This window comes from Perca fluviatilis, chromosome 18, assembly GCF_010015445.1.
Source record: "Perca fluviatilis chromosome 18, GENO_Pfluv_1.0, whole genome shotgun sequence".
NCBI lineage: Eukaryota > Metazoa > Chordata > Actinopteri > Perciformes > Percidae > Perca > Perca fluviatilis.
In genome coordinates, this window is record NC_053129.1 from 27634641 (window position 1) to 27778819 (window position 144179).

The 144179-nt window shown below is 38.8% G+C and overlaps 6 protein-coding genes across 11 annotated transcripts; 1 reads left to right on the forward strand and 5 right to left on the reverse strand.

The window, feature by feature from the left end:
• Window positions 1-7026: 7026 nt before the first annotated feature.
• c18h1orf198 (chromosome 18 C1orf198 homolog) lies at window positions 7027-15071 on the reverse strand. Its single transcript, XM_039782418.1, has 6 exons — window positions 14720-15071; window positions 14199-14249; window positions 13333-13458; window positions 10970-11137; window positions 9470-9811; window positions 7027-7604 (listed from the first exon to the last, which is right to left on the reverse strand). Exons 1-6 carry the CDS (start codon window positions 15035-15037, stop codon window positions 7548-7550), a joined length of 1062 nt encoding a protein of 353 aa, XP_039638352.1. The 5' UTR covers window positions 15038-15071; the 3' UTR covers window positions 7027-7547.
• A 1492-nt stretch (window positions 15072-16563) lies between these two features.
• Window positions 16564-21047, reverse strand: LOC120547048 (gap junction Cx32.2 protein-like). 2 transcript variants are annotated; one of them, XM_039782420.1, is made up of 3 exons: window positions 20894-21047; window positions 18469-18607; window positions 16564-17824 (listed from the first exon to the last, which is right to left on the reverse strand). In XM_039782420.1, the coding sequence occupies exons 2-3, from the start codon at window positions 18595-18597 to the stop codon at window positions 17171-17173; spliced, it is 783 nt and encodes a 260-aa protein (XP_039638354.1). In that variant the 5' UTR covers window positions 18598-18607; window positions 20894-21047; the 3' UTR covers window positions 16564-17170. The 2 variants fall into 2 exon arrangements, with proteins under 2 accessions (XP_039638354.1, XP_039638353.1); XM_039782419.1 differs by lacking the exon at window positions 20894-21047 and having other exon boundaries at window positions 18469-18639.
• A 1177-nt stretch (window positions 21048-22224) lies between these two features.
• gja13.2 (gap junction protein alpha 13.2) lies at window positions 22225-24460 on the reverse strand. 2 transcript variants are annotated; one of them, XM_039780912.1, is made up of 2 exons: window positions 24336-24460; window positions 22225-23600 (listed from the first exon to the last, which is right to left on the reverse strand). In XM_039780912.1, the coding sequence occupies exon 2, from the start codon at window positions 23571-23573 to the stop codon at window positions 22746-22748; it is 828 nt and encodes a 275-aa protein (XP_039636846.1). In that variant the 5' UTR covers window positions 23574-23600; window positions 24336-24460; the 3' UTR covers window positions 22225-22745. The 2 variants fall into 2 exon arrangements, with proteins under 2 accessions (XP_039636846.1, XP_039636847.1); XM_039780913.1 differs by having other exon boundaries at window positions 24344-24366.
• A 2032-nt stretch (window positions 24461-26492) lies between these two features.
• On the reverse strand, window positions 26493-30769 carry LOC120546226 (gap junction Cx32.7 protein-like). The gene is made up of 4 exons (XM_039781004.1): window positions 30629-30769; window positions 29564-29716; window positions 29107-29292; window positions 26493-27439 (listed from the first exon to the last, which is right to left on the reverse strand). The coding sequence occupies exons 1-4, from the start codon at window positions 30752-30754 to the stop codon at window positions 26831-26833; spliced, it is 1074 nt and encodes a 357-aa protein (XP_039636938.1). The 5' UTR covers window positions 30755-30769; the 3' UTR covers window positions 26493-26830.
• Window positions 30770-32024: 1255 nt separating this feature from the next.
• hsdl1 (hydroxysteroid dehydrogenase like 1) lies at window positions 32025-38117 on the reverse strand. The gene is made up of 5 exons (XM_039782636.1): window positions 37655-38117; window positions 36280-36722; window positions 35500-35583; window positions 34347-34499; window positions 32025-34218 (listed from the first exon to the last, which is right to left on the reverse strand). Exons 1-5 carry the CDS (start codon window positions 37872-37874, stop codon window positions 34147-34149), a joined length of 972 nt encoding a protein of 323 aa, XP_039638570.1. The 5' UTR covers window positions 37875-38117; the 3' UTR covers window positions 32025-34146.
• A 420-nt stretch (window positions 38118-38537) lies between these two features.
• Window positions 38538-116013, forward strand: tbc1d32 (TBC1 domain family, member 32). 4 transcript variants are annotated; one of them, XM_039782621.1, is made up of 34 exons: window positions 38538-38631; window positions 39494-39662; window positions 39794-39958; window positions 40792-40969; window positions 41312-41383; window positions 43240-43359; window positions 43727-43805; window positions 44249-44352; window positions 44442-44503; window positions 44777-44927; window positions 45071-45130; window positions 46903-47002; window positions 48673-48810; window positions 51280-51369; window positions 53015-53157; window positions 54055-54182; window positions 55429-55630; window positions 57418-57497; window positions 58507-58645; window positions 59812-59899; window positions 60480-60598; window positions 61623-61742; window positions 61999-62087; window positions 70652-70774; window positions 73255-73363; window positions 74821-74914; window positions 74999-75124; window positions 80250-80333; window positions 95163-95232; window positions 98825-98940; window positions 101562-101716; window positions 102981-103121; window positions 108702-108890; window positions 115690-116013. In XM_039782621.1, exons 2-34 carry the CDS (start codon window positions 39508-39510, stop codon window positions 115807-115809), a joined length of 3909 nt encoding a protein of 1302 aa, XP_039638555.1. In that variant the 5' UTR covers window positions 38538-38631; window positions 39494-39507; the 3' UTR covers window positions 115810-116013. The 4 variants fall into 4 exon arrangements, with proteins under 4 accessions (XP_039638555.1, XP_039638557.1, XP_039638558.1 ...); XM_039782623.1 differs by having other exon boundaries at window positions 95166-95232; XM_039782624.1 differs by having other exon boundaries at window positions 55549-55630.
• The last annotated feature ends 28166 nt before the right edge of the window (window positions 116014-144179 follow it).

Below are 144179 nucleotides of genomic sequence, written 5' to 3' on the forward strand. Positions count from 1 at the left end.
GGTCCCCCAGTGGCTAGAAATGGTGATAGGTGTAAACCGAGCCCTGGGTATCCTGCTCTGCCTTTGAGAAAATGAAAGCTCAGATGGGCCGATCTGGAATCTTCTCCTTATGAGGTCATAAGGAGCAAGGTTACCTCTCCTTTCTCTGCTTCGCCCGCCCAGAGAATTTGGCCCACCCTTGAGAGAGAGACATCATGGCTTTCAAACAAGCAAAGTGGCAGTTGGTCAAGGCCACGTACCCTGCCCCCTCCTCAGTAGCATTTAAAGCTACAGACACAGAAATGGCACATCCTAAGGAAAGTGGCTGTAATTCTGCACAAAGGCTGAATTTCGGGAAAGAGACTTCAGATACAGTATTAGGGGACCACTAAGGTCTATATAAAAGAGACTTCAGATACAGTATTAGGGGACCACTAAGGTCTATATAAAAGAGACTTCAGATACAGTATTAGGGGACCACTAAGGTCTATATAAAAGAGACTTCAGATACAGTATTAGGGGACCACTAAGGTCTATATAAAAGCATCCAAAAAGCAGCATGTCATGGGATCTTTAAGAAGTAGGATATTTTTGTCAATCCATTAAGTAACACTTCATCCTTCACTTCACAAGGTTTTCACACATACTCAGGCAACCGGCAGTGTAAGGAAAAAACAATTAGATGGTCAGTGAAACATCTATAAGTTTAATGCTCATAGCTCAACCAACCCAACTCAAGATCTACTTACTATGTTTTTCTGCAGCTTTCACCTGTTGTATCAGTGGTTGTAGTTTGCTCAGTTGTCATGGAGATGGACCTGTTAACGTAAGAGCTCTGTGGCTGTTATGATTTTCTCTCTAGCACTTGAGGACATCTTGTCTGTGTTGAAATAAATATTAGGCATGACAGCTTATTCATGGTGTTTTCACAAAACTCCTGTCAAACTACTATTTAAGGACGAGAAGGAACTTTCATGCCTGATGTTGATTGATTGATTGATATCTTTTATTTTGAACATGTAAATAAAATAAAACATCAGAAGAAAAAATAAATACTAATAAAAAAGACAGTTAAACAACAAAATAAAGTAATTAAAAAATTTACACATGCAAAAATGAGTAGGAAGAAGTAAAACGTATGTACTCCTGTCCCTTTAATGTTCAAATTGCATGTTGTTTACTGTAAGTATTTATTTCTGGCTTAAATGTTGGCTGAAGATAAAAAACACTGCATGCCTCTTACACATGAGCACAGTGTGGCCACAAACTCACTGGCATGCACGCACACACACACACACACACACACACACGCATGCACGCACGCACACACAACACACACACAACACACACACACACACACACACACACACACACACAGCCCTTGTTTTGGGCTGAATATCAGGCCTGCTTTAATATAAATAATAATTATAAATAAATCAGTGGTAAGACCATTATGGAGTAATAATCTATTTAGGGGAAATTATGACATACTGTACAATAAAAAGTAAAGTATGTGCATATGTGTGTGTGTGTGTGTGTGTGTGTGTGTGTGTGTGTGTGTGTGTGTGTGTGTGTGTGTGTGTGTGTGTGTGTGAGGCATGCCAGTTAAAATGCCACAAGAATTTAGCAGAGTCTTCCAGGGAAGCCGAGGCAGGGCTCTGGGATCTGGGGACTGGGAGGAGCTCAGACTGGGACTGGGAGCGTCTGCTTTCAGCAAAGAGGGACTGATGTGTCTGAATCTGCAGGACGGCTGCACATACACAGCTGTTCGAGTACACAACAAAGTCCAAAACCACAAACTTTTTTTACAGACTTCAACTGGAAAAAGGTGTTCATTCTTGTTTTGACCTTGGTGGTTCCTGATGATTTCCCACTGTGAACAATGAAAGTAAAAAAAACTAGGGCTGAAATGATTGGTGCTTAGTCAGTCAACAGAAAATGAATCAGAAACTATTTTGATAATTGATTCATCGTTTAAGTTAAAATACCAACATTTTCAAGTCCAGCGTCTGTAACAATTTCCAGCTTTTCTTTGAATTATGTGTTTTTAGATTTTGGACTGCTCATCGAACAATAAAACCCAATTTGTAAGAATAGTTGATGTTGAAAATAATTCTAAGTTGCAAATCTAAATCACACTTTAAATGCTAGAACATTTGCAATAGTCGAACAAAGAATGTTTATTTAATGTATGAAAATGATAAATGTTAAAGCACCCCCTTAAATTCACACGGTCTCCCCACAAGATTCATGTATTAAATGATATGACCATGTGTGGGTCTGCATTTGAGTAATCATACATAGGACTGAAATGCAGATGTTTCCCATACTTTGATCACTAATGCAACGGGGTATTCCGTCAGTACAGAAGCATGTGGATGACTTAATCAAATTTCCAACTAACTGCAGATCTCTCAGACCTGCACCATGCTTCTAAAATAGGAGAAATCTTAGTCTGGTGCACAGCAAACTCAGTATCTGTCAGATCAGTTCAATGGTTTTATTTTCAGTTTAATAACATGTCTGAGGAGCGGGCTGCCTCATTAGCCTGCTAGACATGAGGTAACACAATAATGCTCCTGTTTCTGTGTCCGCTGTAAGTTCAATACCGTGCAATGATTTTCCTGTGCCCAAACATTTGTTGCAAAAAAATTAGGTGAGAGGGAACACAAAGCAGCCTTTCAGAGTGTGGAGGTGTTGGGTAGTGCTGCAGGGAGGCGGCTGGACTAGACAAAGGTGCCTCAGTTCAGCTAGGGATGATGAACACAAACATACAGTACCTTAAGGAACAACACTGATACAGCATGGATTTAGATTTAATCTGTTTATGGTTATTTTGTTCTGATGTGGAAAATCTGACCAGTTTAAAGTCCCAAAAATGTGAAAAACCAAAATAAGTGAAAAGAATATAGTTTAACATTTTGGGTAATAGCTTAGCTTAGCATAAAGACTGGAAGCAGGGTAGACAGTATATAAGAATGGACCAACAGATCCCGTTGCTCCGGATGGAGACCAGTGAAGGCTAGAAGCACTTTTCAGGTGATCGCTAGCTTTACTGCGCAGCCTCCAACTGAGAGAGACGACATAAATGTGACGTGAGCAACCTGTCTGAAAGTTGTAAGTCTTCTGGTAGCTGTGCCAAGAGAAATCTCAATCATTCCCAATCTTGCAGAGAAGGAGAGCGTAGGTATATGTAAGGAGATAACATGGGCACAGGCTAATTATTGCTAACTAAAATGCTAGTTAACATTATAGTATAGTATATATAGTAATTAAACTTAAACAGCTAATGTAAGTCCAAACTGCCTGCGAGCTTCTCCTGTACTATATGGTAATTCCTCTACTGTGTGACAGCAGTCGCTTGGTTATGACACAATCGTTAGCCTATTTTTACAAAACCGTCTGTTACGGAGCCATAACGTGAGGTACAAGGTAATGGAGCCTTTTATACATTGCTGTGTTTCTTTAGAAATAAACAATGGACAAATAGAGTCTTTAAACACTTCAGATGTAAAGTTATTCGCTGTCAAAGTGACTTCAAAATGAATGTCGGTCAATGGAATGCTAACGAGAGGTGATATTGTTGTAGCATGAAAATGGCGCATTGGAGGTTCGAGTTCTGAAGCGAAGCTTACCCCCTTGGGTAAACAACAACTCCCTAGCCTGGGGAAAACCCTGACGAACTTCCAGCAAATTTGAGATTTGCTCTGCAAGTCCGTCTGGCCAAGAGCCCATTCAAGCCTTTTATATATGTCAATGATTCAAGCCCATTTCCAAGTTTTCCAAATCGAGGCACCAATCAAAACCGTTGAGGCAGGCTTTACATGATGACGATAGCGCAGCGACGGCGAGCAGCTTTTTGTTTACATTCAACATGAAGAAACCAAGGGGGTAGGCTTCGCTTCAGAACTCGAGCCATCATGGCGCCATTTTGTTGCTAACTGGCCATCACCTCCTGTTAGCATTCCGCTTACCGCCATTTTTCTTTTACGTCACTTGACTGAGAATAACTTTACATCCGAAGCGTTTAAAGACTATTTGTCCATTGTTTAGTTCGAAAGAAACACAAAAACGTATAAAAGGCTCCATTACCTTGTACCTCACGTTATGGCTCCGTAGCAGACGTTTTTGTAAAAACAGGCTAACGATTGTGTCATAACCACGTGACTTACTGTCGCACAGTAGAGGAATTACCGTATAGTACAGGAGAAGCTCGCAGGCAGTTTCGACTTACGTTAGCTGTTTAGGTTTAATTACTAATGTTAACTAGCATGTTAGTGATCAATAATTAGCCTGTGCCCATGTTATCTCCTTACATATACCTACACTCTCCGTCTCTGTAAGATTGGGAATGATTGAGATTTCTCTCGGCACAGCTACCAGAAGACTTCACACTTTCAGACACGTTGCTCACGTCACATTTACGCTGTCTCTGTCAGTTGGAGGCTGCACAGTAAAGCTGGCCATCACCGGAAAAGTGCTTCTAATAGCCTTCACTGGTCTCCGTCCAGAGCAACGGGGTCTATTGGTCCATTAATATATATGTCAATGGCAGAAACCCGTTGATGCCACTGTCGCTGCTACGTCACCCGGATCGTTGGTCTGATTGGTTGAAGAACTAGCCATTTGAGCGGCGTCCGTCGGTGACGCCCCTTTGGGAATGGGCTGCGGATGAAGCTTGCGCAGACCCACTCTCAGTTACAACTGAGAAGGGTCTGGTGCCAACCAGGCTAACAACTAGCCTGACACCAACACCCCCTACATGAACCTATAAAGCTAACTAATTGACATGTTACATCTCGTTTTTTTTCTCGTTCGTACAAAAACGACAGTGTTTTATGAGGCTTTTTTTTTTTTTAACCTTTGGACAAAACCAGGCTAGCTGCTTCCCAGTTTCCAGTCTTTGCGCTAAGCTAAATAGCTGCGGCCTCCTGCTACTTATTCATTCGTTTTGAAAATGTTTGAACAAATCCTTTAAATTTCCTCATTTACTTTTCAGTTCTAGAGTCAAGGTTTTGAAAGTCTAAAGTTTCTGTTTTACAGTGCAAAATGTAGTTAAGACAATCATCGACACGAAAACTATGTAACCCATAGTCATCATAATACAAAAGGATATGACATCAGTCATAGCACAGGTGGATTGGAGCACATCAAGTATTCAATAAAAAACAACCATCAACTTCATGTCGGTTTAAGTCAGGTAGCCTTGGCTTCACAACGTACATTATGTATGAAACACAGAAATGCTCTTCATTCCTTAAATAGCAGTGGCTGCTTTGTGCCAGAGGGACACAGTGGAATGAGGTCTGGTGATTCTAAAGTGGGCCAACGTGTTGTTCAACTGAACAGCACAAAGTTTCCTCTGAGCACCAGACATCCTTTCCTCCTCCTCTCCGAGATGCCATTTTGGATCTGGTAGAAATTACAGCTGGAGGGACTGATGTCATGGAGGCAAGAGGGAGGTCAACAAGAATGCAAACAATCTTCTACCGATGTTGCATTTGTAACCATAACAAACACTCCTACTAGTAACCTCCTCTTTCCCTCCCAGGAGGAATTCAGCAGAAACTATTAACGTGGCATTTATTCAATTTTGACAATATAATTTGGGGGTGTGATCAAGAAGGGAGGGGGGAAAAGCTGGGAAATGGTACTCAGCATTACAAAGGAATAGGGTTTGTGTCCCATTAAAAAAATCCTTTTGTTTTGCAGAAAACAGAAAAAGACAAGAAACAGGGTTGACTTATTTATTTACTTCCTTCCAATCTGTGACCTCAAAATGCATGAGTGCAATATACATGTATAGCATAAGATACAATCAGCAGATAAATATAAAATTCATTAAAATAGTACTCTAGTCATGTAAACTGGATTTTAGATCTATGACAGAAGTGGTACAAATCACTACATGCCTGCCTGTTTATCTAAAACACGACGTTTGAATGAGTCTTATTTTCATTAGAAATGCACTACTAGCTTTGCTCAGCACTAGTTTGAGGTCAAAGGTGACAGTTGGAAAGGGTGAGGAAGTGTTGGCGAGACACTAAATCCATAAATGAGATCTGTAACAGGCAGCCCGGACATTCATACCATGAGTTTGAGCACTACCATGGCTTTGTCAGTTAAAAAAAAAACACCATCTAATTCAATGAGTGTGTGAAAGTTGGAAAATACATTCTGCTATAATGGTAAAATTCCATATTTCCCATCTGAACATCTTTCAACAGTCAATTGATATTCCAGGAATTCCATGACCAGTAGGAACAATGTCTGTAGTAATTGAGTTATGTGGGCCAGGACTGCAGTACTGAGCACTACTTTAACTCTAAAATTCTTAGGTTTATAAGAATATATCGGTACGTATAAATAAAAGCACATTAAAAGAGCGAAATCTTCATAACAAAAAAAAACATAGAAAATAGGATGAGTGTTCTAGTGTTTTGCACACATGGAAATTTGACATGCTTAAGGTACAAAAATGTCCTTGCTTGCTATATTAGTGTCTAAAAGATACACGTAAAGGCAGCCAAGTCACACCGTTACTGTGCATTCACATTACAAAAAAAACGGGATCAATGGGTTATCAGAGTTACCTGGTAATTCCGGTATATCCCTGGTAACTCTTGGCTAATGTGTAGACCAGTTAACTAGGGCTGGGCGATACGGAGAGGATCAAATATCCCGATATTTTTGACCAAATACCTCGATATCGATACCGCATGATTTTGTAGTGTTGACAATTGGTGCTTTCACTAAATATTTACACGATTGTGTATGAAAAGTTTTGATAAATAATCATCAGTAATGTGGATATAATGACTAAGTGGGTAAAGGCAAATAATACAATGGTTATAACAGTCTGGTAAGTTCAGAAAAGTACATCACTTTACTGTAACGCAGCCTTTAAAACCAGGAAAAGACAACACTTATGCCATATTATGATATCCAAAATCTAAGACTATATCTAGTCTCAGATCACGATATCGATATAATATCGATAGGTTGCCCAGCTCTACAGTTAACAAACTTGTCATTTGACAAAATGCATCCACTGCTGAACTTTTTATTGGTGTTGGCTAATAAACCATTTGATTTCCAAACTACTTTATCCCCCGGCCTTGCTTTATTTTAAGAGACTTCAGGGTAAAAAGAGGACAACTATCCTTGGGGCGCAGTTGCAGCTGTAGCTAGCTCCTAAATTTCTTTATGACATATATTATATTTTTAACGCAGTTCCAAACTCTTATGTAATCTTCCAACCAAGATATTGCAGTGTGAATGCACAGACAGGGGGCACAATCCCTGCTCAGTCAGCATTTAGTGGGTAGGGGGTGTTTGGCAAGACATCCAAGAGATTCAAACCTAAATCAAGAGAGGGAGAGGGAGTGAGATAATGTCTTAACAAGCCACTGAAGAGAATTACAACAATATAATGGTGGTCATTTCTAAAGCCTGGTGTTTGTTACACCCAGACGTGGATGTCTGTGGTCATGGCAGCGTGGTCCTTCTTTAGAGTGATGATCAGAATGATTCATTCGTAGATAGCGGTGACTGGCCTCGACTGTGGTTTACCAGTTGTCTAGGAAGTCGAATCCAGTCTTCAGGATGTTGTTGCTTGTGTTGAACTGAGGGGACGGGAGGTCGGGAGAGACAGAGAGAGACACAGGTCAGCACATTTGACTGGCTATTAGAAACAACTGGCAGTCATAGTTTTATTTCTTACTTTTATATGATATGAAGGAATTATATTGTTTTTACTTATTTATTGGATTGGTTTTATTGGACTATTGGATTCATTGTATCAATGTTGGCTGAAATTCTATTATTTTGCCACAATTTTTATTTCTGCATTTGCAGTCCTCCTACCTATGGCTAATTTAAAAAGGGAATCTTTTCTTTTATTTGCATTTCACAACATTTCTCCAATTTCTTTCCCCCTTATGTATTCAAGCTTTTGCTTGTCTTTGTTAGGAGGCCTAACCCGCTCCGTTTGGTTTGTTTAGGCTGGTGGGAAAGCTGTGGATCAAGCTCTGGCGCAGACTAAAGAAAAAATTTTGAAAATTTTGGTTCGGTTCAGCTCCAGTTGGACTGTGATGTGGTTCGTTTGTGGTATAAAAGCAAAATCAGACCGACCACAGGACTGTGTGATAGTTGGATGCGTGACTTAAGTAAGAATTTAAAAGCTTTACAGTTATTAAATCCACCGAATGACCGTGAAGAAATGTTTCTGAAAAGATTACTGGAATTGTTGGGTCTTTGTATATTATAGAGTGTGGTCTAGACCTACTCTATCTGTAAAGTGTCCTGAGATAACTCTTATGATTTGATACTATAAATAAAATTGAATTGAATGTAGCACTGTTAACGCCCTGCAGTGCCCTGCTATGCCACGAACTACTACAAATACTATTTCTGGTCATTGTTCCATGGTCTTTACTATGACTATCATTGCCATTGTTCATCACAGCCCCAACCGGCACCGTCAGACACCGCTACCAAGAGCCTAGGTCGGTCCCAGGTTTCTTCCTAAAAGGAGTTTTTTTCTCACCACTGTCGCACTGAATGCTTGCTCTTGGGGGAATTACTGGAATTGTTGGGTCTTTGTAAATTATAGAGTGTGGTCTAGACCTAGTCTATCTGTAAAGTGTCCTGAGATAACTCTTGTTATGATTTGATACTATAAATAAAACTGAAGATACAGGAGGACAATCACCAAAACTGCCCAACATACGAGTTACCGGTCAGGCCATATAACCTGATATTTACAGCTCTCGGTTTGTTTGTATTAAGTCAGCATGAACAAAAAAAAAAGAAAACGACCAAAACTAAGAGGCTGTATATATTTTTTTCCTTTATCTAGACCAAGTGAACCGAACTACAGGTGTGAATACAGCCTTTAGAAACATGGACTGAGTCAAAAACCTTTGCTATTGTGGGTCTATATACACTGTATATTGGGCTAAACAAATGCTGCACTTTTAAGCATGTTACATTCCAGGCCACATCCTGATATCGAAGCGGGTATTTTCTTTTCTCTACAGACATGTGGAATGCGATTTTAAAATATGTGAATCTGTGATTCATAAATAGTCTACATATACGTCTCCAAATTTGTGTAATTTTCAGGAATTCTTAAACAACACATAAATAAATAACTCTTAGTGTAGTTTTACACAAGTGGGCCCTTGTCTCGTTTCAGACACATTTTTATTTGCCCTCCAGTTTTCTCGTTAACTATGTGACTGTTTACATTTTGCACATTGGATCTAAATGGCATTCTTCAGGCTGTGCTGTGGCTGGCGTCATGGAGGCTAAGCTTCTCGCTTTTCATCAGACTGTAACCGTTTAAACGCGGGTGAATGGCAATGTGGAATGTGATTTTGGCTTTGAATCCATCACTGCTCCATTTCACAATATCCAAAGCAAATGTTGTAATTTGAAACTGTGCTCAGGTCACTCTAAAAAAAACGATATCCGTTTCAGAACTCACCTGGGCAAAGGCGGGGCTGGCAGTAGAACCTTCTTCCTCTTTCTCCACACTGGCGGGGTGGTTGGAGGGCTTGGACATCATGCTGGTGGAGAACACCTCATCCACGGTGTTGCTGACCGATGGCAGGGTGCTCTGAGATCGCTCCCATCCTGCAACGGACGACGACACGCTGACAGGCGGTGATGGGCTTGACGAAATGGAGATGGATGGTGTTGCGCTTACAGAGACAGGGATAGGGGGGTGGGGAGCAGGAGGTTTGGGTGCTCGCTGTTTGGTGGACCTGGAAGCAGCTGGAGGGTGGGGGTCTGCTGCCTCAGGCTCCTTGGTGGTGACAGAGGTCTCCTGTAGGAAAATGATAACCGTTACAGTTAATGTCAGATGTTTAAGGTTTATTTTACATTAAACACGTTTAAGATAACTTAAGCTAAAATGGTACTAAAAGAACAAATGCTTTGAAATTGTTCAGAAACGGACACTGAAACAGTGGTTATATATTTGTTGACATTTCCTTCAAGCTTCTTGTATGATCATGGCAAGCTACATGTACAGTATGCAGGTCAGGGGAGTCTTTTACTAAGGGCCAACCTGGAAAATGAAAATCACATCAAGGGCCAGACATGTAGAGTTTATTGACATGCTTTTATTAAGAAAAGTCAAATATCTTTGACTGTATTACTGAATGTCTCTTTTTTTTGCCGTTTGACACATTTTTCGTAATTTTTCTTGCTTTCTCCAACACTTTTGTCGCATTTTTGTTGACATTAAAGCCCTACAGAAGTCAGCAAAAAGGGTCCTTGGCAAATCAAGCAAAACAAAAGATTACATTTTTAAAAGCAGGCTACCATACAGCCGACTCACAGCAACCTATTTCATAGCCTAAATATAAAAAAACTCTGCTTCTGGGGGAAATTTTTAGTGTCAAAGTCGGCAAATCTGCTAAATTCTGCTTTGAGTTTGAAAAACAGTTTCCTGTCTTTTCGGGTTTGGCGCACAACTAGGTTAAATTTATTGTGAACCCAAGTTGGTATGTGGGCCGGATAAAAACTTGCGAGGGGCCGGGTTCGGCCTGCGGGCCTTGAGTTTGACGTGTGATGTAGGTGGTTGATGAGGCTGGACAATGCAAAAATCACAACAACAAATGTTTAAGAAAGTAGAAAAGAAAGAAGAGCAAAGTACAAAATTCAGAAACAATCAAGACACCGTTTCTTTTTTTTGACTGAAAATTGGCTGCATTCACCATCTGCTTCTCTGTGGAGGCTCCACAGATGCCAGCTATCTCAGCTTCAGGCTACATTCTATTTCAGGATACACAGCTCTCGACAAAACAAGTGACAAGTGCTGACGTGGGAACTTGCTCTCAATATGTTGTTTGTTAGAAACTATGCAGACCAGCAATGCAATGCTTGTGACAAAATATATGAAGAAAACCTTTTGGCAGCCTTTACTTGAATTGAAAACGCCCCCAGGAAGCGAGAAACACTGGTAGATTTCAGTGCTTACCTGTCGGAGGTAGGAGGGGAGGGATTTCTCTCCTTTCTCGAGGGATTTGATCTGGCTGGGGGTTAGGGACTGGAAGTTGGCTTGCTCTCCCTCCAGCCTAGACCTCTCGGCGCTGATCTTCCAGAAAGACGACTCTTCCTCTAGTCTCCGTCCCTCGCTTACAGACACCTTCACAATTGCACAACAACACGTTTAATAAGGCCCAGGATTAGGGGCTGTATTCATAAAACGTACAATTGCATGGTCTCTCCTTTTAAATTTGAAGTTAATTTATTTAAATTTAAATTCCTACTGGAGATTTATACTATTCTAACAAGCCAACAATGCACAATTTATAGATCTAGCGGACTGCTTTTATGGGACAAATACTGTATTAAACCTGCCATGTTGATCTAAATTAGGGATGTACCGAATATTCGCCCACCGAAAATTTTCGGCCGAATAATTTTATCACCGAAACAATACGGCAGAAAAGTTGTGATGACGCAAACAGAAACCGCGACCTGCATGTGTGTCAGTACCCGATCCGTTCCACCTGCAAAGCGTCTCCTAAGCAACGAGGTTGAGACGGACCACGGAGTGAAAACAATGAAAAGTGCTCTTAGAGTCTGTCAGCACACGTTTCAGTGAGATCTATTCGGATCCTCTGCACTTCATCGCGACTGTACTTGATCCGCGTTATAAAGACCATTACTTGGATGCGGAAATAAAGCAGGGCGCACGAGAAATGATCCAGGCCGCGATGGATGCGGAGAACCCGCGTGGAGACGGAGACGGAGCGCGCACGGAGCAGCGCCCAGCGCAGGAGATCAGAGCGCAGAAAAAAAGACTCGTCTCTCTGCACCAGATGAGGGGCATGCACCCTCGTTGTCTGATATGTTCAGTGAAATCCTGCAAGAAAGTGCCTCAAATAATAACAACAACAACAACAAGTAAGCTATTCTGTTCTTAGGCTACTATATACTGTATGTGACTATCAGATTGTAGCCATATTTCTGCAAGATATTTTTTTAATTAAACTTTAATATTAATTTATACAATTCCAATGCCTTGATTTTAGTAAAGTTAGTACACAGTCATAGCCATAAATGCAATGGTACTAATAATTGGCATAATTTCTTTCGGTATTTCGGTCTTTGTTTCCTCTTTTTCGGTTTTGGCCAAGAATTTTCATTTCGGTGCATCCCTAATCTAAATATTCATGTTTTAAGTGAACTATTGGTAACATCTTAACAGCTAAACTGGTGCTTTCAATCTTAGTGTAAAGATGCATGCTGAGATTTTCTTGATCACACCAACCATACCCCCTCACTGTGATGTTACATCCAAACCCAAAGGGTTAAAGTGATGGTTCAGAGTAGTTTCACCCTAGGGTCCTTTGCACCATGACCTCGAGCCAAACAGCCCCCCAGAAGCTTTTTTTACCTGGGTCGAACATTGGATGAGTTAGCGTAGCGTAGTGTTATCAGCTGAATAGCTTAGCGCGAGGCTAATGGATCGAAGTGTCTCTTAACATTACCCAACTAATAATGCCCGAAATGATACAAAACGTCTACAGTAGTACAAATAGGTAATGCTCTCATAAAACGATGGATTGTAAAGTTTGTAAGTACACCAGAAGTTTATGTAAATAACACTTGCCTGCTGGCTTCTGCTCTCTGCTGTTGTTGTTGCTGCTGAAAGGCGAGTGCTTAGGGCCGTCTACAAATTACAACACCGAAAAATATTTATTAATTTAACTTATTTTTTAAAGTAAGTGCTGTAGTATAACTAGGAGGAGACAAGTTATAATTGAGGTAAGTTTGGAGACATTACCTTATTTAATCATTAAATTATAAATATTTTTGTTGCATCTCTTTTCGGTGTAGTAATTTGTAGACGGCCCTAAGCACTCTTACTGCCCGGTAGTAACAGCAGCAGCAGAGACGAGAAGCCAGCAGGCAAGTGTTATTTACCTACACTTCTGGTGTACTTACAAACTTTACAATCCATCGTTTTATGAGTACATAACCTATTTGTACTACTGTAGACGTTTGGTATCATTTCGGGCATTATTAGTGGGGTAATGTTAAGAGACACTTCGGATCCATTAGCCCCTGTGCTAAGCTATTTAGCTGATAACGCTACGCTAACTCTCCCAATGTTCGACCCAGGTGAAAAAAGCTTCTGGGGGGGTGTTTGGCTTGAGGTCATGGTGCAAAGGACCATACATATACACACACACACACGCACACACGAGTACTGTATATAATACCAAGTCAAGACTTTTTAAACTACATTTACAGTAACATATGATGAATAAGGGATTCCTTTCCAACCAAAATATACAAATTTAAACAACCACAGTGCACTCCTTATCATACCTTAGCTCCTGGTGTACTCTTGGCAAGCTGGCTGGAATGAGGTACCTTTACAGCCTTTAAGTCTGCCTGCGAGGCTGAGATTCCCTGGTCAACAGGGCCTGATGTCAAGCTGAAGTCCAACTGGCTCTGAAAGATGGGAGCAACGTTCACAACAATATCTCCAAGACTTGACTGGGCTCAACTCTACATGCAAAATTCGGACAGAAAAGGACAAAGTATTCAGATAATGTAATTGCAGATATTAAAGAAAGGATAGAAATTAACCTTTCACCTAACTTCTGAAATGACTGTTTTAAATGGGCAGATTTGATCATTTTCAGTTTTATGTAATTGTAAACTGAATATTTGGTTTTTGTTAGATTGTTTTGAATACTTCACAATGGGCTTGTGATTCTTACCATTTTCTGACATTTTAGCTTACACAATTATTAATGAAAAAGTAGTCAACACGAGTCAATATAGACAAAAATAGTTGTAGTGCTACATTATAGTGCCAAATTTCCAGGGCTGTGCTCGATTAAAGAAATTCTTAGTCGACTAACAATCATTCAATTGTATTGAGTAATCGATTAGTTGATTTAATCGACAGATCTGTAAATCTGAGTTTCTCCGCAAAGAGTCATGCAAAAGCACCACTTTAATTCTTGTGTTTACCAGAGATGTGCTCGTACGTCTCTTGGAAATAAGTCATTCGGCATGAAAAAAAGCATAAAACATGACTAATCGACTAAAGAAATCTAAGTTGACTAAGACCAAAACGACCGATTAGTCGACTAATCGACTAAGAGGGAGCAGCCCTACAAATTTCTTCCCTGTTTTTAGTGTAGGACTCAAACTTAATATTGAATAACACTGAATATATTTACCTTTGTTTCCCACGAGAAAGGGGCAGAATGCTCATCTTGCCAGGTAATATCCTAAACAGAAACACAACAGTATACAATTTCAAGTAACACACTAAGGGCGTTCCTTGAATAATAAAGTAATGTACCTTTTATAGTAGCTGTATTTAGGAGCAGAGAATACCATACATTATTTAGCTACATCGACTTAAAAAAAAGCAACCAAAATTATTTTATATTTATTCATATATTCAACACATGATTATGGCATTGCTTATTGTAATTCTATCGAACAGAAAGTATTGTTTCACTATTAGGTCTAATTTGATCTATTAATCTATTTATTGTGGTTGCGACTAGCTAGCTACATTTCATTCATAGCTACAGTAGGTTGCGTATCAGGCTGCCACTATGACGTTTACCTAGCTACATATTTCAACGGCTAGCTACGTGGCGGGTTAGCAACCATGACAACACAAGGCTATCCTGACCTCTAAACACACTCACAAAGCGATTTAATATCAATTAAAATGTGGTTTAAGTACCTCTTCCCCGAAATGAACTATCTTCTGACCCGTCTGAATGAGCAGTTTAGGGTAACAGACCACTTCTTCACGGTCAACTCTGTGCATGGCGTATCGAGCTCGGATATGGGGATCCATCATCCCGTTGTCGATAGCGCTGTCTTGCTCTTGCGGCGTCATTTTCTCCCAGGACGAGCCGTGGTTGGCTTTGATTTTCTCCCTCTCCTGCATTATTTTCTTTGCCATGGAGTTGATAGAGGAGAAATATTCGAACTTCTTTTCCTCCATCCTGTGGGCGTCGAGCCCATGGTCGAGCCCCGCCATGGTTGCGGCGGCCATCTTTAGCTGCTTCCAGCTGTTGTTATTGTGACGGAAACTGGTGTTCATCGCTGTGTGGGCGGTGGGCGGGACGCAAAATTACGAATCCCACTATGGCCACGCCAAGATCCGCCCTACGAAGCAGCTTGATTGGTTGGGGTTAGGCATTTCACCTCGATTGGTTAAGGTTAGGGTTAGGGGATTGGTCAGGGGATAGGACCTGTACATGTAAGCATGGACGCCTGGCCAATAGTAGCGTGTGAACGCTATTGAAGGGCGGGTCTTGGCGTGGCCATAGTGGGATTCGTAATATCGCGGGCGGGACGTCTGTCGAGATGACGTGGATGGACACAAGAAATTCCGTTGGGTTAGCGCCCTCTATATGAAGGGCGCTACGTTGGGTGTGTTAATGGCGCCATCTGGTGGTCTTGTCAGATTATGGCAACTGCACCACAGGTTAGTGCTGGTCAAAAATAATATCATATAATATTTAACTGTTTGTCTACTGACGCCACCGTTACTCCGTGTTATGAATCTTGGAGTAACGGTCGGAGTGACACAGTAGATAGTGGAATAGACGCCCAGAGGTGTGCAGTAGGCCTACTTAAACCTGCAATAACATATTGTTTGCCACCGGGGGGCAGCGGAAACAAGTTGGGAAGGCAACATCGACATATCATCATTGACATAGCAAACCGTTGCTTATTTAGCAGTTATTAAACATTTGTATTAATTTGGAGTCCTGGCCACCTGGCGAATGTAAGTCCATTCACTCAGTGTTAGCTAGCTCTGTTTATCTGGCTCTTTAACTGCTATGTGCTCCACTATGTTCACCACCAGGCACCAGCTAGTTGCTAGCTAACTGTGTAGCTATGTCAACTGTTTGGTGCCGAGCAGGTGAGTCAGTGGGTTAGGCGAAACACTGTCATTTGATACATTGTAGGAGGAATGTTGAAAATGCAAACTTGCCAAAGAGAAGGTAAACCTTTCTGAAGAGAAAAGTCAACCAGAACTCTTCAGCAAGGTAACAGTCAGACACACTGACACATTTCTTTATAGAGTTAGTGTGGCTAAGAAGGCTAACAAAGTTAGCAAACAGTTGCTTATCCAGCAGACATGGTGGAAGGAATCTATCATTCAAATGCCTGCAGTGGGAGACTCCAGTGCTTTGAATGAATTTCCAGAAAATGTAGTAATCAGCAGAGCTGCAGACCTGCGAGATATTTGTAGGTTGCATGCATTAACTGCATAAGTTCCAGTTCACTGGATCAGCAAAGATATACAGACGATCCACAAAATACTTTCTGGTGATATTGATCTATATTATACATCTGACTATTTAGTCTTTACTCCTTTGATGTGATTATTTGAACACTAAACAAATACAGTTTTTTTGAAAGTTATTTTCAATATTTTTCTGTATCTAAGTCAGTGATTTATAGTACGTTAAATGTAATTTCAGTGATACCCAGAAACAGAAATCCTGAATGTAGCATGAGTATAAAAACGGTGATCATCAAACAAAAACTGAGATGCCATTTGAAATGTAAACTTCAAGCATGTTTTAATTAAACATTAGTGGACCTTTTTTTAACGATCAATTATAAACACAATCATATTAAAATACGAAACATGAAAAAAGCGAATTATTTGTTTTTAAAATATTTACAGTTCTTAAAAGTCACATCTGCAATTTTTTTACTAATATAGAAGAAACTGAAAATCAAAGTAGCACTAACAGCCCTCATACACTTCTTTAGAGCAAACCAAGCTTGGAGCACTACTTAATGGCTTTCAGCCAGTGGAAATTGGTTAAATATATGTAGTCGTAAGTACAAAACACAAAGCAAAAAAACTAATAAATCCACAAAGCTCACGTTTTGTACAATTTGTAAAATGTTGCTTCAGTGATACAGTAGCTATTGTATTGTTCTTGTGCATGTTAAAATATTTGAATCTGTGATTCATAAACAGTCTACATACACGTCTCCAAATTTGTGTAATTTTCAGGAATTCTTAAGCAACACATAAATAAATAACTCTTAGTGTAGTTTTACACAAGTGGGCCCTGGTCTCATTTCACTCACATTTTTATTTGCCCTCGTTAACTATGTGACTGTTTACATTTTGCACAATGGATCTAAATGGCATTCTTCAGGCTGTGCTGTGGCTGGAGTCATGGAGGCTAAGCTTCTCGCTTTTCATCAGACTGTCACCGTTTAAACGCGGGTGAACGGCAATAGCAGTAGCCGCCGTTGTTTTAGACTTTCGTCTGCATGAGCGAGTACACGCCAGGTAGAATATCTCTACTACGTTGAGAAGAACAGAGATACAGGACACTACAAGCATGAAGAGGATGAAGATGGTCTTCTCTGTGGGTCGAGACATGTAGCACTCTACAGTGAAGGGACATGGGACTCGGGTGCAGACGATTCTTGGGACCATGACAAACCCATACAGATAATACTGCCCAACGATGAACGCTACCTCCAGAAGGATTCTGAAAAATATGGAGGTCATGTAGTTTCCCAGCAGGTCGCCTTTAATCTTGACATGGCCTTTGTCGTCAGAGTACTTGGGAAGTTTTTCAGTCCTAGAGTGGGTCTTCATATATTCTCTTATCTTATCTTCTCTGTGGATAACGTGGAGGACGTGACCAAGGTAGATCAGTGTTGGTGTCGAGACGAAGATAATCTGGAGGACCCAGAACCGAATGTGTGAGATTGGGAAGGCTTGGTCATAGCAGACGTTCTTGCAACCAGGCTGTTTGGTGTTGCAAATCATATTCGACTGTTCATCACCCCAAACCTGTAATGTTCAGACGAGAAATCAATATAATTATATATATATATATATATATATATATATATATATATATATGTATATGTACAAAAAAAGAACTGAGTGCCAAGTTATCTTTATTAACATAGAGGCATTTTTTTTAGCTTATGGCACAAATCTTCCATCCACTACTGTTGTTATTTTGGAGGCGCATTGGAGAATTGTGTTAATAATGCCTAAATAACAAACAAGCAATCTACAAAATGGCATTTTGAAGATAAATTGTTGTGTTCTGGCTGTACAAAATTTTAAGTTAAGGTTCAAGTTTTTGAAAAAGATAAATAGCAAAAGTAAATAAAGAAAAAATAAGATATTTGTTCCTAACAAGCAAGCAGGCTAAGCAAAGAGAGGATTTATATTCTGTCACCCAATGCATGCTGGGATAGTTTCTAAAAATGTTTTCAATACAACAAAACGGTCTTATTATAGTTATAAACCTGATAATTTATTATCAAGCTAAATTTGTTGCTCAGGAGCTGTAGACCTCCACTTTGGCCACCAGAGGGTGTTATTTCACCTTAAAGCTTTTAACGTCTCATAAAGGTAATTCAAAGATTCATCAGCTAGGTATGAGGCCACACAAAATAAATCATGAACAAACAGTACGAGACCTTCTCTGCTCCAGCTCCAAGGATCATGATCCTGAAGATGAAGAGCACACTGAGCCAGACCTTCCCAATGACAGTGGAGTGGGACTGGACCTTGTCCAGTAGAGAGGACAGAAAACTCCACTCTCCCATGGTCTCTGATCTGATGAGGAAAAGCATACAAAAAAAAAAAGTAATTTACTCAAAACGTTTTTTTTTATATAAATTGAAAATCCCTCATCCCAATTTGTCATCGCTAAAGTGAATTATGATATTCCAGGCATCTACAGACTGAAGACTCCAGTCAGATGGTGACAGAGGAGAAACGTTCAGTAAAAATTTATTTAGTTGTTCTTAGGGCTGGGCAACGATTACAAGTTTTACTCGCGATTAATTGCATGATATGTATAGCGCAATTTTATTTGAAATGTTCTGCCATATGAATGAGGTAATTATGGTTACCCAGTGATGTCCACTAGTCCCCAGTGAGAGCAACAGTGGGTGCACGTTGTAAAGGTGCTTTTGCAGTCCTCTCCTTTTCATAACAACTCGTGTATTCTTCTTCTGATGGTGCGTCTTGAGGGAATCTCATACCTGCCGTCATTTGTTGCGATTCTCAGAATGTTTCTCAGACTGACGTCCTCCACAACACTAATGGGCCTGCAGTCTGTAGCTATCCAATTCGCTTTGGTATTTCTTAGCTTCTCTTGCCTTTGTTTATCTATACTTCTCTCACACGCTGCATCTAACGTAGTCTTCCGACGTGCCACTGTTTGTTTCGTTGAATGATTTGCTGTTATCAACGGTGTGTATTGCATTTAGGTGATATTTCAGACTGGAAGTACTCCGGTGATAAGAAAATTCAACTTTGCAGTGGTTACAAATAACTTTGGTCCTGTCGACTGCGCCGTCTGGAAGAACTTTAAAATGAAAATGGCCATGTAAAAGTTCTGTACCCTTCTCCATGTTTGTTGGTTTGTTTATCCGCCAATTCTTTTCTTTTCCAGTTCCTGTAAGCGCGGCAGCAGTCAGCACAGACTTTTTCAAAATAAAATCCTGTAAGCAACAGACTTTTACAATAATAAAAGAAATAATATAAACTGCGTTAATGCACGATAAACAAATTGTCGGCGTTAATTAATAAAATTGATTAACTTGCCCAGCCCTAGTTGTTATATAATACTGAATAGCATGAGCGCTTACTAATTACATGCAAACCCCACAACTTTAAACAGTCTTATATAGCAACTACTCAATAAACCAGAGTTTCAGTAGATGGTAAATGGTCAGCATTTATATAGCGCTTTTTTACCTTACAAAGCGCTCTATAATTTGCCTCTTATTCACCCATTCACACACACATTCATACACCACTGGTGGCGGAGCTGCTATGCAAGGCATTGGCCTGCCATCAGGAGCAACTTGGGGTTCAGTGTCTTGCTCAAGGATACTTCGACATGCGGATATGCGGAGGTAGGGATCGAATCATCAACCTTTTGGTTAAAGGATGACTCGTTCTACCACCTGAGCCACAGACAGTAACTGACAAACTCAGTTACCCACAATTATTTGCACAATAGTTTCCAAAGGTTTTAGCAGACCATTGGTTGTTTTATAATAAATTACTAAATTGCTATACATTTTTTGAGAACGGAAGCATAATTTGTGAAAATGTAATTCATTTGTAATCCTATTGTTATTTATTTAAGTCATTTCTGGAGTATATTTAACTATTGATATTGTATTCTCCAGCACAAAAGTATAGAATAAAGCATTCAGTTTTTTTGCACATAGCACTGTGCTGTGATGTCTGATTACTGATTAACATAAAGGGTAAAACCTCATCCACAACGGCAGTACGTCTTTTTTGCCTAGGAGACACAATCACATGTTGTAAAAACCATACATGTAGTATGTTGAGAACGTAAACATGGAGCTATAAAATCCATTACATAATGAAGACTTATCTCAAGCTATCTCACTAAATGCGACCAGATGTAATGATAGTAGAGGAGTTTTTTTCCACAGATGTTTGTGCCTTTGAACTCCTGCATCTATAGATATAATTTTTAGATTAGCACTTTAGTGTGTTTAGTGTATCCTAAGTACACATCTTTGGCTTCACCTAGTCAAAGTTAAAATCAAATTTGTCATATCTAAGCATTGCTAAAAGTTCTGAACTCCAAGAATACATAGATTATACAGATAATACTCAACACTTCTATTAGCTTACAACACTATGCCAAAGTGATAAATAAAACTTTTAATAAACTAAAGTAAGAACACACTCATAATAATAAATGCCTATATCCATCATGATTTACCTTTTGTGGGGGAGGTTGTGTGTATATTATTACAAAAGTAATACCATAACATTTAATTACATTTTGTATATCGGTCAGCAAAATTGATCAACAATTTAAAAAATAAAAAGTAATTGTACACCTACCTTTTGAATTTAAAAGGCTTCTGTGCAGACAAACAGACCGCTCACCAGCTGGAGATGAATGATAGAGATCCCAGCGAACCAAACCAAACCAGCTCACGGTACCTTGAACTTTAGATTAGGTGAAACTGCGCAACAGACTGAGCTGTCACGTTGACACAATATCTGGAAATGATAAATCTCAAGGGTACAATTTTGGGCTGAACATGAAGATAGTACAGGTTAATGATTGACAGTCCAACCAAATTCGTGTGCTCATTATTTTTTTTTAGTGCTGTTTTATGCCATTGTTCACTAATATCATGGTGTGATTTTTGTATTAAAGCTAGTTCATAGTTAAATTATATACACCGACACAGTAAATGGTAAAAAAAAATCCCCAAACTACTCCCCTTTTACATTTTGTGTTTGATGAAATTTCAGGGACTAAAGGCTATGGGTACAATAACTAAACACCTGTACATATTACTTATGCAATCCAGTAACCGTGCAGTGAATACTACGTGAGGATTGTCACATTGAGACTGTGTCAACAGAAGGTTTTTGTTGTTTTTCAGGCTGTGTAATTTACACAAAGTCTGGACAAACAGAGCAAATCTAATACTACAAACTGCACAAAGATGCTTTTGTTGTAGGGATTTTTATTGAATTGCAAAATGTTGAGCACATCCTTGTGATCCCTGCAGGTTTTATTGATGTATTTTGTCCCTTTATTATATGACACATATTGTCCATCTGATGTAAATGTCTTTAGCCTTATATGAAGTCATTCATATTATTCTTCAGTCAGTGGTGGTGGCTCATATCTGTCACCCTATCAACCACTCCATGTTCTTCAGAAATAGAATATTTGAAATATTATAACAATTGCAATGATTAATCAATTACTGACTCACAGACAATGAATTGGGGCAATTTTGCTAGTCGAAGTAATTTTTAAGCAAAAATAGAACACAAAATCCCTGGTTTTAGCTTTTCAAATGTGAATATTTTCTGGTTTTCTTACCCTTATGTGATATTAAACTGAATAGCTTTGGGTGTTGGACTGTTGGTCAAGCAACATTTGAAATATTAAAAAAATGTCACCATGGGCTCTGGCATGCTATGATGGAGATTTTTCACAATTTGCTGACATTTTATGGGCCAACCATTTAATCAATAAATTGAGGACATATTCTGTACATTCATCAGTAATGAAAACAATCATAGTCGCAGCCCTGCGTTACCAAATAAGTGTAAATCATACTCTTACGGTGTTTGACTTTGAATTGTATGAAGTGTGTGTAAAGTATACTGTATACCTGTCAGCTTAAAATAATTAATATAGTCATGAAACATTGTTTATATACGACTTTAATCATTTATTAAAACAATAAAGCGCATAAAAATGCCTCTACCAAAGTAGAAACAAACATTTCACCACAATCATCAACATTCAGTGAGCAAATGATTTCAAGTCCTGGATAATGAACATGGCAGTATTACAGGACACATTCAAAAACTGGTCATAGACAAAACTCTGCTCACTTAATAGATTGAGATAGAGTACTGAAGAAGATAAATACATTATCAATATTGCACGCTTTCCATTAGATTTTCAGTTAAAAAATACAAAATATATGTAAAATTCCAACAACGTGGCCCTAAAAACATGCCAATCTATACAGACTTTTCTCAGCAAGAATATGACTTAACTACACAGTGATGAAGCTTCTCCTTGATGTTCTGTCATGATTTTTACACCACATTGTAAGAACTCTTTACTTCAGTCTCTTGATGTATCTGAACAAGGAACCACAGGGAAGAATTCTGAAACGAGCATTTAATACATTATTATGATCAGAGCAGTGGTTTTTTAATGACCACTCAGTGGTCGTTTCTCCTCTTTGGCCCCATCCAGGCTTCCACCGAGACTCTGGCTGTTCTCTAGCTCTATGTTGATCTTGTTCTGCAACTTGGCATCTAACAGACTGACAGTGTTTTGGGCAGTAGTCTTGTAAGTGTGAGGCCTGGACCCACATCTCACCCTGGTACAAATCAGGTAGAACACCTCGATGAAGTTAAGAAACAGAGAGACGCAGGCCACCACCAGCATAAAGATGATAAAGATGGTCTTCTCTGTGGGTCGGGACATGTAGCACTCCACAGTGAAGGGACAGGGCGCCTCAGAGCAGGGGAACATGGGGACCATGATGAAGCCGTACAGGTAGTACTGGCCGATTATGAAGGCAGCCTCAATGATGATCTTGACTATGAGCTGGGTCAGATAACTCCCCAGCAGGTTCCCCTTGATCTTCACTTTTCCATTTTCGTCCGTGTATTTGGGCATTTTGCGGGCCCCACCGGGGCTCGACAGCTGCACCCTCATCTTGTTCTCCTTGTGGAGGACGTGCACGGCATGGCCCAGGTAGACCAGCGTTGGCGTGGAGACGAAGATGATCTGGAGGACCCAGAAGCGAATGTGCGAGATGGGGAAGGTCCAATCGTAGCAGACGTTCTCACAACCAGGTTGCTGAGTGTTACAAATGAAACCCGACTGCTCGTCGCCCCAGACGCTCTCAGCACCTGCACCCAAAACCATGATCCGGAACAGAAAGAGGACGCTCATCCATATCTTCCCAATAACTGTGGAGTGGGACTGGACCTTGTCCAGCAAGCCTGACAGAAATCCAAAATCTCCCATCTTTATAGGTGGTGTTCAGTTACTGATCTGTGACAAACGGATAAAAGGAAATACTTATCAGCTGACAAATTAAACAAACTTTAAATTGAATTTGTTATTTGTATTAACTGAAACATTAACCACAACTTAGTATTCAATCAATATGCTGCTGGAAGAAAGGTGCTCATTGTTCTTTTTAATTTATATTTAAAAAAAAGTTCTGTTCTTGAACCTGGCTACTTGAGAAGTAAGACAATATCAGAGCCCCATAAACCCTGAGCTACTTGGTCAATATTTTCCTAAAATAATCATTACTGAGAATTTGGAACGGAAGAACGGAAGACTAATCAGTCATAGTAGGCTGGTAAAGACATCAAACTAATATAGAAGAGAAAAACTGATATGTGCTTTTCCTGTGTAAATGTAACTTTAAAAAGCGTACATCAACACTGTTATAATGACATTTGTACAAAAAACATAAAAAAAGTGTCTTGTGGCAAAGCTTGATGGTAAAACATGAAAAGCAATCTGATGCTATTATTAGTTATCATATTAATTCTGCTAGAGAGAATACGATGTCATTAACATTTAAAAGTAAAAATAAAAAAACACCTTTTTCTTAAAAAAAAAAAAAATATATATATATATATATATATAAAGTAAAAAATACTACTACATTTCCATTTTGTATAGTGTTCTTTACAATTATTAGCTCACAAAATATGTATTTTGTGTTAAATGATTAGTTAACTGTAGCAGAGAACAATAATCGTTGCATCTTACCTGCTGACCTGGGCAGAAAGGACTGCCTGTGGCGGGGACCGTTCACTCGCTCGCTCTGAAGTTGGACCTTGGAGTTTTGTGCTGGGGAAGCATCTGGGCACATTGCACAACACACATCTGGCTTTAACTGTCACGTTGTACCCGTCAGCAAACGAGAACGGAAAAAGTTGATGAAAGACAAGACAAGTGTAATAATTGACAGCTTAGTTAAATGGCCTTGGATGTTTGAAAATAAACAAAAGCCGAACAAAAAGAGTGTAATAACAACTAAAACAAGGGTAAATAAAACTGCTGCACATATTTAAATATTCTGCATGTATTTGACTTAACTGGGGTTTTGAATGATAACTGCATAGTTGTAAATAGTTAAGGTATATCTTCTGGAGCCAATTAATATAGTCACACTGAAGGACTTCATTGACTTTGTCATAAATAAATAGTTGGTAAAAACAGAATGTACCTTCACCCTCTACCTACTTCATTTTGAACCAAGGTCAACAAAATGTGAGCGTTGGATCCAAAAATCCCAAATTACCCATTTTGACAGTCTGTGAAAAATAAAAAACTCAAAATAAAGGACCAGTTTTATTTTAAATGCCATATGTCATTGTTCTGACTAAAAGTAGGAGTAATACCTATAAAATGCATAAAGGAATAGTTCAACATATAGTGAAATACTCCACTTCTTTTTTTTGCTGATAGATGTTAAGTTAGATACCACTCCCATGTCTACACAGTACGTTAAATATGATCATCAGAAAGATCCATCTAACACAGACTGTAGGAAGCCACATCTGGCCGAGAAATAGTGCAGGACACACATACAGTACGCCACACTAAAAGCACATCTGGACTATGGAACACTTTTGTTTTTGTACTGCGGTTAACCAACTGAAATATAACCAGTAACTTATTGAGCTTTAGATGTGCTGGTTGGCTAATTTTGTTACCTTTGGACAGAGCCATGCTTAGAGCTGTAACAATTCCTTATTTTGTTTCCGAAATAATTGCGATAAACAATATAATTGTCTCTTTCAGTCAAATTCAAAAATAAATATGTATTTATTACTTTTTTAAACAAATTAAAGTTGTGAATGAATCCTAGGGTACATCTTTTGGTTATATATCCCTGTTATGTGACCCAGATAATGTAATAACACAAATACTGTACACAGCCTATGAAGTAAACAACGGCTCTTTATTATCATAAAATATTTTTTCTAACTGTTCCCCCGGCCATTTTTTTTGCTATGAACGTGTATAGGGTCAAGTGCCAACAACTAACAATTTAAATAATAATAAAAATATATAGTCCGACCAATAATCACTTAATGTAATAATTAAAATTTGGCATATCTAAACAAAATCAACAATTACCAGTCATAGGCCTTAAGACACACGTGTCAATATATACATTTAGGTTCACAATACATTTTGGCCACACTTTTTACGTTTTTTTTGACATTTTTGACGCTTTTTCCAAACGTTTTTGGCATCTTCTTCATCATTTTTGTCGACCAAACTGCGAGAAGTGAGAAGACTATATGAAACATGCAATAATACAGTCAAAGATATTTGACTTTTCCCATGACATAAAAGCAATAAACTATATGGCCCTTGATGTGATTCTCATTTTCCAGTGTGGCCCTTAGGGAAGTTGAGTTTGACACCCCTGCCTTAAGACCTTAGCAAATGTTAGCAATTAAATGTGGTTTAACAAAGAAACTGTGATTATGTAAAATAATTGACAATTAGACAATTATGTAATAAACAGTCCAAGCTAAGTGGATTTCCCAAAATGGCTTAGTTTAAAACTATTTCTTTGAAAACACTCTGAATAATAGCAATACCAGACATCTATTTGCTTTACTTGTTACCTTTTTGATGAAAAAATGCTTTGTGGATTACATTTTTGGTTAAAAGGAACAAAATATTTAATTGAATACGTTCTGCTGTTTCACATATTCTCAGTGGCCTGACAATGATTACATAGAGCAAAACTGCATTAAAAGATCATTCTTTCAGCACACAATTAACTAAATGCTATGTATGGATTTTGGTATTTGTAGCTCTTTATATACAGTATGATAGATTAATAAAATGCAGAGGTTTGGATGGATGAGGCTGTTCTCAATAGAAAAACCCTTCAGACACAGATTAGTATATATATGAGAGGTTTATTGAATCACAATTGTTACGTTGTCTCAAAGAAAGTACCCTTAGCAAAATCGATCAAAAAATTATCTACAATGTGACAAATGACGGCTCTGTCAAATGCAAGAAAATATGGTTTGTTATTTTTGTATTATGTCACAAAAGTTATTTTAAGCAACATTTCGTATGTGACTGAGTGCTGTTTACAGAAGCTGGCTACTCCCCATCCCTTCATCTTTATTTACTCCACCCACCCTTTCCCTTCTCCCCAAAAAAAAGCACACAAACCCTGAAACTCAGGAGAATTGGACACGTAAAAACCACGTCACTGCCTCCATGCGTCAGATGTGGACCTCCTCCCCCATGTTGTTGCCCTCAGACGATACATTCTTAGCAGCCTCGCTGACCCCGCCTATGGCCCCATTCGCCACTAACTTTCGTCCATGGAGCTCTAGCTCCAGGTTGACACAATTTTGGATCATCTCATCGCTGCTTTTGAAAGCTTTCCTTTCCGAAAGTGGGGGTGTCACAGGGGTCACGGTGTAGTCCTGCCTCCTCGTCATGCACTCCTTCACAGCTTTGACACACAGGTAGAACAGCTCAACCAGGCTGAGGGCGAGGGAGAGAATCGCCGCCACCAGCATGAACCAGATGATGACGGACTTCTCTGTAGGCCTGGACAGGAAGCAGTCCACCTTGTGAGGGCAAGGCAAGCGCTCGCAGACGTAGCTGGTCTGGAGGGTGAAGCCGTAAAGAAAGTACTGACCCACGATGAACAAAACCTCCAGGGCGATCTTGGCCACAAGATGGAGGGCATAACTGCGAAGGAGACGGCCACGGATATGGATCTTGCCAGTGCTCTTGGTGTACTTGGGAACTTTGTAGGCCCTCCTTAGGAAGAGATTGGTCTGGTCACTAAAATCAGCATGCTTCTTTATCCTCTCCTTCATCTTGGATTGGAAGAACAGGGAAACAGGGTTAGAAATGTTAGAGTAATCTCAAAAAGGCATACAGATTTAGAGGCAGTGCAAGTATGTATGGAAAATAATTAGGTGAAGGAAGCAAGATGGAAGTAACCATGTGTTCAGCAGTGTGAAGTTCAGGGATTTATGAGATAGAGATAGACTCACTTAGTTCCAAACAGTTAGGTCAAAATATTCCTAAACACTTAGTGCGTGTCGTGCTATCTTTCTCCTTGAAACTTGGAAGCGCTGGAAGTTGTGTTTTTAGCCAGATTTTGGCAAACATTTGGGCATAATATAAAATAAAAGCATATGGGGATCAGCAGATAAGTTGATTTATGTTGGAAACGTAGTTTTATGGAAGTTTTTATGGAAGCGGTGATTTATTTCTACCATGAAAACTTCTGATCATTGGGATTGTTTGAAACCAACTGGCGTCGAGCAGCCACATCCACTGTCTGTATGTTTTTTGATAACCAAACTACCTTTAAAGCCCACAAGAAGTAAGTTTTAGGTGCTGAAAAGAAAGATAAGTATTGATTTAAAGCTACATTAATCATTCATTTGCCACGAGGGGGACAAAAAAACTGGAAACTGCTGCCTGGTGTAGACACATATAGCCGACGGGCGACCGTTGACAGAAAACCCCGTCGATATGATCAGTCGCGTCCCCGAGGTCCAAAAAACTGCCACAGAAACAGACCAAAAAGACAGCAGGCGGCGCTAATCTGTATTGTTGCCCAAGAAATGAAAACCGGCAGCTGATTGGACGAACGCGTCACATGGGTTTGTTTTCTCCGGAAATTCAAAGCCAGACTGTCATGGCGGCCGTTCAGAATACGATCTCATATTGTACTAAAACAGTTCACTGAAACGTGTTTCTGAAAACATTTTATGCGAGAAATAGGCCGTGCAGCTGCTGAATCTGTCTTCATTTCAGCTCAACAAAGGTCAGTTTAAAAGATTTTCATCAGATTTTGAGAGACTGTAGTCACCGCATTCCGCTCGTCATTTCCGGGTGAGTCCCGACTTCCCTGCCGCCGACCGAACATGTCAGGTCGGCCAAAATGAATGCCGACAGCCCCCTAGACGGACACACCGAACAGATTTGAGTCCCTGACCTCGCCAGACTGTCCCACGGCCGATAATTGGCCTGATGTGTCCCGGCTTTAAGGCCGATCAGACAAACAGCGTTTTCTGGAGCGGTGCTTATTTCTGCTTTAGGTGCCTCGCATTAATCGAAGGAGCGGACTGAACGCCTCGAGTTGACAAAACTTCAACTCAGAGCGAATAAGCGCCCAACGTCATTTAACTTCACAGCAAAAAAGTAACGGTTGGCTAAGGACAGGTGATTTGGTGGTTGCCTAGCAAGAATAACAAAAAGGGGCATCTGGCATCGCTCTGTCTGATTGGGGCCCAAGGGCGGGTTGATGAGAAAGGCTCGCTTAGACTCAACCATTCAGTAAAAATGTGAGTTAAAATAAGCTAAATTCGTTCGCAGAGTTTGTGATACTTCTTTGTATGGTTGGCACTACGAGTGACACTACACTTTTACATTACTGGCCCATGCTTCTGCCACTACAGGTGTGGCATACCTGTCAAATCAAGCATTAACCCGAAACACTATCGTACTACACCCACTGCAGCGAACACACCTTCTTCTCAATGTGGATCACGTGAAGGACGTGACCAAGGTATAGCAGCTTCGGAGTCGCCACAGCAATAATCTGAAGGACCCAAAAGCGAATATGAGAGATGGGGAAGGCGAGGTCGTAGCAGACGTTCTCACAGCCGGGCTGCTGAGTGTTGCAGACAAAGTTGGACTGCTCATCGCCCCACACCTAGACAAGATTAGAGGAAAAAGATGATAGAAGAGATGATAACATAATACTACAAAACTTCAGAATGTTTAAAGTGTAGTAGGGACAATGTTTACTGCCCTTTACCTCAAAATATTCATAAAAATGAAGTGCTTATTGGCATTTCTGTCTTTTTATGCACTTCTTTCTCACCACACAATCAGAGTTTTAAGACATTCCCAATCCCTACATTGTTGGCTATTCCTGGGCTCCCTGTGAAGTGTGTTTTGAAATGGTAAACATATGACCAGACCTTCTCAGCGCCGGCGCGCAGGACCAGGATGCGGAAAACAAAGAGCACTGTGAGCCAGACCTTGCCGATCACCGTGGAGTTGCTCTGCACTTTATGCAGCAGGCGGCCCAGCATATCCCATTCACCCATTGCAGTCGCCAGTTGTCCTGCTTTCTGTGTGTGGAGATGAATGTGAAAATTATCCATTATGATTCACAGACAGATAATCTGTAAAATGAACTTAAATCATGAATAAAATAAAATAAATTTGCAGTTATACAAAAGGTGAAACGGAAATCATTGTAGGTGTAAAAGTCAGAACAGGCAGACTCTCTCACAAGGCCGAACTTTATCATTTCTCACAGGCTTGTGAGTTTACTGATAGAAGCCACAGCTGCTGATTCCGAGTCTCCAAAACATACTTATCTGCTAGAAACCAAGACCTTAACCTTGGTTAATACCAACCATCGCAAATCTTATCAACCTGCCTGCATAAGTAAGGCTGCTAGTCTGTAGTCTAATCATACATTTTTTTTCTATTTATAGAGTTTCTTTTACCTAGTGAATCATGTATTCTAAATATATTGATATTTGATGGTTTAAGGCTTTTTCTCCTTAAGTTGTATTTTTTTTTTTGTTAATGTCTGTTGATGTAATCAAAATAATATTTTGAAAAGCATTCTCATAAGAAATTACACGGTTTGAGTGTTTGCTAGCTGTAAAGAGTTTAATTGTATAGACTTCAGATGGTCACAGTCACATTTTTTTTTAAATTCTTTTCTCAAACGAAAGTTTGAGAATGTAACTTCTTACGGCAGTCATATCCACTACCCAGCTCCACTTTTGGAGCTTCTCGTTATGGTGTGTACGTCTGTCAAATGTACAAATGTCATGCATATTCATCTTTTTTTCAAATTGTACATGGTACAAATATTACATACAGTAGTAACGTAACACCAACATATTCCAAAATAAATCCATAAATCTACATTTTTTTCCAGTCCATGTACAGTACATTATCAGTTACCCTTTTTGACAAGGTAAAATCAGAGAGAACAGATATATTAGTTAAAAAAATGAACTTACCAGTTGTAAAAACTTAGAGAAAAAAGGTAGATGAAGAGAGCTATGTCTCAGGAGGACGACAAAAAGAGAAAGCGAAGAAGCTGTCCTTTCATTGTTCCTTTTGCGTCTTATCTGGAAGGACACCATCCTAACCACAACAACAAACCTCCAGTCCCAACACTGAATCTGAGCGGCTGGTAAAGGCAGAAATTAGGAGGTGACAGGCCACATTTAAAGATTTGCAGTTACATGGACTGCACTCAACTGACTCATGTTTTCACATATTATCTGCAAAAAGTTGACAAATTAAAGGGAAAACCTGTATAAATTAGTGGAGAAAAAAATGCAGCTGCTTCTAGATTCACTAAAAGGATTGATGAGTATGAAAATGATGCGATTCCGATTCCGTTGCCTTTACAATCACCAGATCACAACTGTACTGTAAATGAACACCTTTGGGATATTTTGGGTTAAAGGCAGTACGCTTCACCACCATAGAACCACCAAATGAGGGAATATTATTTGGAAGAATGGCATCTCATCCCCCCAGTAAAGTACTGCAGCTGCTGCTGCAAAAAAAACTCTTCTGAACTAACTCAACATTTCTTTTTATGTGGCGATCCTGTAGCTTAGGCGTCACCATGCCATCCTGCCCTGCAGCTTTTTGCTACTTTTGATTTTACTGGTGTTATTTTGTACTTTCTTTCCTCGATCCTCCCTATTTTTACAGCACGGCTTTACAATTTGTATGAAAATGATGTATATATAAACGTTTGTTATCAAGTGTGTTACCATATTTTCTTAATTTTTATATTAACGTGAGTATTTTCTTTGACCTTGTGAATACCTTCACTACTTTACCTATTCCATGTAGACATTTACTAAATGCCTCTGGAAGAAATCAGTCTTGTGAGATTGTGGTTTTGTGTTTAAATGCTCCTAAATCAGCCCACCATGTGGATTTAGGGCAGACTGCACCCAGGGGTGTCGGACTGGGGGTGGAAATGGGACCAAGTACCCAGGGCCCTCGTGTGAGGAGGGCCCAAAAAGATGCTAGAATGAATAGCTGTGGATGCAGGGAGGGGCCCATAAAGAATGCCTTTCTACAGGGCCCAGAATTTGGTGCTACGCCCCTGGCTGCACACCTCATGTGTTTATCAGGTTTACAGTCGGTGACCTGGCTGATCAGAAGGGGGTCACAGGGTAAACTCTGGCAGGCGGCATGGTGTCTGTTCACGTAAATGATTTACACCATCCTGATGTTTTATGAGAAAAGCAGAGCGTTTCTGGCCTTCAGCGAATAGATCAGTCAAGATTTCACATACATGAAACAACTCCCAGTCAGATAATGGACTGATCTTCAAAGACCGACATTTTGGCACTAACATTCATTAAAATAAAAGAAAGGACAGTAAGGGAAAGGAGAATGAGATTTATTGTTTTTGTTGTACTCTGATGACACATATCATATTTAGGTTAACACTGGTATACACTGTACTGTATGTGTAAGCAACCACTCAACACAATATATCTGAATCTGTTCACATTTCTTAAAATAAATACTTTTTAAAAAGCAATATCTACATATACTAAATGTAGCTTAAATATAGTTTCTCAACAAAAAAAACCCATCACAATCTCACTCTTAATCATATTTCAAATTCACTCCTAGTGATGCCTGAATGTTGTACTCTGAGCAGTGACACTTAAAGCTATCACCACCACACACACACACACACACACACACACACGCTGTAAACACTCTCACATGTATAATACCCTACTGGCCCATCTTGGTTTTATCTGAACTCTGAGTCTTTGATCGGACCAAGAAGCCAAATAAGCATAATAATAAGCCTATAAGGCGTATTCACATTGCAAGAATATAGATTTACACTTGCTTTGGTCACAATTTGTCCTTTTCACCTTTAAAGAGCATGTTTCTTAGATTTGAATTGAGTTATATTGATCATAATTACACTTTAGTGGTTTATGCAGCTTTTGCTTACTAAAACATGAATATATTTAGAGGAATTATTCTATGTTATGATATCAGCCTGTCTGGTTAACACCGAATGATGTTGGGTTTGGTTTGGGGCAAATGCCATTTGTTCTATGATGTGTGCCATATACTGTAGGAATGGTCAGTGCTGGTAAAAAGTGGTACAACCAAAAGGACTGGAAAGTCAAAAGTCAGCAAACACTTTTTCATAAAGCACAGTGAACATCAAAGCATACATAAACCCATTTGGATAGCATTAGATTACACAGGATACAGGTTAAAGCCGATGCAAAGAATTCTTGGAGATCAAAAATGAATTTGATGTTATGATGATTATGAATGTTTCTTTTATGGTTGCAGAGTGCTTTCTTATTGCTTTCTTGTTGGTTTTTTTATACGTAACATTTGAAGTGAGGCTTTTGATCTCACCTGCGCTTCTATACTGAGCTCTGTTTTGCAGAACAAAAAAAAAAAATTTCAGTGTGCAACTTTTTTAAATAAATAGAAAAATAAAGTAGAAACCAATAAGGAAACTCCAAGGCACTCTCTCCTAGAATGACACAAAGCCTTTATCTATGGCCTAGTCATCATAAATCTTCAAGTACTCCGACGCGTTTCGGTAAACAAGCCTTCGCAGGGAGTCAATCAATTTCCAAAACAGGAAGAGACCTTCTTATAAGCTTTCAAACAGACCAATCACAAAACACAACCAATGAAAAGCCTCCATTTTGGTAAAGGAAAAATAATATATTTAAAGTAAAAAAATAAAGTAATTGTGCATTCAGTTTTATATTCAATGAACCATGCCTTTATGATTCATGTTGGTGGCACACTGATTTGAAAAACATTCTTATCCAACAGTTTAAAGTGTTAAAACCATAGGAATAAAATGCATTTATCCATTTTTATTTCAGGCGCCAAACCAAATGATGTTAGATTATTATGCTCCAATGCTAATCAACGAGTTTACAATACTAACTAAAAGTCAAACTCAGATTCCAACCTCACGTCTGGCCACCATTACAACATGTATCATTAGGTTGTCTGCTTTCTTTTTTTATTTTTAAAGATCATTTTTTGGGGCATTTCCACCTCTAATGGACGGGACAGCTAGACACGAAAGGGGAGAGAGAGAGGGGGAAGACGTGCAGGAAAATCGTCACAGGTCGGACTCGAACCCTGGACCCTCTGCGTCAAGGAACAAACCTCCACATGTGCGCCCGCTCTACCAACCGAGCCAACCCGGCACGGTTGTCTGCTTTCTATAGATAATTTAGGACATTACAGATTGGTCAGACCATATAGTAATACAGGAGTAATATATGCATATTCATTCATTATTTCAGGCAAATTCCACTGCAGCTTCCCTTGAAATGAATACCAAATCAATAGAAGAAAATCTCTTAACTACCAACATCAACAGAGCCTGAGAGTTTACCAAATTTAAACCAATGGCACAAGAAACTAAAACTACATGACTCCAGGAACAAGAAGATCCAGTAACTGGGTCTTTAGTGAAGGGTGGAGAGGTGAGCTCTTAGCTTGAACTGATTAGCACACGTGAGCCAAGAACCCAGATCCACTCTGGAATACATCTTATCAGTCCGTACTGTGAAGAAAAACAGCAGAGAGAAACAGATCATCACACAGAAATGTATCTTAGGTTTGATAGTCTGAGAGTTACTTTCTGAGAGTATGCCAATTACAAACTGGAATTATGACTTTTGTTGTGCTGACCTGCAGTGTGTGAGGCCAGTAGCCAGTGGTCCTATTAGAGACGCCCAGGGTGGAGATGGCATGGCGGGCATAAACCTCTGGCTTTGGTATGAACCAGCCCTGTCTGGATAATGGTGTCGATGATGATGATGGTTGTTGCTCACTTGAGGCTATCTGGTTACACAAACACACACATGCTGTATTTAAAGCACTGATATACAGGGGTTTAAAAATAATGACCTTTAATTATAGAGCACATTTCATAATATGTGCTTCACAAAAAACTTGTTCTGATACAATACTTGAGTTTCAATAATGACTAGAGCTGCAAAGATGAATCGATTATTGGGTTTGGGTCATTCTTTATATTAAAAAAAAAAGGAAGTAAAAATAAAGGTTCTTAAAAGGTGCTCTAAGCGATGTCACACGTTTTTTAGGCTACAACATTTTTTGTCACATACAGAAAACATCTCCTCACTATCCGTGAGCTGCCTGTCTCCTGAACACACTGTAAAAAACGCGGCCTCTGTAGACAGCCTAGGCTCCACAAACGGCAACAAAAACAAACTGTGCCAACCTGCACCATACAACATAACAAACGTTATTGGCTGGAACGTCTTCCAGCGTTCCAGCCAATAACCGAACTGAACCGAACGTCAACAAGAAGTGCCATGACCCAACATTGCTTAGAGATGTTGGGTGAATATTTTCTAGTTTCTTCACTCCTCTGTGACAGTAAACTGAATATGTGACTTGTGGACAAAATAAGACATTTAATAACTTCATATTGTCCTTTGGAAAACACTGATCAACATTTTCTGTCTCATTTGCAGCCCTAGTAATGACTCCAAAACAATTTTCAATACCTTACTTACCATGAGGAATATAAACATGTTTTTCTACAAACCCTTATTTTCACTTAACAAAAGAAGGCAAAATTCTCAAATGTTAACAATAAATTATATAACTTTTATATAATTAAAAGGTCTCAAATTGTCAACATTTTGATTAAAACCAGAAACTAACTAATCACAGAATAAGTAAACAAGATCATGAATCTGACATGATCGAAATTTGATGCCAGCTTTCAGTGTTTGACACATTTTGGTGCAGTAAAAATGGATTTAAGTCTAGTACACAGCCCTACTTGTTAATGGTCATGTCAAGCATCTACCTGGAAAGGAATTAGACTTTGGACAAAGATTCCTTTGCCGCCGTACTCAAGGTGAAGAGCTCTTGAGAAATGATCCAGGTAGCCCTGAAATGTCAGGAAAAGAAAGGGAAAGAGGATTATAGTCAGGATGGAAAAATGTGATTGCGATTATGTTTTTACTTAGTGGGCAGAAGAAGAAAGAATGACAGCTAGAGAAGAGATGCAGTCTTGCTTGTGGGTATGTTAGCCCTGACACATTACCCTTAAAGTGCTCATATTATGCTTTTTGGCTTTTTCCCCTTTCCTTTATTCTGTTATGTATCTTTTTTGTGTAAGTTATAGGTTTACAAAGTGAAAAAGCCCAAAGTCCCCCCCAAAGGGCCTTACCATCTCAAACAGAAAACACTGTTCACCAACTGCTCTGTTGTAGTCCAGTCTTTACTTCTGTGACGAACGTGGTCACTTTGTAACACACGTTATAATGCTCGCCTAGCCCTCATACTCTGCTTCTGACTGGCTAGTAGTCCTTACCTAGGTACTGCGCATGTGCGAACCTGAAAATGAGCATAATATGAGCACTTTTATATTTTAGTTGATTTAACTTAGTTTTCTCTGCTTGAAGATGCTAGCGTTATTAGACCTTTTTGGAATATTTTTTATTTATAATTAACTACTAACCCTAACCCTTTTACAAATAGCCTTTTCATACAATGGCAAATCATAAAGTCTGCTGTGGAAAATATATGTAGGAGGGTACAGATGTATATCTTTGAGGCAGATATCATCAGTGTTTTGTCTCACAGTGGAGGCGGTGAGGGTCACTCTTCCAGGTAGGGGTCTGGAGCAAGCCCCCGATGATATATTGACCACAGCTCCCCTGCTGCGCTCCAGCATCCCTGGCAGCACCAACCGGGTCATCAGAGTAGCGACCGCAACGTTCTTATTCACAAAATCCAACAGAGCCTGCTCAGGCATTTCAATCAGGCTCTGCGGGGGAGACAAAGACTCCACACAGTTCACTAGGAAGCCGATATCTTTACCCCTCATGGCTTCTTCGATGGACTTGCTGGCTGCCGGGTCCAAAGAGAAGTCAGCTAGGATGACAACCGTTTCCACTCCGTAGCTATGGGAGAGGGATGCAGCGGTGTCTCTAACGGAGGTGTGGTCCTTTGTGACAAAGATAATGCTGATACCATGTCTGGCCAGCTCCTCTGCATAGGCTTTGGCCACAGGCTCTGCTGCACCTGACAGGAGAGAGGACAATATTATCAGTGGAAGTCATGATAGGAAGAAATGAGGATATACAACAGCGAGCTACCACACAGTAACATCAGTATGGCCTCAAAAACATTAGACAAAGTTTACTTTGTTACTAAAAAATATTAAGCTGATTAGTTGATCGCCAAGAAATTACCAATTTTGATGAGTTCATATATCTATCATTTATCAGGAACAAATGCCAAACATTAGCTGGTTCTAGCTTCTCAAAAGTAAAATAAACGTGCTGCTTTTCTCTGTTTTATATCATTGTAAAAGGAATATCTTTGGGTTTTGGACTGTTGGGTGATTAAAACAATTTACAAATGTCATCCCTGGCATTTTCACTATTTTGCCAAATTTTGCACACCCTGAATACTTGACTAAACAAAACTACAAGAGACGGACAGGTTAATCAATAAATAATGAAAGGTATGATTATTTGGAGGACCTAGTTAGCCATCCTAGCTACGTCATTAGGTCGGTGTGACACCTAAATCTGATTGAAGTTTGTTATATTGAGGGTTGCAACCAGATTAATCTGTCAATTATTGACTTGATTTAGGTCTTGATTATTCATTTTATCTACAAAGTGTTAGAAAGTAAAACATGTCTTGTTTCAGTGTCTCAGAGCCCAGGATGACATGTCAGATTTCTTGTGTTGTGCCACCAACAGTTGAATACCCAATATATTGATTTAAAGTGATGTCAAACAAAGGAAAGCAACAAATTGTGAAATTTGAGAAGATGTAACCAGTTTTTGCTTGATAAATAATGGTGATTTGATGCCCAAATCTCACTGAAAGATGTGAAGTCACTAACATAAAATGCATGGAACTGACTCTCCTCTCTGTCACACACATGTAGCCTACAGCGTGATGCACTCTTCTGCTGTGATCACCTGCTGCATCCTACTTACCATAAACGACAGCCCAGTCACCAAATATTTGGGTCAGCTTCTTACTCGGGATCATTCTTGGCAGGAAATGCACCCTGAGCAACGCGCAGCAGTCTCTCAGCAGTATTATTGCCCTTCTGGCCGTGTAAAGAGCACCGACCAGGGCCAGGGTTTCCAAGTAAGGACTGCATGACCGAGAAACTTCTCTATACAAAAACTGAAAGCTGTCAACTGCCGCCATAGTCGTCACAAATGATGCTGATGCTAGCTTGCTGCTAACTAAAGCTTATTAAGCTTTAAAAGCTTAACGTCGTGATTTCTAAACGTAACGTTAACTGGTAAGTCAGGTGTGTGAATTAAACGTGTAGCTGTTACCACATAGTACATTTATAATAAAGCTAGGCGGTTTGACAGACGTTTCAGCAGGCAGCGATGTCTCCTGTAGATTAACGTTGCGTAGAAGAAGGATCAAAACATTGCGTTTGGTGCTGCATTCAAGGCCACATGAGAAAAGCCGAATAACAGGAGTCACACTCAAGAGTAGTACTTTACACTGTATTCACACTGATAACTTACTGATTGAATTTTGATGCAGCGCTTGATCTTTATTTTTCATCTTGTATGCTTCCCAGGAGTGATGTGTTGTCTTTTCTTTGTTCCACTTAAAAGTCTAGCCTCATTTTGAACCATTTGAAATCGAGAAAGGGGGGGAATGCGTCAGCCCAAAATACAGGGAATTACAGTAGTCATACCGTGACTTAATTAAAGCACATATCGCTCATATCTCATATCTCTACTTTCCTATTTAACCTTTAGCTATGTATTTTACATGTGAAACCCAAATTTCCGACGCTCAAAAAGGCAGTGTGTAGTTTCTTTCATCCCACAATGCACTGCAGTTAACGCTAAGTGGACGTTTCCATAGAGACGCAGCACTCGCTGGCTTGTGTTCCCAATATGCTACTTGGATGAAAAGCTTTTGCAAGTCTGAAAACAAGGTGACCGGTTTAAAATATAATGCATACGATGTCTATCTGTTTGGGTGGTTGGTTTGTGCAAGGGGAGGTTTTTGTGTTTTTCTCAGCTGCGGTTTCAGTTAAAATTGGGCAGTTTTGCCTTTAGCTAATGTTAGCTGTGTTAACAGTGCATTTAGCTAGCTAACTGTAGCAGCGTCAAGCTCTTACGTAAAAAGTCAGTTTGGTAATACAGCATAGATCAAATAATTGTTGTTGTTAGATTTGTATTTGAATTATTGAGTGTAGACCGTTCCTCGTGAAATATGATGCGTTGGTTTCCACTTTTGAGCCACTGTGGTAGCCAATCATCACACCTGTTGGTGATTAACTGGCAAAACTCACGTTCCAAACTGATATGCTATACAATGCATAGCTAGAACATTAGGACATATTAAAGTGTTTAAAATCTAAAGGTCCTGATCGTGTTGCTGAAGTTTCAATTGTTAAAGGGTAAAATATGATAGAGCTCAACCAATATTTTCATGAATATATCATGATGTATCATAAATGTGTATGTGTGTTTATATTTACCATATTTCATTTAGAAGATCAGATATGAAGACCCTAAGGTTGAGCTTGTTTGTTTTATATGTGGGGTAGCTAAGTGTGTGTTTTTGTTTTTTCTTCCTGTCTTGTTTTCTTTGTCATTGAGATTGTGGGCCTATGTTTTGTTGAAGTGGTAAGTGGGTCAGAGTTAGTTATGGCTGTAAGGAAAACAAACTCAAATAAACATGCTTTTGTCAAAGCCTGGGTAGCGCTACACTGGGAACTGGCCCCTTACCGCCAAAAAAGTTGCACATTTTAAGCCTAGACAACCTATCACTCTATTCCGTCCCATCTTAAGGTCCAGCGGTAGAGATGTCTCAGTTGTCAGCTGAAGATGAAGCGGAGTTGCAGTCCCTGCTGAAGCAGCTTCTTAAAAGCATCAACGACAAGATCTCTGATGCTCCATCGACCGAATGTGCTGAAGAGATCCTCCTTCACCTGGAGGAGACTGACAAGAACTTCCACAAGTAAGGCCACCAGACTCAGATAGTATAGATTCAACTTTAAAGGTCTGGTTTAAAAGTATTTTTTTATGTGTTTTGATTTGATGTACAGTATATATACAGTCGGTCTGACTCTGTCATTGCTCTCCTTTCAGTTATGAGTTTGTCAAGTATCTCCGTCAGTACGTGGAGAGTTCGCTGGGTACTGTGGTGGAAGAAGAGACCAAGAACTTGACCAGAAGAGATGGACAACACGCAATAGGCTCAGGTCACGACACCTTGATCCACGCTGTCATCCAGAGGACCAGAGACTCAGCTGAGTAAGTGTAGCTCCTCTGAGCTTGTTTTCCTAGTAAAGACCATTTCTGATTGAATATGATTATGCTCCATTATTATCCTTGTAACCTATATGCAACCCTCTAGAGCAGTGGTTTTCAACGTTTTTTAGGCCAAGGACCCCTAACCTGAAAGAGAGATGGAGCAGGGACCCCCTACTGCATATATTGTATAAAATGAAGTTGCATATTAAACTGGGCTTACAAAAACGTGTAGGGCGGCCTAAAGCCTTTATATATAACTTTTTTTTGCATAGAATACTAAGCTGTTAACATAGCCTGATAATTGTTGGCATTATTTTATAAATCAAGTTTTAATGTTACACATACATGTGGCACAGTGAATCCTTAGGATTCACTGTATCAGTGGATGGCCTTAGTGACTACCTTACCTATAGGCCCGTAAGCAGTGGAGATTTATATTTGCTAATAATATGTAGGATTCATGTTAAGATGTTTTAATAAAAAAAATTTTAAAAAAACTTTTGGAGGCCCCCCTGCATTGACTCTGAGGACCAGGGATCCCGGACCCCCTGTTGAAGATCCCTGCTCAATAGAGAGAGAGAGAGAATCCCAATTTCTTACTAAAATAAAATGCAACTGAGCCGTTGTTGAAGTATCTGATGTTTTCCTTTGTCACTGACACCAGTATTTTATTTTCTGGAAAAAATAAGAATGTTGTTGCTTTTTCCATATTACTAAACTGAAATCCCCTAAAGTCCCCTAAAAACAGAGCAGATTTTATGGCATGTGTTTAGCTAAACAATTCTTTCACAAAGTGATACTAATAATGCAGTGATGCACTTTCTCTCTTACAGGTACCAGCAGATGATGCAGACCTTGAAAAACACCATGACCATAGTGGTGGAGTCTTTAATCAACAAATTTGAGGAGGACCAGATGAGGAAGGAGGAGATGCATCGAGAGAAGCAGCACAATCAGTCCAACAGCCAGTACATTGACAACTGTTCTGACAGTGACTCCTCCTTCAATCAGGTTAGAGATACAGTAAATGCACTCTGGTGGCAATACATTGTTAAATCGTATTAATTTATTACCTTTACCTATAGTTTTTAGATTTGTTTTTTGATGACTCTCATAAAGTGCCAAGATTGCAAAGATCTTAGCTCCAGTCTCTGGATGGCACTGGTCACAATTGATTGGGAAGTTTGTTCCTTTCCAAGGAAGACTGACCGTAGTGCAAAGCCTACGGTAGATCCACCCAATGTACCCTAAACACTTGTGTGATTGTCAACCTTGTCTGATTGTCTGATCAATGAGAGCTCTTTTTATTTTGGTTTATGATGGATAATAATGATCTGTCTTTTTCCTTTCTAGAGTTATGCATTCATCAGACAAGAGCAGCTGCAAGCTTTGGCTGAAAAACTTGACTCCAGCAGACCCAAAGAGGTAGAACTTGCGTTATGATCGTGTATGTTACTGTTGCATAGTTTTTGTCAGTACGCTGCAGTAGTGATTGCTAGGAACAGTTAATTTAACATTTTCATATTATTTAAATATCAATGAAATATGGGCGGCGCTCAGTTGGTTGAGCGGACGCCCATATATAGATATATAGATATTTACTCCTCGACGCAGTGGGCCGGTGTTCGACTCCGACTTGCGGCCCTTTGCTGCATGTCGTTCTCCCTCTCTCTCCCCTTTCATGTCCTCATCTGTCCTGTCAAAAATAAAGGCCGAAAATGCCCCAAAAATAATCTTAAAAAAAATATCAATGAAATATGTTGATTTGAGTTATTTCTGTAAGTCAACTTACAATAACCTGTGCAGCTGTATCGATGTAATCCATGGTTTTTGCCATTTTCATGAATGAAAAGTTCATGAAAAGTTTTGATTGATTGATTGGTTCACTCAATGGTGAAAATCACCCTTAATGGAAACAACACCCAACCTAGATGAAAAAAATTCAGATTCAGAGGTCTGAAATCAGTGACAGACTGGGAACAAAAAACGGCCCTGGCATTTCCACCCACCAGCGGCCCACCTGTGGGGGGGGAGGGGCGGGAGGGGTCGCAGATAGAACTTTTGACGCACGGAAAGAACACGCACTTTTGATAGCCCCAGTGATGGTAAACGTAAACTCTCATGCTATAAAAAACCTATGTATGTATGTATGTATGTATGTATGTATGTAAGCAATCAATCAATCAATCAATCAATCAATCAATCAATCAATCAATCAATCATCAGAGCCAGCCGCTCCATAATAATATAATATTCTGAAGTAGCCAAACTTCCTGTACCTACACTCCCTCCTGCAGCGTTGGTCGCCATCTCTGTTGCTTCTGGTAATCCACATTCAGACCCACAGCAGGCTTGTTGTTCTGTGTTGGTTAGTTCCATAGATTTGTTATCTCTTCATCCTCCTCTTGCTCGTTTTGTTCTTCCTCATATTACTCACTGTCCTGTCTTTCTCCCTGGTGTGCTAGCTCAGATATAGTGCTAATGCTAGCTGAAGCTGCACATTGATGTTAAAAACAAATCAGTCAATTACAAGTCAGTTTGCAGCATTTTTAACGTCAGCCAACAGTGCTCTCTTATAGTTCTCTCTCTTTTTCTCTGCCCTCCCCTTGCGTCGCTTGATACCTCGATTAATTTTTTTGTCTGTATATAAAGACGCTTCTCGATTCTGTCTTGAAATTCCCAGAAGGCATTGCTTGATTTTAACTTTTGCAAACAAATATTCAAATAAAAGAAATGCAGGTAGATTTGTTTTATTTCAAACCATGCATGTTTACGATTATGAACATCTGATCATAATAAGTAATTTTGCTACAAAACAATACAGACTAATAATGTATAAGTTTGTGACTGTAGAGGCTAACCATGACTGTGATATCGAGAGACTCATATGTGGTATAAATACTGATCAGATTACATCATTACTAGCTGTGAAGGATTTGGACAAGTTTGGTTATCATTTGGCCATCAAGCTTTATTATTGATGCTTGAAAGGGGGCCGAGAGAAATTATATGGGCCGCTGTTTACAATTACGTGGCCGCATGGCTTTGATAAAGTGGCTCTCTGGCTGGCCGGCTGGCCCAAACGGCCCATGAGGGCCCGCGGCCCCTCTGGCATTTGCCCAAATGCCAGATTACCAGTCTGTCACTGTCTGAAATCCATAGAGATGTAGACGTATGCATCTGGTGCAAAGAACACAAGCCACAAAGTTGGAAATCACTGCCATAAATATGAATATGATTAACAGTGTAGTCCAGGTGAAGTGATGTAACTTTGTGTGTAGGTGCGTTGGCAGGCTCTTCAGGCCCTCTGCTGTGCCCCTCCGTCTGACGTGCTGAGCTGTGAGAGCTGGAGCAGCCTGCGCAGGAACCTCTGTGCAGCTCTGACCGACCCCGGCCTCAGCGTGAGTCCTCCTGAGCAGCCTCATCTCCAAATTCACATTTCATCCATTAACAAATGAATCAATAATCATGTAATTTTTTAATGAACAATTTCAGGCTTTATTATTAATGATAACAAACACCGAAAAGTTAATGTTCATCAGCCCACGTGCAATCCTGCCACACCGGTTTTAATTAGAGAAAACAAGATAACACTGTTGTCCCTAATGATTGACAGCTAATTGAGTGCAAATATGCAGGCCATTCTTAGTAGAGGCTTCAAATATTTTTTATGATAATCTTGTCTCTCAGGTATCATTGATTTTTATATATATAAATAATGATTGTGTGCGCTGATAACTTATGCTTCTCCCCCCGTATCTCCATCAGGATAATGTACTGCAGTTCTTTGCTAAAATCTTCTCCTCCTCTCCACTAAATGTGACACGAGAGATCTACACCAGCTTGGGTAGGCCCTTCTGAATGGACTGAGTGATAGTGCAGCACCTTCATGTTTGAACTGAACATAGACAAATTATTTATCAATAACAATTACATTTTAAAGGGTCAGCCCCATACTGCTAGTATTATCTAGCCATACAGACTATATCCTGTAGTTTTGGTTTTATATAGAAGGATTTTGAGATATCCACCTGCTACAGAATTAACTGATAGTAGAAATTATTGGAAATCTTTCACACTAAATAAATAATTCACAAGCTTTGATTTTGACAGTTTTCAATTGGGCTATCTAGTTTTTCAAATAATCTTTTGATAATTTTTTTAATTGCAAATGTATCCTGTAAATGTGTATTGCATTGTGTATATGCAGCATTATGTATATGAATGGCGATATTATCTTGGTTATAATGCATGGTTTGTAATTATTATATTTTTCTTTTTGATGTGCAGCTAAAAGTGTGGAGTCAAGTTTTCTGTCTCACAAGCTAAGCTTTCCGACTGCCTCAGCTGCCATTGACATTAACAGACCTGAGATCAGTCGTCTTCTCAAACAGGTACAGCACATTTAATCTTGTACTATTTTAAGTGTATTACCAAACCATGCAAACACATAATATCCTTCTCTCTCTGTCTCCTGCTTCAGATTCGGTTGATGAATGACTTTCAAAAGGAGGTGACAACCTTTTGGATCCGCCATCCTGAGAAGTGAGTTTTTGCACCAATATGTAGTCAGGGTTGGCAGGTCTGTCTTTACTTGTTTGTCCCCACATACAAATCATCTCAAGTTGAATTATGATACAAATGTGATGCAAAATAAATAATAATACCATGTAAGAGATCCAACATGGAATTTGGTGCAAATATCTAGCTGCCCACGCTCTGTTTTATCCCTGTACGAATGTACTTTCCTTCATTACGTCTAGAACGATTGTATACATTCAGTACATTTGTTTTAGTCTTCTTTCTACATTGCTTTAGATATATGGAGGACATTATAGAGAGCACCTTCTCCCTGCTGTCCTTCCATCATGAACATGGCTCAGCCTCACCAGGGACAGAGAAGGCCCTGGAACCCATTCACCTACTGGCCTTGCTGGATATTAAAGCTACGTGGTTTAAAAAGTGGATGGTATGTATTGCAGGACAGGTGCTTTTAATTTGGGCAGATTTTTGTATACACTATTGTGTTCATGTGTTGCTCATAGTGTCTTTCTCTCTTGTACTCTGTCTCATATATTCTCTTCTATCCTGGTCTGGCTCCTTCTCCCTCAGCATGGATACTACAGTAGGACTGTGGTTCTCAGACTCCTGGAGAGAAAATACAAGTCTCTGGTGAGTGATTTAATCCTTGATCAATATCGCTCACTGACTCCTGTGTACTTCTGAAACATCTGATATCGTGGAGAAACAAGCATGAAAAGTCTTTTCAGAAGACAAACAACATAATTTAGGCACCAAAACCATTGCACTGTGGGGTGCATTCAAGAAAGACAAAATGAACTAGCAAAAGGTAGAGATCTGGAACAAATTCAGATATGCTTGCAGGCCAATCGAACTGCAAAAGTACAAATTCAGTTACTCTTTGAGGCAGATGATGTCCTAACCTGACTCCGCCAGATGGATTGCTTTGCATTTGCTCGGCATATCCATCTGGGAACTTTCCGTTGGAGAACTTTTGGGAAGGGGCGAAAATACTGGTTAGCTGATTGGATAAACCATCTGTCTATCACCTATGTTGGTGATAGACGGGCCAAATCAACCAATCAGATCAACGAAGCGTATGAAAATACAACCATAAGCCCCTGCTGCTGCAGGCAAAGCATAGCTCGTTAGCTCAGCAAGCAAGCGACATGTCGGTAAAGGATATTTGCCGTTTGTGTAACAAGAATTTAGGAATAAAAGGCACCATTTCAGGTTGCCGGTCCATATTCCAAAAGAAGGATCCAAGAGAAAAAAGCATTAGCGAGTGGCTAACAGAATTAGGGCTACCGCTGTCTGAAAATACTGGTTAGCTGATTGGATAAACCATCTGTCTATCACCACCTAAACCCGCCTCAAAACCAATGCTGAATGGAACATGAAGTGGAAAACTGGGCTTCGCTCAAGATCAGAGACTTAACGGTCTCGCACAGCGAGGCTAATGATGTCCTATTTCCAGCTGGAAATGTTTTTCCTCACTGCATTTTACATACTGCTGAATTTGCTCTCATAGTTCTTACCCTTACTGTACCAGATATACTGTAGGTTTTCAGAATAACAACAGGTGGTGAGAAGGGTAAGGATTTTTTAAAAGTGACTGATGCCTGCTAGAGTTGTAACAATTAGTTGATCGACAAAAAAAATAAAAAATCTCCAACTATTTTGATAATTGATTAATCATTAAAGTAATTCTTCAGTTTTATGCTTGTCAAATATGGATATTTTCTGCTTTTCTCTGTTTTATATAATATTAAACTGAATATCTTTGGGTTTTGGACTGACAAAACAAGAAATTTACTGACATTTTACTGACCTAACGATTAATCGATAATGAAAATAATCGTTAGTTGCAGCCCTAATACTGAACCTACAGTGACGTTATTATTCATGCCCATGCATTGTGGGATCTGTGTAATTCACACAGCCAAACGGTGAAGGTCAATATAGGAGCCTTTGAGGCAAAGGGGCACAAGAGTTGAGTGTCACTTCGACATTTAAGAATTGATTGTTTAATCGTGAACCTCCCTCTCAACTCTCACTCTGACTTTAGAGAGGATTACTGTGGAATCACCCATGGAACTTTCTCTAAAGTAAGTGTCAATAACTCTTCCAAAGCACTGTAATCCTAAACTACTCTTGCATTGCAGTGCTTTAAAATTCCCTACAGTGTGTGGATTTAGATTAAAACGAATAGTTCATCTCTTCAAACTCTTGATTGAGAGGTCCAGAAAGAGAAGGTTGCATTGACATTCTGAACGTAATATCTTATTAAGCCTGTTGTTTTTTTGGCCTGTTCCTAGCAGCATCCACATTTGTCACAGGAGACGAGTAGTTGTCATGTCATTCAGACAAATCAGGTATTTGTTTTTATATTTTCATTTTTATTATTTTTTTTTTTCTTTCAGATTGTAGCAGCCCTTCAGCAGTGTATCCATTACAGTGAATCCTGTGAACGCTTCACAAATGAGACAACTGATCCCCAGTCAGCGGAGCAGCCGAGCACTGGTACTTCAAATGGTTAATGTACTTTCTCAGGCATATCTGAATACCAATTTCCACTCTCACTCTCTCTGTGGTAAACAGCAGCACATTTGCAGTAATGTTGATTTATTGTGTCCGCTGAAACAAACCTAAAGAAATAATACACTCAGGCTGAACTACTGTGAAAGCCTAATGAGAATGTAATGCTTCATTTGAAGCCTGAGGGTGTTAAATGTATTTGTACCTAGACTTTGCAGTCATCATTTATTCAGTTTCCTTAATGTGCACATGCTGTTCCTGCTGTCATTAAAACGGAGGAATGCCGAGAAAAACAATCCAAAGAAGAAATGTGACTGAAAAAAGAGAAACAAAAGCTGACAGAAAAAGTTGATAGTAATGGAGAGAAGGGAATGATTAAAGGTAGAAAAATTAATAAAGACATGACTAAATAAATGATTAAGCGGAAGTTAAAGCAGACAAGACAGAGGCAGGTGTACAAATATGATAAAAAGGTACGTCTGAAAGCCACTATTACAAAACATAAGACTAATATAATGTTGGGTTCAATTTGGCATGACATGTACCAGGCTTACTTAGGCACATAGTACAGTTATGTTATCTATGGGTTCCATAAGATACTTTGTCATTGTAGGCATACAAAGTAATTACGTTAGAGCAATATAGATAAGATAAGAATATAAAAACAAGATGATAATAGATAGGAAATAATAGAAAGGTATTCCACAACAAGTTAAATGTATATAGTAAAGTGTTGGGGTGCATTAGCAGCGGCTGGGGTGTGGGCTCTGCTGCTCATCTCATTTTCAGGCTGTAGGTACAGTTGCGGACATTGGTTAGATTGTTAAAATCACTAATACCTTGCAACAAAAAATACAAGCAATTGTTAGTTTACAGTATTTGCAAAATTAACATTAAGAGTTATATAGATGGATGGTAAAATTGCATCTTTTTAATTAAGAAAATTCAATAAATGAGAGTGAATACAGCAGGATTTGGGGTGTAAGGGAATGTTGGTGTGTTATCTCCTGTAAGCCAGCTGGCTGCTCGAGACTGAACATTTTGACCTTGTCTTTGATGAGTGGAGATGCGCCGACCCCCGTCACTGATACACTCCTCATAAAAGAAGAGTTTTTCTTAAATGTGATTCTTTTGGATTTTCTGCACCCCGAGGTTGCCACAGACATTTTTCATTTCTTTATCTCATTCTATAACAGAAGCTTTAGATATGAAATGTCACTAAACTGTCTGTTCGCTGCAGCATTGGAATAAATAGTAGTTGGCATACTAGAATATTGCAGAGTTCATTTTTTTTCTTTTCTTTCATATTCGACTCATGAAATCATGAAATATCTCCAACACAAACGGCGTCTTTACAAATCAGTTCTTTACCTTTTTATATTGTGGATGTTATTTTTGGCCATGCAATCCGATTCTACCACTTCAACCCTTCTCATTTTCAATCTATCTAACAAGTTGTCTACAGTTGGTATGCCATTGGATAGAAAAATAACGTTCTTTTACCTTCTTTACACTGTTTTTTTTTTTTCTCAGCTTTACTTCTTCCAGCGTCTTTGATTAATGTCAACAATATTTTGACCACATGGAAACTGGAAATATGAATACAGTAAAAGTCCAGACAAGTTTTAAATGCTTGTTTTCTGTTAATGTTTCAGGTTCCTCCCCAAGGGGTGTTTACACAGGAAAAGAGCTTGAATATGCCTTCTTTGTCCACTCGCTGTGTGTCCTGGGGAAACTCCTCATCTACATTAATGGCAGAAAGCTCTTTCCCATCAGAGTGAGGAAGCGCAAAGGTACAATACTACACTGTCCTGTCAACAGTTTTAAACCTCTGTCAAAAAGCATGTGGGGTATAACATTTTAATTTCTTACAAAGTGTTTTACTATTAGTTGGTACAACCAGGACCTGAAATTAACACCCGACCACGCACCAAATGCAGGTGAATTTTGCCATTGGCGGTTAAAACTGTCAATCTACCTGCCACCTTGGCAGCCAATGAGAATTGAATGATTCAGAGTAGTTTTTTTTTTATTTTTTTTTTTTTTGCCATTGTTGTTCTTTCACATTTCAACCAAGTCTGCCATTGGTGGCCACAAAAGTTCACTTCAGTCCCTGGGTACAACTCTCAAAACTGTCCGTTAAATATGAAGCTACATTCAGCAGTGGGATTGCTTAGCGTAGCACACAGAATAGAAATGGGGAAACAGCCTGCCTCTGACCAAACATAAAAACATCTACTATCTAACTATTTGCAACTCTAAAACTCATTTATTAACGCGCTATTTCTCATTTCTTTAATCTGGCCAAGAAATAGTCCATAATAGTATGTAACCCATGTAAAATTGTCAAAATGTCTTGTACACGTTTTTGTAGATATAGATATAACATACTAGGTTTTGGTGGCTATTTCTCCTTGTTTTCAGTCTTTGTGCTAAACTAAGCTAACTGGCTGTATATGTAGCTTCATATTTACCGTAGAGACACTAGCGTGGGACTGATCTCCTCCTCTAACTTTGCGGCAGAAAGCGATTAAGCATAATTCTCAATATGTCAAACTATTCCTTTTCATGTCTAAACCCCTGTAAATGGCATGTAAACTTTATATTGTCAATTGTTGGCAGCTGCAGGACTCAAAGGACTTTATTCATGGTTCAAATGAGTAACGTGGAGGTAAAAGGGCAAATAAAAGTTTAGTTTGTTGCCCTGTGCAGGTATCTGTCCTTTTTTAGTAATACTTCAACAAAATTATCTGTCCAATCTTTACAGCAGATAATCTCATGTAGGAATGTGTCTGATCAGTTTACTCATGGTGCCACCCCCTCCCGTCCTCCTGTGTAGTATCTTTGTTCCCTCCACCTGTTTTTTTTAATCAATAATAAACTTATGTAATGGCGTAAATTATACTTAAGTGAACCATTAAAGCAGAGTCATCGTCTGCTGTCACCGCTCGTAACCCTAACCAGTAATGACTCCTATTCTAAGGTAGTCTGGAGGCAATCAAATCATTGACGTTAGGGTGGTTTTATATTGATCATAAGGCCCACTCTTTGGGTCGAGGCCTCAGTATGAGTCTCTCCACACCTTAAATTGGTCACCTAGATCAGTTTGTCACCCATATGTGTCATAATGTGTCAGTTCCTAAGACAAGTTTCTATTGCAATTTAGATTTTTTGATTGAAATGTTGTCCACCCAACTTTTTGTTTTATCTCCAAGGCCTTATTTCCTAACTTTGCCACGGTGAAAATTGATGACACTTTATTACTTTACTGTTCCTGAAAGAGTTGGTACTCTCTCTCATAGGCGCACACAAAACCAGCTAAAAGGAATTGAAATGGGATGTATTTTGTCATATTTTTACATTTTGATCACAATACAGAGTGTGCCAAAGGTTGCTGTTACTTCACACACTTCTTAATGTCTCCAGCAGTTAAGACATTACAGTTTGTTTTCAGTAATGTCACAGCCAGAATCTGAATTCCACTATCCTACCAGACCAACATTGGTTAGTGGACAGTAGTTTTTGGGGCTACAAATAACAAATACTGAAAAATATTTTCAAAGCCTGAAGAAATGTCTTCAAATTTATTTTGTCCAGCAACCAACAGTCCAAAACCACAAATTATTCAATTTAGATAAAGATAATTTTTTTTTTTTTTTTTGAAAAGCAGAACATCTTCACATTTGAGAACCTGGAACCAGCATATGTTTGACATTTTTGCTTGACAAATTAAACAATGTATCGATTTATTAAAGTGGTTGTAAATTAATTTTACGTTAATTGACAAATTGGTTAATTGACTACTTGTTTCAGCTGTATTATGAAGTATGTGTTATGGTATATAAAGTCCCTTTAGACATGCTTGTAATAACATGTAATATAGTGTCTTACACTGTATAGATAGATAGATAGATAGATAGATAGATAGATAGATAGATAGATAGATAGATAGATAGATAATAGATAGTACTTCATTAATTCCAGCATTAACTCTTTCAATTTGATTTGTTCGGTTAAAGTACAAGCATGTGATTTTTGAAGAATTAATGTTGATAGCAGGCAATTTTAAAACGCTAGATACTAAAACTCAACTTGGACATAACATTTTAAGCCAACTGTGCACAAAGATGATCCTTGTTTTTAAGGTCACAAAAACTGGACTCTGTCCATTTCCTTCTCAGCAGTACAGACTATTTTTTACTGTCCATGTCTAGACACCAAGTAACCAGACTGATTTACTTATTTATCATGTCCTGTTTCAGATCCAGTCAACCTGACAGACCTAGTTGTCATCCTGATTAACATTATCTACCAACACCCCAAACCTCTGCACAGTGACGCCTCACACACAGGTGAGGCCCCCCACACTCATACACGGAAATAACCTACGGCAAAGAGTTTTGGCTTCCTCCCTGTTTTCTGTACAGCCTGTGAGTCTGAGACTGGGGAGTGAAGGAACACAGTGAACCTCCCTATGAGGCGTAAGCATTCCTCAGACCATATCTTTCATCTTTCAACCTTGTACCGAGTCACGCCATACTGTGGTTGCCTCCTGGAAGACCTTGCTTTACTGCCCCATTCATTCTTATGAATTACACTGCAGAAACTTTGCTGCCAGTAATCAATAGTGTCCCCTACCTTGACTTTGTCAGAGGAAGATCATATCCTTTGGCTGCTGCAGAGAGTCATGCTGAGCAGTTCATAGATTTATATTAATATTTGACCTGCAGTCAGATGAGAGTATTTTCTGAATAGTATCTTTAGATGCTACAGAATGTGTGTGTGTGTGTGTGTGTGTGTGTGTGTGTGTGTGTGTGTGTGTGTGTGTGTGTGTGTGTGTGTGTGTGTGTGTGTGTGTGTGTTTTGTGTGTGTGTGTGTGTGTGTGTGTGTGTGTGTGTGAGCAATATTTAAGTAAAAATACACGGTCACAAAAAGAATGACACTTAGTTAATGTTCGAACACCGATGAGAAGCAGAGCGCGCAGAGCAAAAGTCTGCTGCGTGCAATCTTGACTTCTTTTACATTCCTCTTGTCACAGTGTTTTTTCTGCCACAATCGCAACCATTGCCACGATTGAACCCGTCGTATAACGCCATGGCTTGCTGGTCTGGTGTGCGGGACTTGGGGACTGCCATGGAAACTGGATTATGCTCTGGCCGTGGGCTTGCCACTGGTTCATGGCTGTCCTCCTCCGTCGGGTGGTGGCGGCACAGTAGTCTACTAAAAGCAATCAGGGTTTCAATAATATGTATATCCATGTTAACAAGGACATTTTTAGAGCCGTTTTCTCAGCATTAAGCTGCTATAAGAGACACAGTTACGCAGGTGTTATAAGTGGGCGTACCTACTCACCGCAGGAGGTGTCGGTATTCAGTAAGAAGTAAGTAGCACTGGTACAGAGCTATTACCAGCAAAACTTAATTAAAGTTGTGGTATCGCATTTCATAAACTGATCTTATGTTTTGTTTGTAAAAGTACAATAGTTCCCTAGTGGAGCAGAGGTATAAACTAGCATACAGTGGACATGCTTGTGTATAGTACAAAGATTTCAAAATTATTCTTAACTATTTGAATAAATGTACATAGGTATTTTCTACCATGTGAAATATTGTCAATAATTTTATCCGTGTAAGATTGGTTTAAAGATCACCTTTACGGTCCTCATAGATGCCTGTATGAACCTGTGTCTTGGGTGATCAGATTGATACTGTACATAAAAGCAAAAAATGCATCAGTCCAGGTTTAAACACACTCACGATGACAATGTTTGAATGTTTTATGTGTCTAGTATATAAATGGAAAAATCACAGATCCAGGCAGGAAAACCCCACGAGTGTCCAGCAGTGTTGGTAGGAGCATCGTTAGAAATTTGATTCCCAGGTTATCGACAAATGGGGCACAAGCAAGACAATGATCTTAGTGTCAGTTTTAAAAGATATAAATATTGCAAGATGTATTGACATGCATGTAATTCAGTTAAATATTTGTGTATTCAGACTCCCTGTCGCCCAGCTGTCTGGCGATGGAGGTGCTGTGGATGCTGTGTGAGAGGACGGAGTGCGCTGCAGAGTGTCTCTACCAGACCCCTGTAATAGAGACACTGCTGGCTCCTGTTATAGCTCTGCTCAATGGACAGCAGGTGAAACGCTCACACTAAACACACATATACACTCACATTTGTTTTAATAAATATATAAGTACAATAGACCACATATTGGTGGCAGCTACATACCACAAACATGATTCATAGTTTAATAAATACAAAATTGATACACATAGAAAGTTTGAAATTGAGCTTTTAGCGCTCATCAATAGGCAGTTAAAATACTCCCCATTTTAAAAATAACAAAGATCAATAATATATTGTAATGACAGAGCCTTGACAAGCCTGTCTTATTGCCATTGACTCTTTTATATCACAAATATGTTGGTTTGTAGCTTCCTAGTGATCTAAATTATATTTCAAGGACTACTACAAACTGCTAAGTTTTGAATCTGGGCAAGATGTTGAATACTTTTTTTTTTTTTTCTCTGGTGTTGAAATGGTCAGATTTAAAGATGTCTCACTGTGACACAAAATATTAGACTATGGCAGCTTTAAAAGTCATTAAAAATGCTTCGGCCTTAGCCCTTACCCTACCATCCATCAACTTGCTTTATTCTCTGACCAGTAGCTCTAATTTTATCCCTCAGCATTAAATGCACAACATTTTCCTTTACCATATTTCCCCAAACCATGTTTTTAACCTTGATTCCAACACCATATCTGGAGCCTAAAATGTTTGTTACAATCATGTTAGGACGCAAAAGAGCAGCTGTTAACTTGTCACAGCAGGATCGTTTTTGTCAGTTTGGTCAGCCTTTGAAATTGTAGAAGCATCACCTATGAAAATAAATATAATAGCTTTTTCTTAGTTCCATCATTGCCCAAGTTTAATGATATTTCTAATTTGAATATCTGTTCATCCTGTTCATCTGGGATTCTACTTGTTTCTGAAGCAGCTGGGTAATTCTGTTTATTCTCCACGGTTTGCAGGCCAAATTAAAATCTCCTTCAGCAACGCTGACTCTCATCGCTGATGTTCTGGCTCGCATCGCAAACACCGACAGAGGATTAGCTCTTTTCTTATACGAGAAGAATCTAGTTGTAGCCCACAGCGAGAGGTGAGACGGTGTGATTGAATTCTGATTAAATACAGTGTCTTTTTGTATCTTTGATGGTAATGAATAAATTAAATATTTTTCTGACTTAGCAAGAAGGCTTCAATATAGAGTAAGTTTGCATAACAAATCCTCCTGGTTCTGCATGGAGAGCAGATTAGACCCAAGGATGTTAGTCACTGCAAATATATCTTTGATCTACTCAAGTCTCATTAATAAAAGATTGTTTTTCTGAGTAAAAAAGTATTAAGAATATTCAGGGTCATTCAGTGGCCTCAAGTTTCTTATTGTGTTCTGTTGTAATTGTCTGACCTTGACCAGTCTGTCCAAGCTTGTTGTTGTGAATTAGCAAAAATTCATTCACCAAAGCTGATACCACGGAGTATAAACTGTTTTGACTAATGTGCTCTAATCCACATGAATCCTGTATGTACCTCCTCTGAGAAATATGTTGTAAAAATGAGCATTTGTTTATTCATTTCACACATAAATACAAATCGCACGAAAGAAGTATAAAATACAGGTGAGGGCAGTAGCGGCATGGCAATCGGGAGAGTCGTGACTTTTCCCAGTTGGCTGGTAGTGTTTCGAGGCCGTGAGGGCCGGTCTGATAATGGTTATACATTGCAAGTTCTTAGCAACGCCATCCGGCGGCCTGGTGTGCGGCCGCTGCCCGCTGGTCAAACTGTGCAGCCTCTGTCAACCTGTACGGCGGGCCGCAGCAGCCTCTTATTTCAATACAAACGCAGGCTAATCAGAAAGCACTAACGAAATGCAGGTCACAACCATGTCTAGGATTTTCAGATATATATTGGGATCAGTGAGCGGCCACTCACCAAATGGCATAGCCCTGGTCGGCCTATGACGTAAAGCCATCGAACATCTCTTTTTTTTCCTTTTCACGTTTGGAAGTCTATCGGTAACGTTAACAGACAGTTAACCTCCCCCCCCCGACCACGGGATGTTTTATACAAAGAAAGTTGAAGATTCTTAGCCTGTCTAGTTGGGTAACTATGGAGTTTAATCACCATGCCTCCACTAGTCCAGACAGGAAAAGCTAAACAATACAAATGGGTCACTTACAGTTATAAAGAAATATAGTTGACATTTAAAAAAATAAAAATAAAGGAAGGGGGAAAAAAACTCCCCGGACATTTTTCTAAGCACCACATCTCATATTGTACACATTAAAAAAAAATCTTGTTTCTTGTGTCTCTTGTCAACACATTTCTCTTTGTCTCATTTGCAGAACCTTTGCCGCTCATGTCATTGTCCAGTTTACCCTCAGGCTTCTGGATAAGGAGCTGTCATCACTAAGTGAATCCGACATGTCCCATACATCATGTGGAGCCTTTATCTTTGTCTGTAGGCAGATGTACAACACCTGTGAGGGTTTGCAGGTTCTCCGACCCTACGGCCTGCACAAGGCTGTAGCTGCTGCGTGGAAAAAGGTACCTGCACCTAATTTGTCAATAAAACACTGATCAACCTTTAAGTTTCACATAGTAAGGACACTTTATTTATAAAGCGCATTTAAAAACTAGGGTAACAAGGTGCAGTCAGACAATAGCCTGATAAAGTTTCAGATTAAAAAAGGACAACTGGTTAATATTTGGGAAACTAGTGTTTGTTTTGTAACATTTACCTGAGGATCTTACATCTCACATTTACTGTGTTAACCTATGTGGTGTAACAAAAACAAAACACATGATAAACATCTAATTATTAAACACATTAGAAATACAATTAAGCATCATAATATTGGTGTTGCCGTATGGAATTGGATGTTTATTACAGGCTGATTGTGTATAGTAAATGCAAGAAAGGAGATCATCTCTCCCCCCCCATAAAACATTGTAAAAGATGGAAGATGAAGCTTGTATCTGAATGTTTTTCTCTAGAATACCTAATGGAGGGGTGTCCATGTCTAATGATCAGTTTCATTGGCTAGAATACTCCTGTCATGTTTCATTTGCTTGATGAATGCCGTGCTCTCTCTTTATTCATTCACTGCAGCAGAAAAAGTTCCACCACTGCTTGCAAATGGAGGGAATTAACTAACCATTGTAATCTGCTCCATTTTAGAATTCTGCTTTTGTCAAAACAATGTTATAAAATAAGAATATAGTACTGAAAAACAAAACAAAAACAGACAGTGGAATGTGCAACCAAAACCAAAAATAACTCCTGCTACAATACAGCTACAGAGGAAAACCGAAAAGACAAGTAGTGAAACTGCTTCTGCTACAGGTAGGAGACATCATTAATGTCTAGTAGATATCTGTACAGCATACTGGCCCACCTCAAGCCTTTGTTTTCTGAAACATTCCCGTCAAAAATTAACTCCTATGACCCATTGTGGCATCGGTATACAACACTTTCTCCTGGCTCAACCCAGGATGTGTTAATTATTAATCATTAGCCTGCACGTACTGCAATCTAATGCACCGACAGCACGTACTACATGATGTCTCAAATCCCAGTCCAACTATGTTTTTGTAGCATTACATAGTGTACCAACAACATTGACCTCAGTTTACCCGTTATAAAAAGATACCGACATGCCCCCCAGAGTTTCTGGGAGGCGTCTTAAGGAGGCATGTGATTTTAATTGCTTCATAGGAAGAAAACAGTTAAAGGTTTGATTGATTAGAATGATTTCCATTGTTCTCAGATGGCGCTATAAGGTTTAAACTTTCTTAGTGTTATTGCACAGAGTAAAGGAAATGAATTCAATTCACTAGTGCCCTCATTTAGTTTTTCAGTAAGATGCACCAAGCTCTAACATAATATGCATGTCTAACCCAAACAATGAGTTCTAAGAGATTGCATATTTCCAGATTAATATTTAAAGCAGCTGTATTCCATTGAGATTTAGAATAATTTTTCATGGTAACATGAACACAAATTATGTTTTTTATGATTAAATGATACATTTTAGATATTAAGAATTGCAATATCAAGACAATTCATAAAAGGCTGGTTGTAGACCAACAGTACAGCAATTTACAGAGTACAGTGAGAGTCACAGAAAGGAAATCACAAATGTTAAATAATTTATGAAACACAACTGGGTTCCAAAATATCCTACAATGTACACTCTAAAATGGCCCCATATTAATCTGTAGGTTAAAGTTACCTTCAGATGTGCCCACAAACTCATACACATGTGTGTATTTAAAAAAAAAAAAAAAAAGAACGAATAACATTTTATTCTTTATAACTTCTTTATTTCTAGACCAGTTCCTTGTCGGAAAGAGTTCCAACACCTGTACCTGGAGCCGCTGCTGGCACATCCACCCAGGATGTACAGAACATGTGAGGCCAGTTTATTCAAATCCCTGGAATTAAAGTAGTGAATAGTCATAATGCAGCATTAAGTATTACAGAGACTGAACTCGGACATTTAAAGACACAGAATGATGCTTTTCCACCCCATCGTCAAGCTACTTAGAGACAGAATTATCAAAACAAAATTTGAATAAACTGTTTAGGGATATGTAAATTAAACCCACCTACAGTAAGCTTGTTCGCTTCTCGGATATGAAGCTTATAAACATACTTAATACCTTTTTAAATATATTACATGCAAGAGAAGATTTAAGTGATCATGCAACAACACCTAAATAAATACCAATACCAACATACTGTATGTGCAATAGTAACACATTGGGAAAGCTATTGTAAACAAACCACCCACATAAAAATAATGTCTACCATTAACAGCCTTTTGTATCCATTAAACCATTTACAGTATATGCATCAGTATAGGTGTTGATCTGAATTAGGGCTCAGAAGCAGTGTGGTTGCTGATTGGGAAGTGACTATAAAAGTTAGTTTGTCCTTAGTGGACACCACCATTTATCTACCTCTAACGGTAACACATGGAAAGGCCTCCTATAGCTAAGCAGTGTAGCACATGGGATGCAATGCAAAATATTCAAGGATACATAATTATCTCCTTTTGTGTTCATCATTGTCAGAAGATTTAAAGGATTTATGCTGATGCAAGTTATTGTCCCTTGACGCACAGAGCTCGTTTAGACCACGCAAAACTGAGTTAACCTCACAAATAACACAGATGTAAAAAGCTCTTGAAGAAATTCCAGACTGAACTATTGTTAAAGAAAAATCCGCAATAAAGAAAATAACAATTAGGGGTAATCTGACCACAAATACTTCTATACTACTTTAACTTTTCTTGGCTAAGAAGCTTGTTTACCACCTGTACATTAGGCACTTTTCTCTATTGTTCACCTGTGTAAGGAATTGCTTGACTTACTTATCCCTTCAACTTACTCTGTCTCTCTCTTCGACTTTGGAACAGGCATATCTGGGAGGAGACGTTGTTGGACAGCCTGCTGAACTTTGCTGCAACTCCTAAAGGCCTGCTGCTGCTCCAGCAGACAGGAGCCATCAATGAGTGTCTCTCCTACATGTTCTCTCGCTTTACTAAAAAACTACAGGTAATTACAAACACTGTACTTCAAAATGCTACACAATTATAACAGTTTTTTTCTTTTTTCTATTTTTCCTTTTCCATAAAAAAATAAAAATAAAATAAAATGCTTGTTTGCAACTACTCAAAATGTTGCCTTTTACTTCACAGTTAGTATACCGAGTTTGATGAGAGGAGGAGTTTTCTTCCAACCTTTATTCATAGACTGTAGGTTTGTGGAGTCAAATGCTCTCGGCAACGCCCTGCTCCACACATACACAGTCAAATGTGGAAATTTCCCAATCCAACTGCAGTTGCTTCAGTGTAGTGCAGGGGTTAAATGACTTGCTGAGGGGCACCTCAACTGTGGTACTGAGGGAGCTGTACTACTCATTTCCTTTTCCACCTAGTTTCTAATCCTGCAATCCAACAAGTGCTTGACTTTGCAACCGCTGAATGAAGATACTAATAAGGAACTCCAGATGTTGCCAGAATTGTTAGTTAGTTGTAAAAGCACTTGTAGTAGATTTGAAGTTATGTAAGCTAGTCATATAACTCTCTATTGCCACTTTCATATGACTCAAACTTTACTGCAGCAATGCTGATAAGCGCTGATGCTGACATAGTTCGATGAAACTGTTTCATCACCTTTATGGAAACCCTAGAAGAATTAACTTTGGCAGTGGCTCGGTTTTTAATCCTTCTTTATAGCATCCATTTGCTAAAGTAATATGCTGTTCAAGTGATTCTTTGCCACATTTACTTGATTTACAGTGAGCCAACCCTGAAGTTAGGATGCAGGATTTACACATGTTCCATCAATTAGATTTTTTTTCATTGAATTACAGTGTAAAGTTACCGTTTGGTTTAGAGAAACATATCTTGATGGCAATAGATAAAAACGTTAAATTTCTTTTTATTAACATACATATGAGTTATAGAGTTGTGTGATATCTGAAAAGATAGAGGTACTGCTTTTTCAGGATTATAGAAGTGTCATATCAGAGTTTGTTTACTGAATCACAAATGTACAATTCTCGCTTTTCTTTTTTTGTGCTACATTAATCCTTTACTTGTCTTACCTCTCCAAACCTCTGATTCATTCTGTATGTATACTTTACATGCAAAAACAAAAACGGTAAAGTACTAAAATATTTTAGGGGATTATGGGGTTTCTGTGCGTGTTTTCTGTAGGTGAGCCGCTGTGAGAAGTTTGGATATGGGGTGATGGTGACACAGGTGGCAGCAACTGCTCCAGGGGTGGCAGCTTTGCACAGTTCAGGTACTAAAGCACAAACTTGCACAAACAAACACTTGCCAGCTGTGATGCGTAAGCTGAATACATTCCACATATCAGGAACATATTGCTAGGTGGGAAAAAAGGGAACGGTAGTGGCATAGAACCAATACAGTTTGTAAGTGTAAAGTTAAATTGTACATTTGGAAGCATCTGGGTAGCTGAATGCTGTTGACTATATAATTGCAATTTCATGGTTTGAATCTGGATCAGGACCTTTGTTCCATGTTATCACCCCCCCTCCATCCTGACTGTCTCTACTCTCTCCTGTCCAACAAGGCTTAAATGCCCAAAGAACCTGTCGTAATATTTGTGTTATCCTAATTATTGACATATTTGAATGTTGCTGTATCAAAACATTGAAACCTAAAAATAAATAGAAAGCAGATATCAGTGTTGCATGATGAAATATTAGATATTCAATGCTTGCAATCTCAAATGCACTACTGTCACATATATAATAATTCCAAACTCACAAATGAAATGTTTTGTGTCAGTTTAGAGTTTAGAGGTTAGACTTTCTCCATGCACAAAGTCATATTAAAACCACTGGCTTTTGTTGCAGGTTTTGTCCGGGCACTGGTAGTAGAGCTGTGGTCTGTTCTTGAGTGCGGCAGTGAAGATGTTGGGGTGGTCCGTCCCAAGCCCACACCCATGGACCCCATAGACAGGAGCTGCCACAAGGTATTATGTGTGTGGGAGAGAATGCAGTTTTATGTGAAACTATGTTCTGAAATGGGATCAAACTGTGTGTGTGTGTGTGTGTGTGTGTGTGTGTGTGTGTGTGTGTGTGTGTGTGTGTGTGTGTGTGTGTGTGTGTGTGTGTGTGTGTGTGTGTGTGTGTGTGTGTGTGTGTGTGTGTGTGTGTGTGTGTGTGTGTTGGTTGTGGGGTGTGTGTGGTGTGTGTGTGTGTGTGTGTGTGTGTGTGTAGTTGTCTCTCAGTGAAACTAGCCAAGTGAATACAGACAGACAGCCAGTGAAGTGTGAACTGTGCCCTGCCACTGGTGACGTTAAAGCCTGCCTTATCAGTGGGTTAGCTGCCAGGTTACATACGTACAGTCAGGCATTCAAGTCCATCCAAGCCAGCACATGGGAACTGTTTACAAACAGATAAATAAGAAATTAAAATGTGTGATGATGTGTGTACCTAAATAAACTAAATATGTAGCACAGACTTATTGCAACACATTGTTGGAAGATTAGCTCTGATGTACGGACCGCTGTATGGTGATCAGTAATATTTTCACCTTTTGTGAGTTCAGAATTTTGTTGTTGGTAGTTCTTTTGGATTAATTTGTGTTGGAATACATTAAAAATACAAGCAGACACATAATAAAACATGTTGAAGCTTGTAATGCACCTGAAACCTCAAACAGGAAGGAGCAGATGAAAGCAGGGACTACAGATAAACATTATATATATATATATATATATATATATATATATATAATAACAGCAATTTTAAAACACAAACAATAAATAGGTGGTACAAATTACAATAAAAGTAATAAAAATGGATTAAATCTGGATGAAAATAGGCAATGGCTACATGCCTGATTACAGTTTCAACTTAATTTAAAATCATCTCAGTTGTGAGTTTAGTTCTAATTTCACTCTTTGCCCCTGTCTTTCTTATGTTTTTAAGGCTTTCTCTAACCCCGTGATTGTCTGTCTGTCTGTCTGTCTGTCTCACTTTTTGCCTCTCCAGTCCTTCCTGTCCTTAGTCAACCTGCTCTCCTCCTCTCAATCGGTGTGGGAGCTCATGGGCCGCCAGCCTCTGGCCAACAAGAGTGAATATACCCTGAGAGAGATGCCAACCTCCATTCCTGTGAGTGTTTTTCACACTGTGTAGTCCAAACTTCATGCAATGCCTCTTTCAGCCATTTGAGGGCATGTTTGCACTTTTCATTTTGCCTTCCACCACCACCCATGCATTGGTTTTCCCTTGCGAAGGCCTGCTCCTAAACCCCAAAACACAGAGGCTGATGTACATTTTTCATCTTACACATCGTAAATATCCACCGTTTTCTTTTTGCACCATAACTGCTGTATTTTTCTTCACACCCTCTCACTTTACTCCACAGGATCTGATTGACAGGCTGATTGTTGTGAATTCAGATGCAAAGATCCATTCCCTGTTCCACTATGAGCAGTCCCACACATTTGGCCTGAGGTGAGATTGATATATATTTTTATATTTATATATACCTTTTTATATTATCACTTAACATCAGTGGGGAGGCACATGGTATTGGATTAGCGCACACACACACACACACACACACACACACACACACACACACACACACACACACACACACACACACACACACACACACACACACACTATCTATCTTGTGGCACTATCTTTGTGGGGACCCATCATTGACATAATGCATTCCCTAGCCCCTTACCATAACCTAATTATATCCCTAATCCTAAAACACTTACACAGACACACACACACCACACACTTGTACACGGGTACATATGTGTCTTGGTTGTGTGTGCAATGCTCTGGTGGTTGCTGTGCATTGCTTTGCTTCTTTTTATGTTTTTGGCTTTCTGAATCACAATAGCTTTGACTTGTTTGGAGCCTTGTTGACTCACTCACTCTGTGTGGGCCTGTCAGTCAGGTCACTCCTATTAACGTCCAGAGGCCAAGTGAAAGGAACAAGATGCTCTGTTAATTTGCCTCTCAGACTGATGGATTCACTGACAAACTTATGGTTTGCTAAATGTAGCATTTTACTATTAATAAGTCAAGTCAAACCATGTTAATTTTAAGGTATTGGTTTATTAACCTTAAACCAACAACTTCTGAGTAAATCTGCTGTATTAATGTTTGGCCATGAACACAGCAAATTCTACGTTTGAAGCTTCTACACAGCTTGGTTTGTGTGTGTGTGTGTGTGTGTGTGTGTGTGTGTGTGTGTGTGTGTGTGTGTGTGTGTGTGTGTGTGTGTGTGTGTGTGTGTGTGTGTGTGTGTGTGTGTGTGTGTGTGTGTGTTAATCTACCATCTTAACTAAACAATAAATGGGTAATATGAAGTGACCTGACGGCCAGTCTGGTTATGAAACTTGGTTTCAAATCCTAAACCCGCAGTAACAGATTTTTTTAGTCACTTGGTGGCAGCGGAAACAAGTTGATGTGAAAACAGCATTGATGTACTGTATCACCTTTCAAGTTAATATTTTGAACTTGTCACAAAACCCTTGCTTATTTACACATCCAGCACTTATAGACCAACATTAGCTTTCATTTGGAGTCGTGTTTCTGGCCGCATCAGTCTAACCCCAATTTTCCACTGGGCATCTTTGCTGTGTTCCGGTTTTGTTCCGTCCTCCGCCACGCCCCATACCACACCGGGAGCATCTCATATGCGGAGCGTCTTGCTGCCCGACTCGCAGATTTTAGTACTTTTTTTCAGATAGAAGTACTTTACAGAACAATCATGTGTTTATTAAGCTAGTATCCACCTTCTGCACTCATGCGCTTAAACTCCATGCCTTCTCTATTCTGGAGTTGTCCTTTATACAAAAGCTCAGTGATGTCTTAGTATGTTTTTCCACATCTTAGATGAATCTCTCGTCGTCTGTGGTGTTGTAGAGGAGACGTATATGATATTGGGAAGGGGGGCATGGGACGGGACAGGACTGCATACTCTTGCTGTTTCACGTCCTGCCCAGCTGTCTGAGGGCCCCATGGCTCGCCTGAAAATAGACCTGCCGCGAATCTTTAGCGGAGCGGAGAGCTGCGCATGCTTCTGGGACGCGCCACGGTGGATGGATTATCAAGCATTGACTTGAATGGCTGCAATTGCTCGCGGGGGTCGCAACGCGCCCGGAATGCAGCGCAGACGCACCCAGTGGAAAATGGGGCTAATATTCACTCTCCTTTGAGCTCTGTTTTTGGTCTCTACAACTCGTGGGGGAAATATCTGAGTCTTTAGCTGCTAAATGCTAAACTAAGTTCACCAAATAGTTTTTAACTGTGTTTGTCTGCTCTTTGGTGTTGAGCAGGTAGAGTCAGTGGGGTTTTAGAGCTTTTTCACTGAAATAGCTGCGCTGAAACTCGCTATAAAGCTCTGTAAAGCCGAGGGGAGATTCGGATTATAATTCTCTGCAGCTTCATTACTAAGAGCGACCCCTTTCAATTTGTTATTTTATGTTATTGTAAAATATCAACACCGGTTTTAGGCACATTTAGTATTTCTCAGTATTATTAAATATTGATGACTAAACAAGTAACAATCACAGATAAGGTTGGAAAGAACATCCCTAGGTGATATTTATTAACAGCTACACTCTACAACTCAGCTTATCTGCTTTATTAGGGCTGTGTGGGTGCGGTTTGATCAGATATGACTGAGAGTCTCCTAGGAACGTCTGAAAACCACCCACAACTGTCATTCTGATGAACTGACCTCACATTTTGATTCAAGTATTGCTAAGTATGTGAAATCACTGTTGTCTAACTGAGACCGGCCCACTTCAGACTAATGAAGAAGAAAAAAAAAGCAGTGAGAAAACGGCACAGGCACAAATCTCTTATATGAAATAACAGTGTTCCTGTAGAACCCATCACGCATCCACCCATCGCTGATTGAGATTTGTTTTCAGGGCCTTTAACATCCAAACACAGAGTGGAAATGTACAAATAGTGAATAAATGCTGACTCAGTTTGATGTCTCTGTAACAGGAGGTTAGGGGTGTTTTTATTTAGTCTGACGGCAGCTGGCCAGAGAGACCTCCTTGTTGCAGTCGTTGTAGAGGACGCTTTACCACAGAACAGTAAAACATGCAGCAGTTTTGCACACACTTAAGGAGCTAACACATCACAGGAAGCAGAGCAAGCTGTGGCCATTCATGCATTGGATATTTGAAACATCCTGCCACATTCCTCTATTGCAGGGATCTTCAACAGGGGGTCCGGGACCCCTAGGGGATCCTCGGAGTCAATGCAGGGGGGCCTCCAAATTATTTTTAATTTTTGAAAGTTTTTTTTTTTTTTTTTTTTACTGGCCTGTAGGTAAGGTAGTCACTAAGGCCATCTACAGATACAGTTAATCCTAAGGATTCACTGTGCCACATGTATGTGTAACATTAAAACTTGATTTATAAAATAATGTCAACAATTATTAGGCTATTTTAATAGCTTAGTAGTTTATGCAAAAAAGGTATATATAAAGGCTTCAGTCCACGCTATATGTTATTGTAGGCCCAGATTAATATGCAACTTCATTTTTATACAATACATGTATTAGGGGGCCCTGTTCCATCTCTCTTTCAGTTAAGGGGTCCTTAGCTTAAAAAACATTGAAGACCCCTGATCTATTGGATTATGAAGTAGCTCATAAATGAAGCGTTCTGGTGCGACTTTCATGTTGTATTGGATCTTCGCATACCAAAAATTTGATCTTACTCTGTAGTGTAAAGCTGTATTTAATTACTTTATGGGTTAGACGGTTGTAGTTTGTGTTGGCCCAGTATGTATTTAGTGGAGAACACCGCCCTCTGCAGCATAAAGGTCAGTAAAGCTCTTCAGTAAACAACAGGATTGATTAATATACTAAACTGTTTCACACATGTTGCCCTTAAATATTTTATTTCCAAGGCTTTTATCAAGACTTTTTTCTTACCATGCTCAGATGGTTCATCACAGTGTTGAATTATAAAGCGACTGGTTTTGCTACCTCAATTTATTTTTATTGTCATTGTCTACAAGGTAGCGGAAAGATTCCCTCCTGAAATTCAAGGCAAACTGCTTTGTTAGTACAAAAAGATAAAATGGCTACATGATTAAAAAGCATGACCATTGAGCCCACACTGGTCTACCTCAGGGTCAAACTATCACACATGTTATGCTTTGGTCTTGTTTTTATTAAAGGGGTGATAGAATGCAAAACCGATTTTACCCTGTCATAGTTGAATAACGACAGTTCGGTGGATAAATAGGACATACATAGAAGCTCAAAGTCCCACTGACACCCCTTTACTATGAAAATCTCATATTTTTTGGGCGAATCCCAACAAAGCTGAGTTGCTTACGCAAGCATCTCAAAATCCGGAGCTGCGATAGTAAAGTTTTTTTTTTTTTAGTAGTTTTTGTACTTTAATGAAGCAGTGTGCCTTAAATTTCTAGGGGAAATCTATTCCCTTCCTTGTGGATCCTATTAGCCTATCCCTGAATCAGGAACACCTGCTCTTCATCCATTTTCAGGGCACTCTGCCTAAATAATTAGCACAGGTGTCGATCTATCACGTTAGCCGCATAACAAACTATATACCAGGTCTATGTTTAAAAGATCATTTAGTTGTGAGAATATGCTCATTCTTAGTATTTGCATACTTGTTCCCTGCCAATCAGTTTTGTACTGAGGGTTTTTTCGTGCTTGTTGAAATTACAAGTCTGGCGTTATTTTATATTTCTCATATTGCATATTCAAGTCTCTCAAAATACTTTTCGACTTTCACGTGGCACTGAGCTCCAAGAAATTCAAGACCTTTGCTTTGCTACTGAAGACCTACATCTTTAGGAACGGATTATTCACATGTTTTTAATAGTTTTTGGACAACAATGAAGCTCTATAGCACAGAGGAATATGATATATCAAGCTTCAGATACACACACAATACTTGTCCGTATGATCAGTTCAATGTTTTTTAATTGGATTTGTTGACAATAACAAAATATAGAATATTGCTAACCCTATCCTCAAAGCAGCCATCAGAATGAAATCTCTGGAGCTGGTTTGAACTATTGCAATTTTAATTAAATTGCGTTGGTTCTGCAATTGGCTCTGAGGTGGAAACCAGCCTTGGACTACACTCTAGCAGTATGTCAAAACTTCTTTATAGGCCTTAAATCTTTACTAACATATTGATCGCAGGTTTAGTCACCAGCACCACTCTCTGGCAAACATGCACCAAGCATTCCTGAAGTCCAGCCCTCTTGGAAAAAGAGTTGCCAAAATGTCCACCCCTCTTGATCTTCATAAGCTAATGAGAGCTAAAATCCCTCAGCCCTTTTCCTTGTTGCTAAAAGCCTCTTTGTTGTCATGGCAACTAGCACCCTTTGCCCATGGTTTCCCCTCTCTGAATTGTTTGGATGCCTTTATTCTTCTCTCTCTGCTGTTGATGGCTCTGAACACATCAAGTGTGTGTGCTCGTGTAGAGCGTGTATGACCGGAGTAGGACAAGGAAGGACACACACATAACACATCTTTTTGACATTGACCACCTATGCAGTAACGTGAAGCAAAAACCTGTCACAGACTTTATTGTAGCTGGAGTTTTAGGGCTGGGAATTAATAGATATTTAGTTTTATTATGTGGCGACGGACAAGTTAAATGTGAAAGCACCCTAAAATGGACAACAAAGTGGAAGAGATTACTTGTTTTGTTTAATGCAGACATATTAAAAAACTGACATTACCTGTGTAGTAGTAAAGAGTCATGGTGTTGTTGGGAGGTTTATGCAGTGTTAAGGCCCAAATGGCATCTAAATCTTTGCACATACACAGCCTTTGGGCTTTTCAGTCTGCTACCTGAATATGTGCAGATCATTAAAGCAATTGTTTTCATTAGCAAAGATTGGTGTAGTTACTAGTTTTTGTCTCTTATTTGTATCGTTTAAGCAGAATGTGCAAACTTATTTTGTCATTTCCACAAATCTACAGCTAAGGATTCCTTCATTTCCAGAGATTTTCTTTGCAATACTGCACCTTTTTAATGTTTTTGTGATTGATTTCACCAGGCCCTCCCGACTGCCAATGACAAAAGCCTCCCAAATAGTATGTCCGTTAAGTTGCCCATTTGCATCTTACCTCAGGCATGACCAATCAATCAGCAGCGTGATCTTTGGTCAAACTGGCAGGCAGATTACACTTTGTTTTGATTGGGTTATTTATAAGTCCTCTGATACATGTGTGCACATCATCAAGTGAGTAATCATCTGTCATTAATGGGTGTTTGTTAAAGTGAGTTGTAGTCCTCCTCAGCATGAATGTCAACAACTTCAGATGAGATGGATTGTAGTGTTTCAAAGGTCTTAACCATCCAGCCTCGGTGTTTCCCTTTTGTGTCCTAGTTTAGGAAGTGAATGGATGTCCTATTTCCAATAAGGAAACAAGTCAACTAGTAAAATCAACTTTAATGTGGACTCTTGAAATCATTCCTTCTTTTTTTTTTTTTTTTATTTTCTTTTTTTTAAACTGAAGTTCAGCATTAGAATCCGCTTTAATGGCCAAGTAAGTGTGAACACATACAGGGAATTTGACTCCAGCTTTGTATTGCTCTTAAAGTACACACACACACACACACACACAGATATACATAAAAAAAAAAAATGAAAACAAAGCTGAACAACAAATTGTTGGTACTGCCCTACTTTGTGTTGTTATTAGCCTTTCTGCATTACCCACATTAGGGTAGTTTGGCAACTAAATGGCTTAGTACAATTAAAGCTACCAGATTTGACAGCATTAGCTGCTGTGATTCCTTACAAATGACCTGTGTCTGTTGGAGCAGCCAAAAAGTTAAGTTATATTGTTTGTTTTTAGCCATTTCTGCTAAAAGGTGTTGGGTACAAGTATGTTACTGTAGGCCTTGGAGAGTTCCTGAGACCATCCTGGGAAGCAAAGTTTGGCAGCAGTGTGTTTATAAAACTGACACCTTTTTGATTTACAACTTTCATAAATAAATCAATAAAATAGCTGTAATGATGAGTGTTGACTGGTGTGATGATAAAAATTAAGTCTTTTTTTTAAAACTGATTAATCAATTAAGTCATTTTCTAAGCAAAAAGACCAAATGTTCAGCGCCTGTTCTGATTCTTTATGTCACGGCACAGGTAGTACTGATACAATGTTTTGTTGTTAGGTCTGGGGTATTTAATTACTGCTATGATTTATGGCTGTATCAGCTACTAACAGGCCACCACACACACTGAATCAAGCAACCAAGGCAAGTTGCTTGATCGGCAACATGTGACCATGATGTGAATATTTGATGATGTTTAGTGTTCCAGTAAGTCAGTAAACTGAATATTTTTAAGCTCTGGGAAGTTGTGATGGGCATTTTATTTACTATTATCAGATGTTTATAGATCAAACAATTAATTGAAGAAATAATCAGCAGACGAATTGATAATGAAAATAATCATTAGTTGCACCACTTGAATCAAAATTCCTACAGGCAACATTCCCACTGATGTTTTCAAAAGGTTGCCAATGAATTGCTATTCAGAACAGCTAAACATTTTAAAAGACCTCAGTCAGTCTTCACCCCAATTGATAAGCGAAGCCTATCAAGGAGACAAACTGGAAGCAGGGCTGGTTCTGTATTTCTTAGTTTCAAACCGAGAGAGGTCAGAAGGCCTGACAGAATCTCAGCCTCTTGCTGTGCTGCTGTCAGAATGAGTGAGTCGAGCTGCCAGTCAGACAGGAGTCCAAGCAACTGCCCAGCACATCAGGAAAGGAAGCAGCTGCTTAAAAGGAGAGATGTTTCACAAGGACTTACACACAAAACAGCATGCAGAGCTTAACACTACTACCTCTTATACGTATATCAGTACAAGGACACACACACACGGTTAGGAAGTGAAATTATATTTTGTAAAAGCCAGGATCAGTTTTTTCAAACAGCCTTTTAAATGTGTAAAAATAACCCTGCCATTTCTGTTCACTCCATTGTGCATGTGCTGTTTTGTAAGCCTTATGTTTTCCTTTTTTTTTTTTTTTTTATTGTGTTAACTAATAGCAGTGATAAAGTAGAAGGAAATCAACTTGGACATATTCATAAAACTGTACAAGAATACAATAATATCAACTATCAAACTAATTTAAAGACTTGACCTTAAGCATCAGTATATCTGCAGAAAAGACCAAACAATGGTCTCAGACTGTTATTGATTAAGATCAAACAGAAGCAGTTGAATCATCCTAAACAAAATGTGTTAAATGAGAACAACATAGTCCAGCTGACATCATTGACATAACGAGACCTATTTTTATAGATATATTTAAAAGACAAGTTTTTTCCAAATTAATTGAAGGGGTAGAGCGCAGAGCAGGCAGACGATATGAGAATTAACTAGATTATTTTGGTTAATGCTTCACACCGGTGACACACAAGCTCTGGTGCTGATGAGAGGAGGTGGTGGGGATGTGAAATTTGGGTCTTGAGAAATGGGTTACCATCCTTGTTCCCTTGGGATTTTTATGCTTATTCCACCAAAAAGTGTTACTAATAAAACTGTGAGCAGCAGTAACACTGAAGTTAAAAAGTCACCAATGCATCAAAAGATGTTATGAAGCTTTTCCTCTCTACAGGTATTGGATCATAGAAAACACAGAGCTAAAACACACTGTAGCTTCCCAAAATGCTGCTGGAGCTTAAAGGCCTGCTTGAGCCTGGTGTCATTACCAGCAACTAGAAAATGAACCGTGAAGCTTTTCAGAAGGGCTTCCTACTTAACAAAGCTTACAATTGGCTGCGGCGAGGTGGTGAAAAACTGTGTTGACTGATCCAGCACTTGCAGACATAGTACAATGCCAGGGGAAATGGACAACCAAAGTCCAAATGAGGTCTTTGTCTGCATGGTTTTACCCTGCAGGACAGTATGTACTACATTACAGTCTGAACTGCCCGGTGCTGCTGTTCTGTTACTTTTTCTCAAAATGCCAGCCCCCTCTGTATTTTTGATGTCTTGTTTGTTTGTTTGTGTTGCTGCAGACTGCTCAGTGTGCTCTGCTGTAATCTGGACTCCTTTCTGCTGCTGGAGAGCCAGTACAACATCTGCTCCATGCTGCTACAGAGCCAGAGGGAGAATGTCACTGAGCTGGACACCGATGATGGGTATGAACCAACGACACATAGTTAAAAATGTATGGTTGGAAAGGTTTAATATTGTCAATTACTTAAACAAATCTGTCACGATGATCAAATTATTTTTATCATTAGTTAACGGAGTAGCATTATATCCTTTTTTTTATAATTTGTAAAATACAACAAAATACATTTTTTTTTCTTCTTAAAGTCTGCCATAAATCCCAAATAATACATTCAAACATTATCAGTCTTTTTTTATTTCTCAACCAACTTGTGTGATGGGAACAGCATCACTGAAGTCAGAAAGTTGTCTGATTAGTTGTCAGTTAAAAAATATAGAGTAATGCCAGTATTATTATAAATGCATTTAATGTAATATAATTTAAAAACAGAAAGGCTCTCTTCTCACTTAAGGAAATAGTTTAATGCTTTCTCTCAGAGAGTGAAATGAAAATCTGATTACTGTGCATCAACTATGGAGCCTGAGCCGTTTAGCTTAGCTTAGCATAACGCCTGAAAGCAGGGGGGATGGCTAGCCTGGTTCAAAAGAGTTAAAAAAAAAAAAAAAAAAAACTCTCACTAACATTTCTAAAGCTCACTAATTAACATGTGATGTTTGTTTTGTTTAGTCTGTAAACAAACAAAAATGTAAACAAAAAAGGAGCTCCATGCTAGTGCTATTTTTTGACAAACAGCAGTGTATCCATCCGCCCAGTAATTCTGTGCGGCGTCGTGGGCACATGTTTTGTAATAGGTCTCTGTAAAGGCACAATGATGCACAACCTGGCGTCCTCACTGTTACGACAAGACCTTGTGATGATGTTCAAAGTTACCGTGCCACCAGTGTTTCCGCCAAGTGTTTGTCAAGGAACAGTTACAACTCCCCCTAAAAACCACAGACTGTTGTTTATACATTTAGTGTTTTGTGTATGTATCTTGTTGGTAGGTATTTTTGAACTTTAGAAAGAACCAGTCTATGGTCTTCATGCTGAGCTAGGCTAATCACATTTTGATTTGTTCTTAGCAAGCACACAGACATTAGCTTGATATTGATCTCATTGTACTCTTGGAAAAAAAACATATATGCTTATATCTGGAAAAACTATTGTTTTAATATGCTTCCTGTACTTGGATATTGCCCTTATAGCTTTCCTAGAATGTTCACTTTACTCCAGTCGGAGCTTAGCTGAACTAAGGGAAGTCAGATATTTGGACATTGAAATAGTTTCCATATTGAGCACACTCAACTTGCATCATTCTCTCTCTCATTCAGTAAAGGCTTTTTGCTCCTCTGTGCATTACCCTGATGTGACAGAGCACTTTCAAATGTAATCTTTGCTCAGAATGAGAAATTGTTTGTGCGTTTGCCTTGTCACAAATAAAATGAAATAAATTGGAAAGACAGTGAAAAGGCCATTTCTAAAAAGTGGGTGTTCAAGAGTCCCTCTCTCTTGATAATGGCTGGCAGAGCTGTGGTTATTGGTTATGAATGGAAATGGCCCTGAAATGCCTACTCACATTGTATGTCTGAGTCTTGACTCAATGTTTGGAGAATGATGACTTGTTAATTTCTTCTCCCTTTCATGCCGTCTGTTTCCTCATGCTCCCATTGTCATTGCAGACATCATTATCTCTTTTTTCTTTTCTTTTTACCCTCTTCTTGTCTTCCTCTTTTCACTCCTGTTAATGTTTTTAGTTTTTTTTGGCATCTGATTTGCCCTACTTTTTGTTGTCATTCTTGTTTGTTTTTTTATTTCCTGCTCTGACCTTTTTAATATCAGTGAAACCCAAAGCAGTTTATACATTTTATTTGACCCCAGCAGTTTGAGCTTCGAGTTACAGTATATATCATACACAAATAAATGTATGCAAATTACATTTTGTGGCCATTGGAAAGAGCACTTTAAAAGAAAATACTCTCCTTTATTACCAAATTCAAGTCCAAATTGCTTCAGTTATAAGTACCATCCACCAAGGTTGACACCATTCCACCATAAAGTGCCTTTATAATTTGAATATTCTCTGATCTTATCTAAAATTCTAACATTGAAGCTCTTCTCTCCTTGTTTTCTTACTGTGCTTTGCAGTAATGATAGTCATTCAGAGGCTTCAAACTGTGCACAAAGTCTTTTAGAAGAATTTTCAAAGAAAGTTATCTGAGCTCCAATAAATTGGGGTGAGGTTTTGAAGTGTTAGTGAATTGGATGGCATATTAATTGGCTTGACCTTGTCTTCCCAAACATATTCCAAGAAAATGTGATTTACATGTTTTGTGTTGTACATATGCAAATCTAGTCCTTTCCTTTTAACCTTTTTCTTTAAATGTTTTTCTCATTCGATCATCTTGCAGATATGCTATAGCACACAAGTGTCCGCGCATGAACGTTTATTTAATTAGGGCCTAAGTCCTTTTGTAACTTTTTATTGTTTACTTTGGTTCCTTTTGCACCACCTCTTCCACTTCCATATTTGTTTAATCCTCTATTGTGTCTGTTAAACATTTCCAGGGAGTTCATAATCGACAACCTATCAGTGGAGAGGAATCACGTGCTGGTTCGTGTTAGTGTGGTGGGAGGTCCGTCTGAGAGGATGCTTCCTCCTCGAGCACTGCAAGAGGTCAGCTATATTCTATCTAGCTAAATGCTAACCGTAGCCTTTCTGTGAGGCTGTAGTGGACAGATATTTTGTAGATATGTTAGTGCCCAAAGAATCCTAGCAACTATCCTTTTTGGTGAAATGTTGTTTTCCTAGGTAAGTATTGTTTACAGAAGACCAAGACCTTAACACTTCACGACTGGTGGTTTCTTTGGATAGCACCACAGACCGATACAAGCCTACATCACTGTTTATTGGACATTTGGACAACTGTGATTGCTTTTCATTACATAATTATTTTCTGATCATTGCCACTGATTAAAGTGACTAAATTAATTGTTTAATCTGCCCTTTTAATTATTCTTTAATCCCAATATTATGAAATTCTTCATGAACGCAAACTCAGTCAGAGTTTGTGCTACTGGCAATTAAATTTTTTACAAACAGGGCTTCAGTCATTCTTTGCAGCTTTATTTACTCAACAAGTTTTGGATATATATAAATTATTTAGGTGTTTATGCTGAACACAAAACAGGAAACTAATTTCCGCTGAGGTCAATAAAAGGATATCGAAGAGATTTCGAAAGGGGAGAGTGTAAATTAGTTTAGCGAGTGTTTCCTTTGTGTTTCACAGGTTTCTTTTATTCATCTCTGCTGTCACTTGTACAGGGACCAGACAGCTGTTAAATAAGTACTTATTTTGTGTGAAGTATCATTGTGTTAAAACAATGGTTATTCCTCATGGTGTCTTTCAGAATATATAACGTTAAGGACCTCAAATCACATTGCATGCAAAATTATTTCTTCAGCAGCAGCAGAGTCCCAAAGCTGTATAAGAAAGGCACGTCACCAACATAAATGGCTCTGTGCATCTTTTTCTAACATTGTCAGAGCAGCACGTCACCTGAGAGGCAGACTCAAATACCAGGGATAGCAGGGATTATCATGAGCGGAGGGCACAGACATTGGATAACCAGGCCTGCATTTAGAGCACATCTTTTGGCAAGTCACAAGCTGAACTATGACTCAAAAGTTATGGTTCTTCAGAACTAACATATGATGAGCGTAAGGAATGTGACACTCAATGACAGTGGGTTAAAAAGAAAGAAAGGATGGGAGGAATTTAAAATAAGATATTAAGGAGGAAAAAAACGGATGGAATACAAATAAAAAAAAAATGCATGATTTGTTGATTTGCTAAACAATTAATCAGTAATGAATTAATTAATTTACAAGTAACTGTTTAACTGCACTATGTTGTTCATACTTTGAAATGTTTATAAATTACAAACCAATGCACCCTACGTAATGACACATCAATATCCCAGCAAACTTATAAACAAGTATGCAGTCAGAGCAGTGCAGAAATGAATAAAAGACAATAATGCAAATATGATGCATCTTGTCTGTAATAATTGTATTAGGGTGTAATGAGGTGGCCAAATGGTCAATTGGATCTCTTTATTTGCTCATTCCAGGGAGAAGATCCTTACCCGTGGCCCATGTTTTCAAGCTACCCTCTGCCTCCCTGCTACACTTTGGACCCACCAAAGATCCACCATAACTCACTGGGTAGGAGGAACGTTGATGAAGTTGCCAATATGAACTGGTGGATTGTTGTGATTTTGCATCTATATTTTTCCCCCCATCTTACAGACTCTGAGATCAGTACATTCCTGGCATCTTCTAAAGACTCAAAGAATGAGGAGAGCTGGATGGAGATCTGCCAGAGACAGTACTGCAAAGTCATGACCTCCAAACCCAACATCTTAACTGGAAAGGGTAAGCTAACGGCTACATAGCCAACACAGCAAACATATTGATACTCTCTCTCTCTCTCTCTCTCTCTCTCTCTCTCTCTCTCTCTCTCTCTCTCTCTCTCTCTCTCTCTTTTTTTTTTTTTTTTTTTTTTTTTTTTTTTTTTTTTTTTTTTTTTTTTTTTTTTTTTTCTCTCTCTACTGGTCAAAAGTTTGGGGTCACTTAGAAATTTCAATTCCAGACAGAATACCAGCTGAGATCAGTTGCATTGTTTTTTTTAATCAGGGCCGCAGTTTTCAGATTACATTATGTGCTTACTTAATTGCAAAATGGTTCTTGACTGTTGTAAAAAGAAGTGGCTGATCTTTAATGCAATATCTACAGTAACAGCCGAATGTTTGGACACACTTTCTCATTCAATGCGTTTCCTTTTTATTTTCATGACTATTTACATTGTAGATTCTCACTGAAGGCATCAAAACTATGAATGAACACATATGGAATTATGTACTTAACAAAAAAGTGTGAAATAACTGAAAACATGTCTTATATTTTAGATTCTTTAAAGTAGCCACCCTTTGCTTTTTTATTAATAAGGGACAAAATTCCACTAATTAACCCTGACAAGGCACACCTGTGAAGGTAAAACCATTTCAGGTGACTACCTCATGAAGCTCATTGAGAGAACACCAAGGGTTTGCAGAGTTATCAAAAAAAGCAAAGGGTGGCTACTTTGAGGAATCTAAAATATAAGATATGTTTTCAGTTATTTCACACTTTTTTGTTAAGTACATAATTCCATATCTGTTCATTCATAAGTTTTGATGCCTTCAGTGAGAATGTACAATGTAAATAGTCATGAAAATAAAGAAACACATTGAATGAGAAGGTGTGTCCAAACCTTTGGCCTGTACTGTATATTGCCCATTATCAGCAACCATTCATCCAATGTTCCAAAGGCACATTCTGTTTACTAATCTGATATCATTTTAAAAGGCTAACTGAGAAAACATTGGAGAACCTGTTATTATGTAAGAAAAAAATATAATTTAAAAAATCTTTTTTTTTTTAAAAAAAAAAAAAAATAATATATTTTTTTTTTTTTTTTTTTTTTGATGAATTTAAAATTTTAAAAAAATTTTATTTTTTTTTTTGGTGTGGGTTTTTTTTTTTTTGTGTTTTGTGTGTATGTGTGTGTGTATGTGTGTGTGTATATATTTACTTTTCTTACGTCAGAGTAAATAGCTAAGATTCAAGGAGGACAAAAATAAATTTAAAATAAAAGAGGGCTGACAATCTTGTCATAATGCATGCATGTAATGCAGTGATTGCTTCCTCTCATCAGCACACTTTTGAACTCTGTGAAAGCATCCATTACCTGCTCTATGGCGCTCATTTAAGGCTTTTCACTGGAAGACCATGATCAAGATATATTATCTTTTAATCTTCCCTCTGCTGTCAAAGTGCTATTTAATTTGGCACACCATTAACAACGCAAAAAGCTGGCATTCAACTTTTTAAGAAACATTCAAGTGAAGTGAAGTAAATTGTAGCATTTATAGACTGACTACTAAATTAACCTACTTCGAAGCAATTTAGTGAACATTTGCTAACTCCACATATGAAGATGCTGTGATTATCACTTGTGTCTTTGACAGGGTTCTACGCAGCTGCAAGACAAAAATGATTAATTATACTATCTCTTCATCAAAGCACTCATGATTAGAATTGTTTGCGTGTTCAATACCTCACTATCTCATCAGCGTATTGATTGCTTAATTTGGTCTCCTCAACAGCATGTCAATGAGATGCATTCACTTGTGTTCAGAGTCACTGGGTTGAATTGTGATGAGTGTGTTTTCTAATCTGGCTGCACTGCTGTGTATACGTTTTTTTTTTTTTAACCGAAGCATTCATGGCTTTTTCTGCATGCTAAGCAGTTGCAGGAACATTACTTCACTAACATCCCTTTTCACTTTATACAAGAGTTTATGCAGACTTTTGAATAATGGCGAGGAAAGAGGGGCTCTGTGAGTGCTGCAGAAAACATAAAGCAGAGTCAATGTAAAACTCCTTTTTATTTCAACGATAGTCCCATTCAATCATCACATATCTAATTGCCATTGTATGATAAATGCTTTTTTAAAACACAGTTACTATTTTGGGATACAGCTTACCTTCCCTGGTGCTGCTTGAGAAGAGTCCTTTTCAAGTACAGGACCAGATAAGATGACATAGTACATCAAAATAGATTGAAATAATTCAATGCAGTACTTGTTGTTCATTATCAAAATCTGTGTTGCCCGTTCACAAACATTCATGAATATTTACTTCCACCATCAATTCCAAGTTTTCCTTTTGGCTTGAAATTTTACATTTGCATTTGCATGAACTGGGGTAGATAGATGCTCCATATTCATGCGCCATCTTGAAATACGTTAGCCGGTAAGGGACATACAGGACATACTGCTTCGCCTTTCGCGTTTTCGTTGTCACATGATAAACTCACAGGTGCTGCTAATGCTGCTAATGGGTATCGTTTTCCGGCCCCGGCAAGTTTGAAGAAGGAAACATGGAGGACCACACAACTGAAACCAAATTTCAGAAACGGGACTCTTCTTCTTCGCCCAGAAAAAGAAAAAGGATAATGAAAAGAAGAAGAGACCGGCTTTTTGAAGCGTGAAGGCTACCGTAGCTGTAATACGTAATTTGAACTGCGTGGCGCGTGAGAGTTGATTACGATATATGATCTCAACGCTAGATGGGAGAAATTCCCACACATTGGACCTTTAAGTGGACCAGAAGTGGTGCTGTTACTTTATATGTTAGTAGTTTAGTAATGCAAGAGCAAATTTAGGGAAAAATTAATATATTAATATCAAGTACTAGGTAGACTAAATATAAGAAACCCCTAAATAAAAGACCATAATGTTAAATAGCAACCTTTTTAAAACCGTTTCAACAAAATCTGAACATATTCATTGTAAGGGGTTCATTGTAAGGCTTTTGTAAGATTGTATGAATTTTAGCTCGGTGTACCGAATAAACTGGCAACGGAGTCTATATAAATAATACCATCAGTAGGCTGACAATGATTCTCAGATATTACATTTGTGTGGAAAAAAATATGTATTATCTTCAAGAGCCACTGTGAGAGTTTTTACGTCATCAAATGAATTAATACAAATGTAAGATTGTATACATGACAGTGTTTGGTGTAGGATTCAGTAGTATACTTAAAACATCAGGAGGATTAATTTAGTGATGAATACAGCTATTTTAAAGTGACTCTATGTAACTTTTTAATGTTTCTAAAGCTCTTATTTTTCATACAGTGATCTTAAATGACCTGTACCAGCAAATGAGACTAACGGTGAAAAGAACGCTATTTTTATACAGGCCTCTGCCCGGGTCCGTTTTTTTTCCTGCAAAGTCACATTATGATTTGCGGCAGGTAGACACCGCTACAGAGCACACGTTCTGACGGGTCACAGATTTCTTTGTAACACCGAAAAAGCCTGTGTTATTGTATCTAGCTAGGTAAAAGGTAGCAGGAGATTTCTTTATATAGGCCTTATTGTATTTTAATGTTATTTTAGTTATCTGTTGTAGTTATGGCTGAGACTGGGGCAGGACCATCACAGGGAAAAAAGGAAATTAAACGAAAAACTAAAAGCTGAAAGTGAAAGACGACGGGCGAAAACGCGAGTCAACTTGGTTGGGCTTTTACAGATGGAAATATTTACGGGATTGTAAATGATTCAAAACCCATCCCGAATTGGCAATCAGGTATATTATGTCTATTTCATTCAAAATAACTTTACGGTGCGCAATGTGATTGTACGTCAGTGGCCAACTTTAAAGTACGTCCCCCTTCCATTTAGCGCGGACGTTTTATTGCTTTCAGTCCGTGTTTGTGTTGGCCTACTATATTGTTTTCTTTTTCCTTGTCCCCCTGTACTTGTGTAAAGCGTCCGTGGGATTCATGAAATGCGCTATATAAGTTATTATTATGTTTGTTGCTACAACAAACTCTTAATGCTTTGGCTCGTGACACAGTGACAGTGATAACGTTACCCGGTTTAGCTCACGATACATCCAAAGTAGGCTAAGTTACCGTATGCAACAGTGGAAATGCAGCGATGCATCTGTAACTTATTCTTTTATTGTAAATTAAGGATTTTCATCTAGACTATACGACCTCCCCCGTAAAGCTACCTCAGTAATATACAGTGGGCAATACAGCACCGTAAAGAGCTTTACGACAGCAGGTGTGGTAAAAAAACATTACCACTTTTATCCAAAGCAGCCGCTAGAATCAACACAAACTGAAAGTTACATATAGCCACTTTAAGTAATGCAAATATGAAGTTAAATTAGTGATACTGTGAAATCAAGCTACTAAATTGGTAAGCTACTTTATATGCTATATAGAGTCAGTGGAGTGCAGTCAATGGCAAGGAATTCACACAGATAAGTTTACTTCAAATACTCATTAAAGCAAACGATAAAGGTATAAAATAACATACTGTGTTGTTGTTGTAGAGTTGTATGATCTATATTACCTTTACAAGAGGCCTCATCACTCAGTGTTCCCTCTTTATTTCCACAATTAGATCTTCAGTGACTGTGGGTGGTTTCTTTGCGTGGCAGTGTGATATGACACTAAAAGCAGTGTTCTAAGGGTTTACTCAGGGACAGTCAGGGGCAGTGAAGCTGTAAATAGATACGAGCGGATGCATTTGCAAAGTGTACTGATGGTGTTATTGTATATGTGTTTTTGCAGCTGAACCATGATCTTCTGTGTCAGATACTCATCCTTCCTAGATTTAATGCTGCTTAATTTCTGAACTATCTATGACTAGTGACACTTTTGGCCTTTCTTTTATGCACATAACTAGGATATTGCTACATTAAACATGCATACTGTGTATGGTTCACTAAAAAGTCTTTCCAAACCACTTACACGGTAACTGGGCTGCCTAATAATGCATATAACAGGATGTTTTCCACATTCTATACAGTAAATAGTTGAAGTTAAGGATGTACTGTAGGCTGATGTACAGTATTTGCCTACATTAATTGTATTTTCTCAAGGTTTATTGAAGCTGCACTAGCATACATTTAATGTGTCTTTTTTTGTCCTCAGTGCTGGCTGACCTTCTGGAGAAGGTTGTGGCCCATCTTTCGAACTCTGCCACAGACTGCTTCTTCTCTCCGGCTCAGTACAAAGGTCAGTGGAGAAGAGCAGTACATTCAGTTTTCTTCTTGACAATTTAGTCCAAGAAAAATAAATAAAGGGTATTTTGTGGGTCAGTGAAGTAAGCCAGGATCCTTGTAAATTGGACATAAATCTGTTTTTTCCCCTGTTCTTGTTACTTACTTTCTGGGTAATGAAAATTAAATAAGATATTCTTTGGGTAAAAGGAGCATTTAATAGTTCTATGGTTTTAGCCTATACATACACTGTAATTTACGATGTAGTCTGACATGATCTTTATCTTTTAATTCCACATTACATACACTTTACTGTAGTTCTAATAGATACACACATACGTACAGTATATAGTGTGCCAACGCCTTATTTTGGTGGAATGTATTGCCACTGTCACTCTGGGAATATGTTGTTGCGGCTGCCTGACCCGGTAAACCCAAATGTGCAGTAAGGGTGTACTGGGATTGTCTAGAAGAGGGCCCCAATTGAGTGTCTAAGAATAGAAGGCGTCCGTACAGAATCTAAAGCCCTCTGAGACAAATTTGTGATTTTGGTCAATATGAATGTATTTGACTTAACATGACATGACCTTCAGGACTGTAGCCTGGGGGAAATAGTCCGATTCCTTAGAAAAGGACCAGGCAATTTTCAGCAGGGGGATGAAACTGTTCACTGGAGCGATTTTCTTTCTTTTTTTTTTTTTTTTTTTTTTTTTTTTTTTTTTTTTTTTTGAGCTGCTACAAAGTTGGAATACTGTGGTGAAGTGTTTTTGACCTCTCTGGTGGAGGTCACTAAGGTAGACAAAAAGCTCAACAGTGCCAGGAGCCAGATGCACCACCAAGTTATAAAAGCTAGCCTAATTCTAACATTAGAGTTTCTCAAGTGGAGTTTTAAGCATGACTAAATAGTAACTGGTTGCACCACACAAAGTAGTTCTTAGGGAGAGATTAGTTGTTAATAAATATTTACGTAATAAGGAATGTGTTCGACATATCTGACCTGAAATGTGATAAAGATTTTAAATTGCATTAGACAAAAATAACGCAACATACCTCAAATAACTAAATGTTATGCCAATTATATTTGACTAAGTGAGTAAATAACATCAGTTAGTTTAGCTTAATCGGATAGTTTTCCTAACTGTATAATAGGGCTGCACCATATGACCTAAAATCTAGATTGATTGCACATTTTACCTCGATAACGATAAATGAACGATAATTAATCACGTTGTTCTAAATCGTCTTTTCTGAAGCCAAAATTTTTCCAGACTTCAGACACTTTTTTTGGGCACAAGTTGCTCGGTTGACTCGGACTCGGTGTTTGAGTTATCCTCCATTATGCTTTCCATGCAGATGACTGGTCTGGGCAAAGTCTTGTGACGACACGCGGGAGAATGTTTTTAAGGAGAAATTAGGCCTATCAACAGGAATAAATGATCGAAATTATCGTCATGGGAAAAATACGTCTATTACAGCTTCAGAATTTCGATGTCGATAAATTTTCAATTAATCGCCCAGCCCTACTGTATAAATACTACTTTCTCTGAAAAACACTTATTTCTCTGTACAGACGTAAATAAAAAAATACTTAAATTTACAAAAGCTATATATTTTGTAAATGTAAAAGCTTATGACAGATTTCCTGCTTACATAGTTGATTGCTCTTCATTGGACAGCACTACCGATGTTTCCTAGTAACAGATTTACACATTTTTAAAGTCAATACTAGGTGAGACATTTCTGAAGTTGTAATGATGCGACCTGATTTAGTAAATCACTGTAGTTACTAAGAACTTAGGAAGGACAATGTAGTGATGGATTTATGAATAGCTGGTACAATCCAGGGGTGGATGGGAGTTCTCTGGAGGTGTTGAAGGCTCTGAATATTGTTGTGCTGTCTTGTGTACGTCCGGGACAGTCCCTGTCGGCTGCCAGACGGGGGTAAGGAAAGTGGAAACTATTTTCCTCATTTTCAGAGCAGTGTTTCACCCCAGGTTAAAATGTGTTATGTTTCCCATATCAAACGAGTGTATGATTTCAGTAGGTTGGCTTGTTTGTTAGCCGGCGGGCTAAACAACCTGATCAGAATGATTGCGGCGAGAAATGAAAGCAGCTAATTACTGAATAACCCAAAAGTCTTGCAAACTGAAGTGCTAATTGCATATTTCTCTTATTTTACTTCTTCTTTTTTTTTTTTTTACTACAAACGTACAGTGAAAACAGACTATGGTAACATCATGTTCTTCACCTGAATAACTCTATCTGTAAGTAATAATAACAAGAAAACGTAGTGTTCATGCAGCAACAAATCCCCTCCTAAATACTCCCAAATATAGTGTTTCCTGAATAAATGGTATAAGTCCTTTTGTTTAATCAAGTTTAATATGATACCTGTCATATTAGTTTAAATAATCACAGATTTAAAACATACAGTACTGTATGTTTTCAAATCAATGCATCACTGGAAATAATGAAAATGACGTTTGAATTGAATCAACGGTGCTATGTACCTATGCTTAAATAATGTTTTGTTGTCTGTGCAACCATCTAGCACTGATTAGTAATATTATCAATTATGATGCTGCCGCTGCAGGGGATGAACCCAAGTGCAGAGGTTAGCCAGAGAGTCAAGTGCATTTTAATGCATTTATGTAGAGCAAAAAGGCAAGAGGTTTACAGCGACAAAAACTACAGCGAAGAGCAGAAGTGGTGGGGAAAAAAAGTAGAACACTATGATGGCTGTAGATAAAATAAGCAAATCGGTGTCATCTGTTCAGCTGCTTCTCCCAGACTCAATCACTTAGAAATGAACAGACACACTTGTATACTGTATGCTGTAGTAGGTAGTTAGGATTGTGAATGGTTAATTTAAGCATCACATTGAGTTATGTGTTGCAACCTGCATCTTATGGTAAAAGGTGAAAACGCAGTACTAAGCCTAAAACAACAAGTACTAAAACAACAAATAGCTCTTCATTACTAATAAGATTCAGGATTGTAGTAAAGCTCCTCGCTCTGCATTTTGCAACACATTGTCTAAGGTTTTGAGGCAGCACATGAATCCAGGTTTGTTCTCACCTGTTCTTGTAGGTTATTTAGTAGTTTCGCATTGCCAGACCTTCCTCCACAGCCAACAACTATTAGCATCACTGTAAGTATTGTATCCATATGTCTTTCTTCCAAAACACCTTCCTCAGCAGTAAAGGCCTTCCAGTAATTATTATGCTACTCAAACACATTAAACCCGACTCCCTTTTACAATATAATGGAATTTTATGCAAATGTATTTCCTATGGTAATAGCTTGTTTCCTACACATTGGTAATATAACCCATTTGAACAGTGCGTTTGATTAAAGCGTTAGTTACTGATGTAATTTATGTATTATATTACATTTTCACTCTTTTCAAAATATCAACTATCAGCCATGCCAGAAAGCATTTAGATAGATTCCGTTTCATTACAAAAAGCTTGGTGTTAGATTATATTTTTGAGTTTTTACTCTCGTCCCAGGCAACTTTAAAATATTACATTAAATCAAATCCCTTATTCTATTTAAATATGATGAGTAAAAAGTGCGATATGAGACAAGGCTATATAAAACACATGTAGGATTTAAAATAGAAGATGAAGATAAGGTCAAAAGAATAAAACTGAATAAACAGAAGAAAACAAAATTACACAGAAGTGCAAAAAGTGATTAAATAACTCCAAATTAAATCTTTTTTTTTGTTTAGATTTTTTATTTTTTTTTGCCACATTTTTTTGCCACATTCAACAAACACAATGTACAGCAAACACCAATGCAAAGACAAAACAATTCTTAAACCGTTCTTGAGAACAACCCTTTTGAAAGGATAATTTTATTGAATAAAGTAGACCTATAGGAGAAAGGGAGGCATGAGAGAGTATTTGCAGTGCAAACAAAAGCTAAATAACAAACAATAATAACAAACAACAATGATTTACTAAAAACAAAAATGGTATACAATGAGATGCAGGTTAAGAGAGTTTACGGTGAGTCCAATTACCATTAGGGCTCGTAATTAGGAAGGAAAAGGATGTGTTCATGTTGTGAGTTGTGAGTTTTTTAAATAAATAAAAATAAAAATGTTAATCATAAAAAAGCATGTCAAGGTCTACCTTATTCATAAGTCTTACAGACAGCTTTTCCAGTGCTGCCAAATGACCAAGCTCGCTAAATTTACAGATGGAGCATCAGGGGCCCTCCAGTCACATATTATTAGTTGCTCCAAATTAAATCTAATAAAAAGCAGTGGCAAACAGAATAGTTTTAAACCTCAATTTAAAAAAACTGACCTCAGGTACACCTCAATGTGTCTAGAAGTTTGCTCCAAATATGAGTAAGTATTGCTGCTGTGGTTACCTGTGGTTAATATAATGTACATAATAAACTTTGTATACTAATTTAGAATGGCAGCTAAACTGTAGACTTGAACTATGTTTGTGTCCTTTTTGAAATTTAAATGGATACCTGCCAACTTCCATAAAAAAAGAATGTTTCATGGTCATGGTATATACGTATAAGCTGTAATGCAGGTTTTTGAAATTGGGTGAAGAATTTGATCAGCCTTATAAGACTATATTTAGATATTTAGACAAATGTCCCTGAAGAAAGGCAGATAATGGACGAGAGTGAAATAATTAGTTGTCAATCATTTGTTGCAAGAAGACCGCGAATGAAAGGCAGCATATGTCTGTAGTGTTTCTGAATATAGTCTAAATAATGAATAATGGTTATCAAATAGTGTATGTAGAATGTGTTCAGTGTGCTTGTACTTATGTTTTTTTTATTGACTAAGGAGAAAGACTTGTCAGTCAGTCTTTTTCCATTAAAAAATGAAATATTTCCCCACAGTGTATTGGATGTCTTTTATCAGTACAGAGGCATGTCTCCTTTGAGGCCACACTGATGGAGAATTGTAATTCTGAGTTTGTTTTGATGATTTATTTATCTACGTTCACTCACAAACTTCAAAGTTGTTGATTTTTCCACTTACGACATTCATTTTTTGAATACTCAATTTTTTAGAAATCAGTCACACTCATTTACATAATTGTATTGTCAAACACTTATGGGGCCTGCTCCTCCCACATTTTACACATAAGATTGGTAAGAATTTGTCTGACCAGTCTAATAAAGAGTTGTATCCTTAATTCACAATGCATGTGACCATGTTAGCAGGGTACACAAGATACAGGATGGATGCACAGACTTGAAAAATAAAAAGAATCCGGTATAAAACGTAATCAAAACTTTATTAATCCCACTTATTAAGAACCGGTCAAGCCAACAGAGCACGAAAATGGGACACATTTTTAAACCATAAATATGTGCACTTAGAAAGATTGTAATGCCAGAGTGCTTTTAAAAGGCATGCATAATTTATCTGAAACTAAATTATATTGGTTCTCTGTCTATAAAGATTCTTGAAGAAAAGTTATTTCTTCAACCTGCAATGCAGAAAATATGTAAAGGAGTATGACAAATTTGCAGATACAGGCAGCTAGCTTGGTGGTAGCAACGATTACAAAGCAATCGAAGCTTTTCAGGAATTTCTTGTTAAATTTATCTTTACCACCGTTAGAATCATGCCATATACATTTTTCTTATTACTGCAGAGAAATAAGCAGGTGATTTGGTAGCTATAGCTAATCCAGTGGGGCACTTTGTTTTTGTTTTGTTTTTACTTTTGGTTGAACTCAGAGAAGTGTTTGATTAAAAATTAAGTTAATTTGGATTCAAGGAGTTGGAAAATTCAAAGATGCTCATGTTGCCCTGAAACCTGTTTTTGTTTTGGGGTTTGTGTTTCAAGAATCTTTACAACTGAGGTGGAGAAAGTTAGCATATTGTTTAATCCACTTTCACTGTACTGTAGTATGTGTGCACTAGAGGTTTCAAGTTTCCACATCACACTTAAGTTGTATCTTGGACAATGATTGGCTTCCAAACTAGTTGTGATGTCACAAAATCATGCTCGTGTTAAACTCCGTCTTAAGAGCACAGAGAAACTTTCCCTCTTTAGCAGGTAAATGTGAAAACGGCTTTCTAGCGTCAAACTCTACACATCATTCTGCACAGTAAAGTTAAGCAAAACACGTTTTTGAGTAGAGTCACTGTGATTCACATGTATCATAACAGCTATGCATCACTAGTTTTGGGAAAGACATGGAACAAAATAACTCGAAGTAAATAATCTTCGACAAGAGCAAACACTTGTTATAAAATTGTGTAACGAGTAGTCTCATCTGAGCAGTTGGTTTTGGTCAGACATGTTACAGCTTGGCAGAAAATCCTTCGGTCAGTACAGTTGCATAGAAGCTGAAAACTGTTTTGCACCCTCTTATAGGATACCCGTAGGGTACAGATTTGATCATTGGCAAATTATCAAAAGATGTTTTATCAATATTAATGAAGTTATGAATATGGTTATTAATAACTTTATCAAATCGACAAACAATCAAAACGGGGCACCACCCTGCAAGTCAGGGACCAATAATCAAACTGTGGAACAGTCTCATTTCTGTAGTAATCCTTTAAAAGGAAACAAAGGAAGGTGTGAATTCGAGCGCGGACCTGTTCGACCAGCAATTATCACAATAAGTACACAAATAATCACCAGCAACTGCTAATTAAGTATAATCGAATTTATTAACATCACAATTATCAGTAGCCAATCAATAATCCTTCAATAATAAAACTTATATACTTTTTACAATATCACAACCAAACAAAGCAAAAACAAAGCAGCATGTCATGAACGTTTTTTTTTTTTTTTTTTTTTTTTTTTTTTTTTTTTTTTTTGTGTGTGTGTGTGTGTGTGTGTGTGTGTGTGTGTGTGTGTGTGTGTGTGAAAGTGGTGGGGTGGAGGGGCGAAATGTAGTTCTAACACAAAACAACTCCTCGAAAATGGCTACTCCTGTGTGAGCTGCACAAAACTATTTAGCCTCAAGAGGGCGGTAGTGGTGCTGCGGGTGCACGGAGGGGTTGAAAAGTGTTGAGGGGTTGCTAGGCAACGCACGCGCGCTTAACCCAGCCCTGGTCATGTGTTTTAGCTCTTCAGTAATGTCAATCTCAGTTAAGCCGCGTTACTAGCAGCCGCGTCGCTCGGGAGCTACGTGGCTAGCTTGTGTCCGTGTGTGTCTGTGAAAAAAAAAAACACTGATTAGTTATCGATAATTACCAGCTCAGTGGCTAACAGCTGATTTCCGCGATGATCTCGCAGACAGTAACTAAACTCTGTGAAAGGAGTGATTTAGCAGGTAGTGATTATGGTTCTACCCAGCTACTTAACACCACATAATCAACAGTATCGTGATCAATTATACATTCACAGAAACAGATTAATAATCACGTATAGAGCAGTACATAATTAAAATCACAGATCACATTAATGGCAACAAGTGGTAGCGAACCCTTTGCTCATTAATAAAACACACTATTTATCTCTGCCCAGACGTAAGCCTTCTTACTGTATGTTCAGTCCGTTTGTTCCTGTCCATAGATTTCCACAGAAATGAAACAGAACGGGTCCCTGGCGCTCGTCAGCGGCCACGGAGAAACTTCCCTCCAAAAAGGCAGCAAGGGGGAAAAGTTTGGTCGACTTTGAGAAGAAAAACGTTGTTTCCTTCTCACTGCAGTTATGAAAAACACTGGTGCGTTTTTCATAGGATCCTCCGAAATTAAATCCACTTTCTCCAGAGAATAGAAGTTGAGCACAAGCGCTTGCGCGCTTCCTGTCAGCAACGTGAGTTGCAAGCGAAGACAAAGGATTTTTGGGTGATCAGGCTTATTTATAGGTCAAGACTTCATGCTGGGTTTATGGTCCCGCTGCCCAATAGGAAGACTCAAAACTCTTGAAAGTCTGAAGACTACAATCTTGTAGTTCTTTGACTTCCTGCCAGCTGTCCCCTCTGGCTGGGACTTTCACATAGAGGTGTGAACTCACCAGGCTGAGGCGCTTCCCAATAGGCCTGTCTTTTGTCTCTGAGCTCTTTGTCTCTGAACACATGTGTCTTGTATCCAGAGATCAGTTTAATCTGAGACCTTTGGTTAAAATCAGATTTCACACCTCTGGTGGTCCCAACACTCTGCTCCAGCATCACACCAAGAATCAGTTATGGAATTGCCATATTGGCCTTTGTCTCTGCATCTTTTCATTGCTTTAAAATTAAGGTTCTCTGGTTTTCTTTATATTTTGTGTGTGTGTGTGTGTGTGTGTGTGTGTGTGTGTGTGTGTGTGTGTGTGTGTGTGTGTGTGTGTGTGTGTGTGTGTGTGTGTGTGTGTGTGTGTGTGTGTGTGTGCGTGCGTGCGCGCGCGCGCGCGCATTGATTGACGTTGACTACAGTCTTGGCCACTCTGCCCTACTTGAGTGCTCTCATTGTAAAGAGAGAGCAGACTCATTTGGCAAGTAGTAACCCCCTTTAGTTCACTGTTCTGAGTTGTATCTTCTCACCCTTCATGGCCCTTACTCCTGAAGGCAGCTGTCCAGCAATCTCATTTATTTCAGCTGCCTGTTGAAATTGGTTGGCTGGAAACAAAGTGGGAGCACCTTTTTGTGCGACTGTTACATCTTAATAGCTCAGGCGGAGATCTATCCTTTCTCAAATTAATCCTCATTTAAATAGATTTTCTCATCACATTCTGCTTTTTGTTAATCCACCTTCTCTTCTGTATTTTAGCCAGCCACAGAGCAAGAAATACCTGAAAAACACAAGTTGTTTAATTCAACTTTATTGAAAAGCATACTTGAATACAAGTAATAATAATGTTGTCATTCGAAGATAAAAAAAGAGAAATATGAAGAATTGTGTAATGTTTCACAGTGACAGATGATAGTTTTAAAATTGTTTTAAAAGGCCTGATAATGTGGTGTAAACATACTGTGCATCCATACATACAGGATCTCAGTCATTTAAATACTTTACACTATAAAAAAAACATTACATGCAGAATAGAATACACTTTATTGTCCCGGAGGGGAAATTTGTCTTGGACATAGTGCTATAATCTGTTGCTTAACAACATAAACATGTAACAGAAAAAAAAAACATAAACATGAGATCATGAAGCGTTCTAAGACATAAAAGGACACACATGACTGCACAGACAACACAACATCCTAAGAATTAACTGTAATAATTAAAGTGCGAAGTGAAAAAAGTGCTGGTGTATTTATTGCACCCCTGCTATGCTGTGCTGTGATTTACTATTGGAGTTCAGCAGCTTGATGGACGTTGGGATAAACGATAACTTTAGTCTGTTTTGCATCTCGGCACACAGAATCTTCTTCCTGATGGCAGAAGTTCATATTCAGGGTGTAGAGAGTCTGCAGTGATTCTTTCGGCTTGTTTTCAAACAGCTTGCTCGTACAGTCTCTGCATGGGCTTGTACTATTTCCTCCCTATTATCCTCATAGCTGTCTTGTGTGTGCTGACCAGCCTGCTTTTCAGCTCCACTGTTAAGTTGCCAAACCATGCTGTGATTCCATATCTGATGACGCTCTCCAGAATTGCCAATGAGCATGATCTGGCTGTTGACTCCATACAGTCTCAGTTGCCTTAAAAAGTATAATCTCTGCTGCAGTCTATTGCACAGGTAGTCAATGTGTGTTTTCCAGCAGAGAAGATTGTCTATGTGGACACCTAAATATTTGTAAGACGTTAGCTGGATGATTTCGTGATTTTTGAAGACGACTTGCTCATGGTCAATCACTTGCCTTGGGTCAAAGACAATCTCCTTTGTTTTTGTGACATTTAAGATAAGATGGTTGGTGTCACACCACTTGATAAAGGTGTCTATCTCATCATGGTACACAGAAGGGTTTATGTCCTTCTGGAGAAGGCTCAAAGTTGCTGTATCGTCCTTAAATTTTATAATATAATTATTTGGGTGTATTTTCCTGCAGTCATTAGTGTACAATGTGAAAAGTATGGGTGGTACCACAGAACCCTGTGGGACCCCCGTGTTGCTATGTTTGACCTCTGACAGCGTCCCATTGACTTTCACCCAGAGCCCTACGGCATCGTCCACGACGTCACACGGCACCTTCGATTAATATTTAGATTATTTAATGAAACTTTTATCGATCTTCTTACCGTTTTTCCCAGCTAGAAGCTAACAAGCTAGCCATCACGGGGGTGTCTTTGTTGTCTTCGTAGCCTTTCCAGAAGGTTTTCAATCCAGCCTGGAACTTGTGCCTCTTTTCGGAGTTGTTCAGCAATAAATCCAAACGCTTACATCCAAGATTTATCCACTCGATGGCCGTAATTTATCAATTTTCCGTCATTTCTGCCGCTAGCTCTCTGCTACCGGTCTATAAAGATCTATAAATCTCCCATGATGCTTTGCAAGACTGTTTTGACGTTTTTCAACCAATGGGAAGGCAGGTCCATCACACAAAGAGTATATAGTCGAAAAGAGAGTTCACTCCAGGAAATAGGAGCGAGAACAAAGAGTAAAGTGAAAAAGAGAGATAACTACGGTCTATGACCGTTCTACAGAGAAGAATGGCGTCACTGTTTAGATATTTGGGATACATTTGGCCCTTTTTTAGAAGAAATGTAAATAGTTTGTCATTTATATGAGTTATAATGTTCATTATGTTTATTTTTGCACTGGATGACTCCAAATATATAGGATAACTGTTTTAGACAACACAAATGCTTGCTGTGTGTGTGATATCAATACATTTGAACATTATTATTTTGATTATTGGCAAAAGTGTCTGGACTTTTTTTGAAAAATTTTATGTATTTTGTCAACTATATAAGTTATAATGTTTATTTCTTCACAGTTTGACACCCAAGACATATGGGAACTGATTTAGACAGGAGATTGGCTTAGCTTTTATTGTTCTGTGTGTGATATCAATAAATATCTGTGAGATTCATTTTCCGTTTTATTTATTTATTTGTTTTTAAGGTCATACAACCTTTTTTTACTTTCAATTGACCTCACTACAGCTCAAATATTCTAATAGCCCAGTTTTTCCTGAAAGAAATGATGTACATTGATTGACTATAGACAACAGGATTGATGTTTTACAAGCTTTTTTAGAAAATGAAACCAGACGGAAAAGGAATTGTAAAAATGGCCTTAGGTTCCTGGACGTTAAAAAAGAGTAAAACCATTTAATCAGGGCAGGGTTAACATGCATATCATTTAGTTTCTTTAAAAGCAGATAGGGTTGTACGGTATTAAACGCTGAACTGAAATCGATAAATAATATTCTAGAATAGGCTTTTGTATCCTCAAGGTGTTTAGAAGTAAGATGTGAAATGCAGAGGATGGCATCTTCTGTACTGCGTTCATGTTTATAGGCAGATTGCCACGTGTCTAACACAGGCTCAACCTCTGCCTTAAGCTGGGACACTACAAATGTCTCAAGGCATTTCATTACAATAGAAGTCAAAGCTATGGGACGAAAGTCATTATTTAGTGTGGCAGAGGGCTTTTTAGGGACTGGTGTTGTGATGGATTTCTTCCATGAAGCTGGAACTGTGTGCGTGTCCAGAGACTGTTGGGACACCATGCTGGTATTAGTTCCTCTGCACAGTTTTTAAGCAGAAAAGCTGGTAGTCCATCTGGGCCTGTTGACTTGTTGGTACACACCTTTTTAAAGAGGCGCTGAACGCTGGGTGGATCCACTCCCAGCCAGCGGGTGTAATCATTATCGGGCAAAGATTGACACACACTGTCCAGCTCCTGGGAGAAATGTTCTGACTCGAACCTCAGGAAAAAGTCATTCAGCTCATTTTCCCTTTTGTAGTTCATCCACAGTGATAATTGTCTTTTTTGGAGGGTTCATGTTAGTGACTGATTTCATAGTAGGTCACAGTTTTTTTAGTATTTGATGTTTGTCAGTCCCTCCTGAAAAACGCGATTATGCGATCGAATAATTCAATGCATAATCAGCCAAAGTCCGCATATTCATGCGGGGGCCGCATTTTTTCAAATATGCCGCGCTTTCGCCGCATAAATTGCCGATTTCTGCGCAAAATATGCGGTGCTTGCATGATTTCATAATCCCGGCATTTTCGTTGCAAAAAAAGTCACATATATCTTAGCAGAAAGTTGAAAAAATGTTGCGTTTACTTCACACAAGAGCAGCCATTTTCCCCTGTTGCCATGGGAACGTTATGAAGTGACGTAATTACGCGACTTGAACATCATCGAAAAGCAGGGGTTGGAGGTTGAATTTGACATGTACTTTGAGTCTCTTAAGTTGGTATCCAATAAGAAAGCTATCTTAATATCTGATGTCTACTCAAATTTCTTTAAGTGCTCCTGCTGTCTATATTATTATTATTTTGTATCTTTTATTTCCCTCAGTTTAGACTATTACTTTTATTTTTACTTTAATATTATATTATTTGTATATATTTTTGTATCTTATTTGTTTACTTATTGCAATAACTGAATATCTGTAAACAAGTTTTGGAAATTAAGTTTAAAAAAAACAGGGTGTTGGGGGAATCACTTTTTCTTCTCTTTTTCATCAAACCGCATTTTTTGCAAGTTCCCGCATTTTCATTTCAGAAAATTGCATAAATAACCTGCATATTCCATCGCATTTTTTAAGAAAACGTGCCACATAATCAAGGATTTTTGCCCGCAACAATTACAAAAAAACTGCGCGTTTTTCTGGAAGGACTGGTTTGTGTACTGTTTTCCATGGTTTGCCTATGTTGTTCATTTGTATTTCTGAGAAGCTGTTTGAGCTCTTTTTGAACAACTGTTGCCTTGTCTTTATTTCTGAAGGCTTGCTTTTTCTGATTCATGCAGTTTTTAATCTCTTTTGTAATGTAGGTTTTATTAAAATTAAATAAATTAAAAATGTTCTTATCTACCACATTGTCAAAGCAGAATTCTATATAATCAGTTATTGTTTCAGTAGCATCATCAAGCTCTAATGCATGAAGAGAGAGCAGTTAGCAGTCAACTAGTTGAGTTTAGTTGAACAACAGCCTTCTTAAAAAGCTGTTTCTGTGCCAGAAGCCTGTTGAAATGGTTGTACTTAAACAATGCCGGGGGCCTTGTAAGTTACTAATGTATTTCCATTTCATGCAAACTTATACTTTTACTCCACTACATTTCTGATGGAAATATATATGTATATTGTAACAGCTATACATTTCAAATTCAGATATTATATAAAAATACAGTGGATTGTTAAAGATTAAACCACTGCTTCCAAACCTTGTGACCTCTTTAAAAAAAAATTGTTCCTAGTTGTGGCTAAAATCTAAATTATCCACTATTTTACAAAAAAAACAAAACCCTTAGTAAGTCCATATTTTCAGCTTTTTCACAATCCAAGTTGGATTTCATCCTCTGACATTGGAGGATGATGTAATTTTTCATTCAATGATGCAGTCCTCAATAGCAGTTGACTCAAAATCCACTTACTCTTCTTGTTGTCTTGTCATACAGTCTTCATCAGAAAAAAAAATTGCAATTTTCTGCATTCTCAATTTCACATTTACTTTTAAGGCTGGACACATTTGCCTCCTCATAGATTGTGCTCATCTTAAATTGTTACAACTAATGTCAAAGATACATTCGATCTTTGTAACAAAAGTGAAATGGTTTTGATTATAGTTATTACAAACTATAAAATAGACTCCGGTGGCAGAATACTGAAGAGACAGGAGGAGAGAGGACTCGGGATGGGGGATAAATACAGCACAAGAGCATTCATCTCCATTAGACAGTAATTGCTGCCAGCAAGAGGTTTTTAGAAATGTTAATGTGAGGAGAGAAGGGTGAGAGTTCTTCTGGCCCTGCTTCATGCCCCCATCACAAGCTATTTTCTATCAATTAATACAAGATTTGATGTCCTGTAATTCATCCACATTGCATAGCTCTGATTTCTCAATAGTAACAATGTTGAATTATCACTTCGATATGTAGATTACAGCAACCATATTATCATTTCCTTGTCATATTTATTCACCATTAGTCTGTAAATTGGATTTGAAGTTTTCCCTGACTCTGGTGCTGTCTGGATTATACTTCTTCTATTAATTGTCGAAAGCTTCTCATCATCTTACCACAAACTGTCTGAAGCAGGGGATCCATTAGCACAAATGTAATATTGTTTTTCCCCAAAGCCAGGAAGCAGTGGAAACGTCTTCCAAAACAAAATATCAGTCCTCCCGCAGTTATTGCTTCTTTCATCACTCTCTCCACACAATTACAACTGAAACTCCAAAAACTAATATATTTTTATGATTCTGCACACTTAATGGTGCTAAGTAACAGCCCATGAGAGCAGCTGGTGAGACAGATAACTCAACAATCTGTACAAAGCTGTGACATGTAGATCTAAAGCTGCCCTGCTGCAGTATTTTCAGCTGCTGGTATCTCGCTCCTGAGTCCTGAGATAAAGCGCTTTCTCACAGGGCTAAAGATTTCATACCGTATTTTCTACCAAAACTCCACCGCACATCTAAAATCAGTTATGACTCTGCTGCACTAAACTATTAAACTGCTGCTGTGAAGTTACCCGTTGCTGACTGTTAGTGAAATTACCCAAGTCACCTTGATGCCATGCTGCCTCACAAACATCACAATTAAATGGCAAGCAACCGCTGTAAAACTGCCAACTACGAAATTACCTAGACACATCACATCTGTAGTCCCTTGAAAGTAGCAAGTCATGATACGTTGTCATGTTTTTCCATTCTCCATGGTCGTAACGCAGCCAGTTAGTGATGTCTAGGGAGTGTTTTCCCCTAAAAACTCCAGCCATATCCCCTCTCTGGGTATTGTCTTGCCTGGTAATAACGTTCTCTCCATTTTAATTGTCTTGTTTTAAAGCAGAGGAGAAGAGCGTGAAGAGTGCTGTATTATCATCCGTGGAGCAGCTGGGAATCGACACCTGTCTCAGGTATGTACAGTAAAGGGATTTTCTATAGCTAATAAACCTGTATTTAATTAGACAACCTCCTGACAGCAGTAACCTGGTAAGAAGAGAAACCTGCTGTGTACAAACTCTCAAACTCCCTGAACTGTAAGCGTCATTTAAGCAACTGCAAAATCTCTCTCCCAACATCTGCAGCACCACAAGAGCCAAAAAAAAAAAAAAAGCAAACTATATGACAGTATCACATGAACAGAACAATGGCACCTCCAGCAAAGCCACGACACGCACAAATATAAAAACAAACAACAATTGCACCTCTGCTATCACCCTCCAAGACATACCTCAGTCCTTTCCTCTACTGGGGTTCACTACTTATTTCAATTTAGGTATCCATTTAGGGATCCTGTCCCGCATTTTCCCTCTGTAGAAGCTCACCTATGTCTCCTTTTTTTAATATATTGGTCAAATGGTTTCCAGATTTTCTCATACAACCCCAATTTGCTTTTTAATTTAAACGTTAATCTCTCCACTGTGCCATATTCTTGATCCAAGCACCAATTGTAGGTGCCTCCATTTCCTTCCAGATGAGAGCTATAGTCCTTTTTGCATGTAGTATAGTGAAATCGATACATTTATATTCTTGGGCTTTCAGATTTAGATTTGTTGGATACAGGTGCAGCAATATCATCTTGGGGTCAAGTGGAATGTTCACAGACAAGATGAACATAGTTTTTTTTTTTATCACCTCCCTCCAGAATGTTTGTTTTAATTTTGTCACACTCCCAGACACAACAACAAAGGTCAGGCATATCACTGTTGTATTTATTCAATTTGACAGGACTCTTGTATCTCTGCATCAGCCAATTTTATGGAGTACTTTTAAATTAGTGTTTGCTGTTTGTTTCTGAGATGCGTCACAGGTCTCCTTCCAATAGTTTCCCTAAGCTGTAAGTCATTTTAAAATCTTTCCTGAACTTCAGTAATTCGGACCTCAATTTTTCTCTGTTGATTTGAGTTTCCTGAGGCTACACATGCATTTGTCACAGAGCCACAATGCTCCCACATTAACCTATATTTAAACTACCTCTAAAACTTCCAATATAGTTCAATTCAATCATAAACTTAACGCAAGCAATTTCACTCTGAGCTCACCTGAGAGCCTGCTCCCTAACATGGCATATTAGATTGTTTCCTGCCTTAGTTTTCCATTTCAATACATACTCGCTATAGGCAAAAATCTTTCCCCCACTTAGCACAATCTCTAAAAATTACTTTAATTATATTAATAGGCTAATTTGGTAAATGGCACTTACATAAAAATTATAAATATAAATAAACAATGGTGTGAGGATATCTACACTGCAACACCTATACGCTTACTAAAAAGTATACTCCTACAGTGGCTCTCACGTCCGCACTAAAGAATGGCTTACTCACCATTCTATGGTAAGGGTGAAAAGCCACCAACATTCTCCTCTCCAAATGAAGCACCGACGTGATGTTTGAGAAGGTGGACCAGTGAATCTAGTAGCTCCTACACTTCAACCTGCAGGTAAGTGCAACTGAGGGAGCATTTGCAACTAACTGTTGAATCAGGGGTGTACACACCCAAACATTGTGTTGAGGAAATATCCAGTTAAAAAAAACGTACTGTACTGGTATTGAACAGGACTGGTTCTTGAGGCTACTCGGTGGAAAAGGACCTTTTGTAGGCCTGCAGGAAATTCACATCTGTATCATCGACACCTCTCATTAAGGGTTAAATTTACAGACAAACTTAAATAAGCATGCAGCTTCAAATACAGGGGGACTGAAAGAACATGCTGCCTCCACTCAAAGTACCGTAGGTTAAGTCTCTGTGAGTGAGGGTGTGCGGCGTGTGCTGGTCCGCACATCTGCATCTACCTAACGCTTAAAATGCAATTTTGAGAGATGCTTGGTGTTACTAATATGTTTATAGTCAAGTGTTTTAATATCATAACATTGCCTAGTAATGTTTGTAGGCTATATAGCTACCTGGTCATATTGTGTTGGTTAGTTTAACGTGATGATTACTAATAGTATAACAAGAGTATATGATTATTATACATATACGTACTGTACCAATAATAATTGTGCCCCCATGTATTTCATGTGCCCCTTAAGACTGAGGTCTAGCGACGGGTCTGCATATTACATAGAGCTCAGTCTATAAAAAAATCTTCGCATGTTCTTAATACGTTTTTTATAAGTACTAGTTTACATGTGTGAAATGGTGTGTGCATGTTTTTTGTCACATGGCTTTTGCATCTGGCCCCAGGTGTTGGTTTCCATCCCTCAGAGTCACAGAGAAAAGGGGTTATTTCTGGATCTGCAAATGTGCACCAAAGCTAAAAAGGGAGAAGGCCATTGCTGAAGATATAGAGAAACTATTTATGCAAACAGAAGATTGAAATGAAGTTCAACAACAAAATACAAACTACAAACTAAAAAACAAACTACAAAATTGTGTAAAGACTACAACTCACAAAGATGTCCTTCTGAGGACCTGAAAGCGCACCTGTCAGCCATATATAGGAATTATTGCCTTCCCTTCTGCCATTACAGTAGCATTATACCCCCACCCTGTTGATGGTGTGTAAGAGTTCTCCAGCAGTGTGCATAATACTTAGTCTTTTCTTTATTTTCCCATAAGTAGGTCCTCTGACTTGTGTTACTCACATTGCTCCTTTCTAGCCTAAATGACACGCTGCTGCTATATTATATAGTGGATATTTACCTCTTTGCTCGACACCTGAAGGTGCGAAAATACTGGTTAGCTGATTGGATAAACCATCTGTCTATCACCACCTATGTTGGTGATAGATGGGCCAAATCAACCAATCAGATCAAAATCTTGCCGAAACCAGTCGGGAGAAGAGCAAAAACAACTCCTCCGAGAAAAGCCTCCAGTGCCGTTTTTTGCTCTTCTTTCAATGAAGGAATACTTTCTAATTTGGATAAAACTTGCGCAATAGCTACGCTCATCTCATCCGTGGATGCTGCCATGTTGTTTAGACTAACAGTCACACCTAAACCCGCCTCAAAACCAACGCTGATTGGTCGGTCGTAGGTTCTGTACAAACAGAAAAATGTGTGAGCGTTACCCACAGAGCACTGTGTCTTAAAGGATTAAAAGTTGTTAGACATGAATTTATAATGAATCTTTGACTTAGACATGTGTCAGACTTGCAGAGTTTAATCTCACCATATTGGACTTGTTGAATTCAATTTTGATGAGTACTTCTGTATATTTGCCTGAGGCCTCAGTATGTCTTTGTCTCTTTGTTACTATCATGTGATGTGTCATGAGTACAAAAAGAGGATTATTGGAGTTAATAGAAAAATAATAGCCCTAAGAAATGAAGGTGTATCAAGTATGTTTTCTTTTTCAGATACAGTAAGAAAAACGTGCATGGTTTTGGTTGTAATGAGCAATAACGACGTGATGTAGTTTAACAGCTGAACTTGTAACAGGAATATGCCAGACAACCTTTGGCTGTGATAAAATACCAAATATCCACTACAAACAAACCCATTAAGGATTGACAGGTACATGTAAGATGTACATTATTTCTGTTTTGTCTTTTATCTACAGGTACGGCAGCTACCTCAAGCTTCTGACAGAAGATGCCGTGAACGACCTGACGCTGCTGATGAAGCACATTAAGATTTTCCTGTCTACACAGAGAGTTAAAACGGCTTCAGAACTCAGTATCCTTTACAGACTCCACATCTGCAATCGTAAAGACTGACTTAAAATTACCCCCTTTTACATATTTTTTGGGCTACACAGTTTTTTATATAATAAAATAATTTGAATAACTAAAACTTTTAACTAAATAAGTTTGCAACACAAGGGGAACAAGAAGTGTGTAATGTTAGTCTTTTTGTAAAAACAAATACAAAGAAATACATGCATCTAAAGATGAGACAGCCTAAATAAAATAACAAATTTTACAGTATTCTAAAAAATAAAGAGAGCAGTAGGTTCAAGTAGGAGTGATGCTTTAATACAGCTATTGTAGATGCGTGCAAATACATATTAACACACACCAAAAGCAATGATACACTCACATATGGTGACACATACTTTGGCTTTATTTCCATTTTATATACAATATCTTTACTCTAATTCAACAGGGGTGTGTGCGCGTGCGTGGCGTGTGTGTGTGTGTGTGTGTGTGGGGGGGGGTGCGGCCGCGGCGTTAGGTTAATAACTTCACTAGTTTCACTTTGAGAGGGACGAGGGACTGATAGTGTCCATCTCTGTCTGATCAACACAATACAGATGATCTTACTCCATCTGTGTCTCAGTGAACAGTTCAGCCTCCTTTTGTCCCAAATAGCAACTGATAGGCCTCCTCTCTCCTTTAGAAAGTTTCCTTTTTGTATGTGGACAATTGAACATGAGAACACTGAGTCGAGATAGTCTTCACATATATAAAACAGACTGACATGTTCCTTGTAATACTGAGCTCACCCTGACATTTCAGCTAATATGATAGATAGAAGTGAAGATCTATAATGCTGATTGATTATATGGTAATTTAGCTGTATGCAGATTTACCACAATGGTTCTGAGTAGTGATAAGATTCCGAAGGCTTCACCAGGTACAAACTGTAGTGCATAATATATACACTATATTGATAAGAAAGTCCACATAGTTTTATATTCAAAGGTCTGATTTTAGTGCATTGAAGACATCCTTATGTCTTAAAATTAGCCAGAACCACAGAACTAAATAGTCTCTCAGTTAAAGTAAGGAAATGCAAAATAAAGCACCGATTGTAGAGAGGAGGAGAAGTTGTTGTTCAATATTTTTAGTTTGAGTAATGGTAGATCAAAATGCTTTTTTTCTTTTCCAGGCTCTGCTTTATTTATAATTCATTATCATTCAAAATGATGCCTTGAAAGAGCGTACTACAAATGGTGCTTGTCTGTCAATCAGTTTCAAAGAGCATTAAGTAGTATTTAGCTGGGTGTGTTTGTTACTGAGGGCTGATTAAAGTGGTTAACTCATACATGTTGCAATGTCCTCACATTTTACCATTTATGCTTAAATGTGAGGACATTGTAACCTGATTAATTTCTAAGTAAAGCATAATTTACATGCTATTGCATTTTATCCAGTGAATGTTTTAAGGGCAAATTGCTTATGAAATATTATTGCATGCATTCTACCTTAACAAAAGCTAAATGTTTACATTATTTAAAGGCAGCAAATCAGCAGAAAGACACAAAAAGCAGGACCAGTTGATAGCCTGGGGTTGTTTTATGGAGTTGAGTCAGATTGCGTTCTCACTCCTGACTATTTGCTCTACAGTTCTCCTAGAACAGAACAGGACAGCTATTTGCTTCCAGCAAATGAAATTATAAAATGTCTAAATGAAAATGAGCATAAAGAGTAAATGCTCCAGAGCCCTTGTGAATCACTCGAGAAAGCTCTGTTGTGTTGTCTGATTGTGGTGTGACCCTGGAGTTTCGAATTGTATTAGTTTGTATTCTCGTCATTGCTGGTGTAATGTGGTGTTCACAATGGAGAGCTGCCACCTGGGAGACCTTGTAGTAAATTATTCATATTGGCTGGATATCTCACAGGATCCCCGCTTGACTCCTCGTACACCAAAATCACACTACTTGCTACTAGCCATGCAGATAGACCTGAATCAGTCTGTTTTTCATTTCATTAATTCACAAAGTGATACAGCCGGCAGAGAACTGGATCTTAGCAGTCTTAACTGTAGGAGGCTGTTTTGAGAGTTATGAGATAATGGTCTGGTGTATCAGGGTTAATTGACTGTCACAGCATTATTCGCTCTGTGGTTGACACTTCGCGGTGTCGGTTGACAGTAAAGTGGTATTAGCGTAATGCTTTATTTAACACAACATAAGGACTCTGTTTCTTGGGACGGCTAAACAGGATCTTTACAAATCCTTTAAAATATAAACAGAGTCAATGAATTTCAGCTTTGATAATATTTGTGTAACTAATCCTGGTGTTTGAATTAATTCAACACCCCCTGCTGTTGCCAGAAAATATCAAGTCACTTTGTATGCTGCACTGATGTACAGCTCTGTAGATCATTAATTATACTTTATTCAGATTTATTTCCACATGCAAATTGGTACTTTTTCTTCATTAAAGCTGTTACCATTTAAATTTGTGTTACAGAAGGCTCATTTGAAGGCAAGATAAACACGTGTATCTGTCCCATTTATTATCAATGGACCACTTACATGTTGCAGAACTAATCTTTGGTGTTGTTTAGCATTGCTAGGAGTCTGAGTATCTATTCCATCAATCCTTTGGATCTTTAACTCTGCCCTCCAGTCACTCAGCAGGATGGTTATCCAGGCCATGACTGGCTGACCTCCACAGTGTTCCTCATCATGGCTGGAGACATGGAGCGGTCTCTGAGTTTGCTACTCAACCTGTCCTCTCTGCTTACCTCTGCATTCATCTGGCCAGCGAGGATACATGCCTCTGTGAGTAAAACAGCAGTCAAAAACAACTATAGTGCAGCGGATTCTAAGGTACAATAGTTAGGATTTGAACATGCAATAATTTAGCACTTTAGAAGCATCAAATGGCAGCAAACCTGAAATTTGAAAGCCTCTATTTCCCACTAGTCATGTATTATCCTACTAGCATTCTTCAGCTTTCATATATTGTTACTGGCTTAGTTTGTGAAGAGTTCATTCATAGTGCAGCGGCACAGGAGACCGTTTGAGATTGCTTTGAAAAGAAAAGTCACTTCATGTAAATGTGGGCTAAGAAGTGTTCATGTAAGTGCTAAATTAGTAAGAATAGTAAGCTTCTCTCTGCCAAGGCGTAGGTGCTGTTCATGCAACTTTTTTTTTTTTTTATACTAAAAAAGATGAACGTATCCGTTTGAAACCTGCCTCCGAACTGTTTTGACGTCCGTCTCATCTAAGCACGTCAACAAAACATTAATAAATAATGACGATGATGAATCCTAACATTTTTCACATAATGGCTTTCAGTTTGACGGTCTTAATTTTTCAACATGGTTAAAAAACAAACAGGATGTTTTTTTACTCATCTGAAAAATGAAGATGAGTAGTACTCGGAGGAAGACGACTGAAAGAGATGAATGAGGGGAAAAGGAGAAACAACAGTGTAAAAGGAATTCAAGGGAGCGGAAGAAGTCTAAAATGAAGTGTGTTTTCAATCATTGGAAACTGCAGGAGTGACGTTTTGCTATCATTATTCCAACCTCTGTCATCTTGTCTTCTCTCGTCAAAGTCAATACAGCTCAATTGGATTCGTCTGAATGTGTGTTACGTGATCTGTGTGTTTGATGCAGATGCAGTCAGTAAATTTCTGCACACAGCAGTTAGCCTCCAACTACTCAACGTGGTCGTTTTGTCAATCTCACGGAAAACCGAAAGGGCGCAAATAATTAAGAGGCAGCAGCGAGCTTAGGATGCAATGTGGGCTTGAACACACACACACACACACACACACACACACACACACACACACACACACACACACACACACACCTGTACGTGAGCACGAAACCACATGCTGTTTCTATTACTCAAAATAAAAGTATTTAAGACTAAGATTGTTTTTATCTCCTATATTAGCACTGAATACAAAACAAGGAGCTTGTAATTGATATTTTTTGGAATTGGACATTATTTACAGATATATAGCTTTACTTTAACTCTAAAAATTTTCTGAGACCAAGAGAGATTAAACGGCTTGTGTTTGTTATGACAGGTCCATATTCCTGTGGAAGTAGCTGAATCAGGAATCCCTCCTGTTTACTGGTGTACAGCTCACTATGTGGAGATGCTGCTGAAAGCTGAAGTTCCTCTGGCCCACTCCGCCTTCAGGATGTCTGGTTTTACCCCGTCACAGGTAAGATCCGTAGAGACGGAGACAAACGGTTCACTTACAGTAAAGCTAACTAATGTGAGATTGTCTCGAAGAACAAAACTGATCCTCATTGGACATTTTCTTATGAATGAATAGATGTTTTTCCAAAATCACAGAATGATAGGATGTATGCAGTAACACATTTTTGCAATGCTTTTGCCACAGATCATTTAATAGGCTGTGTGACTTGTATTTATTTGAATGTTCTGTTATTGAAGTTTGAGTTTCTCTTTGTAGCGCTCCCTTTGTCCAACTACAACACAGTGGCTATCACTGTCAATACTAATTTGAGGTTTAGTTCTTCTACTTAATTCATTACTTTATGCGTGGGTGTTTAAAACAGAGCTACTTTTTATTTGCTAAATATTGAAAATCGAATATTGATATTCAGATGTGATAATATAAATTCACAGGAACACCGAAAATTAAAGTCAGACAGATGAAGCTTTGCAGACAATGGTTTGTCTATCCAGTAGACATTGAGTTTAAATTAAATATTTAATTCTTACTTTTCTGTCTTTGTATTTTAATTTCAATTTTCTGATCCCATTCAATCATCAATCAATAAAGCAGGCTGTTTTCATTCACTGTTTGTACTTAAACCCACGAAAAGTAATGCACTATTTAATCGTATTTTAACCCACGTAATCGTGAGCTAGGATGTGCAGGGCTGCCTCTAAGGAGGATGTCAGGCAATGTAGCATAAAGAGCAACAAAGTCTTCGTAGGGATGGGTCAAACGAACACAGGAGACCGCTGTTCGTGTCTCGTGTGAAAGCAAAAGTCAACGATGACTTACTTAAACTTGCGGTAACACTTTACTTGAAGGTATCTACATTAGAGTGACATGACACTGTCATGACACATGAACTCTAACTCTAACCCTAACTTGTCATGACAAAAAACGAATGACACTTAATGAGAGAAGCATTATGTCATAAACGTTTATGACTTGTTTATAATGTTTGACACGTTCATGACAGTGTCATGTCACTCTTATGTAGATACCTTCAAGTAAAGTGTAACCAACCTGGCTTTTCTTACGTAACCAACTTAACCACTATCTTTTCCTTAACCTAACCAAGTCGTTGCCTAAACAGGTTCGCCACAGCAGGGGCTTAGGCAGGCGCACTCTTGGCTCGTGTTGCTGGACATTTGCAGGATAACGCATACAAATTTTTTGCATAACTTTTCGTAAGATATCATCTGAGCCATTAAGTTAGGACTCTCCATTAAGAGTATGTTAATGGCCAGTCCTGACTACTGGTGGAAAAAATGAAAAGAGGAACATAGTTTGGATTATATTGGCTTGATTCAAAATATACTGCATAGACATTTCTTCACCATAAACACCCAAAGAGCCAGCAGCTCATTTAGGTGTTGTCACTGTTGTGGAATAATTCATTGATGATGTCAGCAAGAGACCCAAAACAGTGTTAAAAGCCTTTAGAACCACACCTGCCCTGTGAATGACTTCCCTTTATATCCTGCTTTGACTTCACTTGACTTTGGAATACCAAAATGCAGTTTTGACATTGAATGTTTTTTCTTTTTTTAAACCGAGCAGTTGAATTTAAGTTAGATCTTTGCTCCTCTGCACTTGATTCTTTTGACACAGACTTTCTCTCTCTCAAACAACAAGGTAGAAAAAAAGTTTTTTCACCTTGAATCCTCTTCTGTTTGATCCTGTCAGCGGTTGACAGTTGAGGCTCACCTAATGTACGGCAGCAGGGGCGCTTATAAGACTCGCCGCATTTGCATCAAAGATCAGAACTCGTCGTCTCCAGGGTGGAGTAAAACGTTAACATTCAGCTCATCTCTTTGCTCTTCAAGGCGATAATGGGCAGAGATTCTTCTGTCAGAAATGGAAATATCTATTCCAAAAGTCTGAGCTTTGAAAGCCTTTTGAAAGCAGCAGTGGCAAATAAAGCATTATACACCTCTTGACATTTGTACAGTAGAAGTTGTGTGTGGATGCAAGAGTTAGTTAAAATTCACCCACAATTATTTTCATTATTAATTAATCTGCTGATTCTGTTCTCAATATGCAAGTCCAAGGTGACATCTGTAATTGTCTTATCCAAAACCCAAAGAGATTCAATTTAAGATATAAAATAGAGAATATACTTGAGTGGCTGATATGTGAATATAGTGAATATAGTATATGTCTAGTGTGTAGGATTTAGGGCGATCTATTGGCAGAAATGAAATATATTAATAGCTATGTTTTCATTGGTGTATAATCACCTGAAGATAAGAATCATTGTTTTCGTTACCTTAGAATTAGCTGTTTATATTTACATACGGAGCAAGTCCTCTTCCACTGAGTCTGCCATGTTGCACCGCCATGTTTCTCTGGGTCGATGATTCAAGTCCCCGTACGGATCAAAGGACGCAGTGTGGATTGGTAGCTGGAGAGATGCCAGTTAACCTCCTGGGCACTGCCAAGGTGCTCTTGAGCAAGGCACCGTACCCCTCCAACCGCTCAGGGTGCTGGTCCAGCACTGGCAGCTTACTCACGGTGACATCTCTCCATTTGTGCATGAATAGGTCCTGAGTGTGTGTGATAAGATGTGTGTAGTGATTTCGAAAAACAGAGTGTAAATTGTAATTTCCCCACTGGGGATCAATAAAAAGTATAGATTAAATTATTTAGGCCATGGGTTTCGTACACTACAAGAAAAATCCAATCAGATGCGGGCCCCTGGGACAAAATCTTTTCAAATGGGGGTCCGTGGTCTGCTTTGTGTCAGTGTAGGGGTCCTTGACATTGTAAAGTTGGGTAAAAAATGGTCTAGACAACCAAAAAACACTGGCTCTAAAGAGGGCAATTCCCGCTGTACGCGTCGGCAATCGTACTGTAGTTTTACACATTTGACATACGGTACAAGTTTCAGTTGGTTGCAATCCCCAACCTCACCGCTAAATCCTACACACTGAAACTTTGAAGTATCAGTACATCATGGTGTCAACAGCCACGAAATACTGCTCGGTAATATCAAGCGATGAATATGACATGGGAAAAGAATTATAGTATCATGTTGTATGTATGTTGCAATATGTCAAATTTATTCATATATATTAAGTTAATGTTCAGTGCAAATAAATGTGTTCTACTGTTTTTACGTGTAATGAAACAAAAACTTAATTAATTTGTTTTTATAGCTTTTCATGTATACAGTATTTGCTTGAAATTATAACTTTGGACAGAAAAATCTTTAAAAAATGAAATATGATCATATCACTATAAGATCAAACTGAAAGTCTATGGACAATAACATTGAATTATTACTCCTCTCTGCTGCGGAACATTTAGTGTGACACCCAGAGGCAGACTGTGATATCTCGGTGAGCCGGCCAATGTAACCTGACCTGCTCAGATTAATAATGGCTCTGGAAGTCTATGGCAGAAGGAAAATGAAGTGAAAAATACTGGGAGAATACAGTCACACTCACCTTTGCACTCTGTTTAGCTCAAAGGAACACTAACAACAGAAAAAAGCACATTTCACTGCTTTCATAAAAAAGAGCTGCTCTTGTAAGGACCTTGAAGGGATTTATATTCACAGAAAGTGCTGGACTGTATGTGTACTTGTTTTTCTGCCTGAGGTTTTAAAAACAACAGTCATTCCCTGTTTTCATTATAACACACAAATTAGGATGTCAGTATTTTCAATAGAGTAGCTGAGGAGGGGGCGATAATAATCTAATGTTTATGGAGCGTAAGTGGAGCTTGTTTGTATGCTTGAGCAGACTGGTGTCGTTAGTGAACACAGTGGCTAATTATTGGCATGACAGTTAGAATGCAGTGAGTGCAGTTTGTTGTCTGTTTGGAAGAATTAGATTTTAGGGTGTGAAGCTCTGTAAGACTCAAAGCTACTTATTTAGTCAAATCATAATCAGGAACAGCAGAGGTCAGCCAAAAAAAAAAAGAGGGTAGATTCTTCTGACATGACACAATTATCAAACGCTGCTTCCCCTGTGAGGCTGTACACTTAGCATGCAGAAAACTGTACATGTCTTTGTACAACTTTTATAAGCCACTCTAATGGCATGGCTCTGGGCATGGTACCATCACCAATTTGGTTCAGACTGAAATATCTCCACAGGTATTTGATAGATAGCATTGGAATTTTGCACACACATTCGGTTCCAGACTGGGGTCACATTTAACCGGTTCCACACAATTCCCATCCCCTTCTATACTTCACTGGGCTTCTCCAAACACATCGGTTCCATTTGGCAGAGGAGAATGTTGGTGGGTTTTCAACCCTTACTCAACTACGGCCAAACTCATCCAGCTCAATAGACGTTGTTATTTAATGTTGTGTATCCGTTGTTTTTTTGAGCCTCAGGGGGGTCGCTATCACGGTATGGTTCCTAGAGGATGATACCTACTGACTTTGTTAAACCTCTGACTGTTCCTGAAGCGTCAAAATTAAATGAGGTTCACATGTTTGTTTTTTTTGTGAGATTCTCAACAATTTTTTTGTAACTACTATACTATGACTTTTCATGACATACTATACTTTGACTTTATATGATTTTTTTTTGACATACTATACTATGACTTTTTATGACCTACTATACTATGAATTTTAAATGACTTTATTCAACGTACTATACTTTGACTTTATTATGACATACTATGAATTTTGGAAAGCAGCCTTTAGCTTTGTTTTGCTTGTTATTGTACCTCACATTTGTGTTTTTTAGTAAAAGTTTTTTAAGTACTATACTATGACTTTAAATGACATACTATACTGTGACTTTTTTGTACTTTTTCGACATACTATACTGTGACTTTTCATGACGTTTTTTTCGACATACTATACTATGACTTTGCCATTGTGGTCCCGAGGCTCTGGAATAGCTCTCCTTCACTTCAGCAGTTTGTATTGTATTAAATTACATCAAAACACCTATTGACGGTTGGGTTACTCTGCTGTGTTAAGTCTCTTTGTTATTGTTTTTATTATTGACTTCTGAGTTCTTATACATCACTTATCTTTTCCAATTTGCACTGCCCTGTCTTTAAAATTCTCTGCATGTACTTATTCCCCTTTGTTGGGTCATAATTAAATGGTTTGGAACTGTACTTTATCATGGTTTTGTTTACATGTTTAGTGGTTGTGTACAGATTTAAGTAAATGTAAAAAAAGAATATAACTCTGACAAAACTTAATGCAACTGTGACATGAAGCACTTTACTGCAAACTCAGGCAGTTAATTGTAATTTTTTAGAATGTAGTATTTCTCTTCAATAGAGAATATTTAAGAGAGCTATATAGATTGATAAGAGACTGACGGCAGAGACATTTTATATTTGACACATTTGATTTATTAGAGGCAGAAGAATAATTGTCTGAAACATGATTCCTTGATTGTCAGAAGCATTAAGCAGAAAATCTAGTCTATTTTCGCCTTTTATTTAATGTAAACTACACTTTGGCACAGATGAATTTATAATATTCTGTTGACAGGTTTATTCTCATCAACCGTAATGAGATTCAACCAGAACAATATCCTGGAAATCACAACCTGTGTCTCTCTCTAACCACAGATGTGTCTCCACTGGTTGACTCAGTGTTTCTGGAACTATCTGGACTGGACAGAAATCTGCCACTACGTCTCCACCTGTTTGGTGATGGGTCCTGACTACCAGGTGTACATGTGCGTGGCCATATTTAAACATCTGCAGCCAGACATCCTGCAGCGTACACAGTCCCAGGAGCTGCAGGTCTTCCTCAAGGTGAGATGGTGCATCAGTACTACAGTACAGAATATTTTATAGACCGAACATCCTATTCAACTACATTTAAAACTGGTGGCCTTGTGTATCACAAAGTATAGTCTGTATGTAACTGTGGCCAGAGAGAGGCACTCCATATTGATGTAGGATCTCTCGTCTTTTAGTGTAAAGCAGTGTTATTTTCATTATTGAACAATCAATACTTTAATTGATCAATTAATCCTTTTGTCTATAAAATAGAAACAAATGCCCATTCTGATATTCATGAGGCCAAATGTTTTGTTTTATTTGACCAACAGACTAAAACTCAAGGATATTGAAATTACAAAGATATAAAACAGAGAAAAGCAGAAATTCCTTACATTGGAGAATTTGCAACCACAACTGATCACAATTATCTTTCTCTGGTCTGTTCAGGGGTTGTTGTACAAGTTTCAGGTGGCCAACTGGCACGTTTGTTTTCACTTCATTAGTTTCTAGTTGTACTTCTTTAGCAACTCCTGACTTGGAATTTGTACTTATAAAAATGACAGACAGTTATCAAAATATAGTAGTTGCTGATTAATTTTCTGTCCGTCAACTGATTGGTTAATTGACCCAATATAGTGTAATGTGTGAGTGAGATACAGTGTTGTGACTGTCACATCCTGATGCGTTGTCCATTCGTCAGTGGTCGGGTGACACACCAGCAGGCGAGTCTTCAGGTGTGTTGTCGTCGTAGAGCAAGGTTGGTAGTTTTGCCATTCAAGTTGTGGAACCAAAAACACTTCAGCAGCACAGCTTTGCTTGCTAGTGTCCTCCTTTTTAATTTATTAACGTTTTTACTGATAGGTCAAGCTGAGCTACTTCAAATGGTCTGTTGTGCTTGTAGACTGTACTTTTTGAAAATGTTAAGCTTTTACAAAAGTTAGAATTTCTAATAACAGCCTGGCTCTTTGTCCGTGATGAGAAAAGGGAGAAAACGAGTAGGACGCTAAAGAGAACCAATCTAATATTAATTCAAAACAGAATAAAGAAAATAGGCTGAAGTCGCCGTCACACCATGCATGCTTGAGGGAGCCAGAAGTAGCACCCCGTCCCAGGTGCAGCTCACCATCACCATATTTGAGGTTGTTTTGTGAATACTGCTCTCTTAAAATAACATCAGTAAACTGCACACAGATTTAGTTTGTGCTATTATGCTTTGTTAAAAAAAAAAAAAAACTTTTGAAAAATCTCTCCCTTATTGCAGTGTAATAAATTCGGAATACCTAATTATATCATAATAAATCATCTGGATTTTTATATAAGAAGCCCTATGCAGTTTCTACTGGAAGATCTCTACTGAATTGTTCAGCTCCCCTTTTATATTAAGCAGTCATCTATGATTCACAATTAATTGATCCTACATTTAGAATTGCTTCACAAAACCACTATGGTATGTTTAGCTACTAATATACTGTGAAATGAGGCCTGTTTTGGAAGCTAACATGTTTCATTGGAATAAGTTCTGCTCTGTGAATCGGATGAACGCTGAATTGAAGAGTGGCCCAAAAGATTTCACAAAAGGTCTAAAGTTAGTCTCAGAGACTTGTGTGTCTACCAATATCCAAAGCAACATTAAAACACCAGCGTTGTGAATGAGGCATGGCTTGACATGAAGCACTCATCATTATTACTCATTAAGCTTTTGAGTCTGTCTTGTCTCCAGCTGATAGCTCTAGTGTTAACGTCGCCATGAGCCGCCGCTGACAGTTTTTGTGAATAAAAGATCAGTTATGTTGGCTTTATCTGAGGAAGCTCTTCTAATGAGCTGTAGCATCAGATACTGCTGCCCGAGACAGCTTTGAGACAAGTGTGTCTGAGAGAAACTTACACAATCCTCGTCCTGAGCTGAACTGTTGAAAGTTGTAGACATTCCGGTTTGCGCACAACGGCTTTATCTTTCTTTCTTTCTCTGTGGGAACAATGTGAAGGAATTATTTCACTCAGACAGATGTGGTATTGCAGTAGAGATTTTTTTTTTAAACATTCGCTCACGCACTTGCAACCCTCTATACTTATCCTGTCTCACTAGGTGGTATATCTATATTTCCTATAAATTAAAATTTGAAAAGGCAAATGACTTGTTACAATCGTTCTGGCTGGAGCTTAACTGCACTGGAGCTGAGAGGAAAAGGAGACGGAGGTTATATGTCTGCTGCTGACTCAGAGGCTATGAGACCACAGACTAAAAGAAAGCTTCAGTTCACCACATACTGTAAATATCATGAGTTTCCTTGCTTATATTTTTATTCCTTTTTCTAATGTTTGTCAAATAATTTGGACATGAATTGATAACATTTTCCCTAATTTGGCACATAGCTGAGTGGCCTATTTGGCCCTGGAAGTCCCTTGTTTACACAGAGTCAAAGACTACAGGACCTAGAGGGTGCTATTTGACCCGCAACCTGGCGTGATGTATTTACACTCGTTTTTATTCCACCGGGCAACAGCTTTCAAAAGTTTTCTACTACAACTCAATTGCATTAAAATACTTCAGACTAAGCAGTGAAAAACATGATTGCCACCGTAGACGCCTTCCCCAGTCAATATGATATAACATAATTGCTCAGGAAATAAACTTCATAATTACCAAACTACAGTGTGCCAGTGTAGTGATAATGAGAGAAAAATAACGGTCTAATCAGAGGTGTGTACATAAATTCGGTGCTGAACACGTGCACAAGCTCCAAGCTCATTTGAGGCAAGAGACTGCTGCCACTGTGAGTTTGTACATGTGAACAAAGGGGGTTGCTAGCATAATTATTCTTTGATTTTCAGTCAAATGTCTTTGGCATTTAGCCCCCTAACTTAGCCCATAGTAAGCCCAAGGCACTCATCACCTAGACATGTTGAATGGCAATGATTGGTCCACGGGGGAAGATATAAGATGCCCTCTAATGCTAAAAGATTTTTTTTTACTTCTTAATCCTATTATGTTTGCTTATTTTTCTGGCTAAACCTGACCTAATGTCAAAATTCTTCCTCTCATCAACTGCAACTTAAAACAACAAAAATTGTAAAATTGAAAATCAGATGAGCAAAATGTTAAAAAATTAAAAAAAGATAAGAGGAGCTCCGTCAGCAGAAGACTCCTCTTACCCCGATGCACCACAGAGCGCCACAGGAAATCGTTCCTGCCTGTGGTCATTAAACTTTACAACGCCTCCCTCGGAGAGTCGAATACCCCATCTCTGTAATCTCTCAAACACTGGCAATCATTTCTCTTTTTTATTGCACTTTAACACTGTACATTTGATCTTTCATACATTATTACTGTGTATTTGTTTTTAATATATATGTTAAAGTCTGGATAATATATGTTGTTTGTATATCTGGAGTTGTAACAAAAATATCCCCCTGGGATTATTAAAGTATTTCTGATTCTGATAACTCAGTCATTTCAACTGCCATTCCCACAATGCCTTGCATTTCAAATTTTAGCGACTAACCAAAACAAATATCCAAACAGTCAGCTTACCAAGAGGCACTTACTCCAATATGTCCATTTAACTAACCAATAAAACTCTTTAATGCTTTAACAAATATTCTTATTAATGTCACCTTCTGCAAATCCACACTCATTGAATATTCATACCACTCATTTGTCATGTGAGGAGGACAAGCTTAAGAAGACGTAGAAATCTTTGGTAATAAATGCATTAATTAGCGTACTTAATCATCTCATAAGTGCTAATGGTAAATATATAATTGAAGATTATGTGGAACATTAAGCAGCTTGTGTCACCTGTTCAGCAGGAAAATATTAATTTAAACATCACAGTACATTTTGTTTAAAACTTAACAAATACACATTACTTTCCTACATGTCCTTGCATCTTTAATTCTCCCAGAGAAAATACCAGACCAAAAATACTCTCGCAAGTGATTTCCACTGCTTTACACTGTTAAACTGTGTCAGCAGCTGTTTCCTGGAGTGATAAATCAACAGCCAAAGCAACTTTCATTTTGATGTTTCTTCAGGATTAATCTCACTCTGCAAAATCTTGGCTCAAATAAAGAATCTGACAATTGGGATGATTTTATATATTTACAGTACTGCAGTGTAGTGTTGTTACGTTTTGACAAGAAGAAGAATAGTAGCACATTAACCACCCGGCTGGATGTAAAGGACTTTCACGCAGACAAAATATGGATTTCATAGACTATGTACCTGGTACTGCTGACAATGAATCTACATTATTAACACCAGTATATCAGATACGTCTAGAATGTGACCTCCAAATAATTAAAGAGATTTTTTTTTTATCATTACATGGCTGCCTGGAATAATCACAGGAGCAGAGTCCTCCATCAGACCGAAATCTCATTTCTTCCTGACGTTACTTGGTCCCCTCTGCAGTCAAAAACTATCACACCATTTGCTCTTTACACTTCACTCCTTTGTGGTTTTTCTACACTACCAATATAACCTTATAAGGGACACCGAGATCCTGAACCTGAAATCTTTGGTGATCTAAGGTGGTAGTCCCGAGATGATTTCAGGGTTAGTAGGGAAAAAACTAAATTTGGGTACATTTAATAATATAATTTCTGACTTTTCTCTAATCTTTGCTCTTTTTGTGATAAAGTTTTAGCAAGCAGCAGCAGGCAAAATCAATCGCTGATTGAACTGCTCAAGACTCCCAGACATCTGCACTTTGACAAGGGTTCACAAGTAGACATTTCTTCATCTCAAAAAAAGGTTGGAGACGACAGCTCCAATGAAATAAAGCATTATTACACTGATTGTACCTAGCTTTGTGGTTCCAAACTGGCTCTTAAAACACAGCAATGTTTACAGGTTACCTGTCATATCAAGTTTAATATGTTTGAGTTGTGAGCAGTTCAGCCAAAGCGGCGTTTCCTTCCATTCGTTAGAGTATACAGCCACGCTTACTGCTCTTTGAGGCTATACTTTAGCTCAGCAATGCTACAAACTAAATGCTAATGACAGCATGCTTAATGGACTAAAGTCAGTAGGATTCACCCTCTGGGAACCATGAATGTCTGCACAAAATTTGATGGCAATCCATTAAATAGTTGTTGAGAAATTTTACTAAAAAGCATATGTCAACCTGCTGGTTTCATTCTCTGAGGATCATAATTGTCTAGACAAATTTCATGGAAATCCAACTAATAGTCTGGACCAAAGTGGGCTACACAGACCGACATTGCCATCTAGCAAGGATCTAGGGATTACAGAAAAGTCCGAAAAAACATTTTGTGTAAAAAGAAAATGCTTTTGATTCTCTCCCATCCTGTTATTAATCTTGTGACCCCTCCAATTAGTCTTAGTAACTTGCTGTGTGAGCTTAATGCAAGATAGGTAATTATATGTATGAGAATCTTCAGTCTTATTAAAAGAGGAATTGTGTTAACAGGATGTGTCTCCAACCTGAAATTACTCACTCATCGACTGTGTATTCACTGTGTCACGTCCTCGTCAGCACTATCTACCTGCAAAAAATAAATAAATAAAAAAAATAAAACAGTAATTAGATTCTCCAAAAACAAATTCTGCAAAGTGATGAAAGAAAATTAGGAGAGTGCTGACAACATGCAGAAGTCAATAAACTGTGGTCGGGTTTTTTAAGGCCTTGGCCGGGATACTGACAGAGGGTGAAATCATGAGGTTTGCTCTGACTTACTCTAAAATACGGTGCAGCGTTTCTCGGGCTGCTAATTAATGATGCCACTCGCAACATGATGCACAGCAGCAGTCACAGTTCTTTGCTCTGTTGCAGTATTTGGCATGACAGATGCATACTGTAGCTCAGGCCAAAAGTTAAATCCTGACTGAACAAATGAGCCAAATTAAATGTCTCTTAGACAGTTCAGATATCGCAGCATGTTAAGACACACCTTGCTTTGCGTATACCCGCATGGTGGACATGCTAGTGCTTATTAAGATATTGTTTTGCTTCTCCGACACAAAACTGAATTACCGAGTAATTACAGCGTTAAGCAAAGATGTTGTTTACCGGCGCGGTGCAGCACTTGATTCCCGCAGATTTAATTTGATTTCCTGTGACGTTGAAATAGATTGAATATAAAGCATTTTAATGAAAAGATTCTATCGAATTATTCACACTTCACTTTCTAACAAAGTGACTGATAATAAAGTAATGCTCCTTCTGCCTCAATACCATCAAGAACGTATAAAACAAACAACAACAGGGACCAAAGATAAAACTGAAGGGTCACAAAATAATAATAAAAAGGGATAACAGAAAAACAGAAAACTTTTAAATATTTTCTTTTGAAACACTGATGCTTCCTTTCAAATGAAACAACACAGAAGTAGAAAGCATTCTTTTTTTGAACGGTTCACAACTTATGTCCAAACGAAGACCAAGGCCAGTAGTCACTGCTTCATCTAAAGGCAGCAGAGGCCAAGACATCCGGACTTTTGGTCTCTAGTATGGGTCAAACTCCACAAAATTGCTGGATCCTACATTTCCCATAATGCCATCTAAAATATCTTTTCGTTACACCCTCTTTGCCTGATAAATTCCCATGTCATTCAAACTCCATGCTTCCACCTTGCAACGCAGACTTTCTGTCATGAGTGTGTCGTCTCCGAGCTCACGTTGAGAGAAGTTGTTTTGTCTTTAGCTCCTCCAGAGCCACACGTGACATTAAACAACTGTTCAGAGGCTCAGTAGTACTCCTCGTAACAATAAACTGACCTTTATGTGTAAAAAGAAATGGCGGACTGGCCTTTTAATTTAGCACAATGTTAATAACTCCAACAATTCTTACTTTTTACCTGCAGGAGGAGCCAATCCAGGGCTTCAAGGTGAACGACTACCTGGAGCTCATGGAGGGACTGGAGCGCAGCTACAGACACGTTGTTCTCACCGACATGAAGACCATCCGCAACCCTGCCGAGTGAGAAAATGTTGAAAGTTTCTGTGTTACACACATTACAACAGACACAGTCTTTAAAGTGGTTGTTAGACAACTTTTAATCTGCCTTAAATTCGTAACAGCTTGGTTAAGAATCCATACGTGTGTGTATGTCCTGATGTAATGAAACACTGCGTTTCTCAAGCAATTTCGGCCACAGTTAAAAAAAAAAAAAAAGTACAAACACACAGTATGCATTTGCTAAAGGGTCTCACTAAACTTTTTATTTGGATTTGCTGACGATAAGAAAATACAGAATAGCACCAGGCTTATCCTTAAATGGAGTCTACACAAGAGATTACCAAACTAATCTAATAATGTAACACCATAATGTTGTATCTGTAAGAAGTTATTCTTTCTTTTATACTGTACATGCAGACTGATCTCATAAAGTGGCGTATGTATGACACGCCAATTTGAATGCCGTTTCTGTGTGTTATGAAGACGCATAATTGCTTTTTAGCGTGTTTATCAACGCTGTTCGGCCGTAGCGAGTAGTATGAAAGGGCAGAGGTTGGTTGGTTGTGGTGGTGTTTTTTTTTAAGCCTTCCACAATGTTTTGTGTTTTTGTCGGGGGGGGGGGTTTGTGTTACTAAAGCCTTTTCTTTCTTTTTTTTTTACACGTGTGTGACGTTCTGGCGATAGCACGCCACGTGGTGTGTATGTTTACATCTGCTGTGTACAGCGTAGACATACACGTGGATAGCTCAAATTGCGTACAGATAACACGCCATTTGGCTTTAGGAAAGTGGCGTGTATGTTTACGCAAAGTCATGATGCCATGTTGGTACATGATGTAAATAATGTATGTGGTGATCATGAACAGCTGCTGTTTGGATAATCTAATGTTTTAATTCTGTATTTATTTTTTTCCTACAATGTCAATATCTAAGATCTTTTCTATGTGTTTGACAATATGTTCTTGTTCTGTCTTAAATATTGAAAAATATTATTGTCTAGACAAATTAAAACCTTTTAAATGATCTGTTGCCATGGTTTTCTAGTATCAGATCCTCTATAGGCTCTAGGCTGGTAGAGTCTGGCCGTCTCATGGCGATGGGACACACATCATTAATGCCAGCACACGCAACAACGCATCTCACAGCCTTGTGTACTTATGCAGGTCTTTGTATGAAAGATGCATGAGGAAGGTTGTATGATGGTGATAAACCCTCATTAGTAACCACAGCCTTTTCCCTCTCTCCTGCACCACGGTCCTGTCGCCTCTCTTCAGACACACTGACGCCTGAATAATAAATGAGTACATCACATCTATCCCTCTCTCACCCACAACAACAGCGTTTACCAGGGGAATGTGCAGGGCACAACAGAGGTGGAGGCGTACAGCGAGAGGAACTGATTACATGTTTATCGTGTAAAAAAACAGCACCGAGGGTGTTTAACATTTAGCTCACAATGTATTGAATGTAAAATTGAACTTTAGAGGATTGATCAGTTTTTTTGGAAATTTGGGGGCAGAACTTTATAACAAGCTGAACATCACACACATTTGACATTACAGCCTTCTAAAGTCATTAGGGTGAACTTGTTAGCAAACACAATACGTATTTACACATCCGACACACATGGAGCAAACATTAGCATTCATTTGGAGAAGTGTTCCTGGGGCGTATTGCACAAAAGTAGAATTTATAAGTCCAGGATATCCGATAAAGCGAGGCTTGACCTAGTCTAATCTGTGCATCCTAGCTAGCTGCGTTTCACGAAGGCCAAGCCAGGCTGAGGGGGAGCGACTAGGTCGAGCCAGGATGAAGTAATTCGGATAGATGCGCGTTCACGGCTTTCTTTAACAGACCGCGATGTCGATCACAGATTTCTGATTTACTGATGCTAAAATGGAGAATACGCATTGTGTATTCTTTACACAGAGTGAGCAGCAGCTTCATATGGAATTATGATAAGGTGAAACACATTTGTAAAAAAAAAAAAAAAAAGAAACACGGCCGCAGTAATGACACAGCGAGAGAAAGCGAGGCAGACGATCACGGACCGACTGAATTAAGTAGCCTAAATATATACATCAACTGAGCACTGCTCTTGATTGAAACCACCATACCATTCAAGGGGTTAGGCTAATTATTTGCACAAATGAGCTGTTGTTTTTTACAACAACAATTACAACCACTAATCTACAATGCTAGATTGTGATACATATCCCTCTCTCTCTCTCGTATGGGCTAAAATATAAATGACCTAAGTAACATATTTACTTCCACTGCTCGCTTTTCAGGCAAAGTGTTCGTTAGTGGAGATAATTCGCCTAACTCCTTGAATGGTTTCATTTAAGAGCAGTAGTTCATAAATGTATATTTTTAGATATATCATTCAGTCGGTCCGCTTCTGCCACGCTTTTACTCCCTGTTTTTATTTTTATTTTTTTACAGAGGCAGACTTTCCTTCTTTACATATTATATGCCTTGCTCCCTCGTATATATGGACATAGAACAGAAAGACACTGAAGAAATTGGACTCTGAAATCTAGAAACTATAAAGATAATTAAGTGATACATGTAATGCACACTTTAAACATGACTGTAACCCAGTGTATTCATCAGTTATCTCACCCCAGCAAAATATACGGTCAAAAACCCTTGAGGTGTCCTCTCCCTGTTGTTTCATGAATGTCCAGTATGTACAGTAGCCTCAACTATATAGTTACTGGTCCAGTGAACTAAGACTATAATAAGGGAGGATTGTACAATTATAAACACGTATAATAATTGTTCAATCTTCCCTTATTATAGTCCCAGTTCACTGGAGAGAACACATTGTGTGCTAAGAATGCCAAATATAGTGCATATGGAAGAGGAACAAACATGGTCCTTTGTTAAAGAATACTAAAAAGAAATAAATCAACTAAAATAATTAAAGGTGTATTTGTCCCTGACCAGTCTGCCATTGTTAGAACCACTAACACGTGTATAGCACTTTATATATTGCCCTTCATAACTGACTTCATTTAAATCAGCCTTTTCTAATTATCTCAGTAATATATTCAAACGTCTAACAACAAGCAGTTTTCATACAGCAATATAACAGTAACAATGACTGTCACATGAATAATTCTAAAAATAATGGTCACCTTTAAATAACAGTGCTTTACTGAACAGCAACATATGCACCTGTTGTTTTTTTAATGCAGGCTGATAACAATAAGGTAAAAACCACTGCTGAGTGATCAGAAAAGGCTCCAGGATTAATACATCCTGGCTGTTAGCCTGGTCAGGAGCAGGCTAGCTGCACAAAATAAATCTCTATGGTAACTTAGGTGCCACTGCTTTTGTGTAACCAAGTCAAGGCTAAATTCATCCAGGATAGCTGGAATATCCCGGCTTAATCCCTTATCCTGTTTTGTGCAATAGCCCTCTGGTGACCTGATGACCTGATGTCCAGTCCAATCTTTACTAACAATAATAAATGTTCCACCATGTTCATCCTCTACTTTCTATCTTTGTCTGTCTGCTATTTGGTGCCGGACAGATGTTGTACAGTGGGTTTATGAGAGCTCTGTTGCTGGAAACAAGGCTGATAACTAGGGGTGGTACGGTTCATGAAAAAACACCCGAACCGCTCGGTTCGCTAGTCTCGGTTCGGAGCATGTGTGTACCGCACGGTTCGTCAGTACACTGTTAAGCTGCACTAACCTCTTACTGCCGTAGTGCCCACTTTATACACCTATGTTAAAACACTTATTGGAAATGACGAGCGGGACGGGCGTGACAAACGCAACCCATGGCAGCTGATTGGACGATTGCGTCACATGGGTCTGGCTGGTCCCAAATTTCAAAACAGACTGTCATGGCGGCTCGTTCAGAATACGATCTCATATTGTACTAAAATAGTTCACCGAAACGTGTTTCTGAAAACATTTTAAGCGAGAAATAGGCCATGCAGTTGCTGAATCTGTCTTCATTTCAGATCGACAAAGGTCAGTTTAAAAGATTTTCGTCAGATTTTGAGAGACACCGGCCCACCGCTCCTCAAGTGGAGTGGAGTGCCGCTGCAGGTCACGCCACGTCACCTGCAGAAATGTCCAGTGGGGAGAGGCTGCCCAGAGCTGGAGGATGCGCCAGCCGTCGTTTATAGTCTGGTGTGGGGAACATTTGGGATTTCACGTTACCTATGATGAAATAAAACAATATAGAACTGCCACTGTGTGCACGTTTTGTGCAACATGCATTCAATATGCTAATTTTAGCTATATGCTGAAGTATATTCTGGAGTGAAAAAATAAGAACCGTACTGAACCGAAAACCGTGACCCTAAAACCGTGATACGAACCGAACCGTGTGGTTTTGTGAACCGTAACCACCCCTACTGATAACCAAAACAGTCAATTTGGGGGCCAGAAAAGAAAACAAGAAGCTGAAAGACTAATTTACAAATGTGTATTAGTCTGGAACCTCTCAAGTTCACTTTCGATTTCCAAGGGTGTTATCTAGCATTCACAGTGCAGACCAAAATGTCTCTTGATGCAATTAGACCTACAACCAATAAGAGCAACAAAATGTGACCTACAACCAACCAGCGACACACATGCAAGCTGCTTGCTCTATTTTAAAGCAGAAAAGAAATGGCTGCCTGATCAAAAACTTTCTGAAACGTATTTGCCAGAGCAAATGGAACATGACATCACAGATTTGTCTGGTTTCCAGGGTAGATACACTCAAAACGCTTCTATAGAAATGAGCCGGAACCGAAACGTATTAGTAGTAGCAGCTTTAAGTCCTTCAAACATGGTTTCATAATTCAATGTGAACACCAGACGTAAATATAGAATAAATTGGGAATGTAGCGGAAAACTGAAGAAAATAGACTTGAATAGGGTTGGTACCGAACCCGGTGCTTATACAGCACCGGTGCCTTAACAACCGGTATCTACTGGACCGAATAGTAACGCCGATTTCAGTGCCTCATTTCGCGTCACTGAAATGCCAGCGCTGCCCTCTGATGCTGAAACGGACGTTAGAGGCAAAAGCTATCACGCACGACGCTAGTTAACACTAGGCGTTAGCTAGCAGCTGGAGTAAACATGGTTAAAATGCTGACAGCTAAACGGTGTAAAAGTGTGTCTGTATTTCACTGGAGAGGATTCCAACAACAGTCTGTAGCTGCCTCTTCGTCTGAAAAACAACACAAACGGTGCATTCACTTGAAACTTCGCCTCACCAGTCTAAGGTTATTGTAAAATACCAGTGGTTGTTTTTATTCGTTTACCAGCAATTTACTGGTGAAATAAGTTATTATTACATTTTTAATAAATCACTTAATTTTGACCATACGGCCATAGCAATACACATGCCGTTCTTTAATGACGCTCGGTTGTCGTTTTGTGCTCCTTTTTCTTTATTAAATATATGCATATACAGTGCCTATGGAAAGTATTCGCCCCCTTGAACTTTTCGACCTTTTGCCACATTTCAGGCTTCAAACATAGAGATATAAAACTCGTAATTTTTTGTGAAGAATCAACAACAAGTGGGACACAATCATGAAGTGGAACGAAATTTATTGGATATTTCCAAACTTTTTAACAAATAAAAACTGAAAAATTGGGCGCTGCAAAATTATTCAGCCCCTTAAGTTAATACTTTGTAGCGCCACCTTTTGCTGCGATTACAAGCTGTAAGTCGCTTGGGGTATGTCTCTATCAGTTTTGCACATCGAGAGACTGACATTTTGCCCATTCCTCCTTGCAAAACAGCTCGAGCTCAGTGAGGTTGGATGGAGAGCATTTGTGAACAGCAGTTTTCAGTTCTTTCCACAGATTCTCGATTGGATTCAGGTCTGGATTTTGACTTGGCCATTCTAACACCTGGATATGTTTATTTGTGAACCATTCCATTGTAGATTTTGCTTTATGTTTTGGATCATTGTCTTGTTGGAAGACAAATCTCCGTCCCAGTCTCAGGTCTTTTGCAGACTCCATCAGGTTTTCTTCCAGAATGGTCCTGTATTTGGCTCCATCCATCTTCCCATCAATTTTAACCATCTTCCCTGTCCCTGCTGAAGAAAAGCAGGCCCAAACCATGATGCTGCCACCACCATGTTTGACAGTGGGGATGGTGTGTTCAGGGTGATGAGCTGTGTTGCTTTGTACCCAAACATAACGTTTTGCATTGTTGCCAAAAGTTCGATTTTGGTTTCATCTGACCACAGCACCTTCTTCCACATGTTTGGTGTGTCTCCCAGGTGGCGGTTTTGGCAAACTTTAAACGACACTTTTATGGATATCTTTAAGAAATGGCTTTCTTCTTGCCACTCTTCCATAAAGGCCAGATTTGTGCAGTATAACGACTGATTGTTGTCCTATGGACAGAGTCTCCCACCTCAGCTGTAGATCTCTGCAGTTCATCCAGAGTGATCATGGGCCTCTTGGCTGCATCTCTGATCAGTCTTCTCATTGTATGAGCTGAAAGTTTAGAGGGACGGCCGGGTCTTCGTAGATTTGCAGTGGTCTGATACTCCTTCCATTTCAATATTATCGCTTGCACAGTGCTCCTTGGGATGTTTAAAGCTTGGGAAATATTTTTGTATCAAAATCCAGCTTTAAACTTCTCCACAACAGTATCTCGGACCTGCCTGGTGTGTTCCTTGTTCTTCATGATGCTCTCTGCGCTTTACACGGACCTCTGAGACTATCACAGAGCAGGTGCATTTATACGGAGACTTGATTACACACAGCTGGATTCTATTTATCATCATTAGTCATTTAGGTCAACATTGGATCATTCAGAGATCCTCACTGAACTTCTGGAGAGAGTTTGCTGCACTGAAAGTAAAGGGGCTGAATAATTTTGCACGTCCAATTTTTCAGTTTTTTATTTGTTAAAAAAGTTTGAAATATCCAATAAATTTCGTTCCACTTCATGATTGTGTCCCACTTGTTGATTCTTCACAAAAAATTACAGTTTTATATCTCTATGTTTGAAGCCTGAAATGTGGCAAAAGGTCGAAAAGTTCAAGGGGGCCGAATACTTTCGCAAGGCACTGTAGTCTTTTTAAAAGTATCGGTTCATGCACCGTTTAGGCAACGACACCGTTTTAAAAGTACCGTTTTAGAACCGGTTTCTAGCCTAAAAAGCCTTAAAATATGCTTTGATTACGTGTATATTGCGCAGGAAACCAGCTGTTATGCAGCCTGTGTAGGCAGCAGGATTTATTATAATAAAAGTGTATCTGTTCCATCAGATGAGCAAATATGGACTAAAAAATATGGCTGTTACATGACAATTTAGGAAAGCAAACGCATAAAAAAAAACTGTATAATATAGTGAGGAGCTCTTGAAAGTCCGCTTCTCAGCTGTTCCCGTTTTTGCCGGAGGTAAAGTAATATTCGTCTCATATGGAACGAGCATATCAGATAGACATGCAGATGTCAGGCTGCTAACAGATGTGAAAACCAATAAGCAAGTTTTAAATTTGATGCGTGGGCTGACTGGGAGCCAGCGATAATGACTTTAGTTCCTTCAAGCCTTCACTTAGACAGCCGAAGAAACAAAAAACCCCGAGGCAAAAGAGCTTTATTTACCAAGTGGCCTGTCAATTTAAAAGAAATAAGTACATACTGTTTTTATTTATTTATGTGTTTTTACTTGGTTGAATGAGTAGCATACAAAATAAAGCCATTACAGTATTGTATGCACACTCCTCAAGCCTCCATGGGGGAAACAGCTGACATGGACAATGTTTTTAGGCTAAAGTCTGGGTTCAGTTTGACTCAATTTGTTTTAGTAATTGGCCAGGGAAAGCTAAGATACATAATGTCCTTCAGAATATATCGATCATTATTTGGCTGTGTAGCGTGTCCGCAAACCTCCTTTTTTGAAAATATTCACTTTCTTCTTAAAAAAAAACACACAAAACAAAAAAAAAACCAAAAGCCAAAAAAAAAAAAAAAAAGAGGGAAGGCAAAAAGAAAGAAAAACAAAGAAAAGCCCAACAAAAAAAAAAAAGACAAGAACCAAAAAACGAACAGGAACGAGAAAAAAAAGACCCAACCGAAACGCCGACAAGGAGAGGAGGGGGACCAAAACCCAAAGAGGGACAAAGGGAGGGGGGGGAGAGACCGGAGCCGAAAAAAAAAACAAGAGGGGGCCCGCCGCAAAAGAAAAGAAGGAAAAAAAAAGAAAGAAAACGACCCGCCCACCAAGAAGAAGAAAACCCAAACAAAGGCGGGGGCGGAGAGAACGAAGGGCGCACCAAAAGGGCGCACCCACCACAACCAACAAACAAAACCAACCAAAACAAAAGACCAAAGCACGACAAACCAACAAAAGAAGCAAGCCAAAACACAAGCGTGCCCTTTCTCCGCGGAGGAAAAAAAAAGAAGCGACCAGAGGCACGTTGCTCCAGTTTTGAGATAGAAAAAAAAAAAAAAAAAAGGGGAGGGGGGGGCGGGGAGACCCCAAAAACACAAAGGGCCCCTGAATTCCAAAAGGAAGAGGAGGGAGGAGAGCAGTGGGAAGGGGAAAAAAAGAGAAAAAAGGAGAGAGGAAGAGGGGGGGGGGAGCGGAGGCGGCAGGGGAGAAAGAGGGGGGGGGGGCCGGAGAAAAAAGGGGGGCGGGAGGAGGGCGCGAAAAGCAGGGGCCAACCGCACACGGGGGGGGGAGGGGCGAGGCCCCCCCCACAAATAAACGGGGGAGGGAGAAAGGGAAGGACGGGGAAAAAAAAAAAAAAAAAAAGGGAAGAAAAAAAAAAAGGGAAAGAGGGGGGAAAAAGAAAGAAAACAAGAAAAAAAAAAAACCAAAAAAAAAAAAAAACAAAAAAAAAACAATGTGGTGAAAAAAAAAAAAAAAAAAAAAAAAAAAAAAAAAAAAAAAAAAAAAAAAAAAAAAAAAAAAAACAAAAGACACTAGTAAGGGGGGGACCAAAAAAAAAAAAAAGAAGGAGGGGTGGTTGAGGTGTTAGGGGGGGGGGGAGGCAAAAAACAAAAAGAAAAAAAGAAAAGGGTGAGGGGGGGGGGGGGGGGGGGGGGGGGGGGAGGGGAGAGGGAGGGGGAAAAGAAAGGGTGAGAGGGGGTGGGGAGGCTGGGAAGCCGAAGGGAGAAGGAAAGACAAGGGAGGAAAGAGAAAAAAAGAGAGACAGAGAGGAGACACCGGACGAGAAAAGGAAAACCACGGAAAAAGACAAAAAAAAACGCGAAAAAAAGAAAGGGAGGTAGGAGAGAGGAGAGGGGGGGGGATGGGGGGGGGGGCAGATGAGGTAGGGGCCCCCACACCAAAAAAAAAAACAAAAAAAAAAAAAAAAAACGAGTAATAGTGTGATAATGTTATAAGAAACAAAAAAAAAAATAAAAAAAAGTAAAACAAGAAAACACAAACAACCACAAAACCAAAAAAAAAACAAAAAAAAATTTCTAATATCTAACAAAAAAAAAAAAATAATAAAAAAAAAAAAATCACCCCCTTTTTTTTTTAAACCCCCCAAACAACACAAAAAAAAAAAAACCAAAAACAAAAAACAAAAAAAAAAAAAAAAAAAAAAAAAAAAAAAACACACAAAAAAAAAAAACTACACACTGGTATTGGTATCGGCTAAGAAATTTGCAATCAGTGTATCCCAAGGCATTTGTTAACAGACTCTAACTCAGACTATACTAGTGCTACTGCCCCTTTTAGCCCATTTACTATCAGTGGTTCCAAAGTGGTTTGAAAAAAAGATCAAATTATCATTCATTCAGATATCCGTACAAGAGCAGCATTGCAGCATGTTTACATCGGCAGCCAACTGCTTACCGTCTTATACTGTACATAAATTAAATAATAAATGAAGGAAACCAACTAATTCCTGGACCGGCAGGACAAATGCATAAAAAAAAAAAAAAAGTACTAAATTGTACTGCTTGCATTTAAAAAGGTTAAATTTATAGCTGGATATGACTTGTCGTTAAAAAGCTAAAAGCGAGCAAACACTGGGCCTCATTCACCAACCGTTCTTACGAAGAAATGTGTTCTTAAATCCCACTTACACACTTTTTACGAAGATTCTGACATTCACTAATGTTTTCTTAACTTGGATTTGTTCTTAGCTAAGAACAAAATCTACTGAATCTCACTGAAAAGCACTTACGCACATTTGAGTGATGACAATTTGCTCCAAATGATTGGTTACTGCATTTTATTTAATTCTACAGTCGTTTACAATGATAGTATTGTACTGTAATGTATATCTGATCATTTGTTGAAAAAAAATCATAATATGCAAAAAAAACACTAACACTGCAATTTACATCAGCAATTAAACTGATTAAATCCTGCGTTATTTGGTGATTGGTCGCTATTTATAGAGCCAAAATGCAGTGGTGGAATGTAACAAAGTACAAATTCTTCGTAACTGTACTTAAGTACATTTTTCACGATACGGTATCTGTACTTTACTTAAGTAGACTCAATAGTGCATAGTCAACTTTTGACTTTTACTTTGTTACATTTTGCAGCAGTTATCTATACTTTCTACTCCACTACATTTTCTGATCAGTTTCCCCCTGCCAAAACGTCTTCCTGACAGTCACACATTTGTCTCACCAGTGAAGTTTGGTTGCCATAGATACTGTATATATGGGGCACCGCCGATCCAAGCCGGCCCCGGTGCTCCAGAGCCCAGGCGCAGCGCCGCTGACCCTCGGTAATACAGCCTCCGGTAAAAGTGAAAATGAAAATGTTTTTTATTACTCGCGTTTTTAAATCATAGTTGCATCTCTACAGCGTCGTTTACTCCTCCGCCAGGCTGCGTAAGACGCGTTCATATCTTATTTATTTGGTTGGACCTCTTCACATCTCCCCATTTGCGCTGCTTGACACACTTTATTTGCTTACTTGCATGGTTAAAGAAAATAAAATACATCCATGAATAAAACCAACCGCATTCCGATTCTAACAACACATTTCCGTTTTATGCTGGTTAGGATAGGAACTTCTTATAAAAGCCAGGCCTTGTTTGTGGTAGTGGACACCTTCTACTTTTACTAAAGTAAATTTGTCTCTGGTTATTTGTACTTTTATTTAAGTACTGAGATTCAGTACTTCCTCCACCGCGGCTCCGACAATCTCTAATACGCACAGTCTCCCAGGAGGTGCACAGGAAGTGTCATGTCCTTATATGGGAATTTGCGTGGCGTTATCTTATGCTAATTAGGGATAACTGGCACACTTTCAGTTACGAAGACGTGGGGTTCATCAATCCTAAGAACACAGGTGCGAACAATTCTGCTGTTTAAGAACACGTCATGAATCCAGCGTAGACTTTTCTTAGGAACTTTAAGAACATATTTAAGAGAAATCTTAGGAAGATATTGGTGAATGAGGCCCAATGTTTATCAAATTATAAAAAGACTCACAGAGCTGTTTCACTTGTTTGACCATCAGTCACTGTTCAGTGTGACCCAAACATTTATTGCACAGAGCCAACAGACTCGTTCACTTTGACATAATTGGGCTGTTTATTTCAATTAGCTTTGAAAACCTCATTATCGTCACGGGAGCTGACTTGACCTCAGAAGGGGATACAGTTTAGAGATGATGACTATAATGGCAACCTTTACAGTATAATGATCTGTTTCGCTGTTGATCTTGATTATGGACGTTTCAAACTGACAGCAAGCAATTTGAAGCAGATAATTGGTGGTAATTAGGCTGATTAGGCAGCGGCGAGGACACACCTCGCACCGCTTAGAAGAGCCTGAAGATGTCTGCAACCCTTTTTCTTTTATCAACTGTGCGCTGTTATCTTTATTGGCTTTTATCTCGCAGATGTTTATTCTGAACTCATTTGTAAGTGTCACTGATTCCTTGATTATGTATTCATCCTTTTTTTCCCCCTCCGATTTTAATCTTTAGCTCTTACATTTGCTGCAGGAAGTTTGCTGCTCTTTTCGTTATCAGGTTCTTATCCACATTTTTTTTATCTTCCGTTCCCGGTTTGTTTCTCTTGGCTACTGTAGCTTCTTGTTTCCAGCCCCTGTAATGCTTTTGTTTGCAGATTCATTGCAGCTTCCCAATTTTAGCGGCCGGAGATGTCATATTTTGTTCATTGTGTATGCACACGCTGCTCCATAGGAACAGCTCAGCGCTTAAGGGAATTTTGTATTAGCATTTCCATTGGCTATGGTCAATATTTTTGCACAATATAGTGTATTGTTCATTGTGTGCATGTGAATCAGATGACTTTGGGGATTTGGAGCTCAATGACAGACTGTTATACAAGGTGTATTGATAAGCACGTAGAGAAGGTCATTGGCATCTCTAATAAAGATGCAATGAGAAGTTTGCATTTCATTTCACCGCCTCTTTTTAAAAGAGGACAAACGTAGAATTATTTATTGATCCCAAAACTGCAGCGAGTGATGGTGGAAACCCTCGACCTCCGCTTTGTTTTGTTCTGTCCCTCTCAGGGCCTTTCTTTAATTTAAAGCGTGGGCCGGTCTTGTTTGAAATGCTTTCCCTGAGTCCCTCTGCCCAAACCCCGCTGCTATCAACCCAGCTACCTGTCAGACAGTCTGAGAGAGACGGCGCAGAGATGCTGAGAATTATAATTCTCATTCACTCCCCTCGTTGTATGGACACAAAGAACCTGCACAGAATCGAGTTCAACTTCTCCCCTCATTGCAACTGTTTCTCAGATTTGTGGAGCAAAATCAAGAGTTGGCTTCCTAATCCCCAAAGTCCAATAATATTCAGGGTCAACTTGTACATCAAGTTGCCTCCTGACAACAAACAAGGGACAAGACTGGAAAGGACTGTGTCTTGGATAGGACTCAAGTTTACATATTATGAAGAAAATTGGCCTAAAAAATGACTGAAAATGACTTTCAACACCAGCGGGCAGCCAGTTAAATTTCATACCAATATGGTTGCATTCATTTAGTTTTCAGCCATAACCTCAACCAACCAGACGCCATGCCTCATTACACTGGATAGTGTACCAATATGATATAGCAGGGTATTGGAAACTGTGATTCAGTTAAAAAGGACTAAATGATGCTGCTCCTCTCAGCAGACATGTCTGCAAACTCTGAAGCAGCTCTCTGTGAGGGGGGGGGCTGATGGAAATGTTTAATTCCAGCGAGAGGACGTCAGAAAACTGATTTGGACCAAGTTATGAACAAATATCAATAACCTATATTGAATAACCTCAAGTTTGATTCATGCCGGTATTGAAAGTCATGTAACTTTGAGTCAAGTGTGAACTGAGCATGGGAGGAAATGAGACTGGGAAAAGTGTAAAAACAATCAGCTGTCTCTCGGTTTGAAATTTTGACATTGATCCATTAAATGTTAGTGAGCTTTTTAAAATATTATACACCATAGAAAGAGATCACAATTCTACTGTAACTTCACCTTTTAGTTGCCTATCACCCTACAGTCACAGGTATTATAACTAATCTCAGTTAAACCTCTTTACGGCTAAGCTGCCATTTAAGGGCCACCGACCAGGGATGTTTAGTCAGGGAGCTGCAGAGAGCTCAGTGTTTTCACTGCTTTATTACTGGCTTAACAAGATCCATTTTCTCCTTAACACGCAAACATACTGGAGATCTTTAGAAGCCGAAAATTGATTTGATTACACTGATTAATTTCACTCCTTCTTGCAGTATAAACACCAAATGACTGTCAATTTAAACCTCTCTAATACAGTGTCAAAAACTATTCTAAAGTACAAAACAGCTCACATTATATCATGGTTTTTGCCTGCGGTAATATTTTTACAGGACTATTTTCATCTGGCTGCATTACATTGTACATGTTTTTCTATTTTTTCACTCTGTTTATTGATTTATTGGACAAAGCATCATACACTCATCACCTCTAATCTTTTTGGGGTTTTATGAAATACTCAGTGGTATTTGTTCCTTAATAACTGTTGAAAAATAAATAACGTTAAGCTGAAGAGACCCAGTCAACGTGGAATAAGGTGTGGCTTTATGAGAACAAGCCGGTGATTAATTATAGACTAATAAACAAGTCCATTTGGAGTCTTAGCTAAGGCTTTCCCACTCCCGTTATAACAGAAATCGGGTGCAAATCAGCGTGATCACGCTCGGACCGTGTCATAATTCACATAAAGACAAGGGGATACTTTATATTCCACCACAGGAAGTATAAAATGCAATGACATCCATTAGTGACACAGGTACTGAACTGCAGCACACTGAAGAAAAAAACATCTTACGTAAAAAATCCCATTAAGATGTATTAAGTGGACCCGGGACAAAACATCCTTCGAGGGAATGCACCCATGATCCTCCTACATGAATACAATTCATTCAACTATTTTGTAGCACAAGAAAACCTGCAAAACATCAAGTGGGTGAACTAATTTTCCAGCAGCTGCAGGGTTTTGATTCGTTGTCATGTCTGGGGACAAAGTTGCGATCATCCCTGACATTCCCATGGTGACCTGCCAGCCTCCATGTCTCAGCCCAGTGGAGGGGGGAAATGAAAAGGCGAAGCGGTACGATGACACACAGAGCAGCAGCTCCACGTCACACACTCACAAACTAAGGTGCATTAAGAGTGATCCTCATATACTGCAGTTTTAGAGTGATTTCATTAATCGTTGGTGACTAACAATAATAAAAAAAAAAGAGATTTCAAAGACAGAGATACACAGTAGTCGTGTTTCCATCAACGTAGTTTGAAGTATCGCATTAGAAAATGTTGATGGAAACGGCAAAATTTGAAAAAAACTCAAATTCGCAAAAACGCTTTTACGCTCGCTTGAAAAACAGCTTTGCCGAATAAGTTGTGACGCAGTCACATGACTATAGTCCCGTATCCATCGGATGGGGGAAGGATCAGGAAATGGGTCCCATCCAGTGCGCTGGACACTTGTGGCACAAGGTGCATAGTGGAGTTGCTGTGCGCTATTGCCTGTTCCTCAGACACGTCGGGTAAATTGCCGAATTGGTTCAACAGCTTGAATCGTATGGCCCTGTACATTGTGTATACACAGCGGTGTACAGGTGCCTTACTGACACCAAATGCCTCTGCCACAACCCTGTATTCTACACAGGTGGCCAACTTGTACAATGCTACCTCTCTCCATTTAGCCAAAGAACTTAGCTTCTAAACTCTTTGATTTAGCACGCCAGTTTGCATTCTACAACCATGTGTAACGTCAACTTGTAACGAAGCTACGCTTTGCGTAGTCTAGTTTATTATTAAGCGCTTCTAATTCACATTTTCTTTTTTGCGCCATATTAAAAGTTTGCTTAAAATTCACTTGACAGTTAGATGGAAACATGACTACTGTTGGACCCAAACTCTGTTTAAAGTTTTGTGATTCTTTCCACACTTTCCTCTCTCCGACAGTCAGAGCCAGAAGAGCCATTTTGTTAATAGAGTGCAACAACTGTTTACAGCTGAGGGAGTGAGCGAAATACTGAGCAGATCCAAATTAAATTACTGTTTGACTAGCTTCATTAATTAAACAAAGCCGAGAAACGTCATGCATCACAAATTGTTCAAGTACAAGTTGTTCTATTTGGAAGAACTCTAAAAAGCATTTATGTGATGTTACAGGGTCTCAAAACACTGAGATATATCATGCTGGCAATAAGTTTCCATGCCTTAAAGACAAACAAGGTTGTTTGTTTTAAATTAAAATGTTCTGATCTTTCGCCCCTAAGTTATTGTTTAAAATTAGACATAGCCTTGTTCGCGACGTTGCCTCATCTACGGCATGGGAGATCGTCCTGGATGCTTTCCATAGAGAAGCTCAGGGAAGCGGCTGTGAACTGCACTTTAATGGAGGTGAGAGTTAACCAGACTTGATTTGACAGATCGGTCAGTTAGTCCTCATGCTTAAAGCCTTCTGTCATAACTAGTCTCACTTTGCCAGACCATCCCCACGCTGCGGAGCGGAGGAGGGTCTGGCTAGTCCACACAGCATTCTGGGATGGGAGAAAAATGTGCTCTGGTTTATTGGCATTTCTTTAAACCAATCACAATCACCTTGGGTGGTGCTTAAGCTCCCCACGGAGCCGCTGTAAAATAGTTGTGCAACAGAAAACTCAGATTGGACAGATTGTCTGGATTTACCCTGCAGAGATCTGAGGAGCAGTTAACCATTAGTCCTCATAAGTCCACCGGAGTTTCCAACAATTCAATTCAATTTTATTTATAGTATCAATTCATAACATGTTAGTTTTTAGGCTAGTATCATATGTGAGCACAACCGAGCTCGGTTGTGAAAAGGTAGACAAAACGAAAAGTGCCAGAGTTGGTTATGCCGTGACACTTCTTCCTCTGGAAAAACCGTAGCATACCTTTTGAAAACCATTCGTATAAAGCATAGCTGTCATCTGTGTGTGGCTTATCCACGTCTGTTTTCAAGAGTGGAATGAGCTCATTGTTGCCTCTTGGGGGAGGTGGGGGGGAGACACCCACTACATCTTCCAGTTCTCACCAACCTTAGTGGCAGCGGAGTGTTTTCTGCTCCCCGGCCTCAGAGAACAGTAAAGAGCTCACACAGCTTGGTGCACCAGAATGAGGCAAAGAAAACTTGTATAAACGTACTTCTACAAGCAACACAACGGTGAAAAACCTGGATATCTGCAAAATACCTGAATTGGCATATTTGTTTTCAAAAACATTCGTAGCACACATTTCTCTTCCTGCTCCAAGGGGGCACTGATCATTGTAGTTTACAGTACCCAAGAGCTTCTCTTGAGTCACGGTCAGCTCAAAAATGCATCAGGTAACAAATAGTGAAGGAAGTGAGGAAAAGTGCTAATGGACGGCTAAATAGGGGATATTGTACGTTTTTGTATTATTAATTATTTTTCTGAATTTTCACGCATTTAATAATCAAAACAAATGACTAAATAACTCAGTTTCGATCCCTTGTTAGTTATGTTTTTGGCAAACGGTGGGGAAACATCATCATCAGGCGTTTTCTCTTTGAGAAGCCTTTATCTCGACAGCTTGACGTGCTAGTTTAAGCTCCCAAAAGACCGCATTGCAGTATTGATCACCAACACTATCATCCCCACACAGGTTTGTTGTGTCGTATTGGGCAATAAGTCTGGGGGATTTTTTTTCTACATTAAGTCAGCAGATGTGATCGTACAGAGACTGAGCCCAAAACCTCTGACCTGACATCCTCTCTGAAGCACCGGGTCATCCTGCTGCTGTCAACTCTCTGACCTCTCCGATCTATATAGAGTGAGAGAGAGTGTGTGTGTGTGTGTGTGTGTGTGTGTGTGTGTGTGTGTGTGTGTGTGTATGTGCGTGCCCATGGCTTTTTATCTACATAAGCACATATGTATTGCTCTTGCCACCTACATTTCCCTTAAGGAAGGAAGTTGTCATGGAAAGTGTGTGGACGGCTGCTGATAAACCGACATATTTGTGCGCATGAGAGAGCGTGTGTGTGTGTGTGTGTGTGTGTGTGTGTATTACCAGGCAAATAGATACCAGGCTCTATAGAAAAGCACTGCAGAGGCCGACATGTCAGCGCAGCTCTTCTCACACGTCAGCTGCTCGTTCATTCTGCAGTGAGAAAGGTCAGCGAGAGGAGAAGCATCATTAGCAGAGCGCCGACTTCACGACAGTACTGACGTGAATAAACTCAGAGACAATGGCAGAGGAGCGGTGGGGAAATGATGGATGGCGGACGATGAGAATATAATGACCACGGTGTGACATTGGAGCTGTTCCCCCAGCTTTTTTTTTTGCCTTGTCTTTGGCTCTTATATGTGCACAGTCAAGCCTGTCTGCATTGATTTTCTTTTTGTAGAATGGCCATTTTGTCAACCCGAGGTGATTAAAAACAACAAAATGATTAATTCCCCAGCCTACTACTCTGTGTCCTTCTTGCATAATAAATACTAAAATCAAGTATGGCTGAATTCCATTCAGCTGCTTCAGTTTCAGGGTCCTGGTATTGTGCATATGGCCGTTTTCTGGGTGAGAACGGGCTGTAATGAAAAAAAATACACAATTTAAAGCTGCACTAATCAATATTTTTATAGGATCAATGGATGAGATGACTAATTATTATCACAATGACTCTGCAGTTCCCCTCAGTTCCATGGAGCGTTTTAGCATCTTTCAGCTCATTATTTTAGTTTTTTACGGTCTGCAACGTTACTGTTTGGGTTCACTCTCATCAAGCCACAAAAGGCAGACAAAGTTAGCGACTAGCTGGTGAACATTTAGCAGCTTTAGAGAGACTTTAGCATATTTCCCACAGGAATGTAGTAGAGACTGAAATAGAGCTAAACTCTATTGGAATATTGGACCTGCATCTATCAGGTGGACAAAAACTCCAGATGAATGCCTCTGTGTGTAATATAGAAAGTTGTTTGCACATTTGCCAATATAATATGGCAGTGTTTTGTTAACAGCTTATTTCACTGCCGCCAAGAAGACCCAAAAATCTAGTAATATTGCTTTAAACAATGTGCAATGAAATAACAAGAATAGGAGAAGTTCAAAGAGTACCTAATAAGACTCCTTCAGACAAATGTGATACATTTTTAGGAATGGTAATCATAATTATATGAACAACGGTGAGTCTCTTCATGAATTTAATTAGACATAAATTACTAATCCAAGAATAATGTAAAAGTGACGGTTAAAACATGTCTGGCCTATGTCTGAGATTGTGTGGTATTAATGTGGTCTTATCCAGCGAACAGCTTCATATTTAAACCCCCCTTAAATCTCAGCACTGATTAGACTGACATTTATCTACACTGCTATTAAAACACTCCTCTAATGGAGGGATTTCCACTTAATTAATACCACAATTAGCAACAATGAGCTGACCTTTAGGGTTTGAGCTAAGAGGAGGCTCTGTACATTGTATAAAGCTCGCGACTGGAACATTTTATTTACATAACGACGCTCTGAAATGACATGATCTCTCCCAGATAAAGTTATATGTTTATCCAACACACTGTTACTTTTCACAACCTTGAAAACTTGAAACTACGCACTCAAGACTATACTGTATAAGCAAACAACAAACTCACCAAACTTAACAAAAAAAAGTACAACAGGAGCTGCCAAAAAACAGAGCAAAGTCAGCAGCCTGTACATTAAGTTTGTCAGAGTGAGATAAAAGTATCCGAGCCCTTTGACATTCTTTGAAGGCTGATATTGACTCTCTGCATGCCTGGTGAAAGATTGAGCAATATCCTTCTCTACACCAGTCTCTTGGAGTTGCCCCTACTGTAACATACAACACTGCATTACACTGGAAAGGTTTAAATAATTCAATCCTATGAACTCTTGAAGGAGAGTGATTTGTTGCAGAGCGAGCGAGACACAATGTGAGCACGCTGACCATCAACTGACCCTGAGCGGATATATGGGAAGACTCGTTTTTAAAATATGGCATCTACTCTAGAGCTGCAAAGATTTATTGATTAGTTAGTTAATCGAACTATTAAATGAATTGCCAGCTATTCTGTTAATCGTTTAATCTGTTGAATTCTTTGATCCCAGCTTCTTAAATGTGAACATTTTCTAGTTTCTTCACTCCTCTAGGACAGTAAACTGAATATCTTTGAGTTGTGACGAAACAAGACATTTGAGGATGTCCATAAACTAGACCAAACAATACATTTGATGTGTAAAATTGGTGGATGGCCCCTTTAAAGTAAATGAACACAACACTTTTAATCAATACCATTTCTTTTTTAAATTGTACATCCCCTTTACAACACAGACTCCTATCTCGGATCTGAATGTTCAAAGCTCCTTGCTGTTCTACCAGTGTTCAGTTGGAGCCTCTGGCTGATCTCAGGTCCTGCTGTAATCCCTGTACTCAAATCCTAACGGCCATGAGTAAACTACTTCTGAATGTGCCTTGGCATCCACAGTCCCCCAACCTGTTCAGGGCTTACAGAGACTCTCCAACCTTGGCTGCCAGCGCAGTGTATCTAAGCTTCTTCCTTCCATCTACCACATGCTCTCCCCGCGGCACAAAGAGATCTGCAACGGTCCACGGAGTACTGGACCTCCCAGTCAGGTCCTGAGACAGAGTATCTCTGCGAGACAGTCGGTCAGGACTGCTCACACTCCTCAGTGCCTAAAGTCAATCCCCACGGCTGCTCCGACTGTGTGGACGGCTAACTTTGTTTCCTGGCAGAACATTTAGGACAGCTGGAGTGTGTCAGAACAAGTGTTGAGCCAATACTGGATTGTGTGTAGCATTTGAATCACAAATCAGTTCTGATAACACCAGGGTGCTTTACCTTTAACCATAGTGATGGATAAATGGATGTATAATGTACAGGTGGTCCGTCAGAATGCTTTTCATTGTTAATAGGATGCTGATGTCAAAGTTAAAACCTGGCTTTATTTTTCAGAAGTCTGAATATTAACATTGTTTCAACAGCATTGTAAATGAATATGTAAATGTTAATCTCTTAATTTCTGCTTTATCTTTAATGTTCATGTTTGTTGTGTCTGTGTTCTTGTGAGTATCTTTCATTATCTTTCATCTTTTCTGAAGCACACTATATTGCATCTTTTTACAATAAACATGCTTTATGTATTCATAAAGTTGTATTACTTATGTCTTCACCACTCATGTTTAAAAACAAGAAAGACAGACATCCACAGAATAAAATACAATCTAAGCTTTTGACTTAAACCCTGAATACACATGACTTGTAGATCTTCATAAGAATGTTTGCCTTATAAAAATGTATGTACAATATATGTCAATATTTGAAATGTTCATTTAATCATTTACCTGTTGATCTTTAATATTTCTACCTCAATGTTCATTCTGCAGCTTTTTAAAATATCAATTAGTTTGCAAATTGTAAAGGGTGCTGCTACAGTGCACATATTCTCACACACACACACACACACACACACACACACACACACACACACATACAAAAAAAAAAAAAAAAAAACACAGTGTATACAGTACAGGCCAAAAGTTTGGACACACCTTCTCATTCAATGCGTTTCCTTTTTATTTTCATGACTATTTAAATTGTAGATTATCACTGAAGGCATCAAAACTATGAATGAACACATATGGAATGATGTACTTAACAAAAAAGTATGAAATAACTGAAAACATGTCTTATATTTTAGATTCTTCAAAGTAGCCACCCTTTGCTTTTTTATTATTAAGGGATAACATTCCACTAATTAACCCTGACAAAGCACACCTGTGAAGTGAACACCATGTCAGGTGACTACCTCATGAAGCTCATTGAGAGAACACCAAGGGTTTGCAGAGTTATCAAAAAAAGCAAAGGGTGGCTTCTTTGAGGAATCTAAAATATAAGACATGTTTTCAGTTATTTCACACGTTTTGTTAAGTACATAATTCCATATGTGTTCATTCATAGTTTTGATGCCTTCAGTGAGAATCTACAATGCAAATAGTCATGAAAATAAAGAAATACATTGAATGAGAAGGTGTGTCCAAACTTTTGGCATGTACTGTATACACACACACACATTCCCACAGCAGCAAATTACTTTATGCACTTCCTTTCCAGACCCAACGTCATTAGTGCACTGCTGAGCACTTTTCTTTGAATGTGGAAGACTGACAATGGGTTAGAAATCTCACAAACACACACACACTCATGACACACACACTCATGACAAACACACAGAGAGGCTAAGCGGGCAGGCGAGAGGGAGCCAGCAGGAGGGAAATGTCAGGACAATGTCCGGGTGTTAGCATGGCATGGCACGGCTCGCCTTCGAATGTCACCACTCTGGAGACCAGAGGAGCAGAACACACACACACATACACACATCTTGAACAGAGGGGAAAGAGAAGAGAGGGATCTTTGTTGCCCTGCAGCAGCGGTCGTGTCAGGGGAAAATGACGGACAATGAAACACCTCTCACTCCCTTTATAAGGTCATATCTGAATGTCACTCGATTATTAAAAATAGTGCCAAAATTCAGGTCATTTGTGCATATGATGCGTATAAAAGCACAATGAAGGCTTCAGTAACCTTCAGAAGTGTATTGTACTGCACAATTGACTTACACAAAAAATGATAAATAACCTATTTTGATAAGAATTAAAATTGGAGTTACTACAAGTTTGCTTTGGATTAGTTAAGCTTTGAAGTTTTGCATGTTACTTATTGTACTGAATGGCTTTAATGTTCTTCTGAAAAACCACAGCGTTAAATCAAAAACATGTTCTTGGCTAAAATACCACTGAACTATCACTAAAAGTTGCTGAAGTATTTGTTGAAGGGTTATTGTATTGCATAGGATTGTTCAGACACTGACGCTGTTGGAAAGGAACTTGCTGCTTCTAAGTCTAAAAAATAACGTCTTAAATGACAGGGAACAAAGTCAGACAAAGATCAAGACATATATCGGACGATCTTAGCTTATTGCTGATATATCGTATCAGTGTTTGTTGGTCGATACTGTTAGTAAGAGATTTTGCAAGAGAAATGTCAAAGATATGTTTGAAATAAATTTGAGAAAGTGTATAATATACGCTCCGTACTAATCCTAATTCTTTAAAAAAAAAAATTTCAAATACTGATGTCGGTATTTGTCTAATGCTACGTTTACACGTGGCCGGCTATTTTCATAAACGGACATTTCAACCTCTCGGTTTTCAGAAAAGTGTTCGTTTATATGTACCCGTGTATATATGCCATCAATGCAGTCAAGAGCACGCCAGACCTGTAGGTGGCGGTGTAACGAGAAGCTCAAGCCCATGGATCTTCGCCATACGGACACCACGATGCCCCATTAAAAGGATACATTGTAGCATAGAATATACAGGTCTGCTTCAAGTAACTTATAAATGATTCATTAACAAAGGCACACCAAGAAATATCATTTAGTAGACCTCAAACTAAATTTACAAATTAAAATGCCAGCTCTGCGCACAACGATTTTTTGAGGACCAGTAGACAATCAGACGTACACAGGCTGAATGATAAACCTGCAGTCAGTATGATTCACAACCAGTCCCTCTACATTGTAGCCGCAGATAGAAAACAAATGTTTTGCATCTTTCCATCAATCTCTTCAGTGTTTCTCTTAAATTGAAGTCGGGAGCAGAGAACATAAAGTATTGAAGAGGTACTCTGGTGGACTCTTGTGTTGCTGCTGTTGCTGCTGGTGCCGGTGGTTTGCTTCTCTCACTGAGACGGTGGTAGTTTATTAGTTTGTCAGCCAGCTGAATCATTCATGAAAACAAAGAAAAAGTCACAGTGACTTATGACCTATCTATCTCAGAGCGAAGTAAAAAATAAATACTGTCCTTTGCTAACACACACACACACACACACACACACACACACACACACACACACACACACACACACACACACACACACACACACACACACACAACACAACACACACACACACACACACACACACACCACCTTGTGGGAAGCAGAACAAGATGCTGTGAAAGATAAATGAGGAGAATAAACCGTTTGGCTCTCTGTTGCTGCTGCTCTGGTTGAAAGCCAATCAAAAGGGCAAAACTAAGAGGGCAGATCTTCATTGATCACAATGAACCCCCAGAGACTAAACAGACAATAACTCTCCAACACACACACACACACACACACACACACACACACACACACACACACACAGACATCATGATTTATCTTCATCTGACACACACACTAAGTGAGAAAAGAGTGGCCATTCATGCTTCCATGGAGATTGGTCAGATAATGGAGCGAGGCTGTTAAGTCTGGGGATGAGATGATGATTGCCGGGCAGCCCCAAAAAACAAATTAAAGCATTAAAGCCTCTGGCTCATTTCTATATTAATGCCGCCATAATGATTTTCTACATTAATAGAAGATGGATGATGATCCACTGCAGGGTTTCGTGAAGTTCAACCAAACCTGACCAGAATAGAGATTTCAAGAGCCGTTAGAGTGGAAAACACGAACACTTAGACCACCCGAAGCACCACGTGGGCTGCACAATGATGAGAGGTTACATTCTGAGAGTGAGGCTAGACTGAGTGCCAAATTATGAGGCAATATTAGCCATTTAAAAAATAATAATAGCGCCCAAACACAACCATATCTTCACCACACCAAACTTCCTGAGACGATCACACAAAATACTGTAGGTGAATGGTTCAGAAGCTTTAAAATCCGTATGCTCCAAACTAACTAGGTCATATAAAGTGTCATTTGAACAAGTCTTAAGGCAAAAGTGTTTATATTTGTTCTGAATGGCCTCACTCAAAGGCGGAGTGAAAAGCCGGCCAACATAGTGAGGGAAAAAATGGAGGCAATGTACACTTTCAGTATCTCATTCGTTCTTTCTTACACACGAAAAGTGACAGAAGTGTGAAGAATGAAAGAAGAGCTACAGAAAGAATTCTGCATACTTTCTCACCAATTGCTGCATTAAGCAGGGCTCGACATTAGCTTTTTGAGGCACTTGTCCTTTGGACGAGCACATTTATGTTTCACTTGTCCATGCACAAAAGTCACTTGTCTGGGTAAAGATTTATCATTTTATTTATTTTAATAATTTGTTTGTGTGTGTTTTGCTAATGCAGAATTCGAACAAACCGTTGAAGGCATCCAAACACTATCAACATTAATACAATTTAGTTGAAACAGTAGAAACAAATGTGTCCTGTATTGGTAAAATAGACATAATGAGTAGCACATAATGTGAAGTAACATGGCATTTTATTTTGTTTGAGTTTTAACTTAAAAAAATCAAGCGGACAAGCCTTAATGTCGAGCCCTGATAAAGGGGACATGCTTGTCGGATTGTCAGTTTCATAAAGTAATTTCAATTAATCAATCAAAAAATAAGAACCTCCGAACCTGCTTATGCAGAATATATTCACTAGGGAAATGACTACAGTGTAGCGGTCAGCACACCGCCAGCTTAGAGGTATGCACATTTTAGGAATGTTACTTTAGATATACACTACTAGACTCAGTGTCATGTAACCAAATATGAACTATGTTTGTAGTGTTGTTTGCAGTGGTGATTTATAAGTTTACATAAATTATTTACCCGCTGTCTGCTAGTCTCTCCCTCTACTTTATTTAGGTAAAAACAGCCTGTTTCTTGTAGACTAGTACAGTATGAGCTGAGCATTGTGTGGTTTTGGAATATGTGTGCATGTCAGTAGTATATAACGTCTGAATGCAATCATTTAGCCTTAACTATGGGGAAGACACTTGAATAACTTTAGTTAGTTAGCATTAACGTTATGACTTATGGCATTTATTCTTTCACATTTTTGTTAACTAGCTGACCTAGCAAGCAGTCCGCAGCTATGCTTGCCCCAGGGGACTGCTGCAGCAGCCTGGAGTGCGTGAAGAAAGAAAAAAAAAAAAAAAGTCATGCTCATTACTTTAATGAGCTCGTTCACTTGCTTTCCACTGTGCGTGCGACCTGTCAGTCTGTTCAGACAACATGCCCGAAGGTTATAGTTTCAACGAGCGTTGGCTAGAAGACAACAAATACAATAACTAATCACATATAAATGTAGAAAAAACTGTTTTAACTTTTTAATGATATAAGGCAGGTCATAGGTACTTAAAAACCTTGAAAATGCACCTTGAAAGTGCTTGAATTTGATTTTGCTAAAAGTATTATGTTATAACGGTAAAAACCCTGTGAAAGCTATATCTGAGTTAAGCTATGAAAGCTATGAATAATGAAAGCTATGTCCGAGGAGAACAGTATTATAGACTATATCACTTTCTTGTATTCATTATTGAAGTTTCTTACAGCAGCAAAAGAGGATAAAGTCACCCCTCAAAATGCAACTGATAATGAAAACAGGAAGTTACACAATCCATTATTAATTATTAATAGAGCGAAATGTGCGAAGGTCCTTGGATCTGGAGGACATAGTGGCAGCATTTGCAACATCCAAGGCCCGAAAGCAGCATTTGTAGAGTTTAAAACATAAAAGTGATGAACACTGGTTTAACAATAACATATTATAAAAAGAAAAATATTATACACTATGTATAGCTATTTATTCATTACTCCGTACTTTCTTCTGTAACCTGTGCAATATGCCATTTCATTTTCATCTGTATATTCATTTGTATGTGGGTATTCTTGCCACCTGCATATAAAAGAAGTGTTTATAGTGTACATTTTACCATTATTACCACTATTTTCTATTATATTTTTGTTGTGTATTTTTGTATTCCATTTATATTTAATGTGTAGTTTTATATTCCATTTATAATTTAATGTGTAGTTTTCTATTCTATTTATATTTAATGTGTATTTTTCTATTCTATTTACTGTATATTTAATGTGTATTTTTCTTATTTGTTGTGTTGCATTTGAGCTGATGTGGTGAGTGAATTTCCCCAGTGTGGGATCAATAAAGTCTATCTTATCTTATCTTTTGAGGGGCCCCCTGGGAAGACCCTAGAATCACTACTGGTTTAGTTGTAAATATTAACTGCAACAAGATATGTGAAATTCCAAAGAAATGTATAAAAACAAGACTTTTTTTAACTTAGTATCGTTTAAATAAAAATAAAATTGTGTTAAAGTGTTAAAGCTATACTCAACTTTCTTTGTTAAAAGGTGCCCTGCCATACAAAACCGTTTTTACTTGCATTTTTTGAACTATGTTAGGTCCATATGTGTGTGTTATGTCATGAATGTGAAAATGAACTGCTACCTCCTCTGTCAGCTCTAGCCACTGAACAGAAATAAGCAGAGAAATCAGGCCAATTACAAAAGCTGGTCAGTCTGACATCATATTGCCTGAGCTCATTACTATTCATGAACTCGCCCAGTTGGGCTGGGTAAAGGATTCTGACAGCCAGGCTCTCATTGGCTAGCTGTTAGCCAATCCGATTCAAACAGCTTAGCTTGTTGAATATTAATGAGAACTGGCACAAATCGAGCTGAGTCTTCCTGTAGGCTTTCTATACCACGCTAGAATGGCTTGAAACAAGGTAACCAAGGCATTTTTTCCACAAAAGATGTTACAGAGTCCATGGTAGAACTTCAGACATTACCACAAAGTAATGAAATACGTGTGGCAGGGCACCTTTAAGATTTATTTTATTTAGGATGTGGACACCAAATGACAAAGAAAAGTACAGTTACCTGATGCTTCCAATAAAAAAAAAAATTTAAAATATTTTTCTCTCTATGTTGCACCTATACAAAAGAAGCATGTTCTGTGCTCATAAAGAAGAGCAGATTGTTCTTTTACCTGTGGGTGCAATTTGAATTTCCCATGAGGTTACAGCATTTAATTACAAACTGCATCAAGCTCAAGCACATCGTGACAGTAGTTTTCTGCTCTAAAAATGTGTGTGTGCATATACAGCAGAGATGTTCACAAGTGATTTTTTGGAAGTCCAAGTCGAGTCTCAAGTCTTTGAGGGGCAAGTTCAAGTCAAGACTCAAGTCTTTACCACGAGTCCAAGTCAAGTCTCTGGCCATCTGATCTGTCCCTACCACTGTATTATTGTTAAATCTTATGAATACAAAGCATGTCCTGTAGCTACTATCCGTACAGTATCAACATCAATTGTAGGATAACTTTATGGGGTCTACTGCAATGCAATCTGAAGAAACACAAATTAAGAACGCTGTTTCAATTTCATAACTGTATTTTTCAACATTTTGTCTGTGTTACTAACTGGCTGTAAAGCCCAACCTCATCATGCATTACATTTTTCAGTGTTCAAAGTTTGAGGGAAACATCTGTATTGAAAAAAATAAATATTAACCTAAGTCTGTCACATCATATGGATACAACTATAAAGATAAAAATTGCCTATTCCCAGCATTAGCACAACACTTTGCGATGGTTAGCTTGTTACCTGTGACAATATATGCTAAATGTAACGTCTCTTTCACATTAGCAAGTGACTGACCTATCTGGGTGCGTTTTGAGATGCCTGATGAAGTTCGACATTGTTGATCCGCCATCATTTATCTTGGTGCCACACACCTTGCATGTAGCTGTTGGCTTACTGCCACTGTTTAACAAGTTATTGAAAGCAAAACTAATGACAAAAGGCACAACTCCGGGAGGACTTGGTGTCGCCATCGTCAATGCATTTTTTTATATGTGAGTGTTCGCACATAGGCATAGTGCATGCGTTACGTTGCACATTATGGCAAAGGGCAGGGGACATGCAGCTCGTCATATGTTTCCCCAATGTATATGCGCCAATAAAAGAAAATAGAAATACAGTCTTTTGGGTCGAGTCGCAAGCCAAGTCTGAAGTCACTATTTGTGCGACTTAAGTGTGACTTGAGTCAGAGTCTCAGACTCGAGTCACCATCTCTGATATACAGTAGTGCGCAAGTATAACAGCAATTGTTGTAAAGAAAGTCTCACTATACTTTCTCGATACATGTTTTTGGTAAA

Coding starts and splice junctions, on each gene's coding strand:
- hsdl1 (XM_039782636.1), bottom strand. CDS start 37,874: ATGGCGGCAGTTGACAGCTTTCAGTTTTTGTATAGAGAAGTTTCTCGG. Junction 35,584..36,279: donor TGACCCTCACCGCCTCCACT/GTGAGACAAAAC, acceptor CTGACATTTCAG/GGCTACCTGGATCATTTCTC. Junction 34,500..35,499: donor AAAGTCTAATTCCTTTCCAG/GTAGATGCTTGA, acceptor TTGTGTAACCAG/ATAGCCTCAAGTGAGCAACA.
- LOC120546226 (XM_039781004.1), bottom strand. CDS start 30,754: ATGGTGTCCTTCCAGATAAGACGCAAAAGGAACAATGAAAGGACAGCT. Junction 29,717..30,628: donor TCTCTAAGTTTTTACAACTG/GTAAGTTCATTT, acceptor CTCCACACACAG/AAAGCAGGACAACTGGCGAC. Junction 27,440..29,106: donor TGATCCACATTGAGAAGAAG/GTGTGTTCGCTG, acceptor TTCCAATCCAAG/ATGAAGGAGAGGATAAAGAA.
- LOC120547048 (XM_039782419.1), bottom strand. CDS start 18,624: ATGCTTTTCCTCATCAGATCAGAGACCATGGGAGAGTGGAGTTTTCTG. Junction 17,825..18,468: donor TTGGAGCTGGAGCAGAGAAG/GTCTCGTACTGT, acceptor TGAACATTACAG/GTTTGGGGTGATGAACAGTC.
- c18h1orf198 (XM_039782418.1), bottom strand. CDS start 15,037: ATGGCCGCCGCAACCATGGCGGGGCTCGACCATGGGCTCGACGCCCAC. Junction 14,250..14,719: donor TAGTTCATTTCGGGGAAGAG/GTACTTAAACCA, acceptor GTTTCTGTTTAG/GATATTACCTGGCAAGATGA. Junction 11,138..13,332: donor AGAGTACACCAGGAGCTAAG/GTATGATAAGGA, acceptor GCAATTGTGAAG/GTGTCTGTAAGCGAGGGACG.
- tbc1d32 (XM_039782621.1), top strand. CDS start 39,508: ATGTCTCAGTTGTCAGCTGAAGATGAAGCGGAGTTGCAGTCCCTGCTG. Junction 43,360..43,726: donor TGACCGACCCCGGCCTCAGC/GTGAGTCCTCCT, acceptor TATCTCCATCAG/GATAATGTACTGCAGTTCTT. Junction 51,370..53,014: donor CAGTGACGCCTCACACACAG/GTGAGGCCCCCC, acceptor TTGTGTATTCAG/ACTCCCTGTCGCCCAGCTGT.
- gja13.2 (XM_039780912.1), bottom strand. CDS start 23,573: ATGGGAGATTTTGGATTTCTGTCAGGCTTGCTGGACAAGGTCCAGTCC.